Source organism: Agelaius phoeniceus, chromosome 17, assembly GCF_051311805.1.
Source record: "Agelaius phoeniceus isolate bAgePho1 chromosome 17, bAgePho1.hap1, whole genome shotgun sequence".
Taxonomy (NCBI): Eukaryota; Metazoa; Chordata; class Aves; order Passeriformes; family Icteridae; genus Agelaius; species Agelaius phoeniceus.
This window is the reverse complement of record NC_135281.1, coordinates 1,503,507-1,641,638: the sequence shown is the minus strand read 5'-3', so window position 1 is coordinate 1,641,638 and position 138,132 is coordinate 1,503,507. Positions and strand designations below refer to the sequence as shown.

General features: G+C 57.0%; 2 protein-coding genes across 17 annotated transcripts; both read left to right on the top strand.

The window, feature by feature from the left end:
• Positions 1-54,794: 54,794 nt before the first annotated feature.
• On the top strand, positions 54,795-120,904 carry EPB41L1 (erythrocyte membrane protein band 4.1 like 1). Of its 16 annotated transcripts, none has more exons than XM_077187430.1 (26): positions 54,795-54,952; positions 63,834-63,883; positions 93,369-93,559; positions 94,144-94,308; positions 95,059-95,163; positions 95,240-95,282; positions 95,973-96,048; positions 96,197-96,415; positions 96,507-96,594; positions 96,863-97,015; positions 97,711-97,808; positions 97,955-98,130; positions 98,699-98,847; positions 99,349-99,384; positions 101,108-101,299; positions 102,507-102,605; positions 106,856-109,402; positions 109,931-110,038; positions 111,155-111,553; positions 112,907-112,975; positions 113,391-113,477; positions 113,665-113,727; positions 114,605-114,700; positions 115,951-116,031; positions 116,891-117,007; positions 118,075-120,904. In XM_077187430.1, the coding sequence occupies exons 3-26, from the start codon at positions 93,386-93,388 to the stop codon at positions 118,081-118,083; spliced, it is 5,349 nt and encodes a 1,782-aa protein (XP_077043545.1). In that variant the 5' UTR covers positions 54,795-54,952; positions 63,834-63,883; positions 93,369-93,385; the 3' UTR covers positions 118,084-120,904. The 16 variants fall into 16 exon arrangements, with proteins under 16 accessions (XP_077043545.1, XP_077043542.1, XP_077043546.1 ...); XM_077187427.1 differs by having other exon boundaries at positions 112,907-112,999; XM_077187428.1 differs by lacking the exon at positions 54,795-54,952 and adding an exon at positions 59,254-59,347 and having other exon boundaries at positions 112,907-112,999.
• Positions 120,905-122,397: 1,493 nt separating this feature from the next.
• Positions 122,398-129,651, top strand: AAR2 (AAR2 splicing factor). The gene is made up of 3 exons (XM_054644234.2): positions 122,398-123,206; positions 124,721-124,950; positions 127,778-129,651. Exons 1-3 carry the CDS (start codon positions 122,459-122,461, stop codon positions 127,943-127,945), a joined length of 1,146 nt encoding a protein of 381 aa, XP_054500209.2. The 5' UTR covers positions 122,398-122,458; the 3' UTR covers positions 127,946-129,651.
• The last annotated feature ends 8,481 nt before the right edge of the window (positions 129,652-138,132 follow it).

Here is a 138,132-nt window from a genome sequence, read left to right as displayed (position 1 = left end):
TTAGTGCAGGCCTGGCTTACAGTCCCTGCAGGAAACCCACAGCACAGGTGGGTGCAGCCAGGGGACACAGGGGTGGAGGGAGAAAAGCAGAGAGTGCAGGGTGAGAAGTGGTGGTGCTAAATATGAAAACACACCAAGCTGCTTGTGGGGGTGATGGGGGAGAGGAGCTGGGTTTGTTCAGGCAATCCTGGAGCAGGGTCCCTGCATCCCCTCGCTGTGCTCCAGCACAGGGCCGGCTCTGGGAAGGTGAGTCAGAGCCTGGCCTGGCCCCGTGCCTGGGCCATGTGTCCTCTCCAGGGCAGGAGACCCCTGAGGTGAGTGCAGGGGTGAAGTTCAGCCTAGAGGTGACACTTGAGATGCAAAACGCCTGGCTCAGCAAGGTGAAGAAGCAATCAGCCTGTCTGCACGTGACCTTCCCTGCTCCTGGTGATCGATCTGGAGACATCAGCACCTTCTAATAATGCTGCAGTGCCGGGGGGGGATGGAAAACAGATGGTTTGGCCTGCCCCTGTCTGAGTGCAGTGACTCAGGGAAGCTCTGTGCTCGGGGATGGGCACACACCTGACACCTCCCAGGCTGCCCCCCTGGCACCTGGCAGTGCCAGGGCTCAGTGCTGGGCTGCAGGCAGCTCCCCACCGTCCCACGGGCTCTCCACTGGGTGGGAAGGAAGATCCCAGAGGGGGCAGCCCAGGGTCCTGCAGGCTCTGGGAACAGTGCCTGCCTTGCAGCCCAGTGCATGGAGCAGGAGTGTGGGATGCTGGCAGGGAAGGGGGCAGGGAGTGCTGCCCCCAGCCCTCAGAAATGTCAGTACCAGTCACTGCTGGGATGAGACCAGAGGAGGGAGCAGGAAGTGTTCATTGCTGGGCTTTATTTGAGATGCAGTACATTTTCCTTGGGTAGAGACAAAGGGAAATAAAGCAGCAGCTCAGTGTGTCCCATCCCACACATACATTCCATCCTCAGTGGTGCAGGCTGATCACAGTCAGGGAGCTTTCCTGGGTTTATTCCTGTGCATGGATCACTGGAGACACCAACTTCTTTTGGAGGGGTTTGGGATTGGGGTAGTTTTCCCCGTCATCTTTTTGCCTGTTCATTTCCACACCAAAGAGCTCTTGTGGTTGCTGATGTGAGCCCTGTGCCATCAGCTCTTGCCAGAGACCTGGCAGTGCTCACCAGCCAGGCTCTCCTCTGGGACATCCTAACCTGAGCCTCTTCCTCAGAAGGTAGGAGGAGATGCTGTGCTCAGCCTCCTCTTTGCCTCTCCTCCCTGGATCCTTCTAGAATTGCGCTTTAGCACAATTTTCACTGAGCCTGCAGTAGCCAGGGCCAGGTCACCACCCCAGCCCTCAGCCCCGTGTGAGGAGCAGCAGCAGCACTTGGGTGCCTTGGGGGTCTGGGCTCCATCCTGGCCCTGGCTGTGCCATCAGACACCCTGTGAGAGCTGAGCTGTTTAATAATCATTCATGTCAGGCCTTGGAGAAGCTTTGGGGTATTGCACATGGAGCCAGCAGAGCCAGCGCTGTCCCTGCTGGGGGGGCTGGCTGTGGTGCCCCATGGAGAGGCTCATGGGGCCCTACTACAGAGCTGCTTTTTTATTGTAAAGGTCTGAAAAGCCCCCTCAGATGGTGGAGTGCAACCCCTCCCCCAGCACTGCCAAGGCCACCAGTAGCCCATGTCCCCAAGAGCCACATCCACACAGCTTCTGATGTCACCAGGGACAGTGACTCCACCACTGTCCTGGGCAGCTGTGCCAGTGCCTGAGCATCCTTTCTGTGAGGAAATTTTCTGAAATATCCAATCTAAACCTCCTCTGGTACAAGTTAAGGCCATTTCCTCTCATCCTGTCCCTGTTCCCTGGGAGCACAGCCCAAACCCCCCCTGGCTGTCCCCTCCTGTCAGGAGCTGTGCAGAGCCAGAAGGGCCCCCCCCGAGCCTCCTTTTCTCCAGGCTGAGCCCCTTTCCAGCTCTCTCAGCCTCTCCTGGTGCTCCAGCCCCTTCCCCAGCCCCGTTCCCTTCTCTGGACACACTCCAGCCCCTCAAGGTCTCTCTTTTTGTGAGTGTTCCAGAACCAGGCACAGGCTTTGAGCTGTGACCTCAGCAATGCAACAGGAGGCAGGCACTGCCCTGGCCCTGCTGGCTACACCATGGTTGGTAGGGGCCAGGTGCCACTGGCCCTTTACCCACCTGGGGACACTGGGGGGATCCTGCACCCCCCAGCTGTGGTGCAGTGACTTTGTCAGCTCCAGAGTGCTGGGACTCCACTGGGATTTCTGCTTTGCTCAGTGGTTCACACCCTGAGTTACTGGGAGCTTCCTACATGCAGCTGACATCCTCTGGTCCTCCCACACACAGGGACAGGCTGGTGGTTACTGCTCCAGCAGCTGCCTGTTGGCTTCCTCCAATTCATGCCAAGTTAGCACAAAATGATCAAAGCAGCCAGTCAAAACTCCTTCTTTTTCCCTGCAGATCATTGGTGGCAGAGATTTTGATCCCTTTGAAGGGAAGAGCTAATTAACAACTCGCTGAATTAAGTAGAAGGTGCAGTGTATGCTCTGACTTTTTGCTGTTTTCGGGGCTGTCACGAAGATTACTCATCCCGAGGAAATAATCGTTTCCATAGCGACTGATGTACTTGGTAGGGGAAGAATTGGAGACACAAATAACAAAGACAAAGGCCAAATCTATAATGCAAAGAGGAGGATGCAAACACAATAAACCCCAGGCTGCAGTGGGATGGTGTGAGGGGGATCCCAGGAGCAGGGGAGAGTGGGAAGGACTTTGACAGGGTGAGAGGCTGCAGGGCTTGGTGCAGGCATCCCTTCCAGAGGGTTCAGGTGTTGCTGCTGCAGGATTTCTTGCTCAGCAACTGCCACAGGCCTCCTTAAAATCACAGAGATGTTCAAGCTAGCCCAGGATGTGCAGAAAGAGCAGTGTTTGGAAGATAAGCAGGAATTGGATCTTCTCTCCACCTCTGCTATGGGATCACACCTGACTCCATCCAGGCTTTTGCCTTATCCTGGCTGCAAGTCCTGTTTTTATAGCCCTGAAATTCAGTGATCCCATACACAAGAGCAAACTCCTCCACCTGCCAGCACCAGCTCCCTGCTGACTCCTGAATTGCAGGGACTGCAGAGGAATGTGCCTGGAGCAGCCTGGCCTCTGCCCACAGCACCCAGCTCACATCCCCCAGGGAGAGCTGCAGGCTCCAAACATTTCACATTCCAGCCTTCTGGAGCCCATTAACCATGGGGCTGGGGCAGAAGTTGGGTGAGCAGCAATGAGGGCTGGCCTGGATATATTTGTCCTCTGTCAGTGCAGGAGGGGGATGCTTTGACCTGTGAGGTCAAACAACAACCTATTTTACAGTCACTGCTTGAGAAGTCCTTGCTTCTGCCACCACATTTGTCTCTTTATCTTTGAGAGCAGAGTAAATCTGGTGGGGAACAGGATTTACCAGGCCTGTGCAATGGTCCAGCACAGGCCCAGGTTCCCAGCTCAGCAGGAGCACCATGTGGTACAAATGCTGCACGAGGCCCAGAATATCACAGGTCCAGCTTCCACAGCCCCCAGCATTGCCCAGCTGCTCCCTGGCAAGAGTCCTGGGCCAGCCTGATGCCAAAGTGTCCAGGATTCATGGAATCACAGAATGCTTTGGATTGGAGGGACCTTAAAGCTCATCTCATTCCACCCCCTGCCATGGGCAGAGACACCTTCCACTACGTCAGGTTGCTCCAAATCCCATCCAGCCTGGCCTTGGACACTTCCAGGGATGGGGTTGATTTGGCTCCTGAGGATTTGGCTGGAATAAGGTCCAACAAGAGGCCTACAGACATGAACTGAGGCTGATCCAGGTGACATGAGTGCTGGAATCCATCAGCATGCTGTGACCAATATCACCAGTCCCATCACCATGAAACACTCTGGCTCTACCACTCCCAGGTCTGAGGCCTTTGGAACCCAGAGCTTCTTCCAGGCTTTCTGCACCAGGGTCAATGAAACATGGCAGAGGTTTTATATGAGTTGTTTAATAAAGCAGACAGATCCTCTGCTCCCCTGAGGTCCCCAGTCACAGCTGCAGGTGTGTGCATGGTGAACACAAGTGCTACAGGCTTCTGAGGCTGAAAGAATTGGGACTGCTCAGCCTGAACAAGAGAAGCTCTGTGGAGGCCTCAGATCCCCTTCCAGGGCCTAAATGGGCTCCAAGAGAGCTGGAGAGGGACTGGGGACAAGAGCCTGGAGGAACAGGACACAGGGAATGGCTTCCCACTGCCAGAGGACAGAGATGGATGGGATATTGGGAGGGAATTGTTCCCTGGGAGGGTGGGCAGGCCCTGGCACAGGGTGCCCAGAGCAGCTGGGGCTGCCCCTGGATCCCTGGCAGTGCCCAAGGCCAGGTTGGATGGGGCTGGGAGCACCTGGGACAGTGGGAGGTGTCCCTGCCATGGCAGGGCATGGAATCACCTGTAAGGTTGTTTCCAACCCAAACAATTCTGGGATTCTGAGATTCTTCTATGAATCTTCTATGATTCTTCTTGGCAGGTGCCTCCAACCCAGCAGCCCCAGTGGTGCCTGGAACACGTGGGAAGTTTGGCAGCAGGGAGGGCTGAGGGAAAGGATGAGGAAGGAGATATTGTGCTGAATAAAAATGCTTGAACAAGGAGGGTTGATACTGGCAATTCCCTCCTGGCTCCGGCTCCTGAGCTCCACGAGCTGTGGATAAATGCTCCTGCCAGGTGTCAGACAGACCCTGAGGTTTCAGGGTGGTGACAGCTCTGTGCTCTTGCTGCCAGGCTCTCCCCTGTCAGAGCCATCCTGTACAGCTACAAGCTGGCAAGGGGGATTCCATCCCTTCTTCCTTGGTCTTCTCTCTGAGGAAAAGGAGCTGGAAGTGCCACGGCAGCAGCGGGACCGACGCTCTGGCTCTGGCTTGGCAGCCCTCGCTCGCTGCATGCCCAGCTCCCTGCAGAGTGTGCAGCCTCACAGAACACACCTCCCTCCCTCTCTCCCTGCTGCTCCAGGGCTCTGCCTCCTGCAAACATCCCTGAGGTCGCTTACGTAAGCCAGGGCTGCTTTGCTGAGGCAGAGGAATGTCACCGTGATGTTTTATGGAAAATCCTGTCACCAGGATTTCTTCTCCTGGGAATTTATGGAAAATCCCTTCACCAGGATTTCTTCTCCTGGGAAGCTTCAGCTTCTCCCAGTTTTGCTGCTTTGGAATGTGATTTGGACAATTGTTTACCCAGCATGTGAATTGCTGTAATTTAATGACCAATCCCAGTCCAGCTATGTCAGACTCTCTGAGTCTGTCATAGGTTTTTATTATCATTCATTCTAGCCTGCTGATGTATCTTTTCTCTATTCTTTTTAGTATAGTTTTAGTATAGCATTATGATATGATATGATATGATATATGATATGATGGATAATATAATATAATATAATATAATATAATATAATATAATATAATATAATATAATATAATATAATATAATATCAGCCTTCTAAGAAATATGGAGTCAAGTTCTCATCTCTCACCTTGTCCAAGGGCCCTCACAACACCACAGAGGAACATTTCCAAGGAATAGGAGAAATGGCATCGCTGCTGCCCCAGGTAAGACCCAATCCTAATGGGCAGATTAGGATGGATGAGCTTTTCCTCTGTAGAAAAATTTCTTCAAGAGAAAAATGTACATTTCTTCTCATGGAAACCCCTCCTGCACTCCAGCATCTTTCCTTGAGGCAATCCCAGGTGTGCTTCTCCTGTGTCCAGAGCCACATCAAGCCTGGGGCCAGGGCAGAGGGGGCTCCCTGGGCTGGGCATTCTTCTCCAGGTCATTTGTGCAGATCATCTGCCTTCTGCTGCGGACTGAAGGCAAATACAGCACTGTATGAGATTGAGAGGAATAGCAGATTTGTCTTTACAAACAAGCTGAGGGTTTGCTGGTAGATAAAACCAGCACTGGAAGATAGAAGAAACAATGGGAAGGATTCCACTGATTGATGAATGGAAAAACGTATTTGCTTTTACAAATAAACTTTATCACTTTGCTGATAAATGAGATTAGACATTGAAAGATGAAAGAAACAGTGAGGAAGAAAAGCCCCTAAATTCCATAAGAAGGAAAAATAAAATGGGAGGGTTATACATTAGAGAGAAATCTCTGGTATCAGGCAATTTGGGAAGTCTGAACCTCTCAAGTACCTCAGCCAATGGGGAAAGAGAGAAGGGAAATGTGGCTGGGAAATTGGGATAAAAAGGAGGCTGCATCCTCCAAAAATTGGAGAGATCCCAGAGAAATGCCCCACGGCCTCTCCCTTTATTGGAATAAAGTAAAAGGTCTCCTCTGTCTCCTTTTTGGACATAAACTCTGATGTTTGTGGATTAATTTTCCTAACAAGATTTTAGGGATGCAGATGGCTCAGACATGATTGCCCTCAAATCTTTCTTATTTTGGCCACCACAGAGATATCCTGGCATAGCCATGTAGGGCAGCATTTCCAAAAGCTGCCACTGACAGAAAGGGTGGCACTGGCACAGCTGCCCAGGGCAGTGGTGGAGTCACCATCCCTGGAAGTGTTCCAAAGGTGTGTGGATGTGGCACTTGGGACATGGGAACGGGGCAGTGCTGGGTTAAGGGTTGGGCTTGACTGATTGTCTTAGGTTGGAAATGGGTGTGTGTATCTGTTCCTGTCTGATGGGGCAGTTCTCTGCTGTTCATGGGGCAGTTTTCTTTATCTCTCCCAAAACCAATCCTCCCTCCAGGAGATCTCTGCTGTCCATGGCCACTGAGTGTCCCTGCAGGGCTGATCCAATTCCAGCATCCCATGGGGAGATGCTGCATTGCCCAGGGCAGGAGCCAAGCATTCCTACCTGGATCCAATGTGAGCCTGGCACAGCCCAGCAGCCTTTGCCCAGTGCATTGCCAGAGGAGCAGCTTCTGCTGCCCTGCATGGCCAGAGGGAGCCCAGGCCCATCTGCAGCAGCCCTGGAGCTGCAGAGGAAAACTCCCCCCTTGTGCAGGATCCCTGCTCCAGCAGAGCCACAGCTGGCACTGCAGGAGGGCTGAGCCCCCATGGGATGGGGCTGTGCCACCCCCTGACACACAGGGGACAGGGCCTGCTCTCACTCTGGCAGGGTTGGTTTGTATTACTGCATTGCTTATTTTATTGTTATTTTCTTCCTTAAAAAAGAACTGTTATTCCTGCTCCCAGATCTTTGCCTGAGAGCCCCTTAATTTCAAACTTACAATAATTCAGAGGGAGGGGGTTTGCATTTTCCATTTCAGGGGAGGCTCCTGCCTTCCTCAGCAGACACCTGTCTGTTCAAACCAAGACACTGACTTGAAGGTCCTTTCCAGCCTCAATGATTCTGTGATTCCGTGCACAAAGCAGTTTGTAGCTGCTTGCACTGGGCAGTTGGTGGTCAGAACTTCCCTCCAGGAGTGGAACACACCTGCTGCTGGGACAGGCTGGATGCTGGGCCCTCCACTGCTGGCACTGGAGTGACCCCCCCAAGTGGGGCAGGGGGTGCTACGGGCACAGGGACCTCCCTGGGCCCCTGCTGGACACAGCCCTTGGGAGGGCATCCCCTGCTGCAGCTGCCTGTGCCTGCCAGCAGCTGGCACACCAGGGATTTCAGGGTAGGATAATGCCATCATCCCAGCTCTTGGGATGCTGCTGGTAGCACTGAAAAATGTTTCATAGCAGGCTGGTAAATTCCCTCTCACTATTTTTGAGTCTGGGACATATTCAAGCAATTCCTTTTCTTTTAAAAACCTGTGGGAATTAATCTGCAAAAGGTGGCAAAAGAACTGCCTGGAACAAAGGGCACCTTGGCAGCGCTGCAGGCGTGTCTAAGCTGTAGGGCTGGAGCTCTGGAATGGAGAAGTACATGGAATGGCATGGAATGGGCATGGGATGGGCATGGGATGGCATGGGGATGGGATAGGGATGGGATCGGGATGGGATGGAATGGAATGGGGATGAGCATGAGGATGCACTGTCTACACCAAGGAGACTTTTTACACAGGCAGATAGTGATAGGAAGGAAGGGTTTTTAAGCAAAAAAGGAGAGATTTAGATGAGATGTTAGGAAGAAATTCCTCCCTGTGAGGGTGCTGAGGCCCTGGTACAGGGTGCCCAGAGAAGCTGTGGCTGCCCCATCTTTGGAAGTGCCCAAGGCCAGGCTGGACAGGGCTTGAAGGAATCCAGGATAGTGGAAGGTGTCCCTGCCCAGGGCAGGGCTTGGGACTGGCACTCTGTAATGTCCTTCCAACCCAAACATTCTATGATGCCTCTGTCAGGTGCAGAATGCCAGGCTGTGTCTGTGTCTCTGGAGGTTGGTGGCCTCAGGTGGTGTCTTCAGTGTGGGTGAAAGCCCAGATCCCACTGTGCTGCTCAGCTGGAACACAGCTGTGCTGACAACCCTGGTGACCAAAGACTTTTGGTCTCACATCCCCCTGCACCTCCAAGTGTGGCAGTGCTGTGGCAGAGCCTGGGCTGCTCTGACCTGCAGCTGCAGCTGGGGACTGGCTCAGACATCAGCCTGTGCCTGTGTCATTCCCATTTGCTTTGATTTCCTCCTGCTGCTGCTTCCTCCCTCCCCAGTCCCTCGGTAAGAAATGAGCTATTGATCCCCACACAGCATTCCAGGGCAGAGCACTCCTGGCCTGCCCTGCAGGTGGGACTGACAGGATCCAATGTTGCGGTGAATGCTGGGTCTGGGTCTGCCTGGGGCCTGAGCAGGGCTTCAGCCCAGAGGGTTCCCCTGAGCCCCCCTGGCCCAGCCCCTGTGTGGGCTCTGCCTGTCCCTCGGGGGCTCTGGGGCTGCATCAGAGGTGACAGAGCCAGGGTGGCATCTGTCCTGTGCCATGGGCTGTCACTGTCACATCCCAGTGCTTCAACCACCAGGAAGCAAAACCTCCTGCCTGAGCTGTCCTTCGTGTCCCTGCTCTCCTGGCACCCCTCTGTCCCAGTGGGGCCTTGGGATGACAGGGAGCCATCCTGGTACTGGATGCAAGGACCTCCCTCCCCCACGGGAGCTCTGCAGGTTAATTACCTCTCAGGAAACATTAATTTGTCCTTTTCCAGCTTTCCTAACCACTGTCCCCATGTGGACCTTGGGAGAACAGGACTTGCTTTTCCAGTGAGGACCCTGAGATTTTCCACTGACCTGATTTTCTCCTCCTGCTTCTGCCCCACTGACTATTCTCAGAACAGAATGACTTCTTCCTTTCCCCACCCTCCTCTCTCAGAGAGGCCCAGCTCACCCCAGCGGGTCCCTGCACAGCCCTGGGTGGAGCTGAGTGCAGGGCTCAGGCTCTCCTCAGGGCTCTCCATCCCCTTGCCCAGACAGGAACCTGCTAGAACTCAAAGAGCATTTGGAAAATGCTCTCAGGCACTTGGTGGGGTTGTCAGGGTGTCCTGTGCAGGGCCAGGACCTGGACTTGCTGTGGGTCCCTTGCAGCTCAGGATATTCTGTGAACCTGCCCTCAGCCAGCCTGGGGAGCTCTGCTCTCAGGAGACCTGCACGGCCCCTGCCCTGCAGAGCATCCAGCAGGAGGTGGAGAAGTGTGATGGTGCCCGAGTGGGGACAGCACTCCAGGGTTGGTGGAGTGAACCCACTCCAGGGTTGGTGGAGTGAACCCTGTGTTTCCCCACCTGCCAGAGACCATGGTTCTGACCCATAGGACTCCTCTGGGACACCGGGAAGCTTCAATTCCCCAGGAAGCACAGGGTGCTTGGAGTGCCTGAGCAGGGAGGTACTTGAGGAGCAGCCAATTAGCTCACTATAATGAGCCTTAAATACTTTCCTTGTCATCCCCCTCTTCTAGCTGCTGCCTTCTTTGTGCTCAGCCCTGCATCCAGGTTTCCATAGGCATTCACTCCTCTCTTTGCTTCTGTGATTACTTATAATTCCTGTTTAAATTCTTCTCATTTTCACAGTGTAATTAGGCAGATGAGCGGCTTTTGTTCTGCAGTCAAAAAGCAATTAGCTGTGCTTTTTGCTTGGTGGTTGTTTTTTAATTAGGACTTTGTTGATGGCTTTTGTCCTCAACACAAAATAAGGGTTGAGGGGTTTATGGGCTGCAGCTGCTGCCCAGGGCGAGAGGGACTCCCTGCCTGCCTGGGGAGGTGGCAGGACCGGGGAGGTGGCCCAGGGCTGTCCCAGCAGCCACGTCCCTGCCCCTGAGCTCCTGTCCCGGGGTCTGGGCAGGAACCGTGCTGGGGTCAGGCAGCTCTGACAATCATGGGGTGTCCTGGGCTGGAGGGACCCACAGGGATCAACCCCAACCCCTGGCCCTGCACAGACACCCCAACAATCCCACCCTGGCAGCGCTGTGCAGTTGTTGCTGCAGGTGGTCGGTGCTTGTTGTGATGCCCCACAGGGAGATGCCCCTGGGGTTTGTTGTGCTCTCCTTTTTGTCTCACAGAATCGTTTACGTTGGAAAAGCCCTCCCAGATCATCAACCCAGCGCTGCCAAGCCCACCACTAAACCATCTCTCCAAGGGCCACATACAGATATTTTTTTTAGCATTTCCAGCCATGGTGATTCCATTGTCTGTTCCAATGCCTGATCACCATTTCAATGAAGAAATTTTCCCTAATATCCAATCTAACAGCCCCTCTAGCACTTGGGGCTGTTTCCTCTTCTCCTGTCCCTTGTTCCCTGGGAGCAGAGCCTGACCCTCACCTGGCTGCAGCTTCCTGTCACAGGGACTTGTAGAGAGCAAGAAGGTGCCCCCTGAGCCTCCTTTTCTCCAGGCTGAGCCCCCCCAGCTCCCTCAGCTGCTCCTGGTCACACCTGTGCTCCAGGGGATCACCCTGTGTGAGCCCTTCCAGCTGGCCAAGGTTTAAGTGGCTCAGCAGCTTTCCTTAAAAAACTGGAAACATCCCTGGGGCCAGAGCCCTCATCAGAAATTGATGTATTGAAATGGATGCATTTTAATACACAATACCCAGCAATTGATGAGGTTGACCTCAATTTCTTCATTGCACCCTTCACCTCCCCCTAAACTCTGCCTTCCTAAGGGCACTGAGACACAGCCCCATGTCCCATCCATCACTGCATGGCCAGGCAGCCCTGGGGCCCCTGTGACAGCTCAGCCCATGCTGTGCATCCCTGGGAATGGCCATGGCATCCCAGCCTGGCCCTCCAGCCCTTTCTGCAGCTCTTTGGGGTTTGCTGCCCTGCCCAGGGGAGGAGCTCTGCAGCTCCTGCAGTGCCCAGGGGGCTGAGGAGCCTTTGGAGAAGAGCTGATGGAAGGGACAGGGCTGGGTGGGTGTGCTGGCATTGGGCACAGGGGCTGATGGAAGGGGCAGGGCTGGGTGGGTGTGCTGGCAGAGGGCACAGGGGCTCACCCAGCAGGGCACTGGGCACAGGGGTCATGCCACCACCAGTCCTGTGCCATGGCAGGGGAAGCTGTGGCCCCCTGGGTGGCTGTGCCAGGGGGATGCTGTGACAGGGAGCAGGAATCTGAGCTCCTTCCACATCCCAGAGCTGGGTCCTGGGCTGCTCCCAGCACCTGGGAACTGCTCTGTGGGGAGACCACCCTCCCCTCATGGAGGACAGTGGCTGTGCTGCCCATGCAGAGAGGAGCAGGAGTGGGGGACAGCCAGGGGAAGGTGGCCATGGCTGGGTGGCATACAGAGGGAAGGTGGCCATGGTTGGGTGGCATACAGAGGGAAGGTGGCCATGGCTGGGTGGCATACAGAGGGAAGGTGGCCATGGCTGGGGGACAGCCAGGGGAAGGTGGCCATGGCTGGGTGGCATACAGAGGGAAGGTGGCCATGGCTGGGTGGCATCCAGGGGGAGGATGGCCATGGCTGGGTGGCATACAGAGGGAAGGTGGCCATGGTTGGGTGGCATACAGAGGGAAGGTGGCCATGGCTGGGTGGCATACAGAAGGAAGGTGGCCATGGCTGGATGGCATACAGAAGGAAGGTGGCCATGGTTGGGTGGCATACAGAGGGAAGGTGGCCATGGTTGGGTGGCATACAGGAGGAAGGTGGCCATGGCTGGGTGGCATACAGGAGGAAGGTGGCCACCCTGCCCTGGCTGTGGCCAGCTCCCAGGGCCCCACACCCAGCCTGTGTCCCTGCCTCTGTCCCCACAGCAGGGCAGGGCTGGGGCTGCCTTGGGGCCCAGCAGAGCTGGGGGTGTTTGTGCTCTGTGGGCATCCACAGAGGGCTTTTGTAGCTGCATCTCAAAGTGTTTGGGGGAAAAACCAGAGCAGGTGCCCAGCACCCTGCCGAGGGACAGCAGTGGGTGCCAGTGGGATGTCCCCACCCTGGCACACACTCCCTGCCCACGGCTGCCCCCACTTTCCTGGCACAGCTGATGCTGAGAGCCAGCTCTGGTTTTTCCCAAGGCAGGTGGATGCTGGGGGCTGTTTCACCTGCCAGCATCAGCATGACCCTGCTGCTGAACCCACCCTCCCCCGGGGCTGCTGGCAGCAGCTGAGCTGAGTGTTCCCCTCCAGGAGCACTGCCAGCTCTGTTAGGGGCACACAAAGCCCCAGGTGTCACCTCAACCCTGATTTGTTTCCTCATGTTGAATTCTGAGCAGGGTGGCTTGGGGGCTGATTTCCATGGGGAGACACGAGTTAATGCCATGCTAAATCCTGCTGGGGGAGCCTGGCAGGTGTCAGGGTGGGCAGGACCCCCAGCCACAGCACTCCTGCTGTCACCTGCTGAGGTGTGACAATCACCATCAACGCTGGGCTTAGGGGTGGAAGGAGAGAGGTGACAGCCAGGGATGCTTCCAAACCACCCTGCCCTCTGGCTCTTCCATTTCTTGCCTTTCTTGCTGTATTTCAGGTGTCTCAGATCAGTCCATCACCGTTCAGTGCTAGGAGCAGCAGGTACTTCCTGATGGAGCTGATTTGCATGGAATAACACAAAGCTCCATCTGCAGAGCTGCTCTCCTGGAGGATAATGACATCTTGGGCTGTGCAGGAGCCAGGACAAAGCCCAGGCCCAGCTTGTAATCCCCTGGAAGCCACTCACTGGCACTTGAGCAGGGTGTAAGGGGGCAGGGCAGTGTGCCAGCCCTCTCCCTGCTGCCCAGGCTCATCCCAGATGCATTCTTTAACAAAAGCTCTGAGTCTGGCTCTTTGCACTGGCTGAAAGCAAAATCAGAGCCATTCCAAGCAGCTCCTTTGGAACCTAAAATTATCTTCACATCATATTTCTTCTCCAGTGGTGCCAGCATTACATTTTCTCAAATTCTGAGTCAGACATCAGGAGAGTGAAAATGTAATTGGCTCAAATATAGAATCAGGGAATAATTCAGTTTGGAAAGACCTCTAAGACAATCAAGTCCAACCATTACCCCAGCACTGCTGTGTTCACCACTAAACCATGTCCCCAGATCCCCTTCCACACGCCTTTTGACCACTTCCAGGGTTTGGTGAATGCTTCCAGAGGTGGTAAAACATTTTGTAACACCCAGGGATATGATACAGTTTGGAAAAGGATCACAGTGTCGGGCTGGTTTTCTCCTTTCTGCTGTCTCTAAGCCTTTAAGACCCTCTGGAGCTGAGGTTTGGGGTGTGGAGCTGTAGGATTTTGCTGTTCCTTTGTGTTTTAACAGGCCAGTGCTCACCTGCTGGGCTGCCCACGGTGGTGCTGTGCCCAGTGGAGCTGGGCTGTTCCTGCTGTGATATCCAGCTGGGGCTGTGCAGGAACCCCTCATTCATTCCCTGTTTCCTGACACATTCCCTGAAAGAGCCACGAGCCCTCAGCATTTTACTGAAAAACAAAGAGAAGCAAACCTGCCTGTTCCTTGGTGCTGGTGAAAACAGGCTGGGACTCTCCTGTCCTGGGGTCCCCTCTCTCCCCAGGGTGCTGGGGCAGGGGGTGCCACTGCTGCTGGGGACAGGGACATGGCAGAGCTGCTCCTTGCCCCGAGGCAGGGCCACCCAGCCCTGCCTGCCCCAGAGTGCCAGGGCAGCTGCTCCCCATGCCCAGCACCCCCTCATGGAAACTCTGCCCCCCAACCCCTTGTACAGAGCCCCCAAACCTCTGCCCATCCTCCCCTGGCAGGTGGAGATTTAGAGTCACAAAATCCAGATTTGCTTCCTTATTTGCATGAGGACATGGAAGAAATGACAGTAATTACATCCCTTCCAGACCTGCTTTGCTGACCATGAGCTGTGGCAGCTGCTGTGACTGCCACCACTGCCACCATTGTCACTACTGCCACCGCTGTCACTGCTGCTGCTGCCAGGCAACCCCAGGCTCTGTTGTCCCTCTGCCTCAAGCCATCCTCCCACATGAGCAGGGACAGACTGGAGGGAATGGCTGGAGCTGTCAGGGGGCTTTGGGTGGGATATTAGGAAAAGGTTCCTCCCCAGAGGGTGCTGGCACTGCCCAGGCTCCCCAGGGAATGGGCACGGCCCCAGGGCTGCCAGAGCTGCAGGGATGCCCAGGGTGGGGCTGTTGGCAGGGACAGGAGCTGCACTGGGTGGTCCCTGTGGGTGCCTCCAGCTCAGGACATTCCATGGGCTGTGATCTCCTCTCAGCACCTCCTCCCTGAGCTGCAGCCCCTTTCCCTGGTGTTTCTCACATTGCAGTGAGACCAAAGGCCCCTGCCGTGCTGAGCAGAGAGAAGAGCTTGGTTTGGGAAGAACTGAATGGAAAATGAAGGAATGGCACGGCTGCAGGGGGCACAGGGCAGCTCCCAGGGCACAGGAGACCCCCAGCCCCCTCAGGCTGAGGCAGCCCAGCTCACACAGGGAGTGAATTCCTTCCTCCAGGACATTTCTCTGCCACCTGCTTCACTGAAAACACACTTTTTGAATTGTCCATGTCAGTGACTTCTGCTTTGGAGAAAAGCTCTTTAAAAATCCTTCCTTTCAGAGACATTTTTATTCCAAGAGCATATTTTTTATTGTGACTTATATAAAGGTGTAACATTTTAAAGTATCAGAAGAAAATGTACCAACTTTTTTAGGATACACACTTCCAAAATTATTTTTTTGGGATGAAAATATGAATGTGCCTTTTTTTTTCCCCCTTTTACCCATATGCCTTTGGAAGAATTTCAAAATGCCAGAATTTTCTGGAAAATGGTGGTCCTGCTTTCCTCCCTCCTGGGGCTCTGGGTGGGAAATACTTGGGCTTTTCCTTGTGTGGTTTCCAGGGGTGCCTGTGACTGACCCCTGTGCACAGGTTGGATGTTGTGGTTCTGAAAACTGTGTACTTTCTGATTGGCTTTCCAAAAATATTAAAATGAATATTATATGTGTTATGTTAGAAAGTTATGCTGTATTAATTTTTTTAAGTAGTGTGTTAAATACAGCTTTAGGTTATAACATAAGGTTAAAATAGAAACTATGTATGTGAGATATTTTTTAGAGAAAGGAATGAGTTACATCAGATAGCAGCCACAGGACTCCTAAATCTTTCAGAGAAAAAGAATTTATTGCTGTCTTATCAAGTTCTTCCCACCTTGCTCAGCCCTGAAGATGCCGTCAGGGTTCAGAGGAAGAAGCTGGCACTGCCCAGACAGAATCCTGTGTTTGAATGGAATTTATGCATCATCTATGAGCTGTATGAATATGCAACAGGCTGTTGTTTTTAAGGGTTAATCCTCTGTTAACGGGGGGTACTTCTTCAGGCTTATTTTGCCCAGAAAAAGGTACCCAGACTGTCCATAACTCTTTGTTTCTATTGTCTCATATTGTCCTAAATCCTAATTGTCCAAAATTTTATTGCTCTAATTATATCACTATTTTTATAACCATTTTATTACTATTAAACTTTTAAAATTTTCAAACCAAGTGATTGGTGTTTCTCACATGGTGTTTATCCTGCTGGGGTGACAGTCCCCTCCTTTGGGCAGCTCCACAAAGCTCTTGGCAGGTTCTCTGCAGCTCCTGGGCCTTGTGGCAGGTGTCCCCTCTGTCCCCTCCAGTGTCCATCGTGTCTGTCAAAAATGCCAATCACTTGTTTTTAATATTTTAAAAGTTTAATAGTAATAAAATGGTTATAAAAATAGTAATGCAATTAGAGTAATAAAATTTTGAACAATTGGGATTAGGACAATATGAGACAATAAAATCAAAGAGTTATGGACAGTCCAGGTACCTTTTCTGGGCAAAATAAGCCTGAAGAAGTACCCCCGTTAACAGAGGATTAACCCTTAAAAACAACAGCTTGTTGCATATTCATACACCTCATAGATGATGCATAAATTCCATTCAAACACAGGATTCTGTCTGGGTAGTGTCAGCTTCTTCCTCTGAATCCTAACAGCACCTTCATGGCTGACCAAGGTGGGAAGAAGTTCATTTCTTCTGATAAGAGGGCAATAAATTCTCTTTCTCTGAAAGATTCAGGTGGCCTGTGGCTGCTATCTGGTGCGAGTTCTTTCTTTAAAAAAGTATCTTGCATAGCACAGTTTCTATTTTAACATTATGTTATAACCTAAAGCTATATTTAACACACTACTTAAGAAAATTATTCCAGCATAACTTTCTAACACAACACATATAATATTCAGTTTAATATTTGTGGAAAGTCAATCATAAAATATGCATTTTTCACAGTGTCCAAAGGCGGCAGGAGCGGGGGCAGGGTGGGGAGGGTCTCTGTCCCTCGGGACAGCATCCCTGGAGCACCGCAGGCTCCCAGTGCTGACCCCAGACCCGCACGGCCCCCTTGTCCCCTCCCGTGCCCTCCGCCGAGCGGGGACATTGGCACCGCAAAGGGACCCCGGCTCCCGACCCCCGACACGGCAATCAACGCCCTCATTAACAACATGCACATTAACGCCTTCATTAACGCCCTCATTAACAACATGCACATTAACGCCTTCATTAGCGGCTTCCCCATGGGAACAAGGGAAGGGAAGGGAAGGGAAGGGAAGGGAAGGGAAGGGAAGGGAAGGGAAGGGAAGGGAAGGGAAGGGAAGGGAAGGGAAGGGAAGGGAAGGGAAGGGAAGGGAAGGGAAGGGAAGGGAAGGGAAGGGAAGGGAAGGGAAGGGAAGGGAAGGGAAGGGAAGGGAAGGGAAGGGAAGGGAAGGGAAGGGAAGGATCTGTGCAGCTCCTTGGAGAGAGGTCATCATCCACCTACCCATCTGAATCTCTGGGAGCACCTCACCTAAGGCACCAAGTCCTGAGTAACTCACAGGATCATTTTGGTTGGAAAAGCCCTCTAAGATCAATTAATCCAACCATTAACCCAGCACTGCCAAGCCCACCACCAAACCATGTCCCCAGGTGCCACATCCACACAGCTTTTGAACACTTCTAGGGACTGTGACTGGCCAGGGCCTGACCACCCTCTGCATGAAGAAATTCCTCCTTATGTCCAGTGTGAATCTCCCCTGCCACAGCTTGGGGCTGTTTCCTCTTCTCCTGTCCCTTGTTCCCTGGGAGCAGAGCCTGACCCTCACCTGGCTGCAGCTTCCTGTCACAGGGACTTGGAGAGAGCAAGAAGGTGCCCCCTGAGCCTCCTTTTCTCCAGGCTGAGCCCCTTTCCCAGCTCCCTCAGTCTCTCCCTGTTCTCCAGCCCCTTCCCCAGCTCCGTTCCCTTCTCTGGACACACTCCAGCCCCTCAATGTCTTTCTTTTCCTGCAGGGCCCAAATGATGAGGAAGCTTCTCCCACTGTGACTTGCTTTTAAAATGACAATTTAAAATGACAATTTATTGTCATTTGACAAAATGACAATTTTAAAATGACAATTTATTGATTTTTATTCCTGCCTGAACTCCCTCCTCAGCCCTCAGCATTTATTGTGGCCCTCAGAGGAGCTGGTCCCTGCAGGGATGGGCTCTGGATGATGGATTGGAGCATCTGCAGTCTCTGCTTTGCTTTGGCCAGGCAAAATCCCAGCTGGGCTGTGCCAGGTTTTTCTGACACTGATGAAGAGGCAGAGTGGGAAAATACAGACAGGTTTAGTTTAGGGACTCAGATGAGGCTCCTTTCCTGTAAAACAGGGACAATGAGTCTTGCTTTTGTTTGCAGCCAAGGGGCTGCAAAGTCAGTGAGAGCAGGGAAATCCCTGGAAGCCTCTGGAGAATCCCAGAGCCAAACCCAGGGACCCAGCTGGGGTTTGTCTGGGGATTGTCTGCACTGGAAACCTCACAGCTGCCTAGGCTGTAAGGACACCAGAAAGGGAGGATGCTGAAGGAAGGGACAGGAGAAAGGAAAGAAGGGAAAGGACAGGATTAACCTCTGTCACAGCATTCACGAGCCCCTGGCAGCCTGCAGCACTGAGGATGGGCAGAGACAGCCCAAGAGGGGCTCAGAGGCTCTGGGCACTTGGGGGGTGCTCATTTCCCAGCAGGTGCCTGGGTAACCCCACAGCTGGGCACAAGGGGCACTGGCCTTGCTCTGGGCTGGGCACCCCAGCCCAGGGTTATCCTGGTATCCTGCAGCTGCAGGGGCACAGCCATGGGCAGAGCTGGCATCCACCTCTGCCCCTGCCCCTGGAACCCCCCTCTGTCCCTGCTCATGGTCCCTGGTGTCACCTCCCTCCCGCCTGCCCTGGCACAGCCGGGGCTGCCTCTCCCCATCCCAGGGATGGTCCTGCTCTTCACAGCAGCAGCTGCAAGCTGGAGAAATAGGAAAGGAGTCTTTGGTGCCCTATCCTGACCAATTCAGCTTTCCCAGAACAGCCCTGGCAGCCTGTGCTGTGTGTGGGGATGTGGCTCCTGCAGGAGCCTCCCAGGCTGGGCTGGGCCAGCACCAGGGAGCTCTGAGAGGAGCCTGGGGAAGGGACATCACCCCAGCTCCTCCTGCCCTGTACACTCAGAGCAATTCCGACTTTCTCACCCTGATCCCTGCAGGAATCCCAGCCAGCTGTGGACCCACAGGATCTCACATGGACAAAGGCAAGAGATGAAAGTGCTCTTCTCCACGTGGGGACAAATGTCCTGTTTATTGGCTTGATAGGAGACACCAGATCAGGCGACCCCCCAGATGGAAAAGAGAGTGTTGCCTTCTCACAGGGGGATTTTGAGCTGGGGGGAAGCGGGGGGAGGAAGGGGGCAACAGCCAGGGGGGGTGAGGGGAGGTGTAGGAGTGTCGGGGTTAGCATGGTCAGGACGGATGGAGACAGAGATCTCTGCAGCCAGGTCAGGAACTTGGGGTTCATTGCAAAGGGCCTGGGGGCAGGGCCCTGCTGGGAGCTGCCAAACACAGCTCAGAGCAGGACTGAGAGAAGAGAGGGGGAGAGAGGATGAGAGGGTAAGAGAGTAAAAGGGGTAAGAGAGTGAGGTTCCTGTTACAATACAATAAATCATCTTCTGTGCTGAATATTCTCATTCTCCCTAACCAATCTAGTACAAGGTACAAATCCTACAGCATTTCCATACAGCCTGTAAGAATCATTACATTACCACACTGTGTTACATTTAAACCCTAAAAACTCCTCTTTGGGCCCCTCTGCCAAGCTGGCAGGGTCTGCTCTGACCCTTGGGCTTGTCTGCAAGCAGAGGGTGTTGTTCCATCAAAAGAGGATCACCTTCAGCTGGCCATGCCATTGTTTTCCAGTTGTTCAGTAACTGAGGGATCTCAAAGCTTGCTTTCATTTCAATCTCACTTATAGTTTCCATATTCTCAGAATCTTTTGCCAGGCAAGCATATTTATAAGGCTTTCCTGTTTCATCTTCCCCAAGAGGGAGGGACTGCCCAGGGGAGAGAACACCAGGGGGTACTGGGGACAGGGGTGTGTGAGGGAAAACCATGTGATATAACATCAACTATTCAGTGCAATATAAGGACCATTCAGTGCAAATCTCCAATCCCCCAGTGCAAAACAAAAACTAAATAAACTACTTAGTGCAATACAACACCTCCCCCTTTTCTGTTAAAAAAAAAATTAAAGGAAAATCATCAGCCTATTTCTGACACAGATTATGAATTTGTCCACCACTCATGATTCATGGGCCTGTCAGTTTGCTTTAGCTCCACAAACTCTGTGTGGTTGGTACATCTGATGTACTGGAGACCAAACCGTTGATAGCCTTTAAAAGTATGCGACATAGAATCCCAAATGCTAACATGACTAGGAAAAGAACAACAAAAAACAACAGAATTGTGTTAATTATAGAAGCCCACCAACCTGAGAGTCCCCAGTCCTTGAACAATCTGCTGAACCAGTCCTTGGATTATTGCTTGACTTGTCCCATCAGGTTCTTCACTTCTCAGAGAGCCACGTGGACGTTGGGTGCTTTTGATGTTCAGTTCAAGCAGCAAATTCCTTCAAATTCCTGTCTGTGGTGTTGTGGGTGTCAGCACTGGCAGCTGGCACCGGGCACTGCAGGGCTCCTGCCCCACCTGCAGCTGCTTGGTGGCACAGGGGAGCAGCTTTAAACTCAAACAGACTCAGATTGGACACTGGAGAGAAACCTTTCCCTGGGAGGGTGGGCAGGCCCTGGCCCAGGGTGCCCAGAGAAGCTGTGGCTGCCCCTGGATCCCTGGGAGTGCTCAAAGCCAGGCTGGACAGGGCTGGGAGCAGCCTGGGTGTCTTGGTTTGAACAGACAGGTGTCTGCTAAGGAAGGCAGGAGCCTCCCCTGAAATGGAGAATGTAAAACCCTCCCTCTGAATTATTGTAAGTTTGAAATTACGGGGTTCTCAGACAAAGATATGAAAGTAAGAATAACAGTTCTTTACGCTAGGAAATTAAAAATATGGATGCAATAGCATAAAAACAAACCCCAGCCAGAGTGAGAGCAGGCCCTGTCCCCTGTGTGTCAGGGGGTGGCACAGCCCCATCCCATGGGGGCTCAGCCCTCCTGCAGTGCCAGCTGTGGCTCTGCTGGAGCAGGGATCCTGCACAAGGGGGGAGTTTTCCTCTGCAGCTCCAGGGCTGCTGCAGATGGGCCTGGGCTCCCTCTGGCCATGCAGGGCAGCAGAAGCTGCTCCTCTGGCAATGCCCTGGGCAAAGGCTGCTGGGCTGTGCCAGGCTCACATTGGATCCAGGTAGGAATGCTTGGCTCCTCCCAATGGATGCTGGAATTGGATCAGCCCTGCAGGGACACTCAGTGGCCATGGACAGAAGATAATTAATAATTAATAATTAATGGCCCATGAACAGCAGAGATCTCCTGGAGGGAGGATTGGTTGTGGGAGAGATAAAGAAAACTGCCCCACCTGATTTTAACAGCTGGCCCAATTTGCAGAAGATAACTGCCCCACCTTTAACAGATGCAATAGAATCCACACCCTCAGCCACATCCCAGCACAGTGGGACAGTGGAAGGGGTCCCTGCCATGGCAAGAGGGGTGAAACAAGATGATCTGTGAGATCCCTTCTCACCCAAGCCATTCCAGATTCTGATCCTGGAGGCTGCTGAACAGCTTGGCTTTCACCCAAAATATCCCCCCAACCTTGCTGTGGCAGAGGCAGGTTGGAAAGGCTGCTGAGAGCCTGGGAGATAGGAGCAGCATCCCTGGGAAAAGAGCCCTGTCCCAGCTGAGAACTGAGCAGTGTTCAGACCCCAAGCAGCTCCTTGCCAGAGCTGAGGCTGTTTTGTGTCCTGAGCCATCCTGCCCTGTGTGCCCGGGGTGCCAGGGCAGGGCCCTGCTCTGTGCGTGCCTGGCAGCTCTGAGGAGCTCTGGCAGTGCCATCCTGCTGGCAGCACTCCCGGGTGACATGGGGACACAGCACTGGGGGTCTGGCAGTGTCAGAGGACAGCCACTCTTTGTGCAATGAACACTTTGACAGCAGCTTCTTCCTGCCCCTCCTTTCTTGTTATTTTTGGGGGTGCTGCAGAGAGGGGCTGGTGTGTCTGAAGCCATCCTGGCTGGAAGTGCCTGGGCTGCTCTCTCATCTGGCTGATGCTAATCCCTCCACACTGAGAGAAACACAGCAAACCCCACATCTTAACAACCAGGACTTGCTTGTGGTGTTTGCTCCCTCCCAGGGCTCCCAGGGATTCCTTTCCTCTGGCCTGTCAGGGAGGAGAGCCACACTGAGGGGGGCTCTGCTGCACAGTGTGGCTAATGCTGACTGCCAGGGCTTGTGTTTTGGGGCAGCTGGGCCAGAAAGGAACTCAAACCCCATCAAATCATTGAATCATTCAAGTTGGAAAAGCCCTCTAAGATGATCAAGTGCTACCACTAACCCAGCACTGACAGGTCCACCACTAAGCCCTGCCCCCAAGAGTCACATCCACACATTATTCTGAGCAGTGATTTGAGGTTCAAGGCATCCCTTGGCCAGGTCACTCCACTCCTGCCCAGCTTTCCCTCTGGATGACCTCTCAGCAGGCATCTCCCAATTTCCCAGGGGCTGAGGGCTCAGGCACAGCCAGCAGAGCTTCCCAGGAGTGAGCCAGGCTGGAGTGCTGGCTCTGGGGCACAGGGCAAAGCCAGCACAGCAAAACCTGCATCCCTGCACAGCCCTGCTGGGCCAGGGCCAGGCTGGAGGTGCCTGCATTTTCCAGAGGCAGCGTTCCCTGCTCATGCATCTGCAAAATCCTGGCACCCAGGCAGGGCACAGGAAAGCTCTGGAGAGCAGCCTGGGCGCAGGAAATGGAGTCTGGCTTTAACCCTGCTGTCACCTGTCCCTTCCCCATGGGAATGGGAGCTCCAGGGTGTCCAGGGCCTGAGGGGGGCTGGCACCCCTGGGCAGGGCAGGGGGAGCTGCCAGCTGTGCCCAGCTGCTCCTGCTGGGAGAGGAACCCTGAGCGAGCTCCCTAGAGCCCCAGCACAGATCTGGGTGCTGGTCTGGAGAGCCCAGGGCCAGGATGCTGGCACTGCCCATTGCCAGCTGCTCCAAGGGAAGCTCCCATGAGCTGCTGGGGGAAATCTGCATCCAGCCCTGGAGCCATGAGCAGCACGGGGATCAGGCACTGGAGCACAGGCACAAACACAGCTCCAGATGCCAACCCTGCTGCCTGGGGAAGAAAAAGGAGTAAAAGCAGCACTTGGCTCTTCAGAGCAGCTCATCCTCCCAAACCCTTTAATGCACAACACCTCCTTACCCAGCCCTCCCCACGAGCACTTCCTGGCACTGTGATTTTGTGCACTGCCTTCAACATGGCAAAATTTACCCCATTTCACTGCAAAATGAACATTCCAGTCTTCTGCTGTAACACCCAGCTTCTGATCTAGGAGAGAATTCAACCAAAAAAAGGCAAACCAGGTGTGGGCCTTCCTTCCTCTTTGTCACTGGCTGCAGGCAGAGGGGCAGTGTTTGCACTGCTCAGCTGCTCTGCAGAGCTGAAATGGCCCCTTAGCATTGTCACCCTGTGCCTGGGCCACTGCCCTCTGTGTGGGACCACTGGCCTCACCCTGCAGCATGGCCAGGCCTTGGGGGCCCCTTCCCCACCTGGGCTTAGGATGAAAGATGAAAGTTTCCCTGCCCATGGATTATTCTCAGTGCACCCCAAATTGCTCAGCCCTCATGGGAGGGGGTTCTCTTCATGGTTTTCCCTGAGCTTGAGAGACCCAAGGATGCAAAACTCCTAAATTCAGGCTGTTGGGTGCTGATTTAGACATTGCAGCAGCAGGTGCTCCTCTGGCACATCACAATTCCAGGGGTTTTGATGCTGAGTGCCAGGGGTTGTGTTTTGGGGCAGCTGGGCCAGAAAGGAACTCAAGCCCTATCAAATCATGGAATCATTCAAGTTGGAAAAGCCCTCCAAGATGATCAAGCCCTGCCACTAACCCACACTGACAGGTCCACCAGCAAACCCTGCCCTCAAGAGTCACATCCTGGGGAGGGTTCACAGCCCTCCCCATGAAGGGCAGCCTGGGGTCCCTGACCCAGACTGATGGGACACTGTCAGAGGCTCTTATCCTTCCAACCTGACCTGCTGGACTGCTCTGCCCAGCCTTGGAGTGCAGCTGAGCAGGGATCCTGGTGGCACCAGCTCAGCTCCTGCTGCCTTGCCCAGGAGAGGGGATTTGTCACCTCTCAACCCCAGCCCTGGGTCTGTTGTCGACACAGCTGAAATTCCAGGCAAGGAGGAGCAAGAGCCACGTCCCCATCTGATGGTGTCTGTGTTTTTCCACAGAAACAGAGAACTCAACTCCACCTTGAGGGCTTTTCCTTAGCAAAACTCTCCAGTGCTTGTGCTCTTGAACTTCTGGGGTGATTGAAAATTGCACTCTTAGAAAGGAGAAGAGGAATTAAAAAGGCCCTCAGCCTTCTCTGTTCAAAATAACTCGTGGTTTGGAGAGCCTGGGCTCTGACTTGGGAACTCTTGAAGGTTGGAAACCATGATTGCAGCCCAGGGCCTGAGGCAGTGCCTTTGGAGAGCCAGCTGGGAAAGCAGCAGCTCAGAAAACTCTGTAGGGCTGTTAGAATCATGGATTTAACAGCTCTTCCAAGTTTTTAGCTATCAGGATGTTCTGGATGCTGGTTTTACTTCTCTCTCCCAACCACTGTGCCCAGGGCTACAGGACAGTGAGGTGTTCCCATCCTGGGCTGGGAGCAGCTCCTCCATCTGCACAGAGGGGCCTTGGCAGGGGCAGAGCTCTGCAGGGATTTAGGATCCTCCTCACTGTAACAGAGCTGCTTCTGCTGAGCCCTGAGCCCCTGGCCTTGTTGGCAGCCTTCTTCACAGGAGCTGGAGAGCAACGTTTGCAGCAGCCCCTTGCTGTGCCTCAGTTTCCCCCTGGTGGGGCACAAGGGCATGATGGGCAGCAGATCCCATTGTTGATTTAAACTCTGGTATGAGCAGAAATGAGATCAAAAGAGGACCAAGTGCCCTGTTTTTCTTTTCAGTATCCCCCTTAATGACTGCAGTTAACCCCCTCTGCCCTCATTTAAGATGGATCTGGCTTTTCCCATGTTCTTTTATAGCCCTTAATTACCTCTACATTTCCTCTCCTCCCAGCCTGGAGCTCTGGCACATCTGGCCAGGCCTGATTGTGGTTTTTTCCACTTGATCCATGGTGTCTTTGCTGTGTCAGGGCAGCATTAGCCCAGCCAGGGTCACTGCCAAGCCTCAGAGCAGCTCTCCAGGGCTGATCTCTCCAGCTGGGAGTGCAGGAACCATCAGAGCCTCTCCCCCCTTGCTGGCTCTGAGCCCTGATCCTCAGCTGAGAGCACCCCTGTCCATCCACACCAGGGCTCTAAGCATCACTCAGGTCAACACTTCCACTGTTTCAATCCAACATGAGATACTTGTATGATAGATCTGAGCTGGGCTCCCTCCACACCACTTGAGCCTCACTGGGGTGTTCTGGGGGCGTTTCCAATCCTGAAAATGGTCCTTGGAGCAGGAGGAGAAAGGGAAAACAATTCCTGAGCTGCTCAGCTGACTGCAGCCTGAAACTTCAAAAGGAGCCTTTAGTGTCACTAAAGATGTGACAGGGGAGTGTCCTGGCTGGAATGGCACAGCCTGGAGCTGGAGCTGGCAGCACAGCTGGGCTGGGTCTGTGCTGGCAGCAGGACACGGATCCATCTCTCCAGGGCAGGCTGGACTTGGGATCTTGCACAGCACAGCCATGGACCAGCAGAGCTGGAGGGATGGACCAGCAGCTGGGAACACCTCCAGCAGTGTGGCCTCTTCCACAGGGCATCCACAGCCCTTTCTTTGTGGGTCTGATATTAAACAATCTCTCCATTCTGTAAAAATCCACAGAACTGCTGAGGTGGGAGGCAATGCTGGAACTCTCGAGTATGAAAGCTTTCCTCAAAGAGTGCCCAGGCACTGGCACAGCTGCCCAGGACAGTGGTGGGGTCACCATTCCCAGAGGGATTTCTCAACCCTGTGGATGTGGCACCTGGGGACAGGGGTGAGTGGAACTTTGGCAGTGCTGTGGTATTGGCTGGGCTCAATGACCTCAAAGGGCTTTTCCAGCCTTAATGATTCCATGATCCAAACTCCTGCCCAAAGCACAGCCAAGGGAGCAGGTTGGTGTCCTGGGTTGTGAAATGTGGTTTGGGGCTGGGTGTTCCATTTGCCATCTGGCAGAGCTGGGGCAGTTATCCTCTGTTCATGGGGCAGTTTTCTTTATCTCTCCCACAACCAATCCTCCCTCCAGGAGATCTCTGCTGTTCATGGGCCATTAATTATTAATTATTAATTATCTTCTGTCCATGGCCACTGAGTGTCCCTGCATGGCTGATCCAATTCCAGCATCCCACTGGGAGGAGCCAAGCATTCCTACCTGGATCCAATGTGAGCCTGGCACAGCCCAGCAGCCTTTGCCCAGTGCATTGCCAGAGGAGCAGCTTCTGCTGCCCTGCATGGCCAGAGGGAGCCCAGGCCCATCTCCAGCAGCCCTGGAGCTGCAGAGGAAAACTCCCCCCTTGTGGAGGATCCCTGCTCCAGCAGAGCCACAGCTGGCACTGCAGGAGGGCTGAGCCCCCATGGGATGGGGCTGTGCCACCCCCCTGACACACAGGGGACAGGGCATGGTCTGACTCTGGCAGTGTTGGTTTGTATTACTGCATTGCTTATTTTATTGTTATTTTCTTCCTTAAAAAAAAGCTGTTATTCCTGCTCCCAGATCTTTGCCTGAGACCCTCTTAATTTCAAACTTACAATAATTTGGAGAGAGAGGGTTTGCATTTTCCATTTCAGGGGAGGCTCCTGCCTTCCTCAGCAGACACCTGTCTGTTCAAACCAAGACATTTGGTCAGGGCCATCTGCAGCTGGACTTTGAGCAGCTCCAGTGATGGAGATTCTGCAGCCCCTCTGAGCAGCCCACCATGTTCAGCCACCTCATGGTAAAATGGCTCTTTCTGATGTTTAGGAAGGGTTTTCTGTATTTCAGTTTGTTTCTGTTGCCTTTTGTCCTCGTGCTGGGCACCACTGGAAAGAACCTGGCTCTGTCTCCTTTGCACCCAGCTTCAGTTATTTATATCCATCAATAAGATCCCTCACAATCCAGGCTGGGCACTCCCAGCTCTCTCAGCTTTCCCCACAGCAGAGCTGCTCCAGTCCCTCCATGTCCTTCACAGCCACTGGTGGAGCTGCAGAAACCTTTCTTGCTGCCCTTCTTGCTGCCCTTCTTGCTGCCTTTCTTGCTGCCCTTTTTGCTGCCTTTCTTGTTCCCTGCCAGAGCCAGCTCTAGGTGCACTTTGGCTGTCCTGACCCCATCCCAGCACACCTGGATTTGTATTCACACGGTGTCCTTGGATTCCTTGTTCAATTCCCTGCTGCCCTTGCTGGACTCCCTGCCTGGCAGGGTGCAGTGGAGGAGCTGATCCTTGAATATGAATTGTGGCTCCTGGACCCGTTTTCTCCCCAGGACTGCATCCTGTGGCCCTCTTCCAAGCAGATCCCTCAGGAGGCTGAAATCTGCTCTCCTGAGCCCAGGTTTGATCCTGCTTTTTGCTCCTTTCCTTTCTCTCAGGACTCTCAGCTGTGCTCTCTCCAGCCAAGGCTGCCCCTCATCCTTCACACTCCCCACCAGCTCTTCCAAGATTTTAGGTGTCAGATCCATCACAGCGTTTCCCCTCTTTGTGTTCTTGTCCATCTGTGCTAGGAAATTGTTTCCAGAGTGTTCCAGGAGCTCCCAGGGTCGCTGTGCCCTGCTGTGCTGCCCTCCAGCTGGTACCACAGGGGTTAAAGGCCATGGCTGCAAACAGGAACCCCCCTCCAGCTGTCTGAAGAGAGCTTCGTGCTCTGCTCCCCACCAGGGCTCTGCAGGGCACACACAGGACTCTGTCCCCCATCCCTTTGCCTCCCAGCCCAGATTCACCTCCCTGGTTCATGGTCCATCCCAGGGCAGAGCTCACCCAGCTTCCTCTCCTGGGCATCCTCCCCATCCCTGGAATGACGCAGGGATCCATGGAAAAAGCCCAGCAAATGTCACTGAGACATGGCTGGGTGCCAAAGGAACAAAGGGCCTGGCCAGCCCTGGCCTGGCACCTCCTGTCTCCCGCCTGGACCCTCCCACCCCCTCAGTCTCTGTCTGGCCCTGGCACTGCACTGCCAGGGCACAGAACCCCTCTGGCAGCTCCTTCTGGCATCTGCCTCCCTCCCATCTCCCTCTGCTTTCCCTCTCCCTCTGGACTCCCATTCATGTCTCATCTTTAACTCTTCCCTGTTTCCTGACAGCTTTGAGAGCTGCTCAGACATGGCCACGCTCCAAACGTGGCTGCTCCTGGAATTCCTGTCATTTCCTGCCAGTTTGCCTTCTCTGAGGGTGCTGCAGGCTCCATCCCAGCATTCCAGCTGGGAATGTCACCAGTGCCATGGCCCCAGGCACGGCCAGCACCTGCTCTGGCACACACCCTGGGAAGAGGAGCTCCCCAGTGCTGCTCCCTTCGGGATGCAGGCTGTGAACAGGCAGGGTTTGCCAGCTCAGAGGGGATTTTAAAGGGAGGCACAGTTGTGTCTCTTGCCCTCTTTTCCTGCTGGAGACCCCCAAGCACAGATGGGGAAGTGAGCTCAGCATCAGCTCTACACTCAGTGGATGCTGCAGCACAAATTCTCTTGGCTGGAACACAAACCCCTCACCCAGGCAGACCCTTTGGAGGGGCTGGGAGCTGGGAACCAACGTCAGAGACGAGTGCTGGGCACAGCTGCTGCCAGCTGGGCACCATCCCTGGCACTGCCCGGGGCAGAGCTGCTCAGGGCTCTGCTCCCCCAGCCCTCCAGGCACCCTGAGCTGCTGCTGTCCCTGTGCCATCTGTGCTCCCTGTGCCCCTGCCCGGGCTGATGGAGGAGGGAGGGCACTGGGAAAAGGGAAAGCACCACAGAGATCCTGCAGGGGCTGTGGGCACAGCCTGGGGGAGCAGGGCGTGCTCAGGGCCGGGTTCCCAGGAGATGGATGCACCTTAATGAGCGTTAATGAGCGTTAATGAGCGCTAATGAGCGGGCTGGACACCAGATGAGCGGGCTGGACACCAGACTGGGCACCAGCAGGTCTCTGAGCCTGGGGGTGCTCCCAGCCTGCAGCTCCCAGGGGACCCTGCCATGCATGGCCCCCCTTTGGTCCCCCCTGCCCTGACCCTGGGGGGCTGCAAAGCTCGGGGTTCCCACAGGCTCCGTGGTGTTCCTCAGCCCCCAGAGCTGTCCTGCTGGCCTGGTCCTGCTCATCCTGGTGCTGAGAGCACCAAAGGACAGCAAAGCAACTTTTGCTGCTCTTCCTTTCAGGTCAGGGTGTCTCAAACAAGCACGGCAGAGCAACCACACCCTGCAGAACCTGCCTGACTCCTCAGATCAGGAGGGATTTGTCCCAGTTTCTGCTGGACTTCACCAGGGGCTCCTGCACGGTTCTGCCATCACATGCCATGACCTCAGTGACTTGGGAAAGCTTTGAGTCCTTAAAAGTTGGCTCCAGCACTGATGCACAGCTGGGCTTCCAAAAGAAATGGTGCAGGGAGCAGGGTATGGAGGGAAGGTGAAGGTGAGGAGGAGGAGGAGGTTCCTCCACCTGGAGAGGATCCCGTGCTTGGCTGTGGGAAGGGACCTGAGGGAGGGAATGGGACACACAGAGAGGAAGAGAGGGCCCTGAGGTTGCTGGGATTTCTGGGTACCAGCCATGGAGTCCCAGGAGGGGCTGGTGCTGCTGGGTCTCACAGGGTTCACTGGCAGCAGCAGTGGGAAGGAGCCAGGGGACAGGGGGCCCTCACTGGCTGTGCCTCAGGAGGGACACCAGGAACCATTTCTTGGAGATATTGCAGCGAGGAGGGAGGACCAGACTTCCAAGGAAACTGCTTTTGTTTGCCCTGAAGCTTTAGGAAGCCCCTCTTTGATATCAAGGCTGATATTTACCTTTCCTTCTCTGTCAGCTCAGGCCAAACCTGAGACAGGGAGAGCAGAAAACCAGGAAGGGAAAGGATGGATGGGGAGCTGAGGTGGGAACAGGAGAGGCAGTGGGGAGGGATGTGCTGGAGGATGGTAAGGAAGGAAAGCAGAAGAGGATCTGGGTACCGAGGCCTCCAGCCAAGCCACCAGCGCTTCTCTCAGCCTGTCTTTCATGTCTCGTAGTGTTTGGGTTTCTCTAAACTTAGAAAATCCCACATAAAGATTTTTTTATCTTATCACCAAGACTGCTAAGTGCAACCCAAACTAAGAGACACCACATAGAACAAATGCTTAAACATTAAACCCACAGAAATCACAAGCAAATGGTGCATTTGTTATTTCTGTGTTAACCCCAGGAGCTCCAGGCAGGATTGGAGGGAGCAGTGAGAGAGGAAGCAGCAGGAATCAAGGGGAACCTGGCAAAGCTGGGAGAGGGACAGGAAGGAGAGCATTGTGTGGGTGCAGGAGTCTGGAGAAAAGCAGGTTCAGGTTCCTGGAAGCAGAGTCCTACATGCCCAGAGATGTGTGAAGGTGCCAGCACTCACACAACCTCAATTCTGGCTCTGCATCCCATTTACAGATTTCAGTTGGAGCTGGGAACAGCTTTCTGCTTCTTCCAGGCTTAAAAGTTCAGAGTTTTGTCATTTGCTGGGTGCGAAGTGGAACCCCCAATATTTGCTGCTCACTACTCCACCCAAGCTCTTCATTTCCTCATGAGATGAGGATCAGCACTCCCAGGCTCAGGGTGGGATTGTTGGGATGCCCTGGGCAGGACCAGGAGTTGGATTCAATGATCCCTGGGGGTCTGTTCCAGCTCAGGATACTCTTTGATTCTATGATTTTAGCCTGAGCTTTTGAACTTTGCAGCAGACAAGTTTTTGGCCAGATTCTGCTTCCCCCACTCTCATAACCCATTTCCATAGCCCTGCCCAGCCCAGCAGCTGGCCCAGCTCCTTGGCAAGGCTCTGTTGGGGCACAGCCCCTGTTCCAGGCTCTGCTGAGCCAGATGTGGTGTGCAGCAGATGTTGTGCCACCATCCTGAGCAGGCTGTCACATCCTCGCAGGAGCTCTGTGCAGGGGAGTGGCTGCAGAGTCAGTGTGGGGACCCAGCCTGGGGCAGTGCAGGATCAGGGATGGCAGCACAGAGATGAGCTGGGGAGGGCTGACAAGCTCCTGGCACCCTGCCCATGCTCACAGTGTCCCCTCTCTCCAGATGTCTCAGCTGCCCTGAGGCTGTCCCTGCTCCGGGGTGGCTCTGGGGAGGAGCTGTGACCCATCTGCCATCCCAGCTCCTGAGCCCCTCACCTGGAAGCAGGCTGGAGCTTGAGTGTGCCCAGACCTCCAAGACCTGCCTGTGCAGCCCAGGCTGGAGCTGGGAGCAGCTCTCTGCCATCACTGCCCTGCCTTTCTGAGCCCTGAAGGAGCAGCACCTTCCCCTGCCCCACTCAGGGCAGACCCTCCCTCTGCCCCTCTGCCCCTCTGCCCCTCTGCTGGAGGCTCCATCAGCATCCATGGCACAAAGCTGAGGATCAGCCAGGGGTTTTGCAGCCTGCAGGAGCCTGGCTGAGCAGTGAGGAGAGGGTTTGCTACTGCCCCACATCCCCAGTCATCTACTGGGGAGCAGAAAACACGTCCCAGTGTGTTTGGGGCCAGAGGTTCTGCCCAGGGGAGGCCAGTGCTGCATCCCTGGGCTGGTGCCACGAGCACTTTGCTCACAGCCCCTCTTCCCAGCTGCTCGACCTCTGGGGTGCATCAGGGAGCAGGGAATGTCCTGGTATCCTGAGGGGAACTTCAGCAGCCCTGGGGAAACCTCTGTGCTGGGTGACTGCAGCCCAGCAGGCACATGGAGGGCAGCACAGCCCCAGCACAAGGACATGGCAGAGCTGAGCAGCACCAGGGCTGGGGCAGCGAGGGGAGGCAGGGACAGAAAGGGTTGGGGCAGCAATAGGGTCACTCTCTGGCTGCCAAGGACAAAGGGGCTGTGGAAACCTGTGCTGGCAGCAGGGAGCCCAGCAAGGGCAGGGCTGGGCTGGCAAGCAGAGTGCAGCCCTTCCTTCCCTTCCAGGGATTCCTCCCAAGCATCGTGCCCGGATCCGAGCAGCCCCAGCCCATCTGCAGTGAGGGGGTGGAGAGCCATCAGCACAGGCAGGAAGCGCTGTCAGAAAAAGCCTCGTCAGTGTTGTTACATCGGTGCAATCATGTCAGGAACACAAAAAGGCAGCGCCACCTGCAAAAGAGCAAAAGAAAGAGCAGGAGCTGCCTGTGCCAGCCCCAGCGAGGCTCCAGCCCTGCCAGGGATGGCGCGGGGCTCCTGCCGTGCCCCGGGGCTGGGCACACCCAGCCTGAGCCCTGAGCCCTGGCTGTGACCGGGCACGGTCCCCTCGGGCGCTCCCAGCCCCGCACAGCCAGGGGAACAGGGGCTCCTCTCCTTGCCCATCGGCTGTGCCTCCTGGGCCAGGCACTGCCCCAGTGTCCCCTGAGCCCTCAGTGTGGCCCCAGAGCCGGGGGGAGCAGGGCTGCAGCCCGGGGCAGCGTTCTGGAGGTGCCAGCTGTGTCTGGAGAGCATCAACCACTGCTGGCTGCTGCCCACCCCTGCCTGCTGCTCCCTGCCAGCTCCTGTGCTGCCTCTGGGAAACCAGAACGTCACTGAGCAGTGCCAGCCCTGTGCCAGGGCCTCACCTGATGCCCAGGGGAAGGCAGACTTGCTCCCTGTCTGCCTTTCCCCAGTGCTGACAGTGAGCCAAGCTGGCTGCAGGCAGCATGTTGGCATGTGGGGGCTCCTCATCAGTGCTCCCTCCTCATCCTGCAGTGCCCCCCAGTCTGGGGGTGCTCAGGGTCCCTGCCAGGTGGGCAGGGTGTGCCAGCAGCAGGTGCCAGCAGCCAGGAGCATCCCAGGACACTTCCCTTCCCCTGTGCCAGGCAGATTTCCAACCTCCTGTACAACATCACCTCAAACCTGGCCTGGCAGCCCGGGAGCAATGTGTGCTCATCCACAAAGCCCAAGGGCTCTCAGTCCCTGAGCAGAAGCAGCAGCTGGCATGGCCCGAGGAGCAGCTCCTGCCAAGCTGCTCATTGCCCCAGGGAGGCTCTGCCCCGGTGCTTCCCTGACCCTACTGTCACCTGCCAGGGCCTGGGGGCTCCTCCCTCTGCTCTGCCACATTCCTGACGGGCACAGCTCAGCCTGGCACCCTGACACTCCCCTTGGCACACCCACGGGCAGGAGGTGCCTTCAGGAGGGAGCTGGGGATTCCTGGCACTGCTGGAGCACCAGGGACACACAAGAGTCACTTTGAGCTGACCCATATCAAACATTTGGGATCTGCTTGTCGAGCCCCAGCAGCTCTTCCATGCTGGCAGAAGGTGCTGGGTGCACACCCAAGCCCCCTCCTGCTCTCCTTTTCTAGAGGGGACTGCTCTGTTTGGTTCCTTGCACTGCTGCACTCCATGGGAAGATCTGGTGTCTCCCTTGTTGGCAGGAGGATGCACTGAGTGCAGGAAGCTCTTTGTGGGAAGGAGAAGGTGCTTCTGCTCAGCTTGAGCCTTTGCTGCTCCTGCACAGCCCCAGCTGCCCCCCATGCCCTGCCCCACGCCCTGGGGGAGATTCTGTGCTCCAGAAGGTTCTGGGCACTTCTGTGTGGCCATCCCTGAGCTCCAGGCACGTCCCTGCTGCCGCAAATGAAAGGCTGGGGGAGCTGGGGGTGCTCACCTGGGGAACAGGAGGCTCCAGGGAGAGCTCAGAGCTCCTGCCAGTGCCCAAAGGGGCTCCAGGAGAGCTGCAGAGGGACTGGGGACAAGGACCTGGAATGCCAGAACAAGGGGAATGGCTCCCACTGCCAGAGGGCAGGGATGGATGGGATACTGGGAATTAGGAATTGTTCCCTGGGAGCATGGGCAGGCTCTGGCACAGGGTGCCCAGAGCAGCTGGGGCTGCCCCTGGATCCCTGGCAGTGCCCAAGACCAGGCTGGACATTGGGGCTTGGAGCACCTGGGACAGTGGGAGGTGTCCCTGCCATGGCAGGGGGTGGTGTTGGTCCCTTCCAGCCCAAGCAGTCTGGGGTTCTATAAATCCATCCAGGAGTGGAAGAGATGCAGGAGGGAGGCTCAGGCTCAGTTCCCTCCCAGCAGAACAGGATTTCTTGATGAAGAATGAAAGTGCATCCAAGGATCCAGTGCCCTTGCCCAGTGAGGAGAAGTTTGTGTCCATTTGAAAGGACTGATGGCAAAAAACCAAGAGGGAGAAATAAGAAAATTTTATAAAAGCCTTCAGGAAGAATGGGAGGGTGCAGTGGAGCCCAAACAGGGCTGAAGGAGGGAGTGTGGTGAAGACTCCTGAGCAGGGCACAGACCAGCAGCAGCAGCCATGGGGACAGCAGTGAGGAGCTGGGAAGGTCCCCTGGGAGCAGAACATCCCAGGGGCTCGCTGAGCCAGGTATGCCATGGAAAAAGGGAGAGCCTGGAAAATGGGAGTGGAGCAGAATTTCTCTACATCAAAGATGGATGTGTGAAGATGAAAGTAGAGCAAAGCACAAATGCAGAGAGGAAAATCAGGCAGACCAAGGAAGAAATGAGTTCTGCCTAGAGGGATAAGTCTATGAAAATATAAATCTGTCTGTCCAGGAAAGTCTTGGTTAAGGCAGTGGGACAGAGAAGGGAGTGCCAGGTGACACAAGAGATGGCTGAACCTTTGTGCTTTAAATATGTACAGAGGTGCTCGCTCTACCCAGATTACAGCTGGCAACAAGAGGAGAAAGAACTGAATAATGGGGAGGAATAGAGCATGGGAATATTCAAATTGTCAAAATCTCATCAAGTTTACCTTGACATACATGAGAAACCAGTCACAGCCATCTCTGACCTCAGAAAGCACAGGCACAAGTGAGGTCCTCGTGGAGGGGAGCAGGGGGAAGCAGAGCCTGTGGTATTAAAAGGGAAATCCACTGGGCAGCCTGGCTTTGATCCTGAAGAGATTCAGAAGGAATTGTTCTAGGGGATATGCTAAACCTCTCAAGGGTAATGCATGGTGAGGAACAGGCAGCAGGGATTTGCCAATCATACAAAATACTGAACCAATGCACTGTCCATCAGATTCAGCCCAGATGGAAACAGGAGCAGTGGATGTTCCATGGTGTGCCTTGGCTTCCATGGGGTTTTGGGATGTGCCATGGGAATGCTCCTCAGAGCTGAGGGGCACAATCCCAGCTGGGCCCAGCACTGAGGGCTCTGCCCAGCCTGGGCAGCTCAGCTGTGCTCACTGTCAGCTCTGTCCTGGGACAGGTCCTGGGCAGCATTTTCATTAACCACAAGGTGCATGGAGCAGTGATCATGCTTATAAAATGCTGAATTAAGAACAGATCACAAAGGGCTGCAACTGCTTCAAAGGACATGAGCAGAATGTAAAATAAAACTCAGCTGCTGAGAAATGACTGGGAATTGGTAACAGCAGTTCAGTAAAGACAAATGCAAAGCAGGCGACCTGCAATGCACCACCCTCGTGCAGAGATTCTGGCTGGGGACCAGAGGCACTGCTGGGCACTCTGGGGTGCCTGCTCTGCCTGGGCACCTTCTGCTGCCAGGGCAGGGCCAGCACAGGCTGGGCATGGCCAGAGAGGTGAGCCCAGGGATGGAACAATGGGATGGTTTGGGTTGGGAGGAACCACAAAGCTCATCCTGTTCCACCCCTGCCATGGCAGGGACACCCTCCACCATCCCAGGCTGCTCCCAGCCCTGTCCAGCCTGGCCTTGGGCACTGCCAGGGATCCAGGGGCAGCCACTGCTGCTCTGGACAGCCCCAGTGCTGCTCTGCTTGGCCTGGGGGGAATTTCAGCCATGTTGCTTTTTTTAGTTTTTACAGATATACAAAACAAACTTACAAAAGAAAACAAAACAAAAAAAAAGCTTACAAAACTATTAAAGCTTTCTATTAAATTTTTAAATTCTTTACAAATCCATTTCCTACACAGCCAGAGATTTCTGCTGATCATCTCAAGGAGCAGGAAGCCAACAGGTGAAAGTCCAGAGGAGATGGAGATGCTGACAAGCTTAGTTAGAAGTTTGAAAGACTTGAGCTTCAAGAAGGGGAAGAACAAATAAAATATGGGTCTGGCAGGGTGAAGCCTGGGCAGGGATGTGAGAACAGCCTTCTAAAATGCAAAGAACCACTAGAAAGAGATTAGTGATCACTTATTCTCAGGTCTACCAAGGATGTTTTTTCCAGTAATTGGTTTAATTTGCATCCAAAGAGATTCAGGGTGGATTTTGATATTGCAAGGAGATTTTCCTTGTGCCACATAATGGTGCCTCAAAGGCTGCCTGGGATGGAGGTGCTGCAAAGCTCTCTGCAGTCCCAGCAGCTCTGGGGCTGCCTGGAGGGACCCCCCTGTGCTGGGGAGACATCGCCGGTGGGCCAGGGCTGGGCAGGGATGGGCAGGGCTGGGCAGGGCTGGGCAGGGATGGGCAGGGCTGGGCAGGGATGGGCAGGGAGCGCTGGGCAGGGCTGGGCAGGGCTGGGCAGGGATGGGCAGGGATGGGCAGGGATGGGCAGGGATGGGCAGGGATGGGCAGGGCTGGGCAGGGATGGGCAGGGATGGGCAGGGATGGGCAGGGATGGGCAGGGCTGGGCAGGGCTGGGCAGGGATGGGCAGGGATGGGCAGGGATGGGCAGGGATGGGCAGGGAGCGCTGGGCAGGGAGCGCTGGGCAGGGATGGGCAGGGATGGGCAGGGATGGGCAGGGATGGGCAGGGATGGGCAGGGAGCGCTGGGCAGGGCTGGGCAGAGCCACCCCGGGGCAGGGGCAGGAGCTGGGGAGGCAGTGGGGGCTCCTGTCCTTCATGTCCCCCTCCCCAGCTCCTGCTGCCCCTGCCCTGGCAGAGGGAGCTCTCTCCCTGTGCCAGAGGCTGGAAGCTTTCTGTGAGCTGTGCCGCTGAACGGGGAAATAATTTCCATGAGCTCCACTTGTCCCCTTTGTGCTGCATCCCTCTGCCTCTCCAGCCTCTCCCCTCCCGTCTCTCCACTCCTGATTTGCATCTCCTGCGTCATCCCTTTTCTGCTGCACCCCTCCCGCATCTTTCATCTTCCCCATCCCTCCAGCTGTGCTCCTCCTCCTTTCCAGTCTCTCCCTCTTCATCCCCGTTCTGTCTCACAGCAGCTCTTTAATTCAGCAGCTCGGCATTTCCATTTCAATCGCTTTCCTGCCTCCATCCCGGACAGGAGCGGAGCCAGGGGCTGCCTCCAGCCCGAGCCCCGCCCGGGGCTGGCACAGGGTCGGTGCTGCTGTCCCCAGTCCCATTTCCATTCCCTGGCCATGGCAGGCTGTCCCCAGGCTGTCCCCTGGCTGTCCCCTGGCTGTCCCCAGCCCAGCCCCATTCCCTGGCTGGAGAGGCAGTGACTGAGAGCATCCAGTGCTCCCCAGGGGCATCCCCATGGCCTCACCACCATTCCCAAGGCATCTGCCAGGCCTGCAGGATCTGCCAGGCACACAGCTCTGTGCCACCTGTGCCCACCCATCCTCATGGATCCCCCCGGCAAACTGGGGACCCTATGGCAAAGGCACAGGTGAGGAGGGAGCTCTGGTGAGGGAGACTCCCCAAGGGCTGCTGGCTGTGGGAGCATCCAGAGGGTTTCCAGGTGGCTCTGGGATCAGGGCTGTGCCCTCCTCAGGGCTCTGCTCTCCTCAGGGCTCTGCTCTCCTCAGGGCTGTGCCCTCATCAGGGATGTGCCCTCATCGGGGCTGTGCCCTCCTCAGGGCTCTGCTCCTATCAGGGCTCTGCTCTCCTCAGGGCTCTGCGCACCCGCGCACCCAGGGCACCCCTGGGCTCTGAGGCTCTCCCAGTGCAGGGACCTGCCCAGCTCTGCACACACCCTCAGGGCAGCCACAGGGTCTGGCAGAGTCTGCTCCTTCCCAGGGGCCATCTCCAAATCCTCCTGCTCATCTTGGATTGTTTTGTTTATGTTTTGTTGTGATTGTTTTGTTGTGTTTTGGGGGCTGCAGTTTTGGGGCAAAGTCCCTCTTTCCTGCAATTTCACAAGGCCTTGTGAGCACGATGCCCTGGTCTGTGCAAAGCATCAGCATCTCTGCTGGCTGCCCAGGCTGCTGTGTGCCCCCCAGGGCACCTGGGCATGTCCTGCTCTCCCAGCAGAGCCTCTCTGCCCTGCAGGCACCACCACAGCCACAGGTTTTCCACCAGAGGCACCAGCTGGGCACCAAGGCCTGGTGGCCCCATCCCTGCTGGAGCGCCTGGGCCATGACCTGTCAGGAAGTTTTACCCTGTTTCAGCCTGAATATTTGAACTTTGCACTGGACAATCTTTTGGCCAGATTCTGCCATCTTTATCCATTTGCATAACACACAGGCAACCATGTGGGTTGGGTTTGCTCTTCCTCTTCACCAGTGTGCCCAGTCTCACCAGACCCTGCCCAAGCAGAGGCCAGCCATGCCCTGGCCCTGGCCCCAGCCCTCCCAGGGCCAGGCTCTTGGCCTGAGAGCTTTTGTGTAGTCCAAATGCCCTCTCCCATATCCCTGAATTCCCTTCTTGCACATCAGCACATGTGAACATCCATCAGAGACCACTGAGCTGGCCTGGCACCTGCTGGGACAGCTCCAGTGCTGCCCTGGCCCTGCTGGGGATGCAGCTGGGGCTCCTCAGCTGCATCACAGGAGAATGGAGAGCTGGGAAATCCCACCCTGTGATATCCATGGATATGGGAGGCCCTGGTGTGAAAGTCCCCAAGAGCAGAACCATTCCCTGGTGCACTCCCTGCTCTGGGGTGGGGACCTATGAGCAGGGGCTGCTCCCCTCCCCAGCTCCTCCTGCCTGCTCTGAGGCTCAGCCCCACCAGATCTGCCTGTCTCCCTCCCAGTGTTGCAGCCTGAGCAGGCTCAATGGGATTTTCACACTGCCAAGAGCCTCCAGCCTCCCAGGCTGCTCCTCTCCCCCTCTGCAGGTCCCAGTTAATGGTTAACCTCCAGGAGCTTTCCCCTGGCAAACAGGGAGCCCTTCAACATTCTCCTTCACCTCCTGGTTAAAGAAAACCAAGAGGGCCAGTTGGAATCTGGGCACCTTCTCTCTGTACTAGGTGGAAGCAGTGCCCACTTTGCGGATGCCCAGCCAGAGCAGGAGCAGCTCCAGCCACAGCTGTGGCACGGGGCAGGAGAGGGGCCAGGTTCACTTAGAGGACAGAATCATGGAATAACAGGGTGATTTGGGCTGGAAAGGACCTTAAAGACCATCTCATTCCACCCCTGCCATGGGCAAGGACACCTTTGGTCCCAGGCTGCCCATCCCTCACACAGCAGCTCAGACCCAAAAATGAATTTTCAGTGAGATCAAATCAAACAGAACATCCACAACTCCTTTGGAAAATATTTCCTTTAGGATCTATGGGAGTGCATTTCCAAAACACTGGACTTTAAATGAAGCCTCTCAAATTCCAGCAACCAAGATGGAGAAGCTGGGGTGGATGGAGTTCAGGAGTAGCTGAGGATGGGGGTCCTGCAGGGACCTCCTGGGGAAAGGGACCCCATTGGGCTGGGAATCAGAATTCCAGCTGTGTCCTTCTCCAGGGGCAGAGGGAGTGGGAGCAGGGCTGGCACTCTGATGTACTCAGGGAGCCTCAAGCCCTTTTCCATGGATCAAACTCACGCTCAGTGTGCAGGCAGCTGGGCTGGGGGGGGAGCCAAGCTGCACTTGGTGTCTCCAGAGGCAGAGCTGCTGCCCTGGAGTTCAGGTTGTGCTGTAACAGAGCCAAGGGGAAGGACACTGTGGCCTTGGGAGTGTTTCAGTGGGGGCCACTGGTGGCTCCTGTTGTGGGGCTGGAACCAGAGGCTCTTTAAGGACCCTTCCCACCCAAACCATTCCAGGACTCTGTGCCAAGCCATGGACACATGGTGACCCTGGGACCATGAGCAGAGGGGCTGGTGCTGCCCTTGGGGACAGCAGCAGGGCCCAGAGCTGTGTCCCTTCAGGCTGGGCTGTCCAACAGCCCTTGATTCCCATCCTCTCTGCCACGATGGGGAAAGCAAACAGGCAAAGGAGTTCTCGCTCGGGTTGTTAAATTTTCATGGCGATTTAGCAAGGCTGGTTGAGAGTCATTTTCCAGCTGATTTCAGTTCCTTTGAGCTGCTCCTGGGCTGCAGGGCCTGGGCTGCAAATGTGACAGCAGGGAGCTGCTGCTGTGCTGCTCAGAGCCTTGTCAAGGAAAAAGGCTGGCCTGGGAAAGGGTGCTAGCAGTGTTTGATAAGAGATGATAATGCTAATTCTGGTCCTAAAACCTTTCTGTAATAGAAATAAGGGGCTTGTATTGATCCCAGCAATTACAGCCACAAAAGGCTCTCACAGTCAGGGAACATCCACTTCTGAGCTGAGAGACAGCAGAGGCTCCCTGGATCATGGCTGCTAATCCTGACAGAGCTCCATGGACGAAATTCTGCCTTTGGAGGAGAAATCAGAAATTCATCAGCTGTCAGAAATTGGGCCCTGCTCTCCCCTGGAATCACAGAGTCATGGAATGGTTTGGGTGGGAAGGGACCTTGAAGCCCTTCCAGTGCCATGGCAGGGCACTGAGCATCCCACCCCTGCCATGGCAGGGACACCTCCCACTGTCCCAGGTGCTCCCAGCCCTGCCCAGCCTGGTCTTGGGCACTGCCAGGGATCCAGGGGCAGCCCCAGATGCTCTGGGCACCCTGTGCCAGGGCCTGCCCACCCTGCCAGGGAACAATTCCCAATTCCCAATCTCCCATCCAGCCCTGCCCTCTGGCAGTGGGAGCCATTCCCCTTGTGCTGTCCCTCCATCCCTTGTCCCCAGTCCCTCTCCAGGTTCCTCCAGGCATTGGGAGGGCTCTGAGGGATGCCAGGACAGCCTGGCCCACATCTGCCTCAGGGCTGGGTGTCTCAGCAGTCCCTCTGACCCCTCTGCCTTTCGTGCCAGCAGGGGCAGGTGGCAGGACCTGGCTCTGCTCCAGTGCCAGCTGGGGCTGGTGTCCAAGGTCTGGCATTCCCTGGGGTATTTCTGAGGATGCCTGCAATGAGCTTTTGCCAGAAAATGTCCCTTCTGGGGTGTCAGTGCAGGTGGGCCCTGCATCCCAGGCAGGGCTGATCCCTGGATCCTGGTGCAGCTGAGGGCAGTGTGACCTGCTGGGTGTCCCCGCACTGTCCCAGGGTGTGCCCGGTGCTTGCAGACACATTTCCCAGCAGGAAGGAGCATTTCCAGCCTGGAGCACAGCACAGCCATTGCCCCAGCACAGCTGCTTTCCCCACAGCAGGCACTGCCCTTCCTGCTGTGCCCAAACCATGCCCAGGCCATGCCCAGGCCATGCCAGGCCTGCAGGGCCTGCGGGTGGGAGCAGGGCCGGCCATGGGCACAGGGAGCAGATGGGGCTGCAGGGGGGCACCAGCCCAGGCTGCTCTCTCTGGGTGACCCCTGTGCCACTGCCCCTGTGCCCACAGCACTGCCTGGCACTGTGCCTCATGGCAGAGCCCCAGAGCCGAGGGGCAGGATGAGATCCCCAGGGCTCCCTCCAGGCAGGCCAAGGGCTCTGTTGTTGCCACATTTCCCTTCACAGAGAAAAGCAAGGCACAATTCTTCCAAGGATTTCTGAGATTCACATTCTCTGAACCTCAGAGAAAGGGAAAACACAATTCTTATCACTTGCTGTGTCTGTGTTGTGCCAAAGTAGAAAGCAATATGGAGATTGTTTACCCACAGTGAGGATGTTTTGTTTCCTTGGCCTGTCAGGGCCAGGTGTGTGTTGGGACTGTTGGGTGACAGCCATGAGATTCAGAGCAGTGTGTGCAGGATTGAGTGCTTGGCAGATCAGTTTTAGATGTATAGAATAATATAGTATAATAAAGTAATTAATTAGCCTTCTGATAGCCATGGAGTCAGATGCATCACTCTCTCTGCCACCTTTGATTTACAATCTCTGTGCCAGGGGGAAGCCTTGGGGGAGCTGTGCTGGTGCTCATGTCTGCTCCAGGACTCATCTGGAGCTGCCCATGTGAGCACCTCCAGTGCCAGTGTGGGAAATGGATCTGTAGGGAATTCTCCAGAGCTGACAGAAGGCTCACACAGTGTGCATCTGTATGTAAACCTTGAGATAAGAAATGCTGACTTAGAAATGCCATGGAATAGGACAGACATTGCTGAGAGAGAAATGGAGCTAGAAGCAAAGTTCAAAGGATGGCCTTGCAAATAAGACTGGATAATTTGGAGAAATAGAAGTGGAAAGATGCATTGTAGTGGGACCCACAAGGGGTACTTTTAGATGATTGGCTTTAAGGCATCTACAGCATGGCATGGCAAAAACCTGATAGGCCAAGAAACACGTAATAGTGCATTGGAAATAGATGGAAATATTTCCTAATAGGGTGTTAGGAAATAGATGGCTTCTGATGGTGATGGTGTGAATTATAACATCTGCATTGTCTCACCCTACTCATGAGACTGAAAATAGAATAAAAGCTTTTAAAATGCCTCTCAGTTGCCCCATCTCTGGGACAGAAAAGGGCATAATCCAACAGCCAGTCTGCAGTGCTACCCACTCCTGGTGAGCATTGGCCAGCAGCTCCCTGATGCCAAGCCAGGGCCCCTCCAAGCTGAGTCACCCACAGGGGACATCCCAGGGGACAAGGTGGGGATGGACATCCCTCAAACCCTGCCTTTGCTGAGGATTATGCACAGAATGGAGTGTTTTCCTCTGCCCCAGCTGGCCACTGGCACTGGGGATCTCCAGCTGTGCCACTGTGGCAGACAGAGCATGTCCCCAAGGCACCCAGCCTCCATCAGCACTGGCTGCTGGTCCCTGTGCCCCCAGTGCAGCAGAGCCCTCAGGGCTCCTCTCCAGAGCTGTCAGCAGAGCGGGTCTGACCCACATCCCTGCCCAGAGTGACTCTGTGTCACTGCCTGCAGTGTCCCTGAGCCCGGGGCTCTGTGGCCACCCCCTCTCGGTACAACCACAGAGAAACTCCCTTAACTTGGTCACTCACTGACTGCCTTGCACTGCACAGCTCTGCTATGATTGGTATTTCTCTTTGCTTGCTTGAGGCACCTCTTTAAGCATTGCTATTTTACACCACAGCAATTTTAATGCTGTAAAAGATCTGCTCTGTCCAAAGGATAAAAGCCAGATCTGGTGGTGGTTGCTGTTTACTGTTCCAACAAGTCTCATCCATTCCAAGGCCTTAATTCAAAGCCTTCCTCCATGTCTGTACCTTCATGCACTGCCTCTGTGAGATTTTGAGAACTCTCTGTGATTCCATTTCCTGCATCTCTCTCTTGTACAATAAAAACTGCTTTGATAATTTTGTCCAACATTTGTCACACACACTGGAGTATGCAAGGTGTCACTGCCAGTACCACCACCAAAACACCCAACACATGCAAACCCATTCTACAACATTCCCTTGGCCAGCCTTACCCACCCCAGGGCACTGGGGCAGGCCTGGGCTCAGCAGAGGCTCAGTGCCCTGCCCAGTGACCCCGTGGCTCCCCCAGATCCTGTGTCCTGTGTCTGCTGTCCTGGGCTCAGCTGCCATCCCCTGCGGCTGGGGGAGCTTTGGTGAGCCCTGCACTGCCTGCAAGGGCTCACATGAGAGCACAGTGACCACAGGAGCCTGGCCAGCCCCTTCCCTCCTCCTCACTTCTGGACTCATCCAGCAGCTGAAGCTGGCAGGGGGCTGGAGGTCTCAGCATCACAAATAAACACCCTGAAAAGAGGCCTCCACTGCCAATCCTGGTGCTGTGCTGCTGGGAGAGGCTCCAGCTGGGTGTTGGACATGCCTGGCAGGGGCTGGCTCTGCACAGATCTTTATTTTCCAAATATTATTCATGACCCTGTGTGTGATGAGCAGCAACAAGGCTGGGATCTCGCTGAGTGCTGCTGCCAGGGTGACTGGGCCAGGGAAATTGGCTGTGGAGCATTGGAAGTGCTCTGAGAGCAGGGGGGGCTGAGCCCTTGGTGCCCTCAGTGCCCTCAGGGCCCTCCCTGCCCTCGGGCTCGGGGCTGCCTCATGCCAGAGGCTGCAGTGGATGTTGCTCGGAGTCCAGGGCAGCAGGAGTCTGGCACAAACAGGGTTTGCTTCCCCAGGCCTGACTTCTCTCCTCAGCTCAGCCCCGGGCTTGTGTTCCCTGCCTCAGTGGGGTGCAGCCCGGGGCGGATGCTGCTCCTGTCCCATGGCAGCTGTGGGGCCCTGTGTCCTCACTGGAACCTCACTGAGGTCCTGACCCCCCCTCTGTGGGGCTGGGCCTCATAGGGAGACACAGCACAGGCCAAGGCTGCAGGAGAGGGAGGCTCAGCACAGCCCTGGAGCACCAGGAGCAGCCTGCCAGGGGCTGGCTGGGCTCAGGACAGGAGGAGCAGAGCTTTTCCAGGTTCAGCACACCAAGGGGCCACCTCCAGGCTGGGCTCAGGACAGGGGGAGCAGGGCTTTTCCAGGTTCAGCACACCAAGGGGCCACCTCCAGGCTGGGCTCAGGACAGGAGGAGCAGAGCTTTTCCAGGTTCAGCACACCAAGGGGCCACCTCCAGGCTGGGCTCAGGACAGGGGGAGCAGGGCTTTTCCAGGTTCAGCACACCGAGGGGCCACCTCCAGGCTGGGCTCAGGGGTGCCTGGCATGGAGACAGCAGTGGGGAGGCATTGGCACAGCACTGTACCAGCCCCAGGTGCAGTAGGTACCCCCTGAGGGTGCAGAGCTCCCTGCTGCATCCTGCCCGTGGATCCCACTGATCCCATGGTCCTGGTGCCCCATCTCTATGCTGCCCATGGGCACAGCCAGCAGTGGGGCAGAGCCAGCAATGAGCCCAGCCTGAGCCTGTCCCTGGGAGTGTGGCTGTAGATCCTCTCTGGGAGAGGTGGCTGGAATTCAGCTACACTGGCTCAGGCTTTTCCTGCTATCCTCCCCAGGCTGCCAGGTGCTGCTGGGCAGCAGTGAGGGACTGTCCTGCCACCCCTCCCAGGCACTGGGAGCAGCAGGCTGGGATGAACTTCCCAGGGCTCAGCCCCAGAGCCCCCAACCCCATCAGGGTTATGGCATTTGGGAAGGAGCCCCGTGTCCCAGGGCAGGATGAGTATCCTGTCAGCCTGGGGGACACAAGTGCCTTGGAGAGGCCAGGGCCAGGCTGCTCCCAGGGCTGGGGGGCAGCTGGGGAGGGACTGGCTGGAGGGCAGGGCTGGGCAGTGCTGCCAGCCCTCAGCATCTGCCCTGCCTGCCCTGGAGGAGCAGGGATGGAGAGAGCAGGAGCTGCTCCTGCTCTGGCACCAGCAGGGCCCTGACAGGGACAGGGACAGGACTGACCCAGCTGGGTTTGGCTCTGGCTGACCCAGGGCTTTCCTGGTGGGTGGGTCAGGGACAGGCTCTGCTGTCCTGGGAGCTGCAGAGCTCCAGTTCCCATCAGACAGGGGCCAAGGCTGGCACTCCACAGGGCTGGCACAGAGCAGGAGGGAGCATCTGGAGAGTACCTGGCACTGAGAGGGGAGTGAGGTGGGTGCCCATGGAGGAGGGAGACTGCCTGCCCTGCCCTCTGATGCCAGCAGTGGCACTGTGGCTCTTGAGAGCACACAGGACACCTTCTCCAAGACCAGGGTTTTGCCTTCAGGGAAGGCTGGCCCACCCTAAAGCTGCACTTGGCACACTGATCTGTTTCTGCCCAGTCTCTGGGTGAGTTTCTGATGTTCTCTGGGATGCTTGGTGAGAGATGCAAACCATGTGAATCCTGCATCCAAACCCAGGAGCACCATGGCAACATCCAGACCTCAGTCCAGAGTGTTTAGCACCAAATGTGGCTTTAGCAGATGTTTTTGTAAGCTATTGAGCCCTCCCTATTTGCTGATCCCACACCACAGTCTTCTTTCTTGTACCTGGCAAAGCCTTGCAGCCTCACTCAGCCCTGCTGGTTTTGTTGTTGTATCCAGGGGGAAGCTTTTCCTGGGTTCCCTTCATTCAGCAGGCACCCCAGGAAGGATTGGAACCACATTGAACCACAATATCCACTGATTGCTCTGGAGATGCTGGAGGGAGCCCCTGCTTGTTGTGATCCACATCCCTACAACTTCTCTGCCTCTGCCTCAGAAGAGAAGGGAGGGGTCCCCACCTCCTTCCCAGGTATGGAACACAGGTAGGAAGCACAAACTGCTGGGGACCCTTGGGAAAGGAAGTATTGATTTCCTACAGTGATCCCAAATCCTCCCTGTATGAAACTGACTCTCAAGCGTGTCATAAAGCCACATTTAAGTCATCAGGTATGAAGCTGAGAGAGGTCCTTGAGAGCTGCCAGCCCAGCCTGGGCAGGGGAACCCGCCTGGCAGCGGCTGAGTGAAGCCCAGCACCCCGGGTATCCCCAGGAGAATGCCACAGAGGTGTGCGAGCCACGGATGCAGCGTGGGAAGAGGCTGCTGTGAGCACTCTGTAACCTGACACCTGCAGCCAGAGCTGCTAATTAGGCTGGTAATTAGAGCTAAATGATGGCTGGGATGCTGCTCCTGGAGTGGAGGTCATTGACTCCCGTAGGCTGTGGCCAGGTGACCACCGCCCCTCAGCTGAGTGTCCCCCACAGCCAGCTCAGCCCCCTGGGACCCTGGGGGACTTTCTCCAGGCTGGGCTGTGCAGGAGGCAGGAGTTCCACATGGCTTGGTGACTTTCCCACCTAAGCAGATCCTTAGATCATTCCTGACCTGTTATTTTAGGACACGAAATAACACGGCACGCACACACTGCTGTTCTCAAGGTAAAAGGGGAAGTTCATTTTCTGACTTTAACATTTATAGATCTCTGAAAGTGAGAGTGGATTGGAGGGCAAAAGTGCCACCTCTCCAATGACACCGGACAAACTAACAGTCCATCAAATTTCTCTTCTTTTATAAAAGAATGCAAAGCAATAAGTTATTTACAAAAAGTATGTTAAAAAGTTCATTACAAAAATGTAAACATCAGAAGGCTTAAAAAATCTTAAAGAATCAAAGCAACATTGACCCTCTCTTCTGCCATTCCAGCTTTTAGCTTTCCAATTTTCCTGCTTTTCATTGAACCACTGAGGTTGGAAAAGACTCCAAAATCATCAAGTCCAACCACTGACCAGCACCACTGTGGTCACCACTAAGCCATGTCCCCAGGTGCCCCATTCCCACACCTTTTGAACCCTTGCAGGGAGGGCACCTCTGGTGCTGTGCCCAGCAGTGTTAGAAGCCAAGATTTTCACACAGTCACCTGCTCCATGTGCTGGGACACCAGGGGCTGCTCATCTCAGGTATCTAAAACCCACAACAAATGGCTGCTTCTTTCTTTTTCTTTTTTTTCGGGCATTCCCTTCATGACTGTGACTCTTAATAGAAAAATCCATACAGTCTCAGGATGTTTGCAGTGGGAAGGAAGAGCCTGGGCAGCAGAAAAGGTTATGCAGGACAAAGTCAGGTTCTTGGGCAGAAATGTCACTTTCAGCTGGTCAGGGGGGGCCTGGGGCTCCTGCTGGGATTGGCACTGCAGCCTCCTCTGGGGCTTCATTCATGCAGGGCATCCCCCAGCCAGGGAATAGCTGCAATGACTCCCTGATTCAGAAGGCTGAGCAATTGCTTTATTAAGCTATACTGTATTATTTACACTATACTAAAACTATATCACACTAAAATGTCTTGGTTTGGAAAGACAGGAGTCTGCTAAGGAAGGCAGGAGCCTCCCCTGAAATGGAGAATGTAAACCCTCCCCAACCCTCCCAATTGCTATCAATTTTAAATTAAGGGGCTCTCAGGCAAAAATATGGGAGCAGGAAATAACAGTTCTTTGATAGGGAAAGGAAAATAATAAAAGGATACAATAAACGATGCAATACACGAGAACAACACTGCCAGAGCCAGAACCCAACCTGACACCCTGTGGGTCAGGGTGTTGGTGGCAGTCCCATTGGAAATGTGGCTGCAGCCCTCCTGAAGTATCAAGTATGGTTCTGTTGGAGCAAGGGGGTCCTGTAGAGAAGGATGTATTCTTCCTCTGAGGATCCAGTGGAAGGAGAGGCAGCTGCTGTTCCTCTGGGGAATCCCGTGGAGAAGCTGTGCTGGTGTCTCAAAACCTCTGGATTATATCCCAGTAGGAATGCTTGGCTCCTCCCTCTGGGCTCACATCTCCCAATGGGATGCTGTAGTTCTTATCAGCCATGCAGGGACACTCAATGGCTGTTATCAGCAGGTGTCCCCTCCTGAGGGAGGTGTGAATGTGGTCACTCAGAGAGAGAGATAAGGCAAACTGCCCACTTGACACAGGTAATCTGCCCTACAGATGGGAATTGAAAACATCTTGCATTGCAATCTGGAACATAAAGAAAAACCCGTGACCCTTTCAGACAGTCATAACACAGCTTTGACCCAACTGGCCAATCCATCCAAACAACCATCACCAGTGTCCAATTAACAAATCACTCTCATTATACAATCTCCATAACACATTCCACATGTGCCAAACAACAGGCGCAGTAAGTAGAGATAAGAATTGTTTCCTCTTCTCTCTCTGAGCTTTCTCACTGCCTTCCCCAGGAAAAATCCTGGGAGAGAGAATGATGTCTCTCTCTGTTCTCAGAGTATGTGAGTTCCACAGGGCTCCCCAAAGCTGAGGGAGGCAGGACAGGCAGTGTTAGGGAGCATCCATCCTCCTCACCATCACCAGCAGGGACGAGGAGCTGGGCAGGAGGGTGAGATGTCACCCAGAGGGGTGACGTGGGCAGGGTGGGTTAAAGCAGCACGTGTCTCCACATCCACTCTTCTCTTCACACCTTGCTCTCCACCCATCCCTGCCCTCCCTCTGGGGCTCAGCTGCTCCCAGGGGGACAGGCTGCTGTCCCTCATCTTTGCTCTGCCCCTGTCACCTCCAAGCTGGCAGTTAATTGAGCTGTTAGAGCCTTCCCTTGAAGCAGAGCATGGCAGACCTGTGCCAGGGGCTCCGTCAGGAGAACTGCACCTTCCTGGCAGCCTCAGGATGGGCAGCCACAGGATATCCACTGCTCTGCCGGGCTCAGTCTGGGGCAGAGCCTTGGCATCCCCACACAGGATGGCAGTGCCACCCTGCAGGGATGGTGCAGGATTGCATGCAGCTGGTCCCTGCAGGGAGCCTGGCTAAGGAGGGAGCAGATCCAGGGGCTCAGGACCCACAGCTGGGGCTGGAGCAGGGCCTGCCCAGCCCTTCCCCCTGCCCCTCACACCCCACAGCACAGCAGGAATCCCTTGCCAACACTGCCACTCTCTCCAGCTCTGCTGCAGCACCAATGCTCTCTTTGCATCTGGTTCCAGCTGTGCTGGGTGGCACCAGGGACCCCACACCCTGCCCTGAGTCTTGGGGCCAAATATTTCTTCTTCCTCATGTCCCAGGGGTGCTGCAATGCTTCCACTGCAGGCCTCCTACCTGCAAGGCAGCAGGTGGGATGTGTCCTAACTCTGACACAGGTCATTAATCTCTTTGATTAATTAAAAAAATGCATTTCCTGCCCATTTATTACTGTTTTTCCACCATGTGCATAACTACCTCCAGTATCCCAACTGTCTGAAGGGCAGGCACTGAGAGCATTTGGGGAGAAGGTCCTTAGGAGCCCTTGGGAAGCAAGGGATGGAGGCAGTGGGATGTCTGCTCATCCCCTGAGACTCCAGGGCTGCAGACATGCGGGGATAATAAGGGCTGGATTGCCAGATCTGGTGACAGTCCCTGATGACATCTGTCCCAGGGACTTCTTTGAGCTTGGGATCCCACTCAAACAGCCTGGAGGAAGATGGCATCAAGAGCTGGAAATGTTTTCTTTGGCTGGAAACGTTTGCCTGAGCTCCTCAGCATTCCCACCACCCAAAGGATGAAGGGCAGGAGGTGCCCAGGAGCTGCAGCAGCTGTGGCCCCTCTCCTGTGGGGTGCCACCCCTTGCCCATGGGCACCCCAAGCCTCCTGTGGGGGGTTTTGCTGGAGCAGAGGAGCACACAGGGAGTGTCTCACTGATCCCAGCTGGCAGCCAGCTCCCCACGCTCACAAAGGGCCTTTTCATGCCCTGCATAAACAAGCAAGAGCCATGAAAGGTTGTTATCTCAGAGCATCAGCACCAGCAGCAGCTCAGGCAGGGATTCCCAAAATAACCTGCTCCCAAAAGGCACAGACACACACACACCCCCTTTTCCCTGCTTCTGGGATTTGGGGAATGAGGGCTTTGGGTGCCCCCAGCCCCTCTGCAGAGCCCTGCAGCCCCAGCTCTGTCCCCCTGTGCCAGGCAGGGCCTCCTGCAGCTCAACACAGCCCTGCTCCAGCTCCTGCTGCATCCCTGTGTCACTGTGAGCTTGTTTGAACAGACAGGTGTCTGCTGAGGAAGGCAGGAGCCTCCCTTGAAATGGAAAATGTAAACCCCCTCCCGCCAAATTGTTATAATTTTGAAATTAAGGGGCTCTCAGGAAAAGATATGGGAATAGGAATAACAGTTCTTTATTAGGAAAATTAAAAATACAAATGCAATAGTACAAATAAAGAAAACAAACCCCAGCCAGAGTGAGAGCAGGCCCTGTCCCCCTGTGTGTCAGGGGGTGGCACAGCCCCATCCCATGGGGGCTCAGCCCTCCTGCAGTGCCAGCTGTGGCTCTGCTGGAGCAGGGATCCTGCACAAGGGGGGAGTTTTCCTCTGCAGCTCCAGGGCTGCTGCAGATGGGCCTGGGCTCCCTCTGGCCATGCAGGGCAGCAGGAGCTGCTCCTCTGGCAATGCACTGGGCAAAGGCTGCTGTGGTGTCCCAAACCTCAGATTGGATCCAGGTAGGAATGCTTGGCTCCTCCCAGTGGGATGCTGGAATTGGATCAGCCCTGCAGGGACACTCAGTGGCCATGGACAGAAGATAATTAATAATTAATAATTAATGGCCCATGAACAGCAGAGATCTCCTGGAGGGAGGATTGGTTGTGGGAGAGATAAAGAAAACTGCCCCATGAACAGCAGAGAACTGCCCCAGCTCTGCCAGATGGGGGTTGAATACATTGCCATTGGTTGAATACATATTCTGACCTGAGACACTGGAGCATTCATGGAGCACCCTCAGCAGGGCTGGTGATGGCTGCATGTGGCCCTTCCCAGCACTGGGGCTGTGAGGGCTGGCTGAATGTTTGCTGTGCCTGAAAGGTGGAGCTCCAAGAGCTCCAAGGTGCTCTTCCTTGCAGGAGATTTGTTTCCATGGCTGCACCCTGGAGCTGGGCCCCAAGCTGCATCCCTCTGATCTGTCTCCTTCAGAGAAGAGCAGGTTTCCATGCAGAAATGCATTCCAGAGGCACTGCTGGAGGATGTGCTGCTCCTCTTGGCTTTCCTTCCCATAAAGCCAGGCCAGAGTCACTGCGAAGGTAAATTGAGAGGGGAAAACTTGCTGGAACGAAAGAGCTTGGAAGCTCCCAAGGAGATAGAGCCATAGATCCAGACTGGTTTGGGTTGGAAGGGACCTTGAAGACCATACAGCTCCATCCCCTGCCCTGGGCAGGGACAACTTCCACTGTCCCAGGTGCTCCAGCCTGGCCTTGGGCACTCCCAGGGATCCAGGCACAGCCACAGCTGCTCTGGGCCCCCTGTGCCAGGGCCTGCCCACCTTCACAGAGAACATTTTCTTCCTAACAACCAATCTAAATATCTGGTCTCTTAGTTTAAAACCATTTCCCCTTGTCATGTCACCATCTGCCTGTGTAAAAAGCTGCTTTCCCTCATTTTTATAAGCCTAAATCACTGCAAGAGGCTCTGAGGCCTCCCTGAAACCTTTTCTTCTCTAGGCTGAGCACCCTCAGCTCTCCCAGCCTGTTCCAGAGCAGAGGGGCTCCAGCCCTTGGAGCATCTCTGTGGCCTCTCTGGACTCACTGCAGCAGCTCCACATCCTGCTGATGTTGGGTCCCCAGGGCTGGGGCAGCTCTGCAGGTGGGGTCTCACCTGGGTGGGCAGAGGGGCAGAATTCCCCCCTCATCTCTGCCCACTCCCCTTTTGATGCAGCCCAGGATGTCTTCCTGGGCTGCTGAAAATCTGGGAAAAGCCTGATGCCCAAATCTGTCCTAACACTGAACTGTGAAACATCTGCCAGCCCTTTGCAGTTTGTGCCAGTCCTCATTTATTTGTGTGATTTTTGTGTTCATTCTGCTGGACAGTGGGAATCTCGTCAGGACATCCTCACTTGGGATTACCTCACTCTCAAAAGAGGGAGATTTTCCCATGGAGCTCCCAGGGCTCCAGGTCCCTCTGTTCACACTGAGGTTGCAGGAAGCTCCAAGGTTTCCCTTGTGCACCCATGGAAAGCAGGCTGGACACTGGACAATGGACAGGCAGAAGGGCAGCTCCACCAGCTGAGAGTGCCTGAATTTGGGGTTTAAAACAGCTGTGTTTTCTGGAAATGTGTTCAATTCATCTGAAAAAAAAAAAAATACCTGAACAAATGGCAGTTCCCTTAAATGTCTTTACATTTCTTGAAATACCTTTTAATTTTCAGTTAAGTTCCTGAAAACCTTGAAAAATTTACACTTCCTTAGTGTTTTCTGGGGGAATAGAGAAGTCTTGCTGTCCCCTCCCTGCCCAGCCATCTGCCATGTGTGGTGTTTCCATTTGCTCCCATCACTGCAGCAGGAATTGGGCAGGGATGCAGGAAAGCTCATTTATCAGTTATTGAACAGCCAGGAGAGCCCAGCACAGCTGTGCCATCGAGAGCTCCCAGGGGATTATTTTGCCAGGGAAGCTCCTTCCCTCTCCTCAGCAGGCAGAGGTGCATTTTCCATGCCTTCAGGGCTGTGGGAGAGATTCAGGCTTGAGCTTGGTGGTCAGGGGAAGAGAGGCTGGGTTGTTTGCAGCAGTGTGAGACGAGGAGTGAAGGATTCACTGGGGCAATCTGTTCTGTAAGTTCTTCTTCCAGCTCCTTGGCTCCCAGAGGGGATCCTGCATCCCAAGGGGACAGTGTCATTAAGGATATGTGTGCAGTCACCCACTGACTTATCTGACCCAAATTCACTCAAAAGGGTGAATTAACATTTACATTTCCCAGACTTTCCTTTGGAGTGTGACAGAACCCCCTGAGCAGCCATCACTGTTTTCCCTTTGAAGGCCTGCAAGATGAATGCAGACAGTCACAGCAGCTTGCACACAACTGCAATTATTTTTTTTTCAACAACACAGTGCAGCTTTTCTCCTGTATAAATTCCCTACAAATTCACACCAGTTGTGTCCCTTGCAGCAAATGCTGTCCCTTGCAGGGCAGCCACCCAGCAGCAGGCACAGCACCTCTTCAGCACTGTCCCTTGAGGATGTGCAGCAATGGAAGGTTGGGAGGGAAAGCTGTGTCTGCACAGGGGATCTCAGCAGCCAGCTGGAATATTTATTTGTAAATGAATGCCCTCCCTCAAGCTCCCATGCAGGGGGGTGTTTCTTTTTTTTCCAAGAGGTTCCTGCTATTTACCCAACTTTCCAGCTGGGCTTCTCCACTGCACAAAGGGCAGGACCTGCCTGAGTTTGTACAGTGAGTCAACAGCTCAGCAGGGGATTAGAGCCCACAATCCCGCTGGCATCGCTGCCTTGGCTCGAACCACTGGACCATGCAGCCTCATTTTGTTCCTGGTACTCTCTGCTGGTATGTGGTTTGTCAGGGAAAAAGCCTCAGCGTGGCTCATAAAGGAGACACTTTCTAAAGCATTCACACAAAGCCTGCCTCATCCCAGCACCCCAGCCCAGCCCTGGTGCTGGGGGTCAGGCTCCCTGTGGGACTGGGAACCGCAGGATTCCCTGGGGCTGGGGGGAGGAAGCTGAGGAGAGCACCCAGAGGCAGCTGGCACAGAGCCCTGGCACCCAGGGCTGCCAGCAGGTGACCATGTGCTGACACACTGTGACTGCCTGGCTGCACAGGATGGGCACAGGCTCCAGGCTGGAGCTTCCCTGCCTCTGGGAAGGGTCCCTCGGCCTCCCTCACACCACTGGAGGCCTTTTCTGTCCCTCACACGGGAGAGACACCCAGGGCAGCTGTGGCACCAGGTAAGGGAGCAGAGGCAGGCCCTGCAGGGCACTCAGGGCACCGGGTGCTATTGGGAGTCCTGCTCAGTGCAGGTGAGCAGAGGGCACCAGGAACTGAGCTGGGAGCCACCACAGCTCTGGGAACCGGAAACCCAGGCCCCAGTGCTGGGCTGGCACCTCCCTGCAGCCCTCACTGCCCAGGGTCTGCCACACAGGGGGGCAGACAGGGCTGAGTGTGCACCTCCCTGTCTGAGAGCTAGCCCCATCCTGAGGACTTACACTGGGAGCAGAGTGGCCACTGCATCCCTGCTGTGCCCCCAGTGCATCCCTGCTGTGCATCCAGCAAATCCCTCTGCATCCACTGCATCCCCGTGCCCTCAGTGCATCCCTGTGCCCCCACTGAATCCCTGTGCCCCCAGTGCATCCCTGTGCCCCCACTGTAACCCTGCTGTGCATCCAAGTGTGCCCATGCATCCTACGTGTCCGTGCTGTGGGTGCGTGCAGATTTTGAAGAGCAATAGACTCCCCTTTCTGTTTGCATCTCCTGGGGGGGCTGCTTCCCCTGACACCCACAAAATGCACAGGTCTGGCCAGCTGCTGATGCGGAGATCTCCCGGGGCCGGCTCACGGGTGTGCCCCCAAACGTCGCTGCTGGACAGCCCGGGGTGCTCCACGAAGGGCCGGGCAGCCCCAGGAGCTGCAGGACCCGCCGCGTGTCCCGCACGGGATGGCAGAGGAGGCTCAGCAGGGACGCGGCCCGGGGGGAGGAGACTGAAGGTACCGGAGACCCCGCCCGTGGCCGAGAGCGCGTCCCGCGGGACGTGCGTGGGGACCCGGGGGGCCCTCGGTGCCCCGGGGGCGGAGGGAGCCCCGCAGCCCCCGCAGCCCCGCGGGCCCGGAGCGGTTCCGGGCGGGGGCGGTGCGGGACCGTGCGGGAGCCCCGGGTCCGGGCGGGGGCGGTGCGGGGCCGTGCGGGAGGTGCGGGAGCGGCTCCGGGCGGGGGCGGTGCGGGAGCCCCGGGTCCGGGCGGGGGCGGTGCGGGCGGTGCGGGAGCGGCTCCGGGCGGGGGCGGTGCGGGAGGTGCGGGAGCGGCTCCGGGCGGGGGCGGTGCGGGGCCGTGCGGGAGCCCCGGGCGGGGGCGGGGCCGTGCGGGAGCCCCGGGCCCGCCCCTCCGCAGCGCCGCACCGCGCCCGGCCCGCCCCGCGCTGCGCCGCGCCCGCCGCACGGCGGGGCAGGAGCGGGCACGGACGGGCAGCGGCGGCGGCCGCGCCCCGCACACGGCGGCGGAACGGAGCCGAGCCGAGCCGAGCCCAGCGGGCAGAGCCGAGGTGAGCGGCCGGGGGTGCGGGGCCGGGCAGCCCCAGGTGCTGCGCGGTGCCTGTGAGGAGAGAGGCGGGCAGGGCTCAGCCCCGGGCCGGGAGAGCTGCCCCGAGCCGGGCCTGCCCTCAGCGGCAGCGGTGCATCCCGCTCCGCGAACCGCCGGGATGCTGCGGGCGGGGCCGGCCGGTCCCGGGGGATCCGGGCAGGCAGCGCGGGCAGGCGGCAGCGCCAGCCCCGTCCTGCGGGAGCGACCGGGCCACCCCCGGCATCCCGAGCCCCGGGGATCCGTAGCCCCGAGCTGCGGCAGCACATTGAACCGCCGGGCTGTGATTTGAGGGAGACGATTTACATTAGAGGGAGAATGTGGAGAGAGCCAGGAACAACTTGGAATGGGTCCTCGCATATTTCTGTGGTTATTTTTGGAGTACCGTCATATGGCAGGAGGTGGGCTCTGGAGGTATCCTTGAGCTCAGCATTTTCTCCATAGGCTGGTTACCCGGGAGATTGTACTAGAGGACCTGCGTGGCCCTTTCCCCATCAGTGGTTTCTGTATTTCCCATCGCTGTTTCTCTGTATTGTTCCCTCCGGCTGCCCGGCCCTCAGCCCGTGTCGGTGGGGACCCTCCTGTGGGCAAACAATGGTCTGGGTGTGCGGCTGGGCAGTCTCAGTGTGCTGCAGGCGATGGCAAAGCTGTGCTTCATTCAGCTGTGGATGCTGTGAGGTGACTCCTGATCAGCCCCTTCTCCATTGCTGTGCATGAGGTGTGGCTTCTCCAGCATCCCCAGCGAGACCAGCCCATGCCTCCATCTCCTTCCCGCCTTTAGCTGGCACTTTCCCTCCAGCTTTCTCCTGCTGCACTTGCCCAAAGGGATTTTTACTCCAGAAAAACTCGGGGTGTGGGGAGGCACGTTGTTCCTCTGCTCTGCTCCTTGGGGGTCTGCACATCCTCTGGCTGTGCCAGGCCCCTCGGACACGGCTGGGGAGCGGCTCTGGTGGCTTCAGCTGCATGTCCTTGTTGCCATGGGGCAAGTTTGGAGCTGAGGGGAGGCTGCCTGGCTTTGGGTGATGGTCCTTGCAGGAAGGGAATTCATTAATTATTCTTTAATGATGTTGGTTCAGAGTCTGGCTCGGCAGGCACGGCGCCCGTCTGCAGGGCTCCCCGGGGTGCTGGGTCTCTCCATCAGGACCTGTCTGCTGCCTGCAGGGACACAGGGCATCTTCTGGAAGCTGTGGCAGGTCCAGAGCTCCCCTCCTTACCCAGGGATGGCCTCTGTGTTTGGAGTCCAGGAGCAGGGTGCAGCTGTCTCGTGTGGGCTGTGAGCCCCTCTGGGAGGGGAGGATTCCCATCTCCTCTCCTCTTCCCACCATCCCTGTGCCATGGGGATTGCTCTTCTCCATGTCGTTCCCAGCAGAGCCCTGGGCAGGGCTGTGGGGTGCAGAGCCTGTGTTTGGCTGCCTTTGGCAGATGGATTCTTCCCCTGCTGCTTTGGCTGCCTGTGGATGTTGTGCCTAGGACTCCCTAGAATTTTTGATTTTTACCAATTTTTGAGATATGAGCTTTCTCCAGAACTCTTAGGGGAGATGTTTTGGTCAGGAGGAAGCATCTAGAAATGGTTTTTGGAGTCCAGCATGGGATTTCTGAGCTAGAGGTATGAGTGTTCCTAGTGTGCAGAAGGGGAAGGTTTTGGTGCCTTCCCTGTGCAGACACAGAGTGTGCTGGGCCCCCTTCCCCAGGCTGCCACCCCCACCACAACCTTCCAGGCTGATGTGTGATGTCTTTGTGGCCAGGAGGGGTGGCTGGCTCGGCTGAAGAAGTCACTGCAGCACAGAATGGGGAAAATCATTTTCTTCCCCCAGGCAGCTGAGTTCCCTGTTAAGCTCTGGGTGATGACCTTGGTCCTGGTGAGGAGTTGGATCCCTCCCTGGTTTCTGGAATTACATGAAGGATTTCTGAAGGATTTCTGCTGGCAGCTCCGAGCCCTCGTCCCGCGGGGTTCCGCCGTCACTCCGGGCGTCCTGCCTGCCTTCCCCTCGCTCCAGCACTGCTGGGGACTTCTGCTTTCCTACAGGAACCTTCCAGACACACACAGACCACTCAGGTGCCTGACTAATTCTGTCCCTAACAGAAGAAATCTTTCCCATAACTAATTAGGGTTTCTAAATTGGGAAGCTGCTGACAATGACCTGTCGGTTAAAGGGCAGGGGTTGGGCTTGGCTCTTCCCAGCCTCGCTCAGAGCTTCCTGCTCAGGCTCACAGACACCACTGGAGTGTCCTTTGCCTCAATTCTCTTTGGCTGTGCACTTGGGCCATTTCCCTGCTGCCTGGGCACGGAGCTGTGGTGCTGAGTGGCAGCTGGGACGCGATGGGAGCGCGAGGAGAAGGGCTGAGCTCCGCCGGAGCGGCGTGGGCGGCTGCCAGGCCTGCCTGTAGTAGACTTGCATGCGGTGCCTGTCACTTGGAGGTCTGAGCTGAGCTCCCTCTGCCAAAGGAGAAACACAAAACAGTGGCAGTCCCTGGGTGCTGGGAGCTCCTGCACAGGGAAACTTGTGCATCCATGGACACCTGACTCTCTGGCAGCACCTAAAAGCGTGCTGGGGCGGTGACAGCCATGGCTGCGGGGCTCATTGTTCTCCTCAGAGCACTCGGGGCCTCTGAGTCAGCAGCTTTGGGTTTGTCACAGCCTGTGCAGGTCTGTGGTGCTGGGCCTTGACCCTGCTGCAGGGCAATGTGAGAGCCTGGACTCAGAGGCACTGGGAGCTCGTGCTGTCCCTTGAGCCTGGAAGGAGCTGGGTCTGTGCGAGCTGCAGGAAGCTCCAGCCTCCCTTGGGAACCCCTTCCAGGCCCTGCCCTGTGCCACTCAGGGCTGGAAAGCTAAGCATCATCACTGCTGCTGGCCAGGCTGGTCCTTCATGATGCTCTTGTCTGGATTACAGGAGGGGGAAAGCATGGTGGGAGGAGACTGTCACTGATGGGGACATGCTGCAAGGCTTCCTGTGGCTGCAGATCCAGCCTTCCTCTCCTTCCAGCCCTTGAGGGGAACCTTGTGGGTTGTCCAGGACCTAAGTGTGTCTTCAGATGAAGAGGAGGAAGTCTGGGCAGCCACGTTTTCCAGTGTGGAAGCAGTGCTGCTTCCTGCAGCAGCGCTCCTTTGCACACAGTGTGTCCCTGGTGCAAAGCAGGTGCTGGGCCCAGGTCCCATGGATGTCCCTTGTCTTGGATGGCAGCTGCTCCCTCTGTCCTGCCTTGCTCCAAGGGGATGTTGGAGCCATAGAATCATGGGTTTGGCTTGGAAAGGACCCTAAAGTTCATCTCAGTCCAACCCACCTACCATGGGCAGGGACACCTTCGGCTATTCCAGGTTGCTCCGAACCCTGTCCAACCTGGCCTTGGACATGTCCAGCCACAGCTTCTCTGGACAGCCTGTGCCAGGGCCTCCCCACCCTCACAGGGAAGGATTTCTCCCTGATATCCAATCCTAAGGAGAGCTGTTGGGCTCAAGTTTGGTACAACTGGGACAGGAGTCAAGGTTTGCTCTCTTTGCACCGGACAGGGAGTGATGGGACTGTGTGGAATGGGACAGACATTCCAGAGCCCTGGATGGGTCATTTGATGTAAATTCCTGTCTGCTTGTCCCAGTACACAGCTGAGGGGGCTCTGGATGCAGCTCAGAGTTGTCAGTGTCCTGATGGTGTGTGCACACCCCTGAGCCCACCCGTGCCCCCTCCCCAGGAATGGAAGCAGCAGACAGAGCCTTTAAATCTGGATGATAACTCTCTGGAAGAGGATTTTCTTTCCACCTCCTGCTGATGTTCTGTGTCCTGCCCTGTGCAGGCTCCTGGGGGCTCAGCAGTGCCCAGGATCCTCCTGCAGGAGCTGCCCAGAGCCCGGGCTGCAGGATCACAGCCAGGGGATGCTGGGCTGACCCCATTGTGCTCAGAACACGAGACAAATGAGGCTGAAGCTGCAGATCTGTGCCTGCCAGCAGGTCAGCAGTTTCACTCGGCCACTTGGCCTCTTTGTGGCACTGAAATGTGGCCGCAGGTCAGGATCTGCTCCATCCCTCTCAGTGCCCAGCCCTCTCCCCCAGGCTGTGATGGACCCTGGGAGCTCCTGGCTGGGCCGGGCTGTCCCCGAGCCCCCTGGAGCCCCGGGGAGGCGCTGGGGGGAGCAGGAGCAGGTGCTGTGCCAGAGTAAAGCGGCTGAGGCGATGCTGAATGGGGATTCACAGCCCAGCCCTGCTGCCAGGTTCCTCCCACCGGCTCCTTCCTCCCTCTGCTCCTACTAACCCACTGCCGGGCCCCTGGCTGCCTGGCAGCAGAGATGTCTGCTGCTATCCTTCCCGAGCATCAGATGGAGAGGAAAACACAGGGTGGAGTCAGCTCCGCACAAAGGAAATGTTGAGGTATCGTTTCTGCCTTCAGTGCGTTTTTTAGGTGGCTGGGGAGAGATTAAACAGGATCTTAACACATTCACAGCCCCCTTCCCACCTCATTTTCCTGTGAATCTGTTGCTGTCATGGTATCTTTCGGATGATATTTTTAGCTTTGCCTTTTCCTTTTTTTTTTCCCCTCCGCTCCTCGTATCAGGCTTTAGAAGGGAAACACGTTTCTATGGGAGAACAGAACGAGCCATTTCACGAGACATTTTGTTATGGGCAGAAGGGCCGGGAAATCTGATTGTGTGTTTGAAATGACACATTCCCCTTTGTAATCAGCCCATCGGCCCGGCTGGGGCCATGCCAGCAGCGAGCGAGGCGTCCTGGCCGGCCGGGGGCGGGGATGGCCCGGCCCGGCCCCTCCATCCTCCCCATCCCCTCCATCCTCCCGGGGCATCTCCCCCGGCCCATCCCCTCCATCCTCCCGGGGCATCTGCACCGGCCCGGCCCCTCCATCCTCCCCATCCCCTCCATCCTGCCGGGGCATCTGCACCGGCCCGGCCCCTCCATCCTCCCCATCCCCTCCATCCTCCCAATCCCCTCCATCCTCCCGGAGCATCTGCACTGGCCGATCCCCTCCATCCTCCCCATCCCCTCCATCCTCCTGGAGCATCTCCCCTGGCCCATCCCCTCCATCCTCCCCATCCCCTCCATCCTCCTGGAGCATCCCCTCCATCCTCCCCATCCCCTCCATCCTCCCCATCCCCTCCATCCTCCCGGGGCATTTCCCCCGGCCCATCCCCTCCATCCTCCCGGGGCATCCCCTTCATCCTCCCCATCCCTTCCATCCTCCCCATCCCTTCCATCCTCCCCGTCCCCTCCATCCACCCCGAGCATCTCCCCTGGCCCATTCCCTCCATCTTCCTGGAGCATCTCCCCCGGCCCATCTTGGGAAGGGCTCAGGGGTCCTGTGGGTCTTTCTCCCCTGGGGAACAGCTGGATGCTGTAATGAGGTGCACTCTGGGTCTGGCAGTGTCTGTGCTGGCAGGAGCACAGGGGATCAGGGCACTGGCACAGCTTTGGGGCTCTGGGGATGCTGAGAGGGATGTGGCAAAGGGCTCGAGGTGGGAGAGGGGTGGTTGGACAGTGGGGCTGCTGCCCACTGTGTGAAGGTTTTGACAGGGATACAGACTGATTTTACATGGTGATGGTGAACTTTGGCAGGGGAAAATTCCAGCCCAAATTCTCAGTGGTATTTCCCTATAGCAGATTTACTCAAGTTCTGATAGATGAAGGTCCTGTGGAGTGAAGTGGCCAGAACAAGAGAAGCCTCCTGGGAGGGCTGATCTGGCTTGGGTCTGCACATCCCTTCGTGGGGCAGGGGCTGTTACCTCTGCCAATCCCCTGGGACTGTTCTTCAGGGAACCAAGGGATGCTTCCTGCTGGTAGGGCATGGTGGCCATGGTAGCACAGCATGCCTGGAAGTGCCCAAGGCCAGCCTAGGTGGGACTTGGAGCATCCTGGTCTAGTGGAAGGTGTCCCTGCCCATGGCAGGGGATGGAATGAGATGGGCTTTGGGGTCTCTTCCAGCCCAAACCATTCTGGGATTCTATGGGATGAGTAAATTCCTTGGTCTGGTGTAAGACCTGTCTGACTTGAGGTGACCAAGGGCCACAGGATGTAGAGAAGGTGCAGCTGCCCATGCTGTGTTTTGGGGACAGGGGCACTCTCAGCCCTCCTGGACACCTCCACACTGCTGATGGAGCTTTGGAGCTCAGTCTCAGCCCAGGCAGGCCTGGGAAGGCCATGGTGGTGTGGTCCGTGGTCCCTGAGGTGCTCCATGGTCCCTGGGATGGTCCATGGGCTCCCCTGTGTCTCCTGGGCTCCTCTCCAGCTGCACTCCCTGCCCTGCTGGAGGGGACACTGTGAGTCCCTGTCCCTCGGTGTGACCATCAGCAGCTGTGCCAGGTGCTGGTTTAAATCTGGGTGAGCCGGGGCAGTGCAGGGCTCCTTCCTGAGCCGGGCCAGCAGTGCCTCCATCCGTGTGCCACCCTGTCCCTGTGTCTGCCCCCAGGCAGCGTCACCCTGACCTGTCAGGGCCGGGCTGGCTGAGCTGACAAGTGGTGACAATGTGGTGACAATGTGGGTGTTTGTGAGCCCCGGGCAGTGGCTGTGGCCGTGCACACAGCCTGGCACCAGCAGGGATGCGTGGCAGGAGCTCAGGGCTCAGGCTGGTGTGGGTTTTGCTCTGGGAGCAGCAGTGGCAGGAGCTCAGGGCTCAGGCTGGTGTGGGTTTTGCTCTGGGAGCAGCAGTGGCAGGAGCTCAGGGCTCAGGCTGGTGTGGGTTTTGCTCTGGGAGCAGCAGTGGCAGGAGCTCAGGGCTCAGGCTGGTGTGGGTTTTGCTCTGGGAGCAGCAGTGGCAGGAGCTCAGGGCTCAGGCTGGTGTGGGTTTTGCTCTGGGAGCAGCAGTGGCAGGAGCTCAGGGCTCAGGCTGGTGTGGGTTTTGCTCTGGGAGCAGCAGTGGCAGGAGCTCAGGGCTCAGGCTGGTGTGGGTTTTGCTCTGGGAGCAGCAGTGGCAGGAGCTCAGGGCTCAGGCTGGTGTGGGTTTTGCTCTGGGAGCAGCAGTGGCAGGAGCTCAGGGCTCAGGCTGGTGTGGGTTTCTGCTCTGGGAGCTGCTGCTCGTGGGCAGAAGCGAGCAGGGCTGGGGGAGGCCTTGCTGCCACTGCCAGGATTCCCAGAACATTTCATTAATGGGATCCTAATTGGTGCAGTGCCTCACACCCCAGCATGGCCATGGGCTCAGAGCTGGCACAGCAGCCACGGTGGCCTCTCACAGGGCTGGAGGGGATGGGGAGGGCAAGGGCTTTGTGTGGCAGTGTCAGCACAGGCAGACTGGGCAGTGCTGAGTGCCACTGCCCTGCCCTGGTAGCTGCATCCTCCCTCCTGCCTCAGGAGCAGGGAGCAGCCCTGGTGCCATCCTCCTCCTTGGGGGTCTGTGGAAAGCTGGCTGCTCTTGCACCTGCCTGCCCATCTCTGCTGGGCATCTATGGACCCCCTTGAGCTGGGATGAGAGAAATCCAAGCACACAAACCTGGCAGCAGCGTGGAGTACCCACAGAAATCATTGGGCCCACAGAGAATGAGCAAGGCCACGGAAGCTGTGCTGGAGCAGGGAGTGGGAGAGAATCCCACAGATTCCCTGTGTGCCCTGTGCTGCTGGAGCCCAGCCCGTGGATCAGCTCAGCCTGGTGGCACCCATGGAGAGACAGAGCCCTTCCCACAGGGGCTTGCTCTGCTCTGGCCCCTGAGCCTCCGAGCAGCAGCAGCTCCTGAGCAGAGCAGGCAGGTGAAGGAGGGAGGTTTGTCTGGGCTCTGGGATGGAGCAGTGTGGACATGAGGGTACAGGCATGGGACAGCAGCCCCCAGACACCAGTGACATCCCTGAGTGACACTGGGTCACACCCCCAGCTCCATGGCAGTGGTGCCTGTGGGGCTCTGGTGCCACCAGCGCTGGAGCTGGGCACAGGCTTGGCCTGCATGGCCACCCAGCCCTGCTCCCACAGCCAGGACAGCTCAGCCAGGCTGGGCAGGGATCTGTGCCCAAAGCCAGCCCGGGGTGACAGGCACAGGGCAGGGCCATGCAGGTGGCAGCTGCCACCCCCTCCTCTCACCTCATCTCTCCTGCAGCTCTCCTGCTCAAAGGTGGGTTTGTCTCCTCGGAGGAGCTGAAGCTCACAGCTTTATCACATCAGGATTTCTGGCTGGGAGCAGCCTTTGTGCTGCTCAGGGCGGGCTCTGGGCTGCACACAGCTGATGTTTGCTTGTGGAGAGTGAAAGGATTTTGCTGAATCCATGGGAGAGGAGGGAGCTTTGCATAGGCCTGCTTTGCTTCTGCCTGGGGGGAGGCTGGGCCTTTCCTGTCTAAGGATGTTTGAAAATTAACCCTTGGAGAAGTGGGAGCTGTCCCTGCTGTGCCAGACCGTGCTTCCTCCTCCTGTGGCCCTGTGGTGCTGCTGGGCAGATCCTTCTCCCTGGCTGGCTGCAGTTGTCAGGTAAAAGAGGCTCTGCAAGGCTGCTGCAGACTGGGCTGGCCCTGCTGGGGCTGCCATGGCCGGGAGTGGGGCTGGCTCAGGCTCCTGCCCCGCTGCCCCCCAGGCAAAGCCCTGCTGGCCCTGGAGCCACGGGGACAAAGAGGTGGCACAGGTGGCCTGAAAGGAGAGCCTGGGCATGCCCCGGGGATCTGGTGGCACTCAGAGGTGTGTGGGCTCTGCTGTAGTAAATATTTGCTGTTCTCCAGGAGGGAGCGGGGCTGGCTGCACATCAGGAGAGCAGGAGTGTGAAGCAATGCACAGCTCCCATTTCCAGCAGGGAGATTGGTATGGAATCCAAACACAGCACTGGAGCTGGGCAGGCACCCTCTGGTGACAGCTGGAGCTGTCCTTCTGAGTGCTTGCCATCATCTCTGGGCAGGACTTTGCCCTTCCTTTTAACCAAATCTGCTTTCTTCTTTGCAGGTTGTAAATCGTGCCCGAGCTGAGTGCTGAGAGCAGCCCCTGGAAGCAGCGTGAGTTTATCCTGAAAGCTTTTGTTCTCCTTTCCACATCCCACATGAGGCTGAGTGGGTTTTACAGCACAGAAAAGGTTGCTCAGCACGGAGAGGTGCTGCAGGGAGAGGCTTGTCTGCCAGGAGCCCCTGGGAATCTGGCCTGCTCCCACCAAAACACCAAACACTGCTGGGCTTGGGCTTGTGTGGCTCTCTTTGTGTTGGGATTGCTTCCTGCTTTAGCTGGGACTGGGGCAGCAGCCCCTGTGTCCACAGAAATCCCCCAGCTGCCTCGTCCCTGTCCACTGCCAGAGGGGTTTGGGGTCTCAGTGTTGGGTTTGCCCACTCTGGGTTTCTGTGGTCTCTGTTGTGAGGAAGGTCTGAGGAAGGCAAACCAGTGTGTTTGCAAAGCAGCTCTGGGGTTTTGCTGGCTGTGGATCCCTGGGCTCACAGCTGGCCTCAGGTGGAGCCTGGGCAGGCTGGGAGGAGAGGCTGAGCTGCAGAATTCAGTTGCTGTGATGCTTGGAAGAGTGCAGGGCCTGTGGCCCAGCCCTTCAGGGACACCAGGGTCCCTCCAGCTGCTGGACTCCTCCATTGCAGAGCCCCACTGCCCAGCACAGTGACAGCCATGGGAATCAGATGTGAGCAGCTTCCAGCAGCCCTGAGGGCTGGGCCGGGCTGGGGGGACAAGGTCCTGCTCCTGCTGGGGCTCTCTGAGCTGCAGAGTGAGGTGAGCCTGGGCAGAGCTGCAGCACAACCCTTATGTCCTTATCTGAAAGCTGGGGTGAGGAGCCCCAGAGCTGCACCCCCTGTCCTGGCTCTGCCCCAAGTGACAGCAGTGTGTGACAATGTGCACCACAGGGCTCAGACCCTGCTGCCCACGGGGCTCCTGCCCCACAGGCAATGGCTGCAGGTTCTTTATCCAAGGTTCCACACCCAGAGGGTGCTGGCACTGCCTGGGCTGCCCAGGGAATGGTCAGAGCCCCGAGGCTGCCAGAGCTCCAGCAGCATTTGGAAACCCTCCCAGGCACAGGGTGGGATTGTTGGGGTGTCTGCAGGGCTGGGGGTGGGGCTGGATGGTCCTTGTGGGTCCCTTCCTGCTCAGGATGCTCCATGGTCTGTGGGTGTGGGATCTGGGTCCCTGCTGAGGGCTGGGATGGGCTCCCAGGGCTGGTGCTGCCTCTGGCTCACAGCAGGGCAGGTCTCTGCTGTGGTTTATGAGCAGTTTCTCACCAGCTCTCCTCCTCCAGGCATTTTGCAAGATGCCAACTCCACCCATGCCCGGGGGTGCAGGGAGAGCCAGGAGTGGCAGGGATCCTTGTCCTGCCCCTGTGTGCAGGGGTTTGGGTGTGGTGTGAGCGGTCTGCACTTGGTCCAGGCAGAGCTGCAGGCCCAATGTCAGTGGTGGGTTCCAGGTGGGTCCCAGGTGCTCCTGCATGGCCACAGTGTCCCCCACGGGTGGGACAGGGTGCCCTGGGCTCTGTGCCTGGGGTGGGTACCCATGGGGAGTGTTCTGCTCCTGGGCAAGGCCACCAGGAAGCTCTGCCCCTGCATGGGTACAAATCCCTCTTGGGGTCCCCCATGCTGGGGTGGCATGAGGGGCAGGAAGGAGGACATGTGCCAGTCCCATGGTGACCCTGCCAGCCCCTGGCCCCTGCTGGTGGCTTTGGTGGCTCAGGTGCAGCTGGGGGCCCTGGCCCAGGTCTGGGTGTCTTTGGTTTCACAGTTGCCCCTTTATCTCCTGGGTGCTGGGGCTTGGGGAGCTGCAGCTCTGTGCCCAGAGGGTGTCCCCTGCTTTGGGAGGTTGGTGACACTTTGGTCATGGCACAGGGATCATGCTGGCAATGAACCTGGGTTCCAGCAGCTCCCTCTCCCTGGGGCTGGTCCTGCCTGCTGGGGGCAGATCCTGGGGGAGTTTGCTCACAGGACATGGACATCAGCAGCTGCTCACTGCAGCTCCTTCCAACTGAGCTACCCCAATGCTGCACAAGGTGTCTCCTTCCCTTGGGGAAAATGACACTTGGGCACCACTTCAGACCCTGACAGGGCCTTGTGGGGCTCAGAGCAGAGGATGATGATGGTGGGGAGAGTGCTTGGCCCTTCCTTTGGATGGGAGAAGATGGGGAAGGCAGGGCTGAGCCTGTGCCAGGACTGGGCTCCTTTTGGTGCCCTCCCTTGCTCTGGGTGCAGTTCCCCTCCTCGAGCTCCTCTCCTCCTCCAGCTCACTGCTTCCCAGGATGCCTGGCCCTGTGTTCTTGTTGCCCAGGGAGCAGCTGCTCTGCCCTGGCTGCCCCCATCCCAGCACAAGGCAGCTGAACCCCTGCTCTGTGCCTTCCTCTGCAGGCAGGGAGGATGGGGGCAGCTCTGTGCCTGTCCCTGCAGGGTGAGGGCTGTTCCACCAGGGCTGCAGCAGCCCTGCCTGCTCCTGGAGTGCAGCCCAGGTGCTCCACAGTGGGCAGTGGTGTCTGAACTGGGTTCCCAGGGCACCTCTGCCATCACAGCCTTGGGCCCAGCCTCCCTGCCCTGCTGCACCACAGCATTGCAGGGCTGTGCTCTGGTGCCATCCCTGGGTGAGGCATGGAGGAGGAGGGCAGGGATGGCTGCAGGCTGCTGGTCCTGCTCCCTGCCCGGCCTGACTTGGCTCTGGCACCTTTAGGACAGTCACTGCCCGTCCCAAAAAGCAGGGGGGGTCAGCAGGGCAGGGTCAGGCCTGGGCAGGGCAGGGCCAGGTCCCAGCACCACCCCCAGGCAGAGCCCCGGGCTCTGGGATGGTCCCTGGGGTCAGTCCCACAGCTCTGCTCACAGGCAGGTTTTGGTGCCTGCAGAGCTCAGGTGAGCAGGGAGCCCCTGCCCAGGTGCCCCCTGAACAGCCTGGGCAGGATCAGGTCCCTGTAAGAGGAGTTGGCCCAGGGCACTGCACAGATCCCCTCTGGCCTGAGAGGAGCTGCTGGGTGTTTCATGGAGCAGCTGGGGCTGAGGCTGCTCTGTGCTCCCTGCCTTGCACCCCGTGCTGCAGCAGGGCCCTGGCAGCCCTGGCACAGGCACTGGGAGCTGGCAGCGCCGCCTGTGGGCACCAGGGCAGAGCCCTGCCCTGCCCCAGGGCTGCTCCTGCACTTTCCTCTTGATTTGGGGCCCATCCTGCCTGCAAGACATGCCTTGGTCAGCGAGCCCTGCTCTGTGCCATCCCAGCTGCTGGGGCTGAGCAAAGCCCAGCTGGGGCTGAGCAAACAGGTTTGTGGGATGTGGCAATGTGGGCCCTGGAGGCTGGGGGAGCTGCCAGCTCCCTCAAACTCTTGGGAAAGGCTGGCTGAGGGCCAGACCCCTGCTTGCCTTGGCTGAGCCTTCACCTCTTGTGCCTCACAGCACTCGGGAGCTGGGCCATGCAGGGCAGCCTGGGGTGCCAGCCCTGTCTGAGCCCTATGCCCAGCTGCTGGAGCCTCCCTTGCCCAGAGCCACGCTGGGTGCTGCCCCTGCTGTGCCTGCAGGGCTGTGTGCCCAGGCTGCAGGAGCTGGGGCTCTGGGGAGAGGCAGCTTTGCTGCTCTGATGGCCCCGTGCTCAGCCAAGGCCTTGCAGGTGATGGGGAGCTCTGGTCCCACCCTGCCCACCCCTCCTGGCCAGGAATTTGGGCTGGACTGGGCCGGGCTGGGCTGGACTGGGCCGGGCTGGGCTGGACTGGGCCGGGCTGGGCTGGGCTGGGCCGGACCGGGCTGGGCTGGGCCGGACCGGGCTGGGCCGGGCCGGACTGGGCTGGGCCGGGCTGGACTGGACTGGGCCGGGCTGGGCTGGACTGGGCTGGGCTGGGCTGGACTGGGCTGGGCCGGGCTGGACTGGACTGGGTTGGGCCGGGCCGGGCTGGACTGGACTGGCCTCAGCCCTGCTGCACAGGGATCCCTGTGGGGCTGGCTGCAGGGGAGGAGCTGTCTGCTCTCACATCCCTGCAGAGGAGGATTTGCCACCTGGGTCTGGTGTTTCTACAGCTTTTCTGGCACAGCAGAGCCCAGGGGATGTGGAGCTGTGGGCAGCATCTGAGCAGGCCCAGTGTGGGCTGGGGATGTGCAGGACTTGCTCCCAGGGGAACAACAGAGGCTGGGCCATGTTCAGGAGAGCACCTGCCCCAGTGTGGGTGTGCTCTGGGGCATCATCTTCCCACAGCACCTCTCTGGCTCCTTCCAGCCCATTTCCCACAGCCCTTGCTGTTCTTTCCTTCATTGTGGCCCCCCTGTGCAGCAGGCAGGACACTTGGTGGGACAGTGCAGGGAGCTCTGCACTGTGGAGGAGCTGCCAGGGCCACTGGGCCTGCTGGGTGCAGTGGGAGGCTGGGGGTCGTGGCCACTGGTGCCACCTGTGCTGTCACCATGTGCATGCTGCCATTGGGACAGTGCTGTCACTGCACCTGCTCCAGCCCAACCTTCCTGCAGCCAAAATCCCCAGGGTGGCCCCCTGGTGAGGGGGCAGAGGGAGCTGCACCTCCATTCCTCACTGTGAGCTGGTGTTTTGTGGTGGGCTTTGGGTGGAAACTGGGGCTGGGTGGGTTTGGGAGGCTGAGGGAAGGAGAGGCTGCCCTAATCCTGCTCTGGATTCAGCTGGGCTTTGTGCACAAGGCTCTCAGCTGCCAGGGAGAAGGTGCTCGGGTTGCCGGGGAGACAGAGCCAGGATGTGGAGGATGTGGAGATTGTGTCACCCTGTGCTGCCACCAGGGCCAGTGACAGCCCCTGCCTGCATTGGCACCCTGTGCTGCCACCAGGGCCAGTGACAGCCCCTGCCTGCATTGGCACCCTGTGCTGCCACCAGGGCCAGTGACAGCCCCTGCCTGCATTGTCACCCTGTGCTGCCACCAGGGCCAGTGCCAGTCCCTGAGGCTGCTGCAGGGCACACAGTGCTGAGCTATGTGAGGCCCTGGTGCTGCTGAGCCCACTCCTGGTAGCTCCTGGTGGCTGTGGCTGCCCTGGGTGGTGCCCTGGGCTCAGGGCAGGCTGGGAGGGTGGGTGGCTGTGGGTGCTCCAGGCACGGAGCAGGGCCCAGGTGTGTCCCCTGTGCCAGCCCAAGCAGGGTGATGCTGTCTGGGGGGCAGGTGGCCTTGCCAGGACTCATCTCATTCCCCTGCTGACCAAGATGGGCACCCCCAACTCTTGGAAAGCCCAGAGTTCTCTTCTAGAAGGGTCACAGAGCCCCTTCAGGTGCCCAGGAGGACCTCCTGGACACGAATTGCTGTGCTGGGGCCAGAGCAGCTGTGACAGTGGGATCCCTGCCCCCAGGGTTGGCTCAGGGTGCCTGGGTTGGGAGCCTCCTCTCAGAGCAGGTTCTGGTGATTCTCTCAGGCTCTGCCTCCCTCGGGCTCTGCCCTTGGGTGTGGTGGGGAGGCTTTGCTCAGGTTTGCTTTCTGTTTCCCTTTTATTTATTTATTATGTTTTTATGCTTTTCCTGCAGCCCTTCCTTCTCTTGTCATTTAATTGTCCAAGTTCCCTGAATACTTGTCACCTGCCTGGGGGTAGAATTTGAGACACATCAAAGGTAGCTGAGAACATCCTCTGGGAGCTGGGGAGAGATTAAACAGCAAGGGAAAAAAAAAAAAAACCAAAAAAACAAACCAGCTGCTGTGCTCAGGTTTGGCCAGGAGGGAAAATGGAAGGGCTGGGGGAAGCAGCAATATTGGCTCTGCAGAAAATGTCTGCCCTGTGCCTGCCTGGGCTGGCCTGGGGGTCCCTCTGGGTGCTGAGGCCTTGGGGGAGCTGAGTGGGAACAGGGGCTGGAGCAGCCCTGCTGCAGGAGCTGAGGATGGATCCCAGAGCCCCTGGGGTGGCTCCGTGGGCTGGGATGGATCCCAGAGCCCCTGGGGTGGCTCCGTGGGCTGGGATGGATCCCAGAGCCCCTGGGGTGGCTCCGTGGGCTGGGATGGATCCCAGAGCCCCTGGGGTGGCTCTGTGGGCTGGGATGGATCCCAGAGCCCCTGGGGTGGCTCTGTGGGCTGGGATGGATCCCAGAGCCCCTGGGGTGGGTTTGTGCAGCTGGAGCTGGGATGGATTGGGGCTGGCCCTGCTCAGTGACTCAGCTCCCTGTGCTGGCTGGATGCAGCAGGGGGCAGGGAGCAGTGCCAGCTTCCCAGGGTGGCAGAGCTGGTGCCACCCTGGGGCACAGGGGGGCCCAGCCTGGCAGTGGAGCTGCTGCCTGCATTGGGCTGAGCCAGACTCCAGCTGCAGCTCAGAGGGGCAAAAAAGGAGTTTTCAGCTTTGTCCTTGGGAGTGATACAAAGCAAATGGGATCAATCCCAAGCAGTGGCAGTTTGTGGCGCCAGGGCTGGATGGAGGCAGTGCTTGCAGAGGTGTCAGCACCCCGGGCTCTGGCAGGAACCAGTGCCAGCTGCACCTCCCAGAGCAGCCTTTGGGCTCCTGGGGCTGCCCTGGCCCTGGCAGGGCCTGTGACCAGTCCCCTGAGCCTTGGTGAACCTGCACTCAGGGAAAAATGGATTTTGGGGATGTTTCTTTTGGTTTAAAACCCTTATGGCAACAGGCATTTTGTTGCAGAAAATATCTCCTTAACATATCTTCAAAAAAAACCCCAAAATAACCCACCTAAGATGTTCTCCTCCACTTCCCTGAAAAACCTCAGGGATTGATGCTGCTGGTGGGTGAGCCAGTGTGGGATGCTGTGCCCCAGCACATCCATATGCCAGCAGGGATGGATGCCCTGCTGGGCTGAGGGGAGCTGGGCACTTTGGGGAGCAGCCAACTGCAGCTCTCTGGGGCTCCTGCAGTGCCCAGGGGGCAGTGCCAGCGTGGGAAGCTCATGGAAGCCTCCCTGTGCTGGTGGGTGCATTGATTTCCTGCAGCTCAGTGATCAGTCAGATTTTCAGGTGCCAAGTCAAAGGGAAAGCTTGGATTTACCCCCTGCCTCTGACCTGTGAGAGGTCAGAGCTCTGCTACAAGCACCAGTGCTGGGGATAGTTATAAGGAAAGCCCCAAAGATCCATTTTCCAGCTGTGCTGTTCCATGGTTAATACAGCAGTTTCCTGCTCCTCTTTCCAGCCAGGTAATCTGTCTTCCCTCAGAAGGGAAATGAACAGCAGCATAAATTGCAGGCAGGGCCCAAAAAGACATTTCCAAGAGCAATTCTCTTCCCTGAGCTCCTGCCTGTTTCACTTACAGATGTGCTGCTTTTCTCCTGTGAACTTGTAGCATTTTCTTCCATACAAATGAATTTTGAGGTGTTTGGAGGGATGTTGGCCTCTGTTGGCTGAGGGTGTTCAGCCTGGAGAAGAGAAGCCTCCAGAGAGGACTCAGAGCCCCTTCCAGTGCCTGAAGGGGCTCCAGGAGAGCTGGAGAAGGGCTGGGGACAAGGGATGGAGGGACAGGACACAGGGAATGGCTCCCACTGCCAGAGGGCAGGGATGGATGGGATATTGGGAATTGGGAATTGTTCCCTGTGAGGGTGGGCAGGCCCTGGCACAGGTGCCCAGAGCAGCTGTGGCTGCCCCTGGATCCCTGGCAGTGCCCAAGGCCAGGCTGGACAGGTTTTGGAGCACCTGGGACAGTGGAAGGTGTCCCTGCCATGGCAGGGGTGGCACTGGATAGGCTTTAATGTCCCTCCCAACCCAAACCATTCTGGGGTCCCAGTCAGCTGGATTGGCTCTTGACATGGGCTCAGATGGGATGAAGGTGTTCCCATGTGTCCTTCCCCTTCCCTACCTGGCATTTATCAGTTCCTGGGGCAGCAGCTGCACCTGGGCTGGGAAGGTCCCATCTGGAAGTGCTGCTGCCTTTCCTGGGGGCCTTTGGGTGGGGCTGAGCTGTGGGTGCAGCTCAGTGCAGAGCAGCACATCCCAATGGAGCCATCCTGCTGCTCCTGAGGGGAGGGGGAGCCTGCCAGGCACCAGGGCTGCTCCCTGCCAGGTTCCTGCATCCCTGCCTGCATCCCTGCCTGCATCCCTGCCTGCATCCCTGCCTGCATCTCTGCCTGCATCCCTGCATCCCTGCCTGCATCCCTGCCTGCATCCCTTCCTGCATCCCTGCCTGCATCCCTGCCTGCATCTCTGCCTGCATCTCTGCCTGCATCTCTGCATCCCTGCCTGCATCCCTGCCTGCATCCCTGCCTGCATCCCTGCCTGCATCCCTGCCTGCATCCCTGCATCCCTACCTGCATCCCTGCCTGCATCCCTGCATCCCTGCCTGATGCCTGCATCCCTGCCTGCATCCCTGCCTGATTCCTGCATCCCTGCCTGCATCCCTGCCTGATTCCTGCATCCCTGCCTGCATCCCTGCCTGTATCCCTGCCTGCATCCCTGCCTGATTCCTGCATCTCTGCACCCCTGCCTGATCCCTGCATCCCTGCCTGAGCCCTGCCTGCTCTGGCATCCCCACATCCTCCCAGGCAGCTCAGTGGGAGCTCCTGCTGCCCACACCCCCTGTCCTGGGGCACAAAAGCATCACCAAACTCTGATTTGGGGTTTCTCTGCCTAAAATCACCCAAACTTTTCCCTGAGAAAGGAAGATGTCTTGAAGCTCTCTTTACCCTTTTGCTTGGGATTCCCACCCCAGCACTGCCCTGCTGGGAAGCAGGGCCCAAAGAGGGGAACCCCAAGGCTCCTGCAGCCTGAGACTCCCTGCAGCCCTGGCTGTGCAATGCTGCAGGAGCAGCTTTCCCCTGTGGGACAGGTGTGCCCAGGGAGCCTGGGTGCCTTGGGTCCTCCTCAGGCTGTGGCTGTTTGTGACAGGGACAGCCAGGCTGGCACAGGAGGTCCCTCAGGGTGACCCCAGCCCTGCCTGGCCACGCTGTGCCCTTGGCTCCTGTTCCTTTGTGCCCTTGGCAGGGCTGGGGGCTGGTAAGGCACTGGGAGGGTGTTTGGCTCAGGTGACATCCTGCAGGTGGAAGGGGCCTTCCCTGACTGCCTGGAGGATGGGGAGGATGTTCTGGGGGTGCCTTTAGCCCTTCAGTGCCTCCCCAGGGCTGGTGCACCATGTGCCATGGCACTGGTGGATGTTGTGTGCTGAGTGTGGAGCACTTGCTTTCTCCCCAGCCTTCTCCTGCCCAGCCAGTGCTCCTTGCTGGACTTTGCTGGAGGAGCTGGAAGCCCCAGCTGTGCCATCAGATCATGAATTTCCCCTCTCTCCACTCCTGGTGTGTTCCCCACTCTGCTGACTGTGCAAGCTGTGCATTTTGAAAGGTCAGTGTTTCCCTGGAAGAGGCACATTCCTGCCTTTATGGGGTTGCCTGCAGTGATGGAAGGGACAGGCTGGGCAGCCTTTGGCTGTGCAGGAAGCCCCAGGGACTGCCAGAGCCCTGGGCCCTTCCCTGGGGCAGGAATCAGGCAGTGGGCTGGGGTTGCTGTGGATCCTGCCACGAGGATCTGTCCTTGATGCACCCCGTGCTCCCAAGTGCCACATTCCTGCTGTGCTCTGGGCTGAGGTTTGGGGTCCCTGGGAGCTGCAGGGGTGTGGCTGTGCTGTGTGACAGCTGTCCCCAGGCAGGGAGGGCACTGGTGAGCAGCAGGCATGGCTCTCAGGGAGCCCAGGCTCTGCCTGGGAGCAGAGGATGGTTTTCCATCGCTGCTGACACAGAAAAACTTCTGCTTGTGCTGCTGGGTGGCTGTCCCAGGGAGGGAGTGAGGGAACTGGGGAGTTCTGCAATAGCAGCATCCCCGTGTCACCCCACGGGCTGTGGCACTGTGGAGCTGCTGGGCAGGTGCAGCCAAGGCCCTGGCATGGCTGAGGGCATCCGTGGGGCTTGGTGAGATGGGAGGGGCCCGTGGTGCCAAGGAAAGCAGGAAAGTGCCCAGAGCTGTGAGCAGCAGGATGTGCCCTGCCCCGAGGGTGGCACCAGGGCCGTGGTGGTGCTGCTGGTCCCATCCTGCTCTGCTGGGTGCAGGGGGAGGAACCAGGGGGGACTGGGGGCTGCTGGCTCTTCCCTCTCCCTGCTCTGTGGAGTCTGGGCTGTGCTTCCATCTGGAGAGGCACTGGATGCTCGCAGGGGCTGACTCAGGGCTGTCCCCCTCCAGATGGGACATCTTCATTTGGCTGTTAATGAGCCTGTGGAAGGAGTTTCTTGGCTTCTGGGGGGACACAGCAACTCATTCCTGGACTTGTTTGCTCAGCTGGGAGGTGTCACTCAGAAGGGTGGGAGTGGAACCTTGCTGAAAGTGCCCCCCAGCTCCCATGGCTGGCAGCAGGGCCCAGCTGTGTGAGGGGAGCAGGGGGGGGGGGGGGAACGCTGCCTTTGCATCCTGCTGGGCCCAGAGGAGGAGGAGGTGCCTCAGCCCCGTCCCCCAGGGTGCAGCAGAGGCTGGGCTCCTCTTCCCTGGTCGTTCCTGGTGCCAGGAGGGCTGTGGCCAGAGCAGGCTGAAGGAGGGTTGCTCTCTGGGAATGGGCTCTGCCCTGGCTGCTCTCTCTCTCTGGCAGCTGTCAGGGTGAGCTGCCATGGCTGCCTGACTCCAGCCTGGCTCAGGGGATCACTCCCTGTCAGTTTGGTGGCTTCTTTTCCCCCCCTAAGTTTCTCATGATTCATTTTTGACATGTGGCACAAGCTCTGGAGCCGCAGGGATGCTGATCTCCAGTTCCAGGGTGTCCTTTTGTGCAATAAGCTCAGGCTGCTCCATTAACCCCGGCTCAGGGGCTGGCCCTGGGGCAGGAGGGCACTGCCCATGCCCTGCAGGCCCTGATGCCAGGGGAGGATGTGAGGGAGGCCCTTTGCTGCCTGTCAGCAGGGTCAGATGTCTGTGCTGCCTGGCTCGGGCATGATGAGCGAGCAGATGTCTGGGCTCCCGGCAGCTGCTGACATCATGTAAATCCATAATTGCCCAAACACGCACTCAACACGTGGCACTGAGGGCTGGGCTGCCTGCAGGACAGCAGGGAGCTGGGAGAGCCCCACACCCAGCTCCTTTTGGGTGGTGGATCCCAAAGCTTGTGGAGGTGTCCCCCGGGATCACTGCCCTCTACATGAGTGTGTTCCCATGAGATCATCCCACCCTTGTGCCTCTGCTCTCCTGCTTTTCCCCACTTGACCCAGTTCTTCCCTTGGCAGCTCCAGGCTGGCTGTCACACTGTGATGAGGAGCTGCTGTCTGCTCTGTCTGCTCCACTGGTGCCTCAGCAGGGCCTTGGCTCAGCGTCCCTGGGCAGCTGCAGCTCAGCTCAGTGGGGCTGGGCACAGCAGCTCCAGCCCCAGCCTGCCTGGGGCAGGACAGCACCCCCTGGCTGGGCAGAGGTGCCTGAAGTGGCCAGCAGAGCCCTGCAGGGCCTGTCCCCAGCAAGGGACTGGTGCAGCCAGCCTGGAGGGGCCCTTGCTGCCCCCTTGCTCAGGCTGGCTCTGGTGCCACAGGGACAGGAGTGGATGTGTCTCTGTGGTTTCCATGGGAGCAGCCTCCTGTGGCCAGTCCATGGTGATCTCCTCCCCCAGCAGGTTCAGACCTCTCAGCTCTTCCCTTCCTGAGCTGCAGAACCATTCAGGCTGGAACAGAACTCCAAGGTCATTGACTCCAACCTGTGACTGATCACCACCTTGTCAGCTAAACTGAGTGCCACATCCAGTCATTTCCTGACCACCTTTAGGGGTGGGCACTCCACCATCTGCCTGGGCAGCCCTGCCAACGCCTGCCAACCCTTTCAGTGAAGAGATTTTCTCAAATATCCAATCTAAAACTCTGTTGGTTCAACTTGAGGCCGTTCCCTCTCATCCTGTCCCTGTTCCCTGGGAGCACAGCCCGACCATCCTGGCTGTCCCCTCCTGTCAGGAGCTGTGCAGAGCCAGAGGGGCTCCCCTGAGCCCCTTTCCCAGCTCCCTCAGCTGCTCCAGCCCCTTCCCCAGCTCTGTGCCCTTCCCTGGACACGCTCCAGCCCCTCAAGGTCTCGCTTGTGAGGGGTCCAGAACTGGACACAGCCCTGGAGATGAGGAGCTGCTGCTTCCTGGTGCAGTGCTGCCATGGGGTGGGACAGCTCAGCTCAGGCTGGCAGGACAAGGTGACAGAGCTCACCTGGGCTGCTGTGAAACCTGTCACAGGCTGAGGTGAAGAGGGAATGCTCAATTCCTGCCTTTCCTGCTGCCCTTCATGTTCCCAGTGTGATGTTTTTGAGCTCAGTCTCACCCTGCTGGGCAGGAGAACAAGGTGCTCTCCTCTCTGACCTCCTTGGGGGCAGCAGGCTCAGAGGGGGCTCCTCCCTGGAGGGGGAGTGCCTGGTTTTGCCTCTGTCAAGGTCAGGACTGAAGCTCTCAGGATGGTATTTCATGTTCAGACTCAGGTGTTTATTATTTCTTATCTGTATCACAGACTTACAAGGCATGGGTTCTGTAGTATTTCACTAACAAGGTACAAAATGGCAAACTGTCTTTCTCTACAAGGTCTTTTAAAGCTAAACTATCCAATTAAGAAATTGCACCTAAATTATTTTTACTTTTAACCCAATAACTAATCACCCATGTCCTGCAATGTGGACTTTTCTGTCCAGTTACAAAATCCCACCCAAACCCATGGAGAAGAAGGTGAAGAAGGAGCAGCCTCTGCCCCAAAACCTCCATCTTGCTTTATATATATTACTGTATTCTAAACCCTTCAACTCTGAGTTTTCCACCCTGTGGTATCACACACTTCTATTCAAACTCCACACCCACAATCCCAGTTCTATCATTCCATTTTGGAAGCCTTCTCCACAGCCTGAGGTCAAAAGCCAGCGTGGCCCTGCCCCTGCTCATGCTGTGGGGACAGGGATGGAGCTGTGGGGTGAGGCTGGGGGGAGCAGGGCACCTGGTGGCTCCAGGGAGGGTGGGGTGAGGTGGGTGCTGCTGGCAGGGAGGAGCACAGCCCCTCCTGGGATTGCACAGCCCCTCCTGGGATTGCACAGCCCCTCCTGGGGGGAGCACAGCCTCTCCAGTGTCCCTCTGCTCCTGCAGGAGTTGAGGTGCTCATGGGGTGGGGTGTGAGGCCAGCAGGAACTGCTTTAGTGTGAATAGAGAACACAGGAGAGATTGTGGTTGTGTGAGAAAAGACTGAAATGGGCTAAAAAACCCCATCTGTGACTGCCCTGAGGAGCACTGAGGGTACAGCTGGACCTGAGGAGGGAACATGGACAGGAGGCTCAAGAGAAGTGTATGGGGATGAAGGGTCAGAGGAAGTTTTGCACCAGAGGCAGATTTTGGTGCTGTGACCACAAGCTGTGCTGTGCCACTAGAGGGGACCTGCAGGAGCCAGGCAGAGGAGGAGGAGGGAGCCCCAAGGTCCATGCAGCTGCAGGCAGGAGGAGGAGCTGGCTGGGTGGGGTTGGCCCCAGCAGGTGCCCAGGTGGGCAGAGGAGCTCCCTGGGCAGCCCCATAGGGCTCTTCAGACCTGCTGCTCTCAGAGCCTCCAGCGCAGCCCTGGCAAGGACTGAGACTGGAGCCTGATGGACCTGGGCAGGCACCTCCCCCCAGGGCTGGAGTTGGGTGCTGCTGGATGGAGGATGGCTGTAGAGGTTGGATGGTGGCTGTTGAGGTTGGATGATGGTTGTAGAGGTTGGATGGCGGCTGTAGAGGTTGGATGATGGTTGTAGAGGTTGGATGGCGGCTGTAGAGGTTGGATGGTGGCCGTAGAGGTTGGATGGTGGTTGTAAAGGTTGGATGGCGGCTATAGAGGTTGGATGATGGTTGCAGAGGTTGGATGGTGCTATAGAGGTTGGATGGCGGCTGTAGAGGTTGGATGATGGTTGCAGAGGTTGGATGGCGGCTGTAGAGGTTGGATGGGGGCTGTAGAGGTTGGATGGTGCCCATAGAGGTTGGATGGCGGCTGTAGAGGTTGGATTGTGGCCATAGAGGTTGGATGGTGGCTATAGAGGTTGGATGATGGTTGCAGAGGTTGGATGGTGCTATAGAGGTTGGATGGGGGCTATAGAGGTTGGATGGTGGCCGTAGAGGTTGGATGGGGGCTATAGAGGTTGGATGGCGGCTATAGAGGTTGGATGATGGTTGTAGAGGTTGGATGGGGGCTGTAGAGGTTGGATGATGGTTGTAGAGGTTGGATGGGGGCTGTAGAGGTTGGATGGTGGCCGTAGAGGTTGGATGGTGGCCGTAGAGGTTGGATGGTGGCTGTAGAGGTTGGATGGTGGCTGTAGATGTTGGATGGTGGCTGTAGAGGTTGGATGATGGTTGCAGAGGTTGGATGGTGGTTGTAGAGGTTGGATGGTGGCTATAGAGGTTGGATGGTGGCCGTAGAGGTTGGATAGTGGCTGTAGAGGTTGGATGGGGGCTGTAGAGGTTGGATGGTGGCTGTAGAGGTTGGATGGTGGCTGTAGAGGTTGGATGGGGGCTGTAGAGGTTGGATGGGGGCTGTAGAGGTTGGATGGTGGCTGTAGAGGTTGGATGGGGGCTGTAGAGGTTGGATGGTGGCTGTAGATGTTGGATGGTGGCCGTAGAGGTTGGATGGGGGCTGTAGAGGTTGGATGGCAGCCGTAGAAGTTGGATGGTGGCCGTAGAGGGCTTTTATGCCCTCCCAGGGCTGTTGGCTTCTCCAGGACTGAGCTGTCACTGCCACTGGGTCTCTGCAGGGCTGGGCCATGGTGGGCACAGAGGCCTGGGGACACTGGGGAGCTGCAGAGCTTCCAAGAGTGGAAAGGCAGAAGGAGCTTTGTCCTGGCTGCTGGGGACAGGGACAACAGCCCAGGTCTGGAGGGAGGGAGGTTTGCTGAGATGGAGAACAACTCTCTAAGCTGAGGAGGATAAAGCCCTGGTGCAGGTGCACGAGAGGAGTTATGGGATCCAAGAGTGGTTTGGGTTGGAAGGGACCCTAAAGCTCATCTTGTCCCACCCTGTCCAGCCTGGCCTTGGCACTGCCAGGGATCCAGGGGCAGCCACAGCTGCTCTGGGCACCCTGTGCCAGGGCCTGCACACCCTCACAAGGAAGAATTTCTTCCCAACATCTGATCTAAATCTCTCTTGGTTTAGATTGGAATGGTTCCCTCTTGTCCTGTCATTCTCTCTCCATGTAAAAAGTCTCTCTCTCTCTATTTCCAGTGCTCTTAGGCCCTGGAAGGGGCTCTGAGCTCTCCCTGGAGCCTTCTCCTGTCCAGGTGAACACTCCCAGCTCTCCCAGCCCTGGCTGCAGAGCAGAGGGGCTCCAGCCCTGTGGCCCTGGGCAAGGAGCCTTGTCCCACTGTCCTCTCCAGCACAGGAGTGCTCAGGGCTCGCTGGGATGGATGGATGGATGGATGGATGGATGGATGGATGGATGGATGGATGGATGGATGATGGATGATGGATGGATGGATGATGGATGATGGATGGATGGAGGATGGATGGATGGATAGATGGATGGATGGATGGATAGATGGATGGATGGATGGACAGATGGATGTGGATAATGGATGGATGGATGGATGGATGGATGGATGGATGGATGGATGGATGGATGGATGGATGGATGATGGATGGATGGATGGATGGTGGATGGATGGATGGTGGATGGATGGATGGATGGATGATGGATGGATGGATGGATGGATGGATGGATGGATGGATGATGGATAGATGGATGGATGGATGATGGATGGATGAGGGATGGATGGATGATGGATGGATGGATGGATGAGGGATGGATGGATGATGGATGGATGGATGGATGGATGGATGGATGGATGGATGGATGGATGGATGGATGGATGGATGGATGATGGAGGTGCTCCCTGTGCTGAGCTGGCTGGATTAAAGCAGCTCTGGGCGCACTGTGTGGGGCTGCAGTGGGGCTGCAGGGCCCAGGGCAGGCTGGGAGCCCCAGGGGAAGCTGCAGGGCCCAGGGCAGGCTGGGAGCCCCAGGGGAAGCTGCAGGGCCCAGGGCAGGCTGGGAGCCCCGGTGCCCTCGGTGAGTCAGCTCTGGTGATTCAGCTCGGGTCAGCCCCCCTGCTGCAGCAGGAGGAGCCACTGGAGATGTTTTCCCTCCCTCATCTTAGCAGCGTTCCTGAGCCTGGCTGAGGTACAGCAGCTCTGAGCTGGGAGGTGTGCTCTGCTTGCCAAGGGAGCTCTAGCACATCTGGCACAGCTGTAAAACCCAGACTGGTTTGGGTTGGAAGGGACCTTGAAGCCCATCCTGTTCCACCCCCTGCCATGGCAGGGACACCTCCCACTGTCCCAGGCTGCTCCCAGCCCCATCCAGCCTGGCCTTGGGCACTGCCAGGGATGCAGGGGCAGCCACAGCTGCTCTGGGCACCCTGTGCCAGGGCCTGCCCACCCTCCAGGGAGGAATTTCTTCCCAGTATCCCATCCAACCCTGCCCTTTGGCAGTGGGATGTGGTGGTGTTCACAGGGGTCCCAGGATGAGAGAAGAGATGAGAATCTTGACTCCGTGTTTCAGAAGGCTGATTTATTATTTTATTATATATATTATATTAAAAGAAAATTATTTAACATAGCTTCACTAAAGAATAGAAGAAATTATTTCATCAGAAGGCTAGCAAGGAATAGAAAGGAATGGAATGATAATGAAATCTTGTGACTGACCACAGAATCCAAGACAGCTGGACTGTGATTGGCCATTAATTAAAACCAACCACATGAGGCCAATCAAAGATGCACCTATTGCATTCTACAGCAGCAGATAATTATTGTTTACGTTTCATTTCTGAGGCCTCTCAGCTTCTCAGGAGAAAAAATCCGAGCAAAAGGATTTTCATAAAATACGTCTGTGACAGTGGGAAGCCACTCCCTCTTGTCCTCCCACTCCAGACCCTTGTCCCCATCCCTCTCCAGCTCTCCTGGAGCCCCTTCAGGCACTGGAAAGGGCTCCATGCTCTGCCCAGAACCTTCTTTTTTCCAGGTTGAATTCCATTCAGCTGTTCTCAACCAACCCAAGCACTTACTTCAAAAATCTTACTTGAGCATCTTTCCCTATCCTTTCTGGGCTCAGATGCCCTCACCTGGAGCCACAGGAACTGCCCATAGGTACAAACCCCTCAGGCCTTGGCCCCAGCTCGGTGCTGCAGCTCACAGTGGGCTCAGAGGCTGTTCTGCACCCCCAGTGCATGGCCAGGCTGGTGCTTCCAGCCTCTGCTTTCCTCCTGAAGGATTCTGCAGAGCAGGTGCCCTGTGCCAAGCTGAATCCTGGTCGTAGGGGGGGGTTGGTTGCATTTTGCAAGTCACTGAGGGGTTCTCAGTCTGGCTCTTTGTGGTGTCTGAGTGCTTGGATGCCAAAGGATTCTCCTCAGCTTTGTGAGGACTCAAATGCTGCTGCTGTACCTTTGTACAGAAGTGAGACTGGGGAAATGTTTCCTGAGCAGAATAGAGCCCAAGCCAGGTGAGAAAGGTTGTTCCAGGCTGGACCTTTTGCCATCCATCTCTGCCAGGGCTGCTGTGAGCCGGCTCAAGGGGGATGTCTGGCCATGGTCCTTCCCTGGTTGCTATTCCTGGCTCTTGTTCAATCTCCTTTGACACCCTTTCAGTCCTTTTGTGTATCTGTGAGATGCTTCAGAGGATGGAAATTTCCAAGTTCCAGTTTCCCTGCAGCAGCTGGAAGCAGCTAAGCCACACATGTGCTGCAGGACTCAGAGTTTCAAACCCTCAGGTTTAGGGTGGGTGCTCTGGGCAGGTCTGGGGACTTTGGTGCTTTGGGGTTTGTGCAGGAGGGGTCACGGTGTGGTGGTGACACTGCATTCATGTGGATAATCCCCCCATTATAAATACACCCTGAGCTGCAAACAGCCAGGGAAAGCAGCCTGGGCAGGGCTGGTCACTGCTCAGACACAGCCAGGAGGGTGTTAAAGGGCCTTAAGGAGGAGGGAATGGCAGTAAAGCCATGGGGTGTGGGCACTTCTCACCTGCAGCAGCACTGGGGCTGAGGGTCCCAGCTCCTGGGGGATGGGGGGAGAGGGTGGAGGGCTGGGAGCATGTGGGGCTCCTGGAGGTGGGCATGGGGCAGCTCCACTCTGCTCCTCCAGGCTTGGTGGCATGGCCTGTCCCTCCCTGTCCCTTCCATGGAGGTGGGCAGGGCTGGGCACCTCTCCTGTGTGCCCCCAGGGTTTACCCTCCACAAGGAGCTGCTGGGGAAGGGGGTTCTGCCCCAAACAGGGACCTGCCAGGGTCCTGGGTCCAGCACAGCTCCTGGGGAGCTTTGCTGTTTTGGTTGCATTTTGCAAGTCACTGAGGGGTTCCCAGTCTGGCTGTTTGTGGTGTCTGAGTGCTTGGATGCCAAAGGATTGTGAGATACCTCAGCTTTGTGGGAACACAAATGCTGCTGCTGTGCCTTTGTACACAAGTGAGACTGGGGAAATGTTTCCTTAGCAGAATAGAGCCCAAGCCAGGTGAGAAAGGTTGTTGCAGGCTGGACCTTTTGCCATCCATCTCTGCCAGTGGGGATGTCTGGCCATGGTCCTGCCCTGGATGCTGATCCTGTTTCAGCTCCTGGGAGCTTTGCTCATGGGGGCTCATGGGGACCCCAGGCACTGGAGCACTGGCCAAGGTAAACTGGGAAACACAAGGATGGATATCAGTGAGCCTGGCTGTGTGGGAGCCCCTGGAGGCTGCCTGGAGCAGTGGGGACACCCCTGCCCCACAGGACCTGGGGCTTGGCACTGCCTCTGGGGCAGGGGGAGGTGACAGGAGCCCGGTGTGGGCAGCACTGGGGGGCTGGGATGGGCTGGGGGGTCCCTGCAGGGCAGTTCCAGTCCTGGGGCAGCACTGAGGTGCCTCCTCCTCTGCACCCACATCCCCTCTGTGTCCCTCTGTCCCAGGGTGTCCCTACAAGGAAGGTCAGAGCTGCTGAAGGAGCCCATGTGCTGCTTCCCACCCTGCAGCCCCGAGCTCACTCTCTCTCCCTTCTCCCCACTCTGATCCCTCTGGCATCCCTTCCCTTAAAAACATTTCTCTCTTATCTTTGATAATTGCCTGTGGGGTCTGAGCACCCTTGAGGCCTCTGAGCTGCCCTTGCCTTGGCAAAAGCTGAAAATCCTCTTTCTTCCCATGCCTGGGCTCCCACAGAGGGGCTGTGTCCTTCCCTGCAGCTCCTGGGCTCCCTGTGCCGTGGCACCAGGGGATGGTTCCATGCACAGCAGAGGTTCCTCATCTGCCCTTCAGATTCTCCTTGGAGCTGTGGGTGCTGCCCAAGGACAGGCTGCTCCCTGCTGTTCCTGTCCTGCTGCATCCCAGAGTCACTGGCCCTGCTCCTGTTCCTCAGTGTGGGGTGGAATCCTGCCATGGACAGGGGGCCTGTGTTGCACATGCTTGTGTTATTTAGTCCAATTTGGGGACACTCTGGGGTTTTTCAGGGTCCTGGTCCTGTTCCAGTCTGCCAATGGTGGCAATGGGGCTGAGCAGCCACAGGGTCCCTCTGTGTGACAAACATGGCTGGGAGAGGGGCAGCAGGGGAGGAACCAGAGGGAAGCCTGCCCTGGTGGCTGCAGATGCTCAGAAAGTGTGAGTCAGGCATCCCAAGAATGGGGAACTGGGCTGAACCCCACAAATATTCAAAGAGCAGCCCCTCCAGGACAGAGCTGAGCAGGGACAAGGGTCCAAGTGGGGTGTTTTGGGAAAAGACTGCTGTGGGTGTGGGTCAGCTGTACCATGCCAGAGCTCCTGGCCTCCCAAACCCTCCTTCTCCTTTTAACCCTCCCTTCTCCTCCTGGTCCTGATGGAGGGCAGCAGGACACGTGTGGGAAAGTGGAGGGGACAGTGGCTGCCTGTGGCTGGCTGGGACTGGGGTGCCTGAGGGTGCCTCTGCTGGCTGGAGGTTACAGGGAATGATGAGCCCTCACCTGGATTTAAGCCTTCAAGGGCTGATGGGGCCTGAGATGGAAGCTGGGTATGGGATGAGGCTGCTCCCAAATGCCCATCCCCAGCTGGGTGAGGGGCAGGGGGTGCCTTGCTGTGACTGAGCCCCACATGTCAGGGCTGGGTGAGCTCAGGGAGGGGACACAGGCAGGACAGTCCTTTCCCCCAGCACGAGGCCAGTGCAGCAGACCTTGGCCAGACTGGGACCCACAGGGAGAGCCATGGTGCCCCTGGGCACAATGGCCAGCCCTGAGCAGGGGGGGCTAACCCTAACCCAACCCTAACCCAACCCTAACCCTAACCCAAACATAACCCTAACCCAAACACTAACCCCTAAGCCTAAACCTAAACTTGACCCTGACCCTAACCCTAACCCAAACCCTAACCCCTAAGCCTAAACCTAAACCTGACCCTGAACCTAACCCTAACCCCTAACCCTAAGCCCTAACCCTAGCCCTATCCCTAACCCTAACTCTAACCCTAACCCTAACTCTAACCCTAGCCCTAACCTAACCCTAACCCCAACCCTAACCCTAACCCTAAGCCTTAACCCCAACCCCAACCCTAACCCCAACCCTAACCCTTGCCCTAACCTAACCCTAACCTTAACCTGCCCAGGGCCAGGGAAGGGGGGCCAGGAGCAGGGGGAGCAGGGGCTGGGCCCTGGGCTGTGCCAGCCCTTCTCTGCTGGGGTGCAGGGCAGTGGGGCAGCCCCTTCCACAGTGCCCCCACACTTCCCTCCTTCCCTGAGGGCATGCCACAGTGTCCAGGGAGGGATGTGCCCAGGGCTGATTCAGGGCAGGTTTTTCAGCTGATTTTTCAGCCTTTCCAGCACAGCTTGGCCATCCCTCCTCTCCCTCCACCCCAGCTTTATTGCTACCAAATTAATGAGGAACATGTTGGTGCTTGAAGTCAGAGGCTCTATCACAGCTCTCTGCCTTCCCCCAGCTTCCCAAACGCCTCCAAAGGATGGCTGGCAGCTCTGCCAGGGTGAGGGTGCAGGGCTGGCAGCTCTGCCAGGGTGAGGGTGCAGGGCTGGCAGCTCTGCCAGGGTGAGGGTGCAGGGCTGGCACCGGCGCCCTCCGCCCCCACAGCATCTTCTGCTGGGATCTAAGGGCTTCTGGGCCTCTGAACTGAAACCAAAGCCCAGCTCAGCCTTGACCTCTTGCAGGACTTGAGCTGTGTCCCACTGTGGTCTGAGGGAGCTGGCTCTGCTTCTGCCTGAGCCACCAAATCGTGCTCCAGGTGGCAGTGGGGGATGCAGCAATGCCCTGCTGTGCCATGTGGCATCACAGGGATGTGAGGAAACGGTGCCATGGGTCAGAGGAGCAAAGGAGGACTCTGCAGCAGCACTGCCTGTGCAGGAGCTCAGCTCAGTGCTTGCTTGGGGGGCACTTCTGAGGCCCCCAAACTGCTCCTTCCCCCAGGAGGCACCTTGGTGTAGTTTCTTGGTGGGTGAGGAGGTGCAGGATCAGGCCCAGGCCCATCCCCATGGGATGACTCAGGAATTAGTCGGGTCCTTGCTGGGCCTGTTGTCACCATGGCAGTTTGGGGTGTTCTTTGGTGGTGGCACCATGGCTGATGTCCTTCTGCTGGCCTCATCCCTGTGCTGAAACAAGCATGAAGGTCTCTGGGCTGTGCATCCCCCTCCAAAGTGCTGCCTGAGTTGGCCTGTGCCAGCCCAAGGGGTTCACTTGCCTCTCCTTAGAGTGGAAATGTGGGAGCTTGTCCATGGGGTGCCAAGAGGGGATGCAGGCAGTGCCCTCTTGGCACCTTCTTGGGGCCAGGCTCTGCTCAGCGGTGCCCAGGGACAGTCCCGGGGGCCTCGGGCACAAAGTGACCCACAGGAGGGGCCCTCCGAGCTCAGGAGACACTTCTGCACTGGGAGGGTGGCCGAGCACTGCCGCAGGTGCCCGGGGAGCTGGGGGAGTCTCCATCCCTGCAGAGACTCAAAAGCCACCTGGACACATCCTGGGCAGCCGGTTCTGGGTGGCCCTGATGGAGCAGGGGCTGGGCCAGGTGACCTCCAGAGGTGCCTCCAGCCTCCCCCAGCCCCACATCCACATCTAGAGCACCTGGGCAGTGTGCAGGGGCTCAGCAGGGCAAGTGGCACAGTGGCACATTGCTCCTCCCTGGGCACAGTGACGGTGCTGATGCCACAAGGTCCAAGTGCCAGCAGGACCCCTTTGGAACCTGTAGGTGTTCAGGTCTCCCCAGTCCTTGTGCACCCTGGGGGTCTCACCAGTCATGGAACCACTGAGGCTGGAAAGGAATTCTGTGTGTCGAGTCCAACCCTCATCCCTGCACTGTCAAGGCCACCCCTCACATATGTCCCCAAATCTGAATGTCCTTTAAATTCCCCCAGGGACGGTGACTCCACCACTGCCCTGGGAAGCCTGTGCCAGTGCCAGACCACCCTTTCCAAGATTCTTTGGAGCCCAGAGGAGTTTCCACAGGCCCCTCTGCAGTTACTGGGTAGTGGATGCAGTGGGTCCCTTCCAGCCTGGCCTGAGCCCCTTTCTCTGGGTCCATCATTGCTTCCTGCCAGGGATGGAGGGAAGGTCCTTCCTGTCCCTGTTTTCCCCAGGATACCTGATGGAGCCACCAGGGACTCTGTTCAGTTGTGGGTGACACCAGCCCTGACCAGTGCTGAGCAGCCAAGAACTGGTCACCCCAGCCCCAAGCCCAGTGGCTGCACCCTCCTGGAGAGTTGGGAAGGGGAGGTTCAGGGCTGGCAGTGCCATCAGGGGTGCTGAGGCTGCCTTGGCACAGTGGGTGCTCCCAGGGGGGCTGCAGGGTCTGGGGGAGCTGCAAGCCCCACTGCAGGCCTGCCTGAATTGTGGGGATTGCACTGCTGAGGTTTGGATTAGAGTGCAGACCAGGCAAGGATTCTGGAGTATGAGTTTGCTGGGAACTGTGGGATTCCTGGCTCTCCCTGGCTGCAGGCAGCTGTGTTTGAGAATGGGACCCCTGGGCTGTCCCAGTTCAGTGGCTCAGGAGTCCCTGTGAAGGTGCCCAGCCTCAGGGAGGGCTCAGGGAGGGCTGTGGGGGCTGGGACCCTTCCCTGCCCGTCTGCTTCCCCCAGGGCTGATGTTCTTGACTGGGGGAACAGTCCATGAGCATCCCAGCCCACGGGTGCCACTTGGGGAGCTGGTGCTGGTGAGCAGCTGGGCAGTCTGGGGTTCTCCTTCTGCATCCAGCGTGGTCACCCACACAGTGAGTGCCTGTGCCCCCACAGCCAGAGCCAGACCAGGGGTCTCCTAGCAAGTCCCCAGACTTGTGCTTTGTCCCCTTGTGTTCCTGCTGGCTCAGCATGCCCAGGGCTCCCCTCAGCGTGTGCCCAAACTGACGGGTCCTGCCCGGGCACCGCTGCTCCCAGCAGGATGCCCACACCTGGCCAGGGGCCCCCAGCCCCTGCCTGCCCCCCGGGACCCTGCCGTGTCCCTGCCTGTGCTCTGGCTGTCCCCGCTGCCAGCAGGAGCTGTCCCTCTGCCCGCCGGGGTCGGTGCTGGGCTGCAGGGAGCCCCTGCAGAGGGTCCGTGCCGTGTTTGCTCCGCGGGGCTGTCCCTGCAGGGAGGGGCAGGGACGCGTGCCCTGGGCACAGGGATGTGCCGGCTGTCACGCTCGGCCCTTCACCCTGCGCAGGGCCGGTGAAAGAGCCTCTGTCCAGCCGCCGCTGCTGGGCCAGGCTCGGCCCCGCCTGGCTGTGGATGGCAGCGCAGGGTTTGCTGCCCCGGGCCCCATGGCAGGGCTGGGGAGGGCAGGACCGTGCCAGGTTACCTTGGCATGGAGATGAGCAGCCGAGCTCTCCTGCCCCGTCGGGCGTGCGCAGGGAAGATCCCGGCGGGAGTGCCCGGCCCGGGATGAGTCAGGGGTTTGCGGGGCCGGGGGCGATGGGGGCGGCACCGGCACCCGGGGGACACGCCCGGGAGGGCAGCCCCGCTCCCAGCTCCCATCCCATCCCATCCCATCCCATCCCATCCCATCCCGTGCCGGCTGCGGCAGCAGTGCACATCCCTCCATCCTTCCATCCTTCCTTCCATCCGTCACCGCGCGGGGCGTGGGAAGAGGCGGCTCTGCAGAAGGCGCTGCCTCGGCCGCAGCGCCAGCCCGGCGGGCTGAGCCGAGGCGGGCTGAGCCGCGCCGGAGCCATGGGCAGCTGGCACCCAGGTAGGGCCCCCCGGGGCACTGCGCGATGCTCGGCCCCGCTGCTGCTGCCGCTGCCGCCCCGGGTTCAGCCAGCGGCGGCTGCCTGGGGAGCGCTGGGGAGGATGGGGAGGATGCGGCTCCTGGAGCCCGGGGGCGGTGGGGGCGCTTTGACTTGATCTTAGAGGTCTTTCCCAAACTTGGTTCTAGGATTCTATGACGGGGCACCTTTAAAGCTCGGGACACTGCAGATCTCTGCCCCTGCCAGTCCCCCGTGAGGAGATCAGGGTTCAGTCTCCAGGAGCAGGGGATCCCCAGTGTTTCTGATCCCCCCCTTCACCACAAACAGCTCATATGATCCTCTGGCCCTGCTGCAGAGCAGCACAGGAGAACTCTCAGGCTGCACTGCAGAGTTGTTTGGGGATTTGCGAGTCCCGTGCCAGGGGGGTGAGGTCCCAGGGGTAGCACTAGGGCCTGGGGGTGGCACTGGGGCTCAGGGTGCTGTGTGCTGTCGGGGCTTTGGGGCTGCTTTCCTTGTTTGCTGTTTCCATGGAGGATTCCCAGGACTCCCCGCCGGGCTCCCTCAGGTTTGCAGGATGGCTGCAAGGCACTGCCTGTGCCCCTGTGCCCCTGTGCCCAGCTCAGCCCTGCCCGGTTAGGGTGCTGGGTGCCACAGCCCCGGGGAGCATCTCTGTTCTGCCTGGGGCTGGCAGGTGCCTGGCCCCTGCCCCGTGCCCTGCAGCCACTGCCACCCCCGCAGGGTACCCCCATGTCCGTGTGTCTCTGTGGCAGCATCTGTCCCCAGTGTGACCCCACAATGTGATGGGGCTTTGCTGCCACCATCAGCCCCACTCGGCAGGGGTGGGGGAGGAGGTCACTGGGTTGTCACCCACCCCTGTGCTCCCCACCCGAGCTGGAGCCCCGTTTGGGCACTCAGCAGGGGCTGCTGCCTGCCTGGGACTGAGGGGCTCCGGAGGTGAAGCCTCGCGGATGGGCAGAGCCTCCGCAGGGAGCGAGGGGCGTTAGGGGCAGCCCGGGAGCAAAGGGGGATGCTCAGCCCTGGAGAGCAGCGCGGGAGCTGGGAGTGACTGGGCAGGGAGGGGGAGCAGCCTGCAGGGAGGGGAAGGGAAGGCTCTGCCAGAGGAGCGCTGCAGCGGCTGGAGCTGGGAGATGCTGGGAAAGTGCTGGGGCAAAGCAGCTGGGAAATCCACACTCCAGCTTGAAGGGGAAGGAGGAGGAAAACACCAAGGGGAGGAGGAGCAGGCAGGGAGATGATGGGAGGAGATTCCAGGCATGACAAGCAGGTCTGCCTGTGATCCTGCTGAGGCTTCCTTTGCAGTCACCGTTCCCACGTGCCTGTTCCGGTAGCCTGGAGCTCCATCCGGCTCCAGCCCTGTCCCCTGAGGGAGCATCCCCCGGCCCTGGGCTCCAGCTGCAGCTGCATCGAGCCAGCCCTTGATGGAAACTGGCTTTGTGCTGAAAACTCGCCCTTGCTGAAAACCAGGCATGGTGCACCAGGGCCTGTGGGTGCCAGGAGGAGCCCTTTGGCCACTGCCTGCACAGGGCAGGCTCTGGGGGTTTGTGCCCACTGCCTCCAACAGCCTCAGCACGGCATTTGCTCCAGTGGGACCGGCATGGGCAAGGCTGAGTGCTGGGAGGGCTGGTGCCCACAGGGGTGAGGCCCTGCTTCTGCTGTAGGAAGTATTTAGGAAGAAATAACTTTAGAACTCCATCGAGTTCACTGTAGTTGTGTAACCTCTTTTACAGGTTAGTAACAGCAGATATTTCAGTGGAATTGTCCCTTTGGCACCACTCTGGGACCTGTGTCCTTTCTGAACCCATGGCCTCCACTCTGGGGTCTCTGCTGGGACAGCAGGAGCTGAGTTTGCACAGGGAAGGTGCTTGGGATGGGCAGGGCTCCATGGCTGCTGCTCCCTGTCTGTGCTGTGCTGCCCTCTCCCATCAGGGACAGCTCCTGCCCATGGCACAGAGTTGCTCCCAGGGCAACATCTCCCTCTGCAGTTCTCGAGGGCCGTGGGGAGGCCATGGGATAAAAGAGGGACAGGGGGCTGGGACAGGTTTCACCATGAGTGTGCTCAGGTCCCTGCAGAGCCTGCAGGTGCCCCCAGGGTGCTGAGCACCCCCAGATGGGCACAGAGGGTGCTGCTGCTCATGTGAGCCTTGGTGTCCCTCTCCCACAGCCCTGGGTGCAGGTGAGTGCAGGTGCCCAGGCTGCCATGGAGGGTGGCAGTGTCCCCCAGCAGGTGCCACTGTCCCCAGGGGCTTGGTGCTGCCAGGCTGGGGCTGACCCTGGGCTGCAGCAGCACTGGGGTGAGTGGCAGTGCTGGAGGAGCCCCAGCCTTCCCACTCAGCCCCAGGGTGGGCTGGGAACAGCTCCTGAATGCAGCCCTTGTGGCTGTGCCCGGGAGCGTGGCAGTGCCAGCATGGTCCCTCCGTCAGGGCTGTGCAGCTGCAGGGCTCAGCTGCAGTGGGGCCGTGCCTGCAGCCACTGCCCCTGCCAGCCCTGGCTCCCTCCAACAGCTCCAGGCCCCCAGCAATGACTCTGTGTAGGAGCAGAGCCTCCCCAGCACGGCTGCAAGGCCAGAGACTGAGGGATTCCCTGCCTGGGAGCAAGGACATGGTCCCTGGGGATTTGCAAGGCTCCCTTAGCAGAGCTCCCTGGCACTGCTGTGCCATGCTCTCACTGGCTTCAGCTGGAAGGCAGTCCCTGGGATCAGGTTCCTGGTGCACCATCAGAAGATGGGAACTGGAGCTCAAGGTGCAGAAGTGAGATGGGATGAATTCAAAGCTTACTACACTTAAAAAACCCCTCATTTCCTCCAGGGATCACTGCAGGGGAAAAGTAGTTTGGAAGAAAGTTTAGAAACGTCAAGTGAAAAACTCAGCATGTATTTGGCCCAAAGTGATGCGTTGTCATTTTAGAGATTTGTGTTGATTAAAAATTCACACACTGAGATCCAAGCAGAAGTGTTTGGGCATGATCCACACAGGGACCAGGGCTTGGAGCGAGCAACTGCTTGAATTTGCAGTGGAAAAAAGCAGCTCTGTTTCCTCTGTGAAAAAAACAAACCAGCAGTGACCTCTGGAAGCTCCTGGTGGCCTTGGCCGAGCGGTGGGGTCTGTCAGGAGGAGCTGATGCTGCTCAGGGCAGGCTGTCTGGCCTGTCATGGCCAGGAGAACATGGCTGTGGCACAAGGGGGTGACATCCTGGGATCTGGCTGTGAGCTGAGGCCCCTTGGTGAGCACCCAGCAGCGCAGGCACGGGAGGGGAACGTTCCCGGGATCTCCTGGCTGCGAATCCGGCGGAAGGCGTAGGCTTGACTCCCTGTCTTCTCCATCACCTCCTCTCCGTTCCCTCCACCCCCAGAGCCAGTTTTAGTCATTTTCCTGGGAAGGTTTCACATCTTCCCACGGCTGAGGACACCTGAAGGGCAGCAGTGGGACAGGAGCTGTGGTGTGGGATGGGTTTCTTTGTGAGTCTCAGTGACACTGAGCTGAGCCTGAGCTGTGCAGTGGATCCAGATCTACCAGGGATGGGGCACCCAGAGGGTCCTGGGCAGGCTGGAGGAGCTCAGGTGAACCTCATGGAGCTCAGCCAGGCCAAGGGCAAGGTCCTGCACCTGGGTCAGGGCAGCACCAGCACAGGCTGGGGCTGGCTGGGTGGGGAGCAGCCCTGGGAGAAGGACTTGGGGGTGCTGCTGGTGACAAACTGGATGTGACCTGGCCATGGGCACTGGCAGCCCAGAAACCAACCCTGCCCTGGGCTGATCCCACAGCGTGGGCAGAGGTGAGGGGGGGATTCTGCCCCTCTGCCCACCCAGGTGAGACCCCACCTGCAGAGCTGCCCCAGCCCTGGGGACCCAACATCAGCAGGATGTGGAGCTGCTGCAGTGAGTCCAGGAGAGGCCACAGAGATGCTCCAAGGGCTGGAGCCCCTCTGCTCTGGGACAGGCTGGAAGAGCTGAGGGTGTTCACATGGAGGAGAGGAGGCTCCAGGGCAACCTTGGAGCTCCTTCCAGTGCCTAAAGGGGCTCCAGGAGAGCTGGAGAGGGACTGGGGACATGGGATGGAGGGACAGGATAAGGGGGAATGGCTTCCCACTGCCAGAGGGCAGAGTTAGGTGGGATACTGGGGAGAAGATTTTCCCTGTGAGGGTGCCGAGGCCCTGGCACAGGGTGCCCAGAGCAGCTGTGGCTGCCCCTGGATCTCTGGAAGTGTCCAAGGCCAGGTTGGGCAGGGTTTGGAATTGGAACAGGATCTGCAGGCATTACTCAGGGCTGCTGGTGTGGCTGCTCCGTGGGCAGGGGGGGTGATGTGACCACTGGGTCACAGATGCTCCAACTGAGCCACCTTGTGCAGCCACAGCCCTTGGACTCAGGTGGGGATGATCCCAGCAGGTGCTGCACAGCTGGACATGGCCTGGTGGGGAGCTGGCAGGGCCTGAGCAGCCTGAGTGGAGAGTGGGTGATAGTCCAAAGGGTGCTCAATGACCTGTGGAGTGTGGACCCTCCCAGGACACCTTGCTAGCCCATGCTCTGTTGGCATAAAATGTTTCAAAACCATAAAGGTTCCAAAAACACACTGCTGAGCATCCTGGCATGGAAAGTGCCTTCCCCTCCCTGTTCCTGGCCCTGGGTTTGTTTTTCAGGCAGCTGGGGTTGGAGGCAGGAATCCACAGGGTCCCAGGCTGGCCGTGGGAACCCAGCGTGCTGCTGCTGCTGCTGGGGTGGCCGGTGGGGAGCAAAGCAGCCAGCCCGGATGCGAGCTGTGCACTGTCCGTGTCTGCCATTTCCTGTGTCACTGCAGCCCTTCCCTGACTCACAGCCTGCCTTTGCCTCCCACTCCTAGAAAACAGCGAGGGAAGGTTCCAGCCGGTGCAGGGGTGTGGGAGCAGGGGGTCAGAGCAGCTCTGCATGACCAGGTGCATCCCTGTCCATGGTGGATCCCTGTCACTGATGTCCCTCCCCACTGCTGGCTCTTGTCCTCCAGCTCAGAGTTTGAAATCCTGGTGTCCTGTGCTGCTGCCACCAGCCCTTTGGAAAGCCAGCACTTGGCACAGACAGGGATCTGGGCTCTGGCAGTGGATCTGTGCAAGGACAGGGATCTGGGATCTGGCAGTGGATTTGTGCAAGGACAGGGATCTGGGATCTGGCAGTGGATCTGTGCATGGACAGGGATTGGGGTCTGGCAGTGGATCTGTGCATGGACAGGGATTGATTGGGCTCTGGCAGTGGATCTGAGTGGACAGGGATTGGGCTCTGGCAGTGGATCTGTGCATGGACAGGGATCTGGGATCTGGCAGTGGATCTGTGCAGGGACAGGGATCTGGGATCTGGCAGTGGATCTGTGCAGGGACAGGGATCTGGGATCTGGCTGTGGATCTGTGCAGGGACAGGGACAGTGGTCTGGCAGTGGATCTGTGCAGGGACAGGGATTATTGGGCTCTGGCAGTGGATCTGTGCAGGGACAGGGATTATTGGGCTCTGGCAGCGGATCCGTGTGAGGCAGAGATGGGCACATCCCAAGCCTGTCCCAGCCTCCCCCGAGCAGCCAGGGCATCCCAGCCGGCTGCCCGGGCAGCATCCCCCAGCCCCCGGTGACACCTACTGTCTCTCTCCGGTGGCGGTGACAGCGCGGTGACCGGCGGTCATGACAACGGAGACAGGCCCGGGCTCTGAGGTGAGGAACGCGCAGGAGGACGCTCCGCAGCAGCAGCTGGAGGCGGCCGCCCAGGGCCCCACGGCCGCGCCCAGCCCCGCCGGCCGCGACACCGACGCCAATGAGAAGCTCGGGGCACAGCCGGACACCCGAAACATGGAGCCGGTGAGTGGGTGTCGGCCGGGGAACGTGAGAAGGGACGGGCAGGAGCAGCACGGGAGAGGCCGTGGCGCCGCTCGCTGCTGGCCGTGGTGCCGTGAGGCGGGCCCGGCCCTCGGGGGCAGCCCCAGAGGAGCCCCTGAGGCGGGGCCCGCCGGGCTGTGCCGCTGCCCCCGCTGCCCGCACGGCTCCTGCAGGCAGGACGGGCCGCGGATGATGGTGAGGCCGATGGTGTGCCAGCGCTGGGAACGGCCCTGCTGGCCCGCCATGGCTGTGGGCAGCGGTGCCGTGTCCCCACTGAGCTCCCCGGGCCCGGCTGGGACCCCGGCTGCAGCCGCTGTTGGCTGTGGGGCTGTGGGGAGCGGAGCTGCTGCCCTGGTGGTTGGCCAGGGAGATTTGGGTGCCGAACTGACCCCCAGTGTCCGTTTTCCAGGAGCTGGGCTATGCTGGCAGTGTGGGTTGGTGGAACTGGCCTTGGCTGGGCACTGTCCATCAGCAGCTGCCTCACTCTGCTGTGCAGAGCCTTCCCCCTCTGCCCGTGTGTCCCTCGGCAGGGCTGCCAAGTCACCCTCTGTGTATCCCTGCTCCAGGGCACAGACATGGAGGACAAGGACTACAGCGAGACCGACGGGCTCTCTGACAAAACAACTCCCAGCAAGACCCAGAAGTCACCCCAGAAAACCACCAAGAAAGTGAAGAGTGCCCTGTGCAGGGTGACCCTGCTCGATGCATCCGAATATGAGTGCGAGGTGGAGGTGAGTCCCAGATTTGGGGGCCTGTGTGGGCACCAAGGAGGGGACACTGCTGGGACCCTGCCCAGTCCAGAGAGTCCTGAAGGACAGGACTCTTCCTAGGACAGCTTTGTAGTACCTCTATCCTAGGGAAAAACACATACAGAAATAGCCATTTAAGTTGAAATTTCAAAATTAGTTAAAAGTCTGGAAAGAAAGACCCTTGCAGGGGATATCAGCCCAGTGAAACCAAATTTGGTAGCTACTCATAAGAGAAAACAGTGTCTAAGTCAGAAGCTTAATGGCTGGGGATAGAGCTCTGCCTGGCAGTTCAGGCACCTGGCAGTGGCTGCAGGATGGGACAGGGGGGACACACATCTGGCAGTGGCTGCAGGATGGGACAGCAGGGACACACACCTGACAGTGGCTGCAGGATGGGACAGGGGGGACACACACCTGGCAGTGGCTGCACCAAGGGTGCTCTCCATCACTCCACATGCTCCTGGCTCCTGGTGGCTCTTGTTATGCAGAGCTTGGGGATCCAGCCACCACTGCCACCAGGAGCCCATCCCTGCAGCCCTGGGATGTCCCCACAGTGGTGCCCCATCTCTGCAGCCTTTGGCACCGCTTTAGGGACACACAGGTGATCCTGGGGCTGCGAGGCTGGGATGTGCTGGAGCCCATGCTGGGTGAGGGGATGTTCTGATGGTCACCTGGAGGGTGTCCAGGAGTCCAAGGGACCAGCTGACATCAGCCTGTCCATGTCTCTGACAGAAACACGCCCGAGGCCAGGTGCTCTTTGACATGGTGTGTGAGCACCTCAACCTCCTGGAGAAGGACTACTTTGGCCTCACCTTCTGCGATTCAGACAGCCAGAAGGTGAGCATGGGAGGTCCCTCTGCAGCCCCCCCATCCAAGGTGGCGACCCCCCTGACCTGCTGTCTCCTCATTGCAGAACTGGCTGGACCCCTCCAAGGAGATCAAGAAGCAGATCCGCAGTAAGTGCCCGGGGAGGGTCCATCCTCCTCAGCCCTGGGGTGTCCCATGGGGCTCCTGGATGGCTCAGTGTGGCTGTCCTGTGGCAGGTCACCCCCCCTCCTGCCCTGGAGGGGACCTTTGGCAGCTGGCCTGGGTATCAGGGACACTGTTGCTCATTCAGCTGTTTGTTATCCACCTCTTTTCTACTATTGAGAGGTGAGGGGACAAAGGACTCTGTGCCATGGAGAGCTGTCTGACACTTGGTGCCACTCTGGGCACCACCTGCCCCGTGCAGAGGGGACAGGGATGGTGGGGAGAGTGGGGGTCCCAAGCCTTGCTGGGACAGGTCCTGGGGTGCATTTGCCATGGTATTACCTTGGGATGGCAGAAGAGCTGTTGCCCAAGGTGTCACCTTCTGGGACACAGGAGGCTTTTGCTGGGACACTGAGCTTGTGGCTCCTGCAGTTGTGATGCTTTGCTGTCCCCAGCTCTCTGGGGAGGTTTCCCCAAAAGCAGGTAGTATCTGTTTTCCCCAAAAGCTGTGCTGGAGTCCCAAGGGCTGTGCCCCTGGCAGCCTCTAGAGCCCCCTTTTCCCTGCCCTGTGCAAGGCTTGGAGGGAGCAGCAGGATCCTCAGTGGACACACGGATGCTCCTGTGCCCTGTGTGCAGCCCCTTGGGTGCTGTCCTGAACTGCTCTCTCCCCTCCCCAGGCGGGCCCTGGAACTTTGCCTTCACTGTGAAGTTCTACCCTCCAGACCCTGCCCAGCTCACAGAGGACATCACCAGGTGAGGACAATGGACCTCCTTCCCAGGGAGTCCCAGCCTGCTGTGGGGTGCACAAGTCTCCTTCCTGGAGAGCCCCAGCCTGCCCTGGGGGGCACCAGATTGGTTCCTGGGTGCCCTGGCCCGCTCTGACCGCCTGCCCCTCCTGCAGATACTACCTGTGCCTGCAGCTCCGTGCCGACATCATCACGGGCCGCCTGCCCTGCTCCTTTGTCACCCACGCCCTGCTGGGCTCCTACGCCGTGCAGGCCGAGCTGGGGGACCACGACACCGAGGAGCACGTGGGCAACTACGTCAGCGAGCTGCGCTTCGCCCCCAACCAGACACGGGAGCTGGAGGAGCGCATCATGGAGCTGCACAAGACCTACCGGTGAGCCCCGGCAGGGGACAGCACGGACAGGACAGCTGCCCCACGGCCCTGGGCTGCCCAGCCACGTGTCCCCCTCTGTGTCTCCCTGCAGGGGAATGACCCCCGGGGAAGCAGAGATCCATTTCCTGGAGAATGCCAAGAAGCTCTCCATGTATGGGGTGGACCTGCACCACGCTAAGGTACGGGGCTGGGGGCTGCCAGAGCGCTGCCCCTTCCCAGCCTGCTCCTGCCCACCTTCCTCCTGCAGGGAAGGCTCCTGGCATGGCTTTGGGTGGCACCAGAGAAGCTCCAGAGATCAGACTCCGCCAGCCTGGGGTTCACTGTTCACCCTGCCAGCCAGGCCTGCAGCACTCTGCAGGAGGGATGTGGCACTGCTGGCCAGGCTGGCTCTTGCCGAGCTGCTGACCTGTCCCCTTCTGTCCCCTCCTATCCCCTTGTCTCCTCCAGGACTCAGAGGGCATCGACATCATGCTGGGCGTCTGTGCCAACGGCCTCCTCATCTACAGGGACCGGCTGCGCATCAACCGCTTCGCCTGGCCCAAGATCCTCAAGATTTCCTACAAGAGAAGCAACTTCTACATCAAGATCCGCCCGGGGGAGGTGGGTGCCAGGTGCTGGTGCAGCCCCTGGGTACCTGTCCTGAGGGATTGGAGCTGATGGTGAGGATTTCCTCACCTGGCTCTGGCCTCTGCTCCAAGGATCCCACATTTATGACCATACTGGCCAAGAGAGCACATTTCCTGTGGCATGGATTTTCTTTCGTGTTATCTTGTGACTTCTAACAGCTGAGGGACCCCAGGATTCCATTCCTGACAGACATCATGACCCTGCTGCTATAGGGAGCTTGCCCAGGAATGGGGGTTAAGGGCCATTTTTGTCACACCTTCACAAGGTTTTTTCATTCATTTTCAGACTTTATTTCCACTCATTTATGGTAGGAAAATGCATTTCTACCCACGTGTTCCAGCAGGCTGGAGGGCAAGGACAGCACACCTGGGAGTGATGCCCTCAGACCAAAACAGCTGTAAAAGCTTTTTGTTTCTTGAGGGAATTTCTCTTGCACCGAAAAGCCATTTACAGTTGAGGAAGGTGCTTAGGGCAGAGCTGTGGGGTGTATCACTCTGCTGGGTATGGTGCTGGGCATGGACCATCTCAGCATGAATTTGAATAAGATTTTTGAGGGTCTTTTGCACAGTCACAGCTCCTGCCAGGGGAACCTGAGGAGCTTGGCAAGGTCCTGGCGTGTCCCCCAGGGCAGGATGTGCCTGTAACAGCCTGTCTCTGTCTCCCCCAAGTACGAACAGTTTGAGAGCACCATTGGCTTCAAGCTGCCCAACCACCGCTCAGCCAAGAGGCTCTGGAAGGTCTGCATAGAGCATCACACCTTCTTCAGGTGAGGCACCTTCCCTAGACCTTCTCCAGGCCTCTTTTCCCGAGGCAGACACATTCCTGCTTCTGCTGCAGTGGGTGCACGTGGGAAGCAGTGCCAGGGGGCCTGGCTGGGGCTCGCTGACGCTGTCCCACCCCTTTGACCCCCAGGCTGGTGTCCCCAGAGCCACCCCCCAAGGGTTTCCTGGTGATGGGCTCCAAGTTTCGGTACAGCGGGCGCACGCAGGCGCAGACGCGCCAGGCCAGCGCCCTCATCGACCGCCCCGCGCCCTTCTTCGAGCGCTCCTCCAGCAAACGCTACACCATGTCCCGCAGCCTGGACGGAGGTACAGGGGACACGGGGACACTGCTGCTCTGGCACCAACAGGGGACGCTGCCCCGCCTCGCTGGGCTGGCTCACAGCAGCATCAGGCTTCCTTCTGGAGGCTGTCCCCAGCCTCATCCGTGTGGCACAGGGGCTGTCCCCACCCCTAGGGGTAGCACAGTCTGTGCATGAACAGGGGGACACGGCAGGGCTGGGGTCGGGCAGCTCAGGGACACATCACTCCCTCCCCTGTGCCCTGGGACCCCTGGAATCACCTGACCCAGGTGTGAGCTGGCAGGGCTGGGGCTGGGGCAGGGTGGTAGGGCTGCAGTGACCCAGCTGGCAGAGCTGGCAGGGGCAGGAGCAGGGTGGCAGGGCTGGGGCAGGAGCAGGGCTAGGGCAGGAGCAGGGTGGCAGGGCTGGGGTAGGAGCAGGGCAGCAGGGCTGGGGCAGGAGCAGGGTGGCAGGGCTGGGGCAGGAGCAGGGTGGCAGGGCTGCAGTGACCCAGCTGGCAGAGCTGGCAGGGGCAGGGGGCTGGGGCAGGAGCAGGGCGGCAGGGCTGGGGTGACCCGTCTGTCCCCCGTGGGCAGAGTTCTCGCGCCCAGCCTCTGTCAGTGAGAACCACGACGCCGGGCCTGAGGGGGAGAAGCAGGATGAGGACGGTGAGTTTGGCAGCAGGAGACGCTCTGAGACGGAGGATGAGGAGGTGACCACCCCGACGAAGATCAAGGAGCTGAAGGTACAGCCGAGGTGGGCAGAAGAGGGTGGGGGTGGAGGGGTAGGCAGGCAGGGACTGGGCACAGGCAGCAGGGCTGGGCTGCAGGCAGGAAGGGTCACCTCAGGGCAGGGTCCCTGCAGCCCTGTGGGTGTCAGCTGTGCCCCAGGCTGGTGGGGCCCTGGGGATGTGGCTCTTGGCCCCACCAGTGGAAGCGGAGCTGTCACAGGGGTTCAGATTAACTTGGATTCCCCAGAGCCTTCCAGGTGGTCTCAAGGCTCATGTCCAGGCAGGGCTGGACCTGGGAGCAGCCCAGTTCTGGGACAGGGATGGGGACAGGCTGAGCACCTGCCTGGGCACAGCCCACCCCGTCCTGGCCTGGTCCCTGGGCTGTCCCAGCCATTTCAGCCCCATGCTGGGAGGGAAGGGGGGGTCCCTACCAGCCTATCAACTTAACTGTGGTGTTTGTGAGAAGTGCCCTCAACTGACCCTGCTGGTTACTTTTAACCCTCTCTTTGCTGCCAGCCGGAGCACGAAACAACCCCCAGGCACAAGCAGGAGGTATTCTCTCTCTGGAGTATCTTAGTCCTCATTGGTGCATCATATTGTCCATCCTTCCCAAAACAAGTCCGTCTGTCACCCTATTTACTGGAATACAAGATGCACCGGGCCGGGGGTTGGGTGCTGGAGGAGCCCGAGGAACAGACAGCTGGGCATCAGCTGTGGCATCTTCTATCCCACTAAGTAAGGTGGTCCTGATCGTGCCTGTGAGCAAGAGCCCTCCCAAGGGCAGGAGAGGCCCTGGCCCATTGGGATGACTTGGCTTCTGCTCGTGTTCCTGACCCTGCCATGTCCTCACCTTGTGTCTCCTCTCCTGTGGAGCTGGTCCCATCCTCCTGCTGGCACCCGACCCATGCTCTGCTCCTGCCTGACCCAAACTGCCTCATCCCCCCTGCCCAGCTCTCCTGCAGCCCCCGGAGAGCTGGGCTGGGGCTCCCCAAGCACTGTGGCTGCCATCCCACCCCACAGGGGCCAAGAGGCTCTGAGCTGCCTGGGGGGGCCAGCACTCACACCAGCCCTGTGCCTGCCCACCCTGAGGGAGGCTGAGCAGAGAGAGAGGCTGAACCCTCCCTGCACAAATTGTGCCTGTGATGGCCCCATCAGGAACGATTCATCCTGGCCTCAAATCCAGGGGGGCTCCCCGGGGGTTCCCCTCTGTAAGCAGAGATCCCAGCTGGAGCTGCCAATGGGAGCAAGCACTGCCAGGGGATGGGGCTGGCCACGCCGGCGGCACGCCCACGCTCCCCGTGCAGCCCCAGCGGGGGTGGGCACCGGCCCCGACCCCGCCCGCCTCATCGCTTGCCCACTGCATGTGCATGTGCTGCGCCCAGCCCAGAGGTGGGCACACCTGAGCCCCCCTCAGCTCGGGCATGCGGGGCCAGGGCGGGACTTTTCCTGAGCTCTGCTGAGCCCTCTGGTCTGGAAAATTCAGTGGGGCTTTTCCTGGGACTCTCACGGGTCTCTGCTCTGTTGCCGAGGAGGTGCTGGGGAGGTGTTTGGGGCCCTCCTTTTGAAGCTCAGGAGAGCTTTGGGTTTGGGTTGGAGGCAGAAGCCGGGTTCCTCCTGGTTTGCCCACCTCTGCGGCAGGACGAGGGGGCACCCCGGCGCCATGCCCTCCCCGAGCCACGCTCTGACACTGACCCCTCTCCCTGAGCACTCTGAGCTGTCCTCTCTCCACAGCAGATCAGAGCCACCCCACCCTGGGCTGATGCACAGGGATCCAGTCTTGGATCCATGCTGGACATCCCTGCCCAGCCCTGGACCTCCAGCCCTTTGTCAGAGCCTGCTCTGGGGGAGCTCTGCTGGAAATGCCTTTCTGAGACAGAGCCTGGGCTCCCTTTGTGCCTGGCACCAGCCAACAGCAGAGGCTGCTGGTGTTTCCAGCAGGGCCCCATTCCTTGCTGGTCCCAAGGGAGAGCCAGCTCTCCCCTCCAGGAAGCTTTAGCATGTCCCCAGACAGGAGGACACAGAGCCCTGGAGATGCCACCAGGCCATGCTGTGCCCTTCACCTGCTACCCACATTCTGCTGCGACCTGCAGTGAAAGAGCTGCTCCCTGTCCTACAGTGAGACCTGCAGACCATGGTGCTCCATTCTGCTCCTCATTTGGTTCCTGAGCCCCTCAATTCCAGCCCAGTGTGACACCAACCCTCCTGATGCCCCTGCTCATCCCTTTGGACTGGGCTGCTGCTTTAACCATTGCTCTCTTCCTCTCTCCTTCCCAAGTTTTTAGACAAGCCAGAGGACGTTTTGCTGAAGCACCAGGCCAGCATCAATGAGCTGAAGCGGACCCTGAAGGAGCCCAACAGCAAACTGGTTCACAGGGACCGGGACAGGAGGCTGCCTTCCTCACCAGCCTCTTCCTCACCCAAGCACGAGGATGAAACACCAAAGGGAACCCCTGAAAAGGCCACTGAGGTTTGTTCTGCTGCTTCTCTTCCAGAGAGGATCAGGATCCGTTGGGGAGGAGTCCTTCAGCTCCTGTGCCACCCTGAGGGAGCTTAGTGGGAGTGACGTGCTGGGGACAGGGGTGTTGTTTCTATGTTTTTGGACCATTTTTACTGCTGGTGGGGGCTTCTCCCTGGGCACTGCAGGAGACTGAGCAGCCCTTGTCTGGAGGGGTTTTGGGGCTACCAGAGAGATGGGCTGTGGCTCTGGTAGCCCATGGGGTGGGGTTTTGCTCGCTCTTTTCAGGAGCAGCCTGTGGGGCAGGGCCAGTGCAGCTCCTGCCCGGGGGTGTCCCAGGCAGAGCAGGACCAGGCTCCTGTGCAGGGGTGCCCCGTGGTGCTCTCAGCAGTGGAACCTGGGTAGTGGGAGGAGGTGGAAGATGAGTGGTGCCACGCTGGCATCCCACAGCCACATCCTCCCTTCTGGGCATTCTGCACACTGGCTTTGCACTGGGACCACGGGGGCAACAGGAGAGCGCCAGAGTGGGGTGCCAGGACAGAGCCCCCCGTGCTGGAGGGGTGTGGATGTGGCACAGCTGGGCTCTGTGGCCTGGGTCCCTGCTGGGCTCAGTGCAGGCAGCATGTGACAGGAGTGTCCCCCTGCCAGCCTGGATGCCCTGTCCCTGCCAGGGACCTTCCCTGCCTGCTGTCCCTCGGTGGGGCTCTGAGCCACTGCTGTGCCCACAGCAGGGGAGTGCCTGCAGTGGCTCCAGGAGGGTGGGTGGTGCCACACCTGGGGCTGCTCTGCCCTGGCTGCCCCCTGTCATGGAGAGGGCACGGGCTCTGTGGGGAGTTTGGGGTGTGCCTGTGGTCCCAGTGGGCCCCAGCACTGCCTGGAGATGGGGGCTGCAGGGGGGGCTGTGGCCCCTCACAAAGCACTCAGCTGGGAAAAGGAAGGGGGGGCTTTCCCCCACATTGCTTTTACCATGGAATATGTGCAGAGATGTGAATGGAGCATCTAGAGCTGGCACAGCTGTGACCTCTGTCCATCTATCTATCCATCCTTCCATCCATTCATTCATCTGCTCACCCACCTGCCCACCCTTTGTTCCTTCATTCCTTCTCAAATTCTCCCTTTCTCTCTCTCTCTTTCTCTCTCTCTCTCTTTGTCTCTGTCTCTCTGTCTCTGTCTCCCTCTCTCTCTCCCCGTGGGTGCTGGGGTTTCCGTGCTGGCACAGACGATGGAAGAGGACACCTTAGAGGATTTTGCATCTGGGCATGGAGCTTCCCTAAGCATGGAGTCTTTCACACAGAAAAGCCTTGTCTCCTCTCCTGAGGTTGTCACCATCCCCTTTCTCCCCCACCTCTCACTCCCACCATGGGGGTCCCCAGCCTGCTGAGGGGTTTTGTGCCCTCTGAGCAGAGCTGCCCATGGGTGGGTGCCCTTTCTGGTGATAGGCAGGACCCCTCCCAGGACAGTGCTGTTGGTGAGACCTCTCCCCTGGCTCTTCCTGCAGGACTCTGTGTTCCTGGAGAGAGTTCCCAGTGCTGGTGTGGGGCCGTGCTGGAGCCCAGTGCCAAGGCAGGGGTGACCCGATGGCCTGGACACCTGGGTGGCTGCTCCAGCAGCCTCAGGCTGTCCTGGCTGCAGCTGGAGTTCCCTAGGCCCAGGCACCCTGACAAAGGGCATCCTTGGAGCCATGCCTGTGCACATCATGCTCCATCAGTGTGAGGGGTGTGAGCTCCCAGCACCCCCTGTGTGTGGGTTTAGCTCAAGGGAGGGGAGGGACAGCCAGGAGTGGTGCCTTCACTGAGCAAAAGCAGGCTGGGGTTTGAGCCTTGGTTCTGGCATGGTTGGCCCCAGGGACATGCGGTGCTGGGACACTTGTCCTGCCTGAGCACCCCAGGGAGAGGCAGAGGGGTGGGGGACAGGCTGGGCACACTCTTGCTCCATGTGGATGGCCCTTAGACCATGCAGAAGTCACTAGCATGGGCAGGAGCCTGGACCTGGGCTGGCTGAAGCAATCCCCAGGAGGCAGGATGGGGGTCAGGGAGGGCTTGGGCACAGCGTGGGCTTCAGCAAGGATATGGCACCTTCAACAGAGCAGCAGCATCTCCTGGTCCATGTTGGCACCTTCCCCATTCCAGTATTTGGGAGCTGGAGGACAGAAACAGCAGGTGTGAGGTTCACGCACATCTCCTGAGTCAGTCTTGCCCTCGGTGTGCCCAGCCTGAGCTGGGGTGCAGGTGCTGAGGTGCCTCACCAGTGGTTTCTCTCCAGGCATCTGTGACTGAGACTCAACCCTGATATGTCCCCATGTATCCTCAGAGGCCAGAGCCTGGGGTCTCCCTGAGAGTGTCATGGCCCCAAGGGGGTGCTGGCACAAGGACAGCACATCTGCAGAGCCTGGAGCTCTCATCACTGCCAGAAGGTCCCCTGGTGTCCATGGGCTGCAGGCCCACTGGGGTGGGTGGTCTGTCACTTCCAGCCCTCTGCTGGAGGACAGGAACGCTGGACTGGGCAGTGCCAGGGGCCTCTCCAGCCCCCTGTTCTGTCCCAACATCTGGGGTTGTTCTGTCCCAACATCTGATTCCCCCATTATCCTTGCCTGAGGCTGTGCTTTCCTCTCAGGTGAGCTGGGTCTCCCTCAGAGCAGAGAAGGGCAGCAGGGGCACTGAAGGATGCCCAGGGGAGAAGCCCCCCACGTGCCTAGGGCTCTTCAAGGCTGTGGCAGAGGCTGTCTCTGCTCCCTGCTCTCCTCTTCCCTCTCTGTCTCTTGTACTGCCTAGGCCACAGTGGGAATGGCCTTCCCAGTTGCTCCTGTCCCTAGAGCAGGTGCATGGGGAGGGAGGGAGGGCAGGAAGTGTGAAAGTCACTTATCCCTTGGGAGGTCAGGGCTGCTCTCTGGACAGAGCCTCCCCAGCATCATCCCATCGGAGGCAGCTTTGCTGTGGCTCCATCCTCCAGCCCACTGACCTCCAAAGCTCATGAGCTCCTGCTTCCCTGGGAGATGTGCCCCAGGATTCAGAGATTTGCTCCAAGCATCCCCCAGAGCCCTCAGGCTCTGGACTCAAAAGGGCTGCCCTGAGCTGTGAGCTGTGGCCAGAGCCCTCCAGAGCAGAGTTCACATCACACCAAGGAGGAGCTGGATGTCCCTTCAGCTGGGCTGTGCTCATCTCAAGAGTCTGAGGAGAAGGAAGAAGCTGGTTTGGGAATAAATCTGAAACTTTGGGGTTTTCCTGACTGGTGAAGAGGTCCTGTCATGGATGAAGATGTTCCAGGGGTCAGACTTTTTGATCTACATTTATCTTGGACCTTAACTCAGAAGAGGAGCCTGAAGAAAATCATCCCCTTTGCCCAGGGAAGATCTCCTCTGAAGAACTCTGGTTTGCAGCCAGAGAAGAGGGATGAGAGGGCTTTGCTGAGGAGATTTGTACATGTTCCCACAAGCTGTCCATCCTTGTCCTGGCTGAGAATGGTTTCAGCAGTGGGACAGCAGGGCAGGAGCAGGAGAGAAGCTGCTGCACCCTCAGGAAAGTGAGCAGTGTCCTGGCTGAGCGTGGCTGCTGGACAGGAGGGAGGGCAGAGGGACTGAGGGCTGCCCAGGGAGCCTCCTGGCAGGGGGATGGTGCTGCCACGGGTCACACCCACCTGGGAACAGCCCCAGGGCAGGCACTGGTGGGCTCTGTTCCCATGGACTGGGAAGGAACAAAAGCTGCACTGGAGGCAGGAGTGGAGGAAGGGAGCTGGAGAGCAGCTGGTCCAGGGTCAGGGGCTGTGGGAGAGGCTCCTGCTGGAGAGGGCTGGGGGTCAGGTCTCCTGCAGCCCCTGCTGCTCACTGGGGCTGCCTGGCCAGGGCAGAGTCCTTGCCAAGGATCCCTCTGGCACCAGAGGAGGAGGGTGCCCTTGATCCCATCCCTGTGGAGGTCCTGGCACTGTGAGGAGCTGGTACTTTCCTGCCCTTCTGGGAGCAGAGGGAATCTTGGCAGAGCCTGGGGCAGGGGCAGGTGGGGGGCTGCAGTGAGGGCAGGGGCAGGGCCTGTATCACTGTTGCTGAGGGAGCTCTGCTTCCTTTGACACCTGGCAGAGAAAGCAGCAGCTGGGAATGGCATTCTTCTGCTGGGGGCTTTCACTGACTGCTCATTTCCTTGTGGGAGCTCTTCCACTAGTAACTGGTTTTCCTCCTTTCTTTCTCTCTAATATTATCTTCCCTTCCCTCTCTCTGGCTCTGCTCCCCCCTGCCCCCCGTTTCCCCTTCTCCAGTATCAGTCACTAGGTTTGCATTTTGGGTGCAACTGCTCCAGACATTCCCCCAGTGCCCTGCATGGGGTGAGGTTCACGTTTCCAACTGTTCCTGGCTGGAGGGGGCACGGACAGGCAGCCCCTCCCTGGGCCTGGAGTACCTCCTGGTGCCCTCGAGGGCCATCCCTGCCCCTGCTGCAGGCTGTGCCCAGGCAGGCTGTGCCATGGGCAGTGCCAGCCCCACGGGGAGCCCCAGCACTGCCCTCCCTCATGTGCTGCCAGGGGTGGCTGAGCTGTCCCGTGGTGCAGATGTTCTCCTGAAACTCTCTTCCCATGAGTTATTTCCTACATGCTGTTCCAAAAGTGGCTGGATTTTAGCAATGCTTTGTTCTTGGCCCTCATGAGGCCTTCAGCTGACGTGCAGGATGAGCACATGGACGTACAAGGTGTCCCTGGCAGCAGTGACCTGGTGTCCCCTGCCAGCAGCACGGTGACATTCCTGCTGTGGCCGTGCTGCAGGATGCTCCATGGCCTTTGCTTGGTCCTGCTGCTGAGCCCGTGGTCTTTTACACTTCCCAGGGAGCCTTTCACAGGTGACACTTGCTGAACACTTGTTTTCAGCATGGCTGGATTCTGAGGAGATGTCCCTGGTGAGCTGGAAAGTAGGGATGTCCTTTTTGGGAATCTGAGCTGCAGCATCTGCTAGGAAAGGGACAGGGCCTTGCTGCTGGCTTGCAATGGTTTCTTTCCCTGCTTGTGCTCTTGGCAGTCTGACAAATTCTTAGGGCACATGGATGACGCTGAGAGTGAAGCTACCCTGAACCCAGGGCCTTGTTTCCAATGAAATCTCACCCCTGGGAGTTGCCAGAGTCAGCTGAAAACAAGGGAGCAGCCAGCTGTGTTCCTCTGTTTCCAGAGAGACCCTGGTGATGTTCTCATGTCTGCTGGGAGCTCCACTCCCACTCTGTGCCACCAGCAGAGCCCCAGGTATTGCAGGTGTGTCAGGGAGCCACCACCCAGAGCAGAGTACTGTCCCCAGAGAGGACACTGGCTTGGTCCCCAGTGTGGCATCAGCCCCTAATTTCCAGCCCCTCTCCCCATCAGTGGGTGGCTGGGCTCTGTACAGAGCCTCAACTCTGGCCTTGATAAGAACAATAGTAATAATAATAATAACAATAATAATAATAATAATAATAATAATAATAATAATAATGGCAGTGATGATGATGATGATGATGATGTAGCCAGCCCCGTGCCAGGCTGACCAGCTGTGCCAGTCGTGCCAGCAGCACTCGGGGCCGGGTTCTGATGCGTTTAACTCTTCTTGCTCCAATTGCAATGCAGGGCTCGGAGCACTGGGTATTTATAGAGAGAGAAGCCCCTAGGCTGGAAGCTGTAGCTCTGAGGAAAACTCTGAGAGCCAAGACGGAAGAAGCACGTGCAGGGACCTCGGAGGGGAGCACGAGGGGGAGCCTGACCAAAGTGGTGGTGACGGTAGGGAAAGCCAAGGACGTGGCAGGCCAGGAAGAGCCGGCAGCTGCAGCCTTGGAGACGAGGAAGAGAGCCAAAATGATTGCTAGTCCCGAGGATTTTGAGTCTGTGTGGGAGGATGAGCTCTATGAGAAGGAAAGCAGGGGTGAGTCCAGCCCAGGGGAGGCACATCCACCCGCCGAGAGTGCAGAGGGGGAGCCCCAAGAGCCGGGCAAAGGCGCAGCCACCAGGGAGCCAGGGCTGCCCAAGCCCTGTCAGCAGCCTGAAGAGAGGCAAAGAACCAAGATTTTGGAGCCAGAGCTTCCCCAGGGAGAAGGTGAGGTGCTCTCCAAGGACCGTGCAGCCTTCAGGAAGCAGGAGGCCAGAGTGGCAGCCACGGCCCCAGAGCTCCTGAAAATTAAAGTGAAGGCTGGTGACGACAGTTCAGAGACTTCTGCAACCCAGAGGATCATCTACTTAGGAGATCCAGAGGGGGAGGAGAAGGACAGTAAAGCACACCTGGTCTTGGACACTGGTGGATGGCTTGGCTCAGAGGAGAGACCAGAAGCCCCAGTAAATACATCTGGGGAGGGATCCCAGCATGTTGCACCTGTGGCAGAAGGGCTCCAAGCCCTCTCCTCAGCAAGTCACCAGCACAGGACAGTGTCTGAAAAACCCACTGGAGCACCAGAGCCACCTGGGATGAGCTGTGCTGGGACCAGCCTGGAGGGACATCCCCTCTCAGGGTGGGAAGAGCCAGAGAAGGCACCTGGTGCTGGGGTGCCTGGAGGAGCACCCATGGGAAGTGAAGCCCTGCTGTGTTCCCAGGAGGTGGGACCAGAGGAGATGGAGCTGCAGAGCTCGGTGGGAGGCTTGAAGCCATGTGGCCTGGCAGGGGATGGCCCCAGGGCTGAGGAGCACAGAGGGAGCCCAGAACAGTCCCCAGACATCTGCCCAGCACTGGAGGGGCTCTCAGGAAGGGTTGGAGCAGACAGTGACAGGGAGGAAAGTACCAGAGTGGTTCTTCAGATGGAAGAGATAGAGCCCAAGTCACCTCCATCATCAGCTGGGTCTTGGCAGGGCCACACTCACACCACGGGGCTGGAGGGGGACAAACCCAGTGCTCCTGTCCCTCCACCCCTTCCCCAGAAACCCAGCCCAGTCCCTGTGGAGCCATCTCCAGGTACAGAGCCTCAGGGCACAGACCTGTCCCTGGGCACCAGCCCTGCCAGAGAGGTGGCCATGCCCGAGCATGGGAGCCCCTCCATGGACATGGCACCACCCATGGGCACTAATCCTGAAGCTGAAGAGCAATCCCAAAATGTGGGATTTGCCTCATGGAAACCCCATGAGGTGAAAAGTCCTGTTCCAGGAGAACCACCCCAAAACAAAGACACTGCAGCAGAGTCGATCCAGGTTAGAGACCTGGCCACCAGGGAGGTGGCCCAGGACATGGACACAGCACAGAGCAACATGCCTGCCACTGAAGAGCCAGTGCAGGAAGAGAAGCCCATGATCAAAGAGCTCTTCCAGGGCTCAGGGTCAGGGAAGCTGACCAGAGATGAAGGCTCTGGGATGGAAGAACTGTCCCATGGCAAAAGCCTTGGCATGGCTGAGCTGCCCCCCAAGGGAGAAGAAGCAGAACACCAGACTGAGACAATCCTGAGGGTCTCGCCCCTCCACACTGCAGATCCCAAAGCACAAGAGCCACAGCAGGACTCGGAGTTCAGTGTTGGACAAGATCTGCAGGGTGGGAGCTGGACAGTCCCAGAAAGCACCAGGGACAGTGACCTGGCGCCGGGACAGCCACCACAGGATGACTCTCCTCCCAGAGCAGCTGCTGATGTCCCACCCTTCCAGTCCCCTGCAGCAGGATTGTGCCAAGGAAGCGAGGCATCCCAGCTCTCTGCCCTGGTGAGTGAAGGCAGGACAGGGCAATCAGGTGGTGAGACACATCCAGCAGAGCCTGGGGTGTCGGTGTGCATGGCTGGGCTGGCAGGAGCTGTGGCCCAGGAGCACGGGGATGCTGCCCTGGCCCCAGGAAGCAAGGAGGACAGCAAGAGCTACAGGGAAACTTCCGTGGCCTCCAAGATCAAGATGTTTGAGCAAGGCGAAGCGGAGCAAAGGGCGGCTCAGGAGGGACAGGAGCGTGTGCCTGAAGCTGAGACATTGGTGACAGCCATGGGGAAGGCAGATCTGGCACAGGATCTGCCTTTGAGCACCGGCCTCGCCTCACCCTCTGCAGTGGGACCTGTGTCCAGCGTGGGCTCCTTGGCCCTCGGGCAAGGGGCCGGTTCAGGAGGCACCTCCCAGCCTCAGTCCCTGAAGGAAGGAGTCTCTGCTGAGCCCGAGCACGAAGAAGACAGTGCCGACCTGGCCTCGCCCGACTCCGGCTGTGAGCTCACCCTGGCCGAGGCCGTGGTAACTGCACCGAGCCGTCCGGACGGGCCATTCGTGCGCATGTTCTGTGGCTCTGCCCGTGTCCAGTGGCTCCTCACACATCCATTGACTGGCAGCAGGCGCTTTGCATCCCTGTCCTCTCTGTCTGTGTGTGTGGTCAGGCTTCACTGGCTGCATGCGCAGCCGCTGCCCAGTCGGTTCATCAGCTTTTGTTTTGCGCCCCCCCAACATTTTGGCTCCCTGGAGAATGCTGAACCCAGGAGGGGCACCCGAGCTCCGTGGCCGGGAGCAGGAGAGGGCGCCGGGGGGTGGCTGGAGGAGCTGGGACTGTCACGGACACGCGGCCCCAGCAGCGGCGTGCCCACGCTTCCAGCTTCACCCCTGCATTTCCTACGTTGGTTGATTACCCCTTCTTGCTTAGCTGCCACCCTGCCCTGCCTTCAGCAAGCTGGTGGCCGGCTGAGGGAGCAGCTTTCCTGGCTCTCGTGAGCACTAGAGCAGCTCCCGCAGAGTTCATTTCCTTCCGACTAACCCTTTTCTCTAATCCAGAGCAAATCTCAGCAACCAAGTGGGGAAGAAAAGGATTTATGTGACCCATCAGTAAAATCCAGCCTGAAAGAAGAGAATGTAAAGGCTGCTGTTCCAGTGGTCTCGCAGGTCTCAGTGCTGTTTTGCTAAGTGCTTCTCCCGGCAGTGTGAGCGCTCGCCCCGCGGCCAGGGCTGTGCTGCCCCTCCGCTCCCCTTGCAGGGCTCTCTGTATGTATTGGTCAGACACATCCCCCACACGTGTCTGCAGGCGTGTTCCCCGGTGCTGCTGGACACCCTGTGTTTCGCCCATACCTCTCAACCTCCCACAGTGCCGGGGGAGGGATGTGCCGGCACGGCCCGGCCCGTGGGGGATGCCCCTGGCTGTAATGGCTGGAGCAGAGGCCAGGAGGTGGGGTTTCCTCTGGCATCGGTGAGCTTAGAGCTGTTCCTAAGGGACAACTGGGTGTAGATTTCCCATGGCTTCATGGCAAAGTGTGGCAATGGGACACGTCCCCTCCGATGGCAGAGTTGAGAGGTATGTCCGTGTCTGGAGAAGAGTGGATGGACGGAGGTCATCCCTTGGCTCTGGCCGTGCTGTCAATTACACTGACCAGGTCACCCTGAGACTCACCTGAGGCCTCGGGAGGGGCAGGTGATGTCAGTGGGGCAGACTCACCCCGGGGCAGCTGTTGGGCTGGACCTCCCCCCAGGGTGATGCTTCACAGGATTCTCAGTGGAATTGGCTCACTCCTCCTCAGTGGAATTGGCACCTTCCTTTGCTTCTCCCTCACCGTGCCTGGCTGATGGGCCCTTTCCTTTCAAACTCTTCTCTCTTTCTTTCCCTTGTTTGTTTTTTTTGAGCCACTGACATCCGATAGCCTTTCGTCTGAGCTCTTTCTGAATGTCTCCTGTCAGACCCATTGTTTTGCATCCATCTGCTTTCACCGGTGCACTGAAGTGCCTCCAAGCTGGCCGAGCTTTTTTTTTTGTCTGACCGAGCCTTTTTGAGATGATTCATTGCCAACAAACTTTTGGCACAATCCAATGGAGTCGCCTTCTCTCCCCCGGCAAAGCCACTGCTGTCAGGTTTCGGTCTCCATGCTTGAGTTGTGTTTGACTCTACTCTGTGATGTTTGCTGCAGCCTTCCTCCTCCTCCTCCTCCTCCTCGTGCTGCTGCCGTGTCCGCGCCGGCGCTGCCCCGCGGTGCTCACGGCCCCGTCTCTCCACGATTGTGTCTCCTTCAGAGAGCGGGGGCGAGGGAGGGCCCCGAGGAGAGGGTGAAACCGCCCCGGCACAGGGCCCCCGAGAGCGACACCGGCGACGAGGAGCCCGACCAGGAGAAGGACTCGGTGTTCCTGAAGGACAACCACCTGGCCATCGAGCGCAAGTGCTCCAGCATCACCGTCAGCTCAACCTCCAGCCTGGAGGCGGAGGTGGACTTCACCGTCATCGGGGACTTCCACGGCACAGCCTTTGAGGACATCTCCCGCAGCCTGCCCGAGCTGGACAAGGACAAGAGCGAAACAGAAGATGAAGGCCTGGTTTCCTTCCAGCACACTGACAAAGTAGTTCCCGGACTGGAAGAGGATGTCAAAGGCAGGGATAAGGTCTCCCAGCCCAGCCCAGATGTCTCCCAGCCAGAGGTACACAGGGACACCATTCACTGAGACCAGCCCGATGCCATCGTGCCTCCGTGTCCCTCGTGCCCGCGTTGCCTGGCGGGTTGTGCTCCCAGCTGGTTTTGGGGAGCATGCTGGCTGCCACCCCCCGTTCCTGCCCAGTGCACGCTGTGTCTGTGTTGCATGGCTCTGTCACGTGCTTGGTGCATCTGCTAACCAGGAGAAATCACTGTCACCTGTGTCCCTGCGTGTGGCTGCCCCAGCACAACCCACAGCAGCATGTGCGCCGCAGGGAGGGCACGTGGCACTAACCATCAGAGCTGTCCTCGTGTCCTGCATGAATTCAGTGACCAGTCTGTGTAGTGCAGAGCCATGTGCTGCCCACTAACCTCTCTGGTCATGCTGGGGCTGGGAGGGATTGGCCTTGTGGAACCGCCCTGGAGCTCATGGAGGGTCACTCTGTGCTGGGAGGGGTCATAGCAGGGCTAACAAAATTGCATGTGCATGTGTGTGGGGCTGAGTGCACTCATGGGGACGGAACAGCAGAACCAGCCCCAGCTCTGGGTGGCCTTGTCTCTGTGCTGGGCAGGGCCATTCTCTGGCCCACCCACCTAGGGCAGCCTCCAGCCCTGCAGGTAAGTCCCCAGTGCTGGCCAGAGCTGCTGAGATTAGTCCAGACCTAAAGCCAGGAAAGAGCTGCAGAATAAGAGGGAGATGTCTCTGAACCAGCCTGGAAACCCTGGTGTGTGGCTGTGACCATGGGGGATCCACTCCAGAGCTGTTGGCTCGAGAATACTGAGCACTGGTGAAGCATCCCCCATGCAGGAGCCCTTGGCAGCTCCAGTTTCCTGCAGCAGGGCAGTGCTGCCAGCCTGTGTCCATTCCCCCGAGGCTCTGACACCCCAGGTGTACCCAGAGCCACCAGAAGCTGGTACAGATCACAAAATGACTGCAGCACAGGCATGAAACTGGTTTGGTGGCTCTCAATTGGCTTTTGAAGAGCAGTTTGTCCTTATCCATGGTGCGTATAATCTATCCAAAAAATCCAGGACAGAGCAGCAGGGCTGATTTGGGGTGTGTGAGTCACAGGGCACTGTGGGTGGTGCCTGTCTGCCCAGGGCAGCAGCCCAGCCCTGCTGTTTGCCCAGGTAGGACTCAATGTGACACTCACAGAACATTGTGTGTGTGGCACCTGTGAAGGAGCAGGGCAGGGATGCTTTGCCAGGGGCTGCTGCACAAGGAGCACAGAATTAGAGTGGCTGGGCTGGAAAGGACTTTAAAGGTCATCTCTTTCCAGTGCCATGCCATGGACAGAGCACTCAGGGCTGTTGGCATTGTGCCCCAGGCTCTGCTGACTCTCTGCTGTTCCTCCTGCAGCCCTCAGCCTCAAAGGCAGACGCTGTGACTGTGAAGAAGCCCGAAGCAGAAGGCTCCGCTCCCCATCGGGTCAGCACCACAGACACGGCCCAGGTGACACGGTGGCTCCCCAGAGAGCCTGAGCCCTGAGGCTCCCCAAAGCCTCAGCCCACCAGAGCCAGTCCCTGGCAGCACCTCTGGGAGGGCAATGGCTTTGTGGGGTGGCTGGGGGCCTCTGCTCACCCTTGGCATGGTGAAGTCCTCAAAAAACACAAGCTCAAGCCCAGCCAGGGATATTGTCTGAGTGTCCCTGGCCCCACCTGCCATGCTGCTGGGCACTGCTGGCACACAGGAATGTCTAGTGGGTGACAGCCACCAGCTGGCTGTAGCTTCACTGCCCTCCATGGCTTCCTCTGGCAGCAGGATATGGCCACATTGTCCCTGCAAGCGTCACCCACTCCCTGGTGGCACCTCCAGGCTCACCTGGTTTCCTTTGCCCTGGCAGGTGGACGGAGGCACCCCGGGCAGCAGGGACACCACCACCACCACCACTGCCCAGGCTGGCACCACAGAGACAGCGCTGGTGACCTCAGTAAGCGGGGCTGGCCCTCGAGGGAGGGGCAGCCACTGTCCCCTGCGGTCCCTCTGCTCCTGTGGGAGTGACCGGGGCCAGCTGTGCTGGGGGGACCCTGCCCTGCTGGGGGTGTCTTTGGAGGGTGACACCTGCCACGTTTGCCCCATGCCAACATGAGCCAACGTGCCATTTGCTCTTCTTTCAGGATCACGGCACCAAGGCTGGCAAAGGGGCCGCTCCCACCGCAGACCTTCGCTCCCTGTCACCGGTGAGGGGGGACCTGCTGCCACCAGCAAGGCCAAGCTGGGGAAGGCAACCCTGTGGGGCTGGAAGTGGGTGGGATTGGTCCCACTGGGCCCCCTGCTGTGTTCCCAGCACTGGCACCTGGCTGATATGTTGGTACTGGGAAGGGAAGAAGGATGCTCAGAAGGTTGGGGAGCAAGAAGTCAGGAGGCCCCAGCCTGTGGGCTTTTTCCTATGCCAGATCCATACCTTGAGCATCTGCCTGAGGAGGATAATTCCCAAAAATACCCCAGTCCCTGGTGCATTGGACTGAGATGCATTTAGCTCTGGGTGTCCTGTGGGGTCACCCAAGGCCATCCACAAAGTCTCCTGACTCCCAGTGGAGGTGGTGCCACCAACCATCCTGCCCAACACAGCCCTTCCTCAGGAGAGGGATTTCTTACTCCACCCCTTTGTTTTGATGGAGTCCAGTCTGGCCAAACACCAGGTGCTGCCCCAGGCTCATCCTTTGTTCTGCAGGGAGAGCAGCACTGGGGCTGGGGTACCAGTGCATCCTTCCCAGCCTTCCCAGCCCTTGGCATGCAAAGTGGGATGGACAGAGACAGAGGCAGCCTGAGAACTCTGTGCTCTGAGGGTGGGTAGGGAAGAGCCAAAAGCAGCCATGAGAGCCTCTGCCCTCTGCAGCTGCTGTGGGCCTGGATACCTGTGGAAACCTCTCCCTGGCCCCCCAAGCCCTTGGTGCAGTTGGAAGCACGACTCATTGCCTTTTTCCCTTGCTGTGCTCTCCCCTCCCTGCTGGGCTGAGGGGGTACATCCCAGAGGGAGGTCCAGGCTGGCTGGGGGCTGGGTTGAGCTCTCAGGATGTCCCCTGACCATCGTGTCCCCCTGCTCGTGTCCCGCAGATCTCGGGCGGCTCCGCTGGCAAGGAGGTGCTCACCAGCATATTCAGTGCCACTGCAGAGACACTCTCCACCTCCACCACCACCCACGTCACCAAGGTGAGAGCAGCTCCAGGGCTTCCTGAAGGCCACTGGAATTAAGGGATGGGTGGATTTATGTTGTGCTAGGTACAGCAGAAAGGGCCCCTCTCCTTGCAACAAGCCAAAAGCTGTGTGCTGTCCCATGGAATGGCAATCCCGCAGAGTGCTCTGTGCCCTGGGTGCTGCCTGTGCCATGCAGCCAGCTGTGACCACAGCAGGCAGGCACAGCCAGGGGTGAGCATTCAGCCAGGGGCAGGCCAGGGGTGGGAAATGAAGGAGATGAGGCTGCAGCAGAGGGTCTCACCCATGGCTGTTGCATCCCCAGATTAAATACACGCTTTTCTTCCAGGGAACAAGGGACAGGATGGGAGGAAATGGCCTCAAGTTGCACCAGGGGAGGTTTAGATTGGATTAAAGGGAAAATTTCCTCACAGGAAGGGTGGCCAGGCACTGGCACAGGCTGCCCAGGGCACTGGTGTGTGACCATGTTCACAGGGATCCTAAGATGAAAGAAGAGATGAGTGAGGATCTGACTCCATGGTTCAGAAGACTTGTTTTGTTATTTTATGATATATATTACATTAAAACTATACTAAAAGAATAGAAGAAAGGATTTCATCAGAAGGCTGGCTAAGAATAGAAAAAGAAAGAATCAATAACAAAGGCTTGTGTCTTGGACAGAGTCGAAGCCAGCTGACTGTGATTGGCCATTAATGAGAAACAACCACATGAGACCAATCCCAGATGCACCTGTTGCATTCCACAGCAGCAGATAACCATTGGTTACATTTTGTTCCTGAGGCTTCTCAGCTTCTCAGGAGGAAAAATCCTAAGGAAAGGATTTTTCATAAAACATGTCTGTGACAGTGGTGGAGTCCCATCTCTGGAGGGGTTTCAAAGATGTGTAGCTGTGGCACTTGGGGACATGGTCAGTGGTGGCCTTGGCAGTGCTGGGGGAACAGTTGGGCTTGGCGATCTCAGAGAGCTTTGCCAGCCTCAGTGATTCTGTGGTTCTGTAAAGACAGCAGCAGCTCTGTGAGGGAGCTGAGCTGCAGGAGGGTGCTTGGCACCTGCCCCAGCCCCTCTCCTTCCCCTGGGGCTGCTGTGTGCCTCCCTTCTCCCTGAGCAAGGGCAGTGGGAGCTCTGCTGGATTACAGGGCAGTTCTGAGGGGATGCTGGTGCTGTTCCTGCTCCTGTGGCAGAGTTCCCTCCCCTGCCTGGAGCTGGCTGCTGGGGCAGGGGTGAGAGCTCTCCTTGTCCTCACGCAGACTGTGAAGGGAGGGTTCTCCGAGACCCGGATAGAGAAGCGCATCATCATCACGGGAGATGAAGATGTGGACCAGGACCAGGTAGGAGCAGGATGCTCTGCCTTTGCCAATTCTGGCTGTCCCTGGATGCAGCACTGCATGTTTCTGCTTCTGGCTGAACCTGTTTACTGCTTTTGGCCAAAAACTGAGCGCCGAGGCCCCAGACCTGTCCAGCAGGGCGGGTTCCCACGGGTGCAGTGACCCTCAGGCCATCTCCCACCACGAAACCGTGGCAAAGGCCACATCCCAGTGCAGAACAGAATGATGGCATCACTTTTTTGTGGTCATAAACACATTCTAGGTGTCCTTTCTCTGTTGAAATACTCCAAAGTGACCCAGGTCACCTCTCTCTTCCAGCACAATCTCACTACAGATTGAGCCTCTCCAGGTGACGGTGCCTCAGTGTCAGAGGACAAAAAGTGACACATTTTTGGGATGAAAAAACAGACTGACATAAGTCTTTAGGTCCACAAGGTCACTCTCCTGTGGCCTCACAGGGATTCATTACTTAAGAAAAAAAAATAAAGAGATAAAGTAATCAAAAGGCTCTGAAATAATTTTTAGAATTATAATAATGAACTTGATCATTCCTGTAGATTTTTCTAGTGTTTTCCTCTGCCCAGGTTTCAGTAGCACATCTGCACAGAAAAACAGCAGAGAAAGGCAGCTCGTGGGGGCTCCGAATCATGGATGAATTCCCAATCATGCTGGATTCCCATGCTGGGCTTCAGCCTCTTCTGCCAGGCTGCTGTGGGTTCAGCTCTGAACCCCTGCATTCCTATCCTCCTGGAATCCCACTCTGCTCCCTGGAATGCTGCTCAGCTGCTTTCTGGCTGCAGTCAGGATGCCTGATTGCAGGAGAGGGAGGATAAATGCTCTCTCTAACCCTTCTGCTTTCCAGGCACTGGCTTTAGCAATCAAAGAGGCAAAACTCCAGCACCCTGACATGCTGGTAACCAAAGCTGTGGTGTACAGAGAAACAGAGCCCTCTCCAGAGGAAAGGGACAAGAAACCTCAGGTAGGTGGAGAAGCTGCCAGGTGTGATTTACACCTGCTGGTAATGGCACTGTAACAGGTCACAGTGTCTGGTCCCCACAGATGGTGGCATGGTGGCTCTGGGCTCAGCCACCTGGTTGTGGTCAGGAAGCCACTACCACGGCACTGAAAGCAGTGCTGTGGATGTCACCCTGCCCCGAGCACAGGGCTCAGAGGCATTTGATGTAAAAAGAAAAGGACCTGCTCATCCCCCTGGGGTGGGAAGGGAATGAGGGATCTCGGGTTTTTGGGTAGGCTGAGGCACTTGGCTACAGGTTATGCAAAGCCAAAGTATCAGAACAATGTTGGCAGAAATTATATTTTCTTTCCAAAAGCTGTACAGCTTTCAGTCCCACTCAGATGCCCAGGTTTAGTTTTTGTACACACACAGGTGTAGGCAGCAGCACTCAAGGTTTGCACCTCCCTGCAGACACCCCAAAGCTGTCACAGTCCCAGACACTTCTCTAGGGCTTGGGGAGTCCTGCCCCACCCTAAACCCCCTCTTGGACCCCATTCCCCCTGGCAGCCAGGAGATGCAGCTCCTCTGGGTTGGCACAGCCACCAGAGCCCTGTGTGGGAGCAGTGGGGACAGAGGTGGAGAGGAGAGGGAACAGTTTTGGCTGCAGGTGCCTTTGGAGAGGCTCCTCGGAACTGGGATTTCCCATTTCTTTAACATATGAAAGTTCTGATTGGCAGCTTTAAAGCCTGGAAAAGTGACCAGCAGTGCAGCTGGGGAGGCCATGAGAGGCTGGTGGAGCTGCCTCACCCTGTCCCACAGTACAAACGAGTCCAGACATTCCTGCATCCCATAGGATCCAGCCAGTTTTAGTTGAATGGCTTAAAGTGAGGGAGCGACAGCTCCCCTCATGTCCTTCATGTACCAGCACCAGGCCAGTGCCTGAATTCCTGCTAATTACCAGAGCTCCTGCTAATTAAATGCAAACTGTGGCCCAAAGTGTTTGCAAAGTTTCTATCCAGTGGCCTCATCCAAAGAGGAGCCTCCATGGACTGGCATTCCATGACTTGGTCCTTTCCATCTGCCTTGCACAGGAATCTTGACCAACATGTTCCTGGAAGCCAACATCTGTATTCCAACCTGGAGAACAGGGGAGAAGGAGCCTTCATGCTGGATTTATCAGCAAGACATAGACATCCTGGCTGCAATGTTCATGGCAAGAGACAAAAATTTTTAAAAAAGGAATAGCAAATATATTATATATATATATACATACATACATATATATATATATATATATAAACAGGAAACAAAATGCATCCTTGCACTGCTGCTATATGCTGGAAATGAATAGTAAACAACACCACCAACAAACAAAGCCAACCCTCTGCAGATAAATTGAAGAATTTCCTGGATTGGTGATCAAATCAGATTTAAAAAGTCATAATAATAACAATAATCTTGGTAACAATACAATAAGCCACCATCTTGCATGTTACATGAAAGGACACACAATCATGAGTTCATTTGTTGCACACTGAATGGAAAGGAAAACTGCTTTGCAACAAAGCAAGTAAGCAAACTGAAGTAAAAAACCACAAGCAGAAGCAAAACCATTCCCCACCTCTGGAAAGAAGAGAGAAAAACATTCAAGTTATGACCTTAGAGTTATTTTCCAATTCACAAGTGTCGTTTCGCCCTTCTCCTCATTCCATGCTGATTTTTTGGGGGTTCTGTTAACTCTTCCCCTTCCCTTCCTTATCTTCTCTGTGCACTTGTCCAACCTCTTGTTCTCTGAAGGTATTTAGGAATGGGTTTCATTTCAAACAAAGCAAATGATATGTACATGGTTTCTCATCTCTAATGAGCAGCCTGTGGGGTTTCATATGGATGTGCATTTCAGTTCTGTATATTATTCTATATAACAGAGGGGGAGGGAGGGAACAATGCTGAAATAATTCAACAGTGCTGGTACAGACAATGCCAACATTTTTAAAGGTTAACTCTTGGATTGACTGTGGTTGGTGTACTTGGAGACTCTTAGATCACCTGGGGGACTCTGAGTCCTGCAGGAAGGAATGGGAAAGGTTTTGGCTGCTGCTGGCTGAGGGGGAAGGGGAGAGGGACAGGGACAGGAGTGTCCTGCTGGTGATGTGCAGTGTGTGGTGGTGAGGTTTGGAGGGGCAGTGTCACCTGGAGGGGCAGGGAAGGCTCCAGCTCCAAGAGCCGTAGGCAGGAGGGGCTCCCAGCCCCAGAGCCACGGGATCAGCTGGGAGCGAGGTGGGAGCCACAGGGCTCGGGGCTCCCCTTCAGGAGCCCTGCCCCTGGGTGGGGTGGGTTTGCTTTGTTTCTGGATCCCAATAATGGAGGTACTTGAGTTTTGTAGTAGGGTCAAAGGCAGAGGGGCTGTTTGTGCCCTGCCTACACTGCCAGGGGTGTGATGGCAAAGGGCTGGGGACAGCGCTGGCAGGGCCGTGGCAGTGCTCCCCTGTCTGCCATGGGATGGGCAGTGCAGGGAGTGTGCTGTGCCCATCCCTGCAGTGTCCCCAGCGTCCCAGGCTGGATGGGAGAGCCCAGGAGGTGTCAGTGGAGCTGCTCCCAGCTCAGCCTTCAGCCGAGGCTCCTCCAGGGCTGCCTTTGGAAGGGGATCGTGGGCCAAGCCCAGGGCCCCGAACACTGTGAACCAGGCAGTTCAGGTAGGCTCCCAACCAAAACCAGAAAGGAAAGGAAAGAAATGGGTTTCCTTCTTGGAATTGTCTCTAGCTCCTGCAGAAACAGAAGGGCCCATGATTCTGCACCATTTTGCCTTTAGTCTCCCACCCCTGACACAAGCTGTGCCCAGGACTGGGTGTGCTCTGCCAGGCCCTGCCAGGCCCCACAGGATGCCCGAGCAGGAGCTCCTGAGCCCTGAGGATGCCGTGGGCAGCCCCTGCTCCCACCTGCACTGCCCAGCAGGGAGCTGCTCCCTGGCAGCTGCTCCCCAGTGAGGCTGTTCTCTGGCAGAGAGGCCTGGAAGGCAAGAGCACAGGGGCTGCTGCCAGTGCCAGTGCCCATGCCCAGGTGCCAGCCATGCACCTCCAGAGAGCACAGCCCCAGCCTCACAGCACTTAGGGCAGCTGCAAAGAGGCTCCTTTTGTCTCGTTTGTTTTCCCAATGCACCCAAGCTGGCCGTGCCCAGCAGAGGCACTGCCAGGGGTGGTGGAGGGTGTTCACCATGGCACAGTTCAGGGTTGGAGCCCACCTGGCTGAGGCAGCTCCACAGCCCACCCGAGGCTGCTGTGAGCCTGCAGAGATGCTTTCAGCGTGGTGCCCAGCCTGGAAAGCGAAGGCTGCCCTGGGATTGAGCAGCTTTACAGAGTGAGGCTCCCTGTGCTTGGGCTGCCGTGAGTTCTGTTTGCAGTGAGCAGCCCCTGGCTCCCGCAGCGTGTTCATGGGTGGCACTGTCAAAACCTTTTTTTTTCTTAAAAAAAAAGAAAAAAAGGAAAGAAAAAAAGCTCACTGCTTGTTTTCTTGGCAAGGTGTGGCTTACTGCTGCTCAGCCCCAGCCTGCCCATCACCACACTGTTTTGGATAGCTGGCCACTGCTTGTTTTCTTCCAGGGGCCTTTTCTGTGGAAAGGGGTGGGAGACATGAGTGCCTGTTTTTACCCAATCCCACAAATTCATTCTGAACCTGGCCTGCGATTGCATGAGTAATAATAACAGTAACAATAATAATAATAATAATATTTATTTTTATTTGAGAAGCACCTTACCAACCAACTGCAACGCTCTGTTGTTCCTTCACTAACTCTCCTTTTCTCTTCCCTTGTTCTCCCTCTCCCCCTTTGGTCATACTCCTTTTCAGTGCTCGGTGGTGTATGCGTGTGTGCTCACTGTTCTTGTATTCAATAAAAGTGAAATAAATGTGTTTGATGCTAAATCACCCAGGGGCCTCAGTGGACTGTTTCCTTACTGAGAAGATGGAGAAGGGAAGGGTGAACCTTGCAACAGGAGCACTGCACATGGAAATGCCAGGCTTTGTCTAAAGAGAAGATCATAGAAATCACAGAATCCCAGAATGGCTTGGGCTGGAAGGGAATATAAACCTCATCCTGTTCCGTCCCCTGCCATGGACAGGGACACCTTTGACTAGACCAGGATGCCCCATCCAGCCTGGCCTTGGACACTGCCAGGGATCCAGGGGCAGCCACAGCTGCTCTGGGCACCCTGTGCCAGGGCCTACCCACCCTCACAGGGAACAATTCCCTCCCAATATCCCATCCATCCCCACCTTCTGGCACTGGGAAGCCATTCCCTGTGTCCTGTCCCTCCATCCCTGGTCCCCAGTCCCTCTCCAGCTCTCCTGGAGCCCCTCCAGGCACTGCAAGGGGCTCTGAGCTCTCCCTGGAGCCTCCTCCAGGTGAGCTCCCCCAGCTCTCCCAGCCTGTCCCAGAGCAGAGGGCTCCAGCCCTGGGAGCATCTCCACGGCCGCCTCCGGACTCCAACATCTCCACACCCCTCTAGGGCTGCAGAGCCCAGAGCTGGACGCAGTTCTCAGGCAGATGAAGATGTTGCCAGGTCGGGAACCGCGGCTGCCGGAGCCGGGAGCGGCTTCGTGGCAGGTGCTGAGCCTGGGACACAGCGCGGGGCAGCGAAGGTGCTTGTGAGAATGCTCGGGATGCGGGGAGGGCTGGGAACTGCCCCTCTCTGGGGACCCCGAGCCTGTCTGCTGTCCTGGAAGGGAGGACGTGGTGCTGGGACAGTGTCTGTGTGTCACAGTGAGGGTCCCCGTGTGTCTGTCCGGGGGGGCCTCTCGGTTCATTAGTCCCAGGGACGGCTCTTGTCCGTCTGTCCCGCTGGGGGCTGGAAGCGCGGGGGCCCAGGGGAACGGCAGGAGGCAGCTGGGGGGGCTGCAGGTCGGATTTGGGGACAAGGGGTCAGCGGGGAGCAGCCGCCAGCCACGGAGAGGCAGAGGGGAGCAGCGCCGGGCCGGGGCTGGGGATGGGCGGTGGGGACAGGGACCGAGCCGGGGATGGACAGAGGGGACAGGGACCGAGCCGGGGATAGGCGGAGGGGACAGGGAGCGAGCCGGGGATGGGCGGAGGGGACAGGGACCGAGCCGGGGATGGGCGGAGGGGACAGGGAGCGAGCCGGGGATGGGCGGAGGGGACAGGGACCGAGCCGGGGATGGGCGGAGGGGACAGGGAGCGAGCCGGGGATGGGCGGAGGGGACAGGGACCGAGCCGGGGATGGGCGGAGGGGACACGGAGCGAGCCAGGGATGAGTGGAGGGGACAGGGACCGAGCCGGGGCGATCGGGGGGCACTTCCCGCTGTTCTCCCGGCACCGCCGCGGCGCAGCCCGAGCAGCGCAGCCCAGCCCAGCCCAGCCCCGCCCGGGTGCGGTCCCAGGGCCGGGCGGGCGGAGGCTCCTCCCGCTGCCGTGCCCGGAACCGCCGGGCCCGGATATCCGGGCAGGGCCGCTCGGTGCTCGGTGCGATGGCGGCCCTGCGCTCGGACCCCGAGCTGGCCCGGCAGCTCTTCTTCGAGGGCGCGGCCGTGGTGGTGCTGGACGTGCCCGAGGGCACCGAATTCGGCATCGACTACAGCGCGTGGGCCGTGGGGCCGCGGTTCCGCGGTGTGAAGATGGTGCCGCCGGGGCTGCACTTCGTGCACTGCAGCGCGGCCGGCGGCGGCGGGCGGGACGCGGGGCCGCGCTCCGGCCGCTTCCTCAGCCTGCGGCCCCGGGAGGTGCGGGTGCTGCGCTGGGACCCCGCGGGCGAGGCCGTGCGGCCCGAGCCGCCCGAGCAGGGCGAGGCGCTGCGGGACAGCCTGCGGGAGCTGGACCCCTTCCTGGGGCCCTACCCCTACGAGACGCTGAAGAAGTGGGTGTCGCTGAGCAACTTCATCAGCGAGGCGGCGGCCGAGGAGCTGCAGCCTGAGACCGGCCAGATCTGCGCCTTCGCCGAGGTGCTGCCCGAGGCGGCGGGGCGGCACACGCGGGACCGCGCCGGGCAGCGCCGGCCGCCGCTGGGCGCCGAGTGCCGCAGCTACGCCGAGGGCCTGGCCCGGCTGCCCCGCATGCGGCCGCGGGCCGGCACCCAGATCCGCTTCTCCGAGCTGCCCCGGCAGGCCTTCCCCGACGGGGCCAGCCCCGAGGAGATCACCCGGCACAGCATGGACCTGAGCTACGCCCTGCAGCGGGTGATGGAGCAGCGCTACCCCGGCCGCCCGCTGGGCCTGCTCGGTGAGCCCCGCCCGGGAAATGGCATTTTGTGCTCGGGGTGCAGCCTGTGCCCGCTCCCTGGCGCACCGAGGGGCCTCTTCAGTGCGGGACAGAAGTTTGTGGAGCTTTTAGCAGCCATAGGGGCCGTTCCCATGACCTGGAGGAGGCTGAGGCCAGAGCTGCAGCTCCTCCCCAGGGGCAGCTGCCATCTCCCTTCTGTGTGACCAGGAAGAACACCCGAGGGAACGGCTGGAGCTGTCAGGGGAAATTTAGGTTGGATATTAGGAAAAGGCTCTTCCCCAGAGGGTGCTGGCACTGCCCAGGCTCCCCAGGGAATGGGCACGGCCCCGAGGCTGCCAGAGCTCGAGGAGCATTGGGACAGCGCTGCCAGGGATGCCCAGGGTGGGGCTGTTGGGGGGTCTGGGCAGGGATGGGGCTGGGCTGGGTGATCCTGTAGGTCCTGACTCAGGATATTCTGTCATTCTGTTCTGTGACTCTGGTGTGGGAACATGGTGCTGCAGCCCAGATTGCCCCAGATGAAGTCAAAAGCAGCCATCAGAGGTGGCCCTGGTGTCTGACACCTTCCCTGTTCAGGGAACCTCTTGAGGAACCTCCCAGGACCTTACAGATTCCTGGGAGCACTGAGTGGAGATGGGCACCCCAAACCCCTTGTTCCTCTGTTAGGTTGGGTAGGGGCTGTGGGCCTGGTTCCTGCTGCAGGGCCCGGCCCCTCCTGACCCAGCTCCATGTGCTCCATGTTCTGCTGGGGACAGTGGCAGTGCCCAGGCTGTGCCAGCCCCGCTGTGGGGACACCACACACCCCAGAGATCAACTGCTCCCCAGCCTGTTTTGCAACCTGTGATACAAATAAATGCTGGGTTTGTGGAGGTCCTGGAGCAGGGTTTTGTTGTGTTGCAGGATGGAGGGAGAAGCCCTGCCAGCTGGAACCCAGGTTTGGAATAAGCCTTTGTTTGTCCCTTCTTTCATTTTTTCTACATTAACGTTATACAATTTATTCATTTTCAAAATTACCAAAGACAACTGAAGGATATAGAGAGAACAAATTACCTTAGGGAATGGTGGCAAAGCAGCTGCTACCAAGAATCCAGTGTGATGAGCCCTGGCTCTTAATTCAACAAGGCAGACACACTCATTGAGGCACTGCTGGCCTCTCCCAGAATTCCAGGACAGTGCTGTTTGCAGTCCCATGTGGTGCTGGACACTCAGCACAGGCCGGCTGAACACTCACAGAGTAGCAGCAGGGTCTGCCTTGTTGTTTGGTGTTGTTTGCTGTCTGTAGAGTCCCCCTGCAGTGCTGATAACCACAGTTACAGGTGACCTGCCCCATTCTGCTTTGCTTTGCTCCAGCTGAAGAGCAGCACAGGGTCAGTGCTTCAGGTATGAATGACCTTTGCAAAAGCCAAGCCAGAGTTTAGAAACCATTTGCAGAGCTTTGGGGAGGACACATTCCCAGGATATCTGTTTAGTCTTACATGTTTTGTTTTGTTTTGTTTCCCTTCTCTGAACCCACACAGCTGAGTTGCAGTTTGCCTTCATCTGTTTCCTGATTGGGAATGTGTATGATGCCTTTGAGCACTGGAAGAGGCTCCTGAACATCCTGTGCCGCTCAGAGGAGGCCATGGGGAAGTACCAGGACCTTTACATCAACCTCATTTCCGTGCTCTATCACCAGCTCAACGAGATCCCAGCAGATTTTTTTGTGGACATTGTCTCCCAGGACAACTTTTTAACCAGCACCTTACAGGTGTGTTTGGGGCTGTTCCTGGGAAATGGAGTGGGAGGGAGGGCATCATCAAATCTGGGGAGAAGCTGGGCTTTACTTTGACTTTTCCCCTCTTTTATTCAGCAAGAAATTCAGCTCAGCAGCTACAAGAGGGGCTGTGCAACTGCAGCGTGGTTTCTGTTTGTTTAATTTTTCCAAAGTGCCTTTCATTCTTCAAAAGAAAAAACAACACACAAAGCTTTGGCATGAAGGACTGATGATGGTGCTTTTTGGAATGGTTTGCTCAGCGTGCAGGGAAGCTGCAGCAAAGCTTTATTGAGACAAGGGCAGTGATGGTCTTTAAGAAGCTTTTCCACTGCTTAGGAGGATGTGAGGATTTCCTGCAGTCAAGTTCTTGTCCTGAGGGAATTTATGGTTATTCCAAAATGCAAAAGGTGCTGCCTCTGCTGGGACAGGTGGGGCAGGTGTGTGCCTCAGCCCCAGTGAAAGCAGTTACCCCACTGCAGGAGCAGCAGGGGGTAGGACAGTCAGGACAGACGGACAGGAGAGATCTCTGCAGCCAGGTCAGGAACTTGGGGGTTATTGCAAAGGGCCTGGGGGCAGGGCCCTGCTGGGAGCTGCCAGACACAGCTCAGAGCAGGACTGAGAGAGGGAAAGAGATGAGAGGGCATGAGAGGAGTAAGAGAGCAAAGTTCCCATTACAATACAATAAATCTTCTTCTGTGCTGAATATTCTGATTCTCCCTAACCAATCTAATACAAGGTACAAATCCTATAGCATTTCCATACAGCCTGTAAGAATCATTACATTACCATACTGTGTTACATTTTAAACCCTAAAAACTCCTCTTTGGGCCCCTTCTGCCAAGCTGTAGGGTCTGCTCTGCCCCTTGGGCCTGCCTGCAAGCAGAGGGTGTTGTTCCATCAAAAGGGGATCACCTTCAGCTGGCCACACCATTGTTTTCCAGTTGTTCAGTAACTAAAGGATCTCAGAGCTTGCTTTCATTTCAATCTCACTTATAGTTTCTATATTCTCAAAATCTTTTGCCAGGCAATCATACTTATAAGGCTTTCCTGTTTTATCTTCCCCAACACCCACTGCTGGTGACCATGCTGGCAGTGCAGCAAACTGGCTTAGTTTACAAAAAAGAGCCCAAATCAGACACTGGCAAAGCTGAGCAATGGGAACCAGCCCAGCAGGAAGCTCTGCTGCAGGTGCAGTTCCATTCCTCTCCTTGCTGACCCCAAGTTCTTGCTGTACTTCTGGGGAAGGTGAAGGTGTTTGGGTTTAATTGCTGGGTCAAATGTTTTGGGAAGCATTGCTTTAATCAAGTGGCTTTCAGATTTTTCAGTTGTGATTCTTACAAGTCTCAGGAATTTACATTTTATTTCTGTTGGTAGATTTTTTTCCATCCCATGACAGGACAGGACAGCCCAGCTGTGTTTGCAGCAGTTCCTCAGTTCCCAGCAGTGCCCAGAATGTGGCCCCAGCCATTCTCTCCTGCTCAGGGCAATTTGGGAAACCATTCTGGCTGCCTGAGTCTTGTCCATCCCTGGGCTCCCTCAGTCTGTGCTGGTGTCAGGATCACCCCTAAGCCCTGGCAGGAGTCACCACATTCCCCTTGCAGGCTGAGCCCCTCCTCCCTGAGTTCCCCATGCTCTGCTCCCGTGGGATTTCCTCAAGTGGAGCCAGGGAAGCTCTGGGCCTTGCCTTAGCCCACTTCACACCCAGACTGCAGAATTCTCTGCCTCAGCTGGCCCTGGGCAGGTGCTGAGAGGAGGAGAGGCATTGTCTCTGCAGAGCATTGGAGGGCATTGTCTCTGCAGCCCTACCAGTGCTTAAAGAAAAAACAAAACAGCTTGGCGAAATAACTAATTTAACGTGCAGTTCATTGAGAAGTGGGAAGTAAAATCTTCTAATAATGTTTTTCCCTACCAGCAGCATTTCTAAGTAAGAATTCTGTTAGAAAGAGGCAGTTTTCCAGTAGAATGAGCAAGAAAAAGGCAAATGTTCATCCACAAAGCAGAGAACTTTGCTTCTCATTGTCAGTGGTTTATCCAGCTTCCAGTAAATAAGAGGCTGCATTTTCCCCAGAGGAGATTTCTTTTTTGGCAATTAGTTCTGGATCAGAAGTTCAGGAGGAGCAGAGCCAGGCTGGGCTCTGGGCTCAGTGCCCTGTTCATCACACACAGGTGCTTTCCCCTGAGCCCAGCAGAGGCTGAGTTGGTGATGTGTCGATACATTTGTGTGTGGGGATGGAAGGCAGAGGTTCCTCCACACTGCAGCACCCTGTGCACAAGGGGATGCTGTGCTGGGGATAACCAAGCTTTTTCCAGAGAGCTCCCATTCCTTTCTGACATCCAAGGTATTTTCTTTCAATTTCCTCTGTGTCCTGAAGTCCTGGTAATACCTTGTTACAAAAATACTTTGGGAGATCTCTACCCATGGAAATGGGGGGTGCAAGTATTTGCTGGCCTTTTGGACACGTGCTGGAAGTTTGCCTACTCGTATTTGAAGTTTTTAAAATGCCTTCTGTCAAGATGTTTTCCTGAGCTCACCCTTGGGCCTATTTCAGAATGGCACAGTGCAAATTCAGTGACAAACACCCTCCTGCTTCAGACAAAGCTCTCATCTGAGTGCAGATGTGTGTGATGCTGGCTCAGTGGTGTGAAGGCAGGATGGGTTTGGCTGTGAGGTGAGAGGTGTGGGCTTTGGCTGGGTCCCCCCAAAGCTGCAGTAGTCCCAGGGTGCAGATCCCAGCCTGGCTCTCTCCTGCTGTCCCTGCAGGGAGGAGGTGCCCAGCTGGGGCCAGGCTGGGCTCTGCCTGACCTCTGCTCTTTGTTTCAGGTGCTGTTCTCCTGCACCTGCAGCTCTGCTGTGGATGAGGCTCTGAGGAACAAGGCTGAGAAGTTCAAGGCTCACCTGACAAAGAAATTCAGATGGGACTTTGAGGCAGAGCCTGATGACTGTGCCCCTGTGGTGGTCGAGCTGCCTGAGGGTGTGCAGGTGGACTGAGCCAAGGGCCCCCTTAGGAGCAAACAGCTTCTAAAATGTCCCTTTCCTTCTCTTCTCCAAGCCTGCCAGCTTCTTGAGGGCTGTGTCTGAAGCTGATCCTCTTTCTGCTGGAGAAGCAGATGTGGAAACCCAGGAGGATGCTGAGCTTTGTGAGGAGCCCAGAGGTGTTGGAGGAGTTTGAGTGGCAGCTTTGGACACGTTGGGGTTCTCCCAGCCCTCCTGCAGTGTCTCCTAGAACACAAGCCACAAACAAAGTCACAGAATCATTCAAGTTCCAAAAGACCTTTTGGATATCATGGAGTTCAACCCTAAACTTGACAGTGCCACGATCCTCCTGCCCTCAGCTGTGCTCTCATCCCTGCTCCCCTCTCCTGCTGGGCTGGAGCTGATGCCCTGCTTGGGGAGCACCTCTGCTTTAGGGCTGTGTCTTGGCAGGAGCCTCCCCTGAAATGGAAAATGTAAACCCCCTCCCTCTGAATTGTCACAATTTTGAAATTAAAAGGCTCTCAGGCAAAGATATGGGAGCAGGAATAACAGTTCTTTATTAGGAAAATTAAAAATACAAATGCAATAGTACAAATAAAGAAAACAAACCCCAGCCAGAGTGAGAGCAGGCCCTGTCCCCTGTGTGTCAGGGGGTGGCACAGCCCCATCCCATGGGGGCTCAGCCCTCCTGCAGTGCCAGCTGTGGCTCTGCTGGAGCAGGGATCCTGCACAAGGGGGGAGTTTTCCTCTGCAGCTCCAGGGCTGCTGCAGATGGGCCTGGGCTCCCTCTGGCCATGCAGGGCAGCAGAAGCTGCTCCTCTGGCAATGCACTGGGCAAAGGCTGCTGTGGTGTCCCAAACCTCAGATTGGATCCAGGTAGGAATGCTTGGCTCCTCCCAGTAGGATGCTGGAATTGGATCAGCCCTGCAGGGACACTCAGTGGCCATGGACAGCAGATAATTAATGATTAATAATTAATGGCCCATGGACAGCAGAGATCTCCTGGAGGGAGGATTGGTTGTGGAGGGGATAAAACTGCCCCATGGACAGAGGAGAACTGCCCCTGCTCTGCCAGATGGCAAATGGAGCACACACACACATCTTACAATCCTGGACAGCATCCAACCCCCAAACTGCTCTTCATTCCTTCTCCCTGCTCCACAGGCTCCCTGGTGTTGGACAGACCAGAGTTTTCAGTCTCAGGGACAGTTTCCTGGTGTGGGGCCATGGATTGCTGCTGCTTGTCTCATCCACCTGCAAATCCAGGCATGAGGAATGTGCTGCCCTCCTGTCACAGTGTGGCACAACTCCCTTTTTTATTGGTGTGACAGATGAGCAATGCCATGGCTGACTCTCACAATTAAAAGGCAAATATCCTGTGTATATGTTAAGTTTTGTAGATTTATAGTTGTTTTACCCCCTTGTGTTGTTATCAGGGGTGACCTGGGTTTGGGACATTTGGGAGGGTCAGTTTGTCACTATGGCATCAGCTGACTTCCAATCAGGATTTAAGGCAGTGAACTCCACCACTGGACAGTGAAGGAATCGATGGACAGAGCTTTGAGAGGAGCTAAAGGGTTAAAAGGTGAAACCTCTGTTGTGTGGGTGAGCACATGGTGGGAAAGATCCTCTGCTCCTGGCACTGTAATATTTTCTCCATTCAGTCTTCTGTTGTATTTTTGATAAGGTTTTAATAAACCTTTTAAATGTTTTGAAAGTGAGTTTTGAAATTTGAATAATTTCTCACATTGGGGAGAAATAAAAAAAATTAAAGACATATAAAGCTTTGCTCAACCTCATCTGAGGTGTTGCTTGGGCCACTCCCCCATTCTGTTGATGCAGAATGTGTTTCAGAGCATGGTGGGTCCTTTCAACCATTGCCTGACTTGTGGGGGAATAGAGAATTCCAAAAGTGTGGTGAGCACCCCAGTCCATCAGAAATGTGGCCGATTTTTGAGCTGTGTACGTGGGGCCATTGTTACTCCGATGGTGACTCCCTGTTACTGCCACCCCCTCCTGCCCCTGCCAGGGCACCAGGGAGGGCTCCTCGGTCTCTTTTGGGGGGCGTTGGTGCCCCTGGTTCCACCCTGGCACTGGGACTCTCTCGGGGTGGTTCTGCAGCCCAGGCTGGGTCTGTGCAGCCCCGTGGCAGCTCTGGTTTGTGGGTGTCAGGTGTGAGCCAGGGAGGTTCCTGCTCTCTAAAAACAAACTGAAGGGGAAGGGAGCAGGTGGGAAGGTGCAGAAAGCTTGGCAGAGCTGTGGTTTGGAATCTGAAGTTAGCTCAGGGTTAAATTTTTTTTGAACCAGCAATTCTTCCTTGGGGCATTCTCTTGTCCGGCTTAAGGGTAAGTTGAATTTCTGTTCTTTGCTCAGTGTTTTGCTGTGGCAATCCTGCCTGTCTCTGTCCATTCTGCATCAGTTCCAGTCTTTTTCAGGTTTTATTAAGTTTTTCTGGTTTTTGTTGTTACTGTAACCTTATTTTTCTTCAGAAATAACACAATAGAAATCCATTTGTGCCTCCACCAGCTCCCAGGAGGGAGAGGTTTTCCAGGGTCTCTCAGACACACACCACCTTTGTTTGGAGCACTGTTTGTATCTGCTGTGCTTTGGCAGCTGGACAGGGCCTGCCCCAGCTGCTGCAGATGGACTGCCTGGCACTGAGCTCCTGGAATATGGAAAAAGATGGAGTGGAGCTCCTTTCTCTGAGAAGGAAATAATTTACTTCTGGTACTGCTGGAATTGTCCAACAGTCTCAGTGCTCCATGGGCAGCCCTGCTCCTGCAGAAGGGATGTGCTGGCTCTGGCCATTCCTTCCTGCCCTGCTCTGCTGGATCTGGGAGCTGCCCTGGGGACAAGGGGGCACCAGCCAGGCTGGGGTAAGACAGAGCAGAAATTATCCAGAGTAAAAATCTATTTTGATTTAGATGAAATGTACATCTTTGAGTTAAGTCTGTAGCTTGCAAACAGCTCTTCAGTCCGACTGCCTGTCCTCATAAAAAGCTTATGCTGGGAGAAACTGCTTCAGCTGAAGGACAGAAATAAGGGGGGGCAGACAGAGAGACTGCTATGGAGAGCAGGGCAAAATGACCCAGGAATTCTTTCTGATAAAGAAGAATTAGCGGCAAATGTCACGCTAAGTCAGCAGAATGAGTATGTGTGAACCTATTGTGAAATTGCATGAATCTGTGTTTGAGAGGGAGCTAAAAGGAGATCTGGAGATCCCAGCGGTACCCATGTCATTTTAGCAGAACGATTCCCACATGTGTCCAGTGCTGGAATAAACACAGCGGCTTTACAACTTTCACAAATGGTGGAGTTTGTTTGCTTCAGCAAATCTCGGCTGGGGATGCTCCACAGAGCCCAGGAGGCTTCACTGCAGGGCCCTCATTAGGACAGCGCTAATGAGCTGCAAGGCTGCCTCCATGCAAATGAGCCCCATGTGGGTCAATCAATGGCAGGAAAAATCCCTGGGGCTGCTCTGGGTGCCCTGGTCCTGCCCTGCCCGGGGAGCTCCAGTGGAGCTGCAGCACGAATGCCCAGGGTGAAAAACGCCAATCACTTGTTTGTAAAATTTTAAAAGTTTAATCGTAATAAAATGGTTATAAAAGTAGCAATGTAATTAGAATTAGGACAATATGAGACAATAAAAATTTTGGACTATATGGATTAGGACAATACGAGACAACAGAAACAAAGAGTTACGGATGTCCGGGTACCTTTTCTGGGCAGCACGAGCCCGAAAAAGGACCCCGTTAACAGAGGATTAACCCTTAAAAACAACAGCCTGTTGCATATTCATACACTTCATACAGGATGCATAAATTCCATTCAAACACAGGATTCTGTCTGGGCAGTGTCACCTTCTTCCCCTTAATCCTATCAGTGTCTTCAGGGCTGAGCAATGTGGGTAGAAATTCATTTCTTCTGATAAGGGAGCAAAATTAATTTTCTCTGAAAGATTTCGGTGTCCTGTGGCTGCTCTCTGGTGCCAGTACCTCATTCCTTTCTTAAAAAAAATCCCACTTACATAGTCCCTATTTTAACTACAAAACTTACCTTTTAACTACAAAACTGCATTTACCATACTATTAAAATGTTAATACGGCACTACTAATCAATACAACACAATAGATACAGTAAATATCTGCATAGAGCCATATAATATGCACTTTTCACACCCTGCATCCTGCAGGGCTGGCACCTTCCCTGGAGCTGAGCCCCAGCTGGCCTTGGGCACTGCAGCTCCACTGTTCCCATGGACTGGGAAGCAAACCCTGAGCCACAGCCCCTGCCTGGCAGGAAGGGACAGGGGACGGAAGGAGGCTCCCTTCCCTGCCTCCATCCCGGGCACTGCCCCCCATCACTGCCATATTTGATAAAAAATCCCTTCAGCAGGATTTTCCTCCTGAGAAGCTGAGAAGCCTCAGAAAAGAAATATAAACAATAATTATCTGATTGCTTGGAATGTGGTTTGGAGGTTGCTCACCAGCAGGTGCAGCTTTGATTGGTTCCATGTGAATTGTTTTAACTTAATGACCAATCCCAGCCCAGCTGTGTTGGACTCTGGTCAGTCACAGGTTTTTTATTATTCATTCTTGTCTAGCCTTCTCCTTTCTCTTTCTTTAGTATAGTTTTAGAATATAATATAATATAATATAATATAATATAATATAATATAATATAATATAATATAATATAATATAATATAATATAATATAATAATAATACAGTCTTCTGAGAACTTGGAGTCAATTCTCATCTCTCACCTCGTCCTGGGGACCCTCACATCAACACCACAACAACTGGTGACCACACCCCGGTGTCCTGCACAAGCTGGGAATGTGTCCCACGCTGCTGGGAACCCTCCCAGCCCCAGAGCCCTGAGGGCACAGCCTGGAATGTTCTCCTGGGTGGGGGAGCTGCAGCTCTCCCAGTGCCAGGCAAGGCTGCCCTGGCAGGAGGGAGGTGCCCGCAGCTCCGGTGCCCTCTGCCATTTGCTGACGTGTCTGCCTGGACAGATGATGTCTCCTTCCAGCACAGCCATCAAATAATTCAGGAAATCAGCTGGTGCTTGTAAAGCAGGGTTAGTGAAGAGTGGGAAGATGAGGGAGGGGGCCTGGAGCCCCTCAAACCCCTGGGCTGGAGGTTGGGGTGTGGGGCTCCCCAGAACGGGTGTAGTTCTATCCTATGCGAAAGGATTTTTAGCACTTTTTAGTGTTTTTTCCTCCCCCCAAGGGCAGGTTTAGCCACATTTGTTGATTTTTAATAGCAAAAGCTGCTTCTCCCCCCAGCTGTGATGGCTGTGCCTGCACACTTTTGGGGGAGGGCAGCATAGAGAGGATTGCTGTGATTTTTATACATTACAGTAAATACAAAAGCAGGTTTCAAGTTTCTAAATAAATAAATAAAATAAAAGGAAGTTGTCTTTGGTTTTTATTCAAAAATCCCTGATTTCTCTCTCAGCTGAGGAGCAGCTGGAAGTGCAAGGAACAGCCTGGAGCACCCAGGAAAGCTTAACCTGGGTGTAGCTGTGAGCACACAGGATGCTGAAGAGGTTTGGAAAAGTGTTATGTCATGGATATTATTGAAAAAGCTGGGTTTGGAAGAGACATCCCTTCCCAGCAGACGTGGATTTGTGGAGGTTTCAGATGATGCACAAAGAGCTGGACAGAATTGGGGATTCTTTCTGCATTTGAGCAAGCAAAAAGGTGGCCATGTCTGTTGGGAAAGATCTCTGGGGCACAGGAATTTCCTTGAGAATCTGACCTGTTCCATCCTGACAAGATTGGTTTTTTTTAATGAAATTATCTTTGGTTAAACAAAGGCATGAAGTGACAGGACAAGGGGGAATCATTTCCCACTGCCAGAGGGCAGGGATGGATGGGATACTGGGCAGGAATTGTTCCCCATGAGGGTGGGCAGGCCCTGGCACAGGGTGCCCAGAGCAGCTGGGGCTGCCCCTGGATCCCTGGCAGTGCCCAAGGCCAGGCTGGGTGGGGCTGGAGCAGCCTGGGACAGTGGGAGGTGTCCCTGCCATGGCAGGTTTGATCTTTAAGGTTCCTCCAACCCAAACCATTCTGGGATTCTAAACAGTGGGAATTCCCAGAGATTGTTTCTCAGGAGTCAGTGTTGGGTGCCCCAGGCCAGCCAGGACAGGAATTCCCCTGGGATTCTGCCCTTCTTGTGCCATTTGCTCATCCCCTCCCTGGCTAGAAGCTCAAATGTCCCAGGAGCAGTGCTGTCAGTGGGGGGAGTTCCTCTTCCTTCCCAAAAAATTCCTTTCCATGTGTGCTGGGAGGGAGGGAGGGGCAGCCTGTGCTGCCTTTCTGGGAGGGTTCGCATGAGCAGCATCCTCAGGGGCTTCAGATCCAACTTGGCTGCTAAAATTGGGCTGCAGAGAGGCCGAGCTGCTGTGGCAGAGCAGGAGAGCGACCTCTGGGTGGCTCCATCCTCACAGGTTTGGATGTTGGGATTTGTGAATCTGTGCTGCAGGAACGTCTCCGTGCTCCTGGTCTGTCCCTGTCCCCGTGTTCAGCAGGGAATCTGGTGCTGCCCAGCACGGCTGGCAGGACACAGCCCCTCTGCAGGGTGGCAGCAGCTCTCTGGCCACAGAGACAAACAGAAAACATTCCCAGAACCGTGCCAGGGAGGGGCTGGGAGAAGATCAGAGAAAAGAATGAGAAACAATTCTTATCTTAACCTGCTGCACCTGCTATTGTGAACATGTGGTGGAATGTGTTATGGAGATTTGTTTACCAAAGGGTGGTTTCTTAATTAACCAATGGTGATGGTGTTTTAATTAAAGGACCAATCAGGTCCACCTGTAGCAAACTAAGGTATAAAAGTATGGGGTTTCTTAATAAAGGTTATCATTATTGATCAGCCTTCTGTAATACATGGAGTCTATAGCAATTATTGCCCAGCCAGGGGCCTGATTGCTGTTTCACTGCAGCCATTCCAAGGAATTGTTATCCCAGGGTAATTCTGGGAGTGCTGTCCTGGGCTGTCCTGGCTATCCCAGCTATCCCAGCTGGGAGCTGGTGCTTCCCACATGCCCCAATTCCTGCTGGTGTGGAAGGAATCCACCAGGTCTGCCTGGTCCATGGAGCACCAGGGTGTTGGATCACACCTGAGATCATAAGACAGTGTCATCAATGGAGCTCAAAATGCTGGATTGGAAATTTCAACAGAAAAATACAAACAATCTCATCCTTCTCATGAGACTAAAAATGGAATAAAAATTTTTAGACACCCCTCAGTTTTTAGACCTCTCATCTCTGGGTCAGCAAAGAGTATAATCCATCAGCAGGGCAGGCTTTGCACCACAGCCCTGGCAGAGCCTGATTTTGGGTCAGCTGCTCCCTCCAGGCAGAGCCCAACTGCTCCCAGTGACAGAAGTGAATTATCCTTTAATAAGGTTTGATGGAGGATTTTATGGGGCCACATTAATATGTATTCACTCAGTGCTGAAATCCTTCTCTGGGAAGGTTCTCAGGCCCTTCAGAGTGGTGTGAGCTGCTCACACACATCCATGGGATGGGAGCCCTGCTCTGCCACCTGTGGCCAGCAGCTCCAGGGCAGGGCAGTGCCACAGGGACTGCCTGAGCACCCCTGGGAGAGACACAAATGGCCCTGGGGTGAATTCCTGGCACCTGGGCAGCAGGGGCTGGAGCAGGATGAGCTGGCAGAGGAGGGGAGAGGGGTCAGGCAGAATTGCTGGACGCCCCCTTGGGCTCCATTTTCCCTTTGTGTGAAGCACAGCCTCCTGTCTGGGGGTATTTTTGTTTTGTTTGTCAGACAGCCACTTCAGGATGTAAAAAGCATCACTTGAGAGTCTGCTGAGCTCCACAGACTCTGAGAGACCTTGGCAGGCAGTCAGTGCAGCAGGGAGCAGTTAAACATGTCACCCAGCTGTGCTGCTGGTCACTTGGGGGCTCTAATGGCTTTATTTCATGAGCACCAGCTCACTGGGGAGGGCTCTGCATGCTCAGCACTGCTGAAACTCCTCACTGCCCAGGAGTGTTCATTTAATGCACTGAATTTCTTAACAAGCCCCATAACCAGTGTACCTAATGTTCCTTCCGGGGCTCTCACTCGTTTCATTCCTCAGCAGAATCGGGGAGGTCAAGAGCTCTCCTGCATCAGCAAAAGATGTTCCACCTTCCTTATTATCCACTGTTCCCTGCAAAGATTCTTTTAAACTTCCAAGGGAAAAGCCACCTTTGATTTACATTTTTTTTTCTTCCTCTCCCTTCTTCAGTGGCAAAACATTTATTGCTGCTTCAAAGGATGAGACAACTCCTCTGATTGTGGCTGGGGTCCTCACCCAGCCCTAGTGAGGCTCAATCATCAGCCTCCCCACACCTGAGGAGTGGGAGGACATGGAAGGACATGGAAGGAGATGGAAGGTTTTGTCGTGCACCAGCAGTAAACCATTTTTTTTCCCCATGGTCACCACCCAGTTGTCACCAAAACTGCAGGAAAAACAAAATCTCTCCAACATTTTCAGTGTAAGAGAATCAAGGCATTACTTCATTCTGGCCAGGATGTGCAACAGAAATCATTGCATCCACACATTGCCCAGGTGTGCAGAGGATATCATTCCATCACATATAAACTTTACCAGAATTTTTACATACACTGTCACAACCCATAGAAATTCATTGGTTCAATGTTCATTGGTCCCACGTTGCTCAGTTCTCAGTATTTGGTTTCCTATTGCTTATCAATCTCTTCACTTTCAATGTTAACTAGGTTCTCTTTTTTATCTCTTTTCCCAAACCAGGTATCTCTGACCAAGCCAGGGGGGATGTTTGGTGTTGATGGTCATTAATGGCTGTTAATGGTCATTAATGGCTGTTAAAGGTCATTATCTTATGGGTACCTTCTGTGCCACTCCCAGTCTGTTGAGTTTTAAGCTCATCAGACCTTGCTGGACCAATCCCCTGAAAAGAAATTCCCTTCCCCCATACCAAGGGCAAACAAAACTGACTAAAGCTATAAAATAAAACAATTTAAACTTGGTATATTTTCCAAAACAGTGAAAGCATCTTTTGGTGTGCAGCCAGGAGGGTCCCTCAGAGCTGAAGCCCAAGGTGCTCATTGCCAGGAAAATTAATCCACAAACATCAGAGGTTTATGTCCAAAACAGAGACAGAGGAGTCCTTTTACTTTATTCAAATAAAGGGAGAGGCCATGGGGCATTTCCCTGGGATCTCTCAAACTTTTGGAGGACCCAGCCTCCTTTTTATCCCAATTTCCCAGCCACATTTCCCTTCTCTCTTTTCCCATTGGCTGAGGTACTTGGGAGGTTCAGACTCCCTGATATGCCTGATACCAAAGATTTTCCTCTAATGTATAACCTCCCTTTTAATTCTTATGGAATTTAGGGGTTTTCCCCATTGTTTCTTTCATCTTTCATATCCAATTTCATTTATCAGTAAACCTACAGTTTGTTTGTAAAGGCAAATATCTTTTTCCATTCATCAATCAGTGCAATCCTTCCCATTGTTTCTTTTATCTCCCAGTGCAGTTTTATCTACCAGCAGACCCACAGATTGATTGTAAAGACAAACCTGTCATTCCTGTCATCAGGAAGGGCAGCTCCTGTGTGTGCATCACTCAGCTGAGGGCTTGGGCAGGCAGTGGGGTTTGGGCTCAGCTTCTGCCCCTGGTTCTGCCCAGTGCCCTCAGAACCTCCCTGTTCCTCCTGTACTAGAATTAAATACCAATATAACCGGATGGAACGTGCCTGGGCTCATCTGGCCCTTGCTGCTTGACCAAGGGTGGCAGCTGTGGTGGTTTCACCTCACAGACACCTTTGGCTGGCTGGATGCTGCAGCTGGCACTTGGGACAAGCCCAGGCATGCAGGAGCTCAGGTTTACCTCTGGAGGAAAGGCTTTAGGTGAGCTGAAGGAAAAAGGACTCAGGTTCTGCTGGAGGGTTTAGACCCAGAGCTTTATTCCTGGCCCACAGGCCTCTGAATGCAGCACCAGCTCCAACAGAACCACAGCGTGGCTGCTGTGTCTTTTAACCCCAGGGAGAGGGCAGGGAAGGGGTAGGGATCCCACCAACCAAGTAAGGGGGGGAAGTCTCAGGGGACAATGACACCTGGATGGATGGCCCAATGTCCCCCAGGGCTGAGAGGCAGCTTTTGAACTTTGCCAATCACATACGGCCTTGCTGGAATGCCAAGATTGAC

Bases quoted from the DNA above. Each gene is read 5' to 3' on its own strand.
- AAR2 (XM_054644234.2), top strand. From the start codon at position 122,459: ATGGCGGCCCTGCGCTCGGACCCCGAGCTGGCCCGGCAGCTCTTCTTC. The intron at 123,207-124,720 runs GTGAGCCCCGCC...GAACCCACACAG, and splicing joins CCGCCCGCTGGGCCTGCTCG to CTGAGTTGCAGTTTGCCTTC. The intron at 124,951-127,777 runs GTGTGTTTGGGG...TCTTTGTTTCAG, and splicing joins TTTTAACCAGCACCTTACAG to GTGCTGTTCTCCTGCACCTG.
- EPB41L1 (XM_077187427.1), top strand. From the start codon at position 93,386: ATGACAACGGAGACAGGCCCGGGCTCTGAGGTGAGGAACGCGCAGGAG. The intron at 94,309-95,058 runs GTGAGTCCCAGA...TGTCTCTGACAG, and splicing joins AATATGAGTGCGAGGTGGAG to AAACACGCCCGAGGCCAGGT. The intron at 97,016-97,710 runs GTGGGTGCCAGG...GTCTCCCCCAAG, and splicing joins TCAAGATCCGCCCGGGGGAG to TACGAACAGTTTGAGAGCAC.